We start from the raw sequence: 144179 nt of genomic DNA, 5'->3' as shown, positions 1-144179 counted from the left end.
TACATCATCACCAGGCACTGAGACATATAGAGTATAGAAGTAAAAGAATTTCTGTTTCATATAACATCTGTAGAGGACCTGCCAGACCTCGCTGACAGAGTGGATATGTGGGGGAAAATAGTCTTTGTCCTGCATTGATACATGTGGTCATCGTTAGTACCATTCAGTCATCACAGCATACTCTTCACAGCCTGGGAAATGTATGGTAAGAAGTGTGACCACCCCTTTGGTTAATGGTAGAAGTGTTGTCAAATGGAAGTAGTACAATACATCTAGCCGATTTTTCGAGGCGAGCTATTCTGTAGGTAGAAAAAGAGAAGGTCACATACTTTCGCTTCTTTGCTTGTTTTTGCTTCTCCTCCACCAGAGATTGACATTCCTGGACGTTTTGCGACTCACAGTAGCAAGAAACTAGTGTAGAAATACAACGTGGCGATAATCTTCATCGACGAAAACCAACCAAAAGCAAAAATTAGACACAAATAGAAGGACAGCAGTCAAGAAGGCCTCAGGACTCCTGGACAGGCAGGCTAAGTCTAGCATACAATACTGGATATATTTCTGTCCTTGAGGGTGAATGTGTGTGCATAACCTGATGTGTGACCAAAACGGGGGGATTTCAAGTGGGAGGAAGGGTTTGAGATATCAGGTGAATCCGCTGAATCCTGACATGGATGTGATGACCTTGTATCGGAGAGAACGTGACCTGCCTCGAATTCTGCCTATGCATCCATCCTCCCCTCCGGATCCATCTTCCATCTACGTCTTAGTTTCCCACCAGACGTTCCTCCTCATCCTGCATCATGCCCGGAGACACAGACGCTTCCTTTCTCGTGTCCTGTTGGTGAGAATCAATCTCAGGGCTGCTGCTTGCCTCCAGGCCATCCTCCATGTCTTCTGCTTCGTCCTCGTCAGTGTTCTGGTTGAGCTCTTGCTTGTGAACTGGTGTGGACTGCAGGAATCGTTTCGGAGACCTGTCCGGATCCCCGTCTTCCAAAGTGACCCCATTTCCAGCCTTGGCCCTGTACTTGATCCAGTCCTCCATGGCAATGACCCCGTCGCCTTCGCTGAGGAACTTCCACAGCGCCAGAGGGTCATGGGTCAACCCCGGCAGGGTCAGTCTGGAGGAATGGTTGTCAGTGGGCGCGGAGGTTCCTCTCTTACGGCGGGACTTGCTGGTGTGGTTGACCTGCAGATGCATGGCCATCAGTTCAACGGAAGAGGTGCGAAACGGACAGAACACACACTGACTCAGAGTGTCGTCTCCATCTCTCGTTCCCCCTGAGGGCAGAATTCCAGGGCTGCTAACCGTTCCTAAATCTTGCTCCACCGCACCCATTCCAGGCACGGGGCGGCGCGAGAGGTCCAAAGGCTCAAATCCACATTCCTGCGAAGCGCCAGATGTCACGCTGCTCTGATATCCGTTAGTCGGCACCATGCGGCTCGTGACGAGAGGCTTACGCCTGGACACTTTAAGCATTTTCGGAGGGGGCGTCTCTCCTGTCCAGCCTCTTTCGAGTCCGCTGGGGTAGAGGTCTCCCATCATCCCGGACAGAAAGCGGTACTGGCTGTCCAGATCTCTTTCTTTCTGAGGTGCTCTGGACTTCTGAGAAACTTCTTTCTGCTCTAGAGGTGCCAAAGTCTGGCTGTGGCGGGATGTGGAGACGTCTGTCGGACCCCTCCCGAATGCTCCCTGGTTTGTTGTCTGTGGCCGACGTTGTTTTGGGGTCCCCTCTCTTGGAGAGCCAGACAGTGAGGAGGGCAGGCCTGGTGAGGAGGAGCTGGGAGAGCCTGCCATAGCATTCCTCTCGCGATGATGCCGTTGTAGATGGTATTTGAGAGAGCCAGACTGGGTTCCTGCATAGTCGCAGTGGGGACATTTATATGGTCTCTCACCTACAAGCGATATCACATTAAATACTTATTAAAAATACACAGTCTTTCCCATATATGACAATCTACCAGAGTAGAACACGACTGTTATTACTAATGAACCTGGCAAAACACTACGGTAGAACCCCAAATTGCTGCTGAGATGCACAAAAACAGCAGATGGCACTGTTTGTCTTTGATTGAGCTCAGATTTTGCATGCATCTGTCAGATAATGACTTTCAGTCCTTATGGTGGTGAAAATAATGGCTATTGAATAATGTCTACACCACCTTTGCACCATACGTCTGAATCAACACACTTTACAAATACTATGATACAAATACAGCTCAGGGTTTGTGTGGTAACCTCACCTGTGTGCACGCGAAGGTGTACTTTAAGGTGGTGGGAGGAGCGGAATGCTTTTCCACAGTAGGGACAATCCTTCATTCCTGTACCCCGGACGCGCTCCCTTGGAGCCGAGGACGGTCCAGATGATGGTACCCTAAGACCATTCTCCCCTGAGGGTAAAGCAAAGAGTGATTAGTAAAGTCCAGGACGATGCTGATCGAGTCAGATTCAGGTTGGGTCATAGAATTGTCCAATTACTCTCAATAACAAAAAAAAGATTAGTATTAGATCCTTACTAGAAAGGTGTGTTATGACCGAATGGAAACTTCCAGCTGTCCCGACTCCTGACTGGTGCTGTTTGAGCTCCTGTCTGCAGTCGTTTGCACCTCCTCGTCCACTTCCTCCTCCTCCTCCTCCTCCTCCTCCACGAGGTCCTGCAGTCTTGTGTGCACTATCCTCCTCTTTCCCCGCACCCCCGCGTGCACTCGAATACCTCTGCTGTTTCTGAACATGGACCCGAGCATGAGCGACTACCTGCTGGAGGTTTTGGAAAAGCTTCCCGCAGTCTGGGCACTCCCAGGGAGCCCCAGAAGCCTCCAGATCCTCTTTGAAGCCTAGGCCACCCAAGTAGGCACGCACCTGCTCGGCCTCCCCAGCGACAGTGCCCTGTGAGGTAGGGCGCTGGTGCTGTGCCTGAGATCTCTGCTGCTGGTGCTGGTGCTGGTGCTGGTGCTGCTGCTGTTGCTGCACCGCTGCAAGGCTTCGAGCAACCAGCTGCCACATGGCGGCCTGCTCCCCTCCATCCAGCGCCTCTCCGCCTCTCTCTCCTCCGTTCCCCAACTCCGCCACCTGAGCCACTGCCTGGAGGCGTTCCATGCAGCTAGCACCACTGCTGCCGTCATTTGGCAACCCCAGGTAACCCCACATTGAAGACTTGCTTGAACCCGCACTGACTTCTGACCTCTCGGTCCGATGCCCTCTTCCGCTTCCCCCACCTGCCATACTGCGTGCCAGGAGCAGGTTGGAATACAGAGCTCCCAAGGCCTGGTTCCCAGGACCTTTGGACTGTTCGGTCCCCGAAGGCCCTAGACTCCCCAGGCCAGCCTTTAGACCCAACTTGTTGAGGTGCACTTTCATGTGGTTCTTGAGGAACCAGGGCTCCTTGAAGCCACGACCACAGACCTGGCACTTATGGTCAAGAGAGTCCTTGTGCTTGCGCATATGGCCCTTCAGGAACCAGGACTGGGTGAAGCGCTGGCCACAGGTCTCGCAACGGAAGGCTGGAAGAGCAGGCGCTTGCGGTAAAGGCATTTGTGGTGGAGCTGTGATGGGGCGGGAAGGGAAGACAGGAGGTGGCACAGGATCTTCGGGCGGGTGGCTCTCTTGCAGGTGAGCAGCTAGACGTTCCTCTTGATTGGCTGAAAAGGGGCACAGTGTGCACTTGTACGGGTTGTGGAGGATTCGGACATGACGAGCCAGCTCGGACGCTGTGCGGAATTTACCCTTGCAGGCGTGGCAGCGGAAGGCAGAAGCTGCTCCAGAAGGGGTGGGCTCTTCGATGAGGGCAGGGTCCAAAGGAGAAAAGGTCGAACATACTGGTGCTTCTTCTGTTAGAGGTGGAGTCAAGGGTGTCGAAACATCCATTAGGAACTGAGGACTACTGGCAGTTTGGAGAGGCTCCTCCGTAACAGCCTCTTCCTTCAGACTGCGATGCAGCGACCTGGATATTGAACTCAAACCGACGTCTCTGTTGCTGTGGTTCCGAATAACACCGTCACTCAAAGGGGTCGGCTGGGGTTTGACGTGTACGGACCTGTAGAGGGCAGAAGCTCTGCGGTCCCTGTCCAGACTATGAGCTCGAGCATGGAGGGACAGAATGCTCTGGAATCGGAATCTCTTCCCACAAACGTGGCAAGGAAACCTGAGGGCGGGCCCAGTGGCAGGACCTCCTTGGACAGTCACACCTTCGTTGTTGAAAAGCTGCAGGTCCAACTCATCGCTGCAGTTGGCATTAGCCCCAGACGAGAGGGCCTGCTCCAGTGCTCCAAAAGCAGGCGGAGGTGCTGATGGAGTGGCTGGAGGACTACCTTCTGAAGAGGGACTACACAGCTGCTCTTCCCCTGGAAACAGTGCCACAGCCGGAGTGGGAGATGATGGGGCTGAGAGCTCGCCATCGTCCTCTTCGTCTTGCTGGTTGGCATCAGCGAGGGCAAAGGGTGACAGGGGTGCATAAGGGGTGCTGAGATGACTGGAGGGGGCAGACTGAGGACTCTGGGGTAGGGAATGAGGGCTGTGATCTAGTGAGGGCATTGAAGGAGGGGACAGGGGGGCCTCAGAGGAGACAGGAAGCACACACTCTGGAGGGGAATCCATACTCTGTGGCAGACAGACAATAAGAGAGGTCAGAAATGCTGACCATGCAAGCATGGTAGTATGTCCATGTGTGCTCTGCATGCATATGAAGAGTGTTAACTGTGGAGAGGTGAAGATACTCACTAGTAGTGTGTTTTATCCATGACCCACTACCTTGACTGAGAGATGATGCACTTAGAGAGAGGTGATCTGGGAAGACACCTCCTAGAAACCCCTTCAAAACAACAAAAGGACAGAATTAGTCACTGTAAATACACCCATCTGAGACATACAGTGGATCCGGTCAAGCGGTGGATCTAGTGAACTGTCAGCTCTTGAAGGTGATGTAAGAACCTGAGATACTTTGACCAGAACCAGACTGTGATGTTCAACCAAAGCAGGATCAGCTCTTTTTAACACCCTGGATTTCAGAAGAAACAGTGAAATAGCAGGTGTCTCAATACTTTTGTCCCCTTATACACAGTGTAACAGTAACTCAGAGCGCAGTATGTGTGACGTATATGAGTGTATGTGGATGCACGAGTACAAAAGCTAAGGGCACAGCGGGACACAAACTGTCCCAAACAGGATGGGCGCGTGATATTTTGACTTCCCCTCACGCCCTTCCTGCAGCACAGTAGCGGCCTAAATCAGAATAAAATCAAAATCTGTCACACACCCCCACAATCCAACCAGAGGTAAACACATCATGCCTCAGTCACACACACATGAGCTTAAGCACACCAAGCGAGGACATGCCCAGACATAGCGTAAAAAATGCAACTGAGCTCATTGATGAGTGCGGTGGAGAAAAAATCTGCTGAATAGAGGAACATCTGCGAGTGTGTATCAGGGCCTGTGTTCTGTGTGAGTCACAGTGTGTGCTTGACTGTGTGTTGTCTGTGTGGGTGATAGCACAGAGGCATACAGTACTGTACCTTGTGTAAGGTGTATATATATATATATACACATACACACACACACACACACACACAGTATTGTTTATTTAGCTGCCGTCCAAGGAAAATCATGCATCTCCATTTTTGTCTATTTTTAGTTTGAACCCTGTCGCTGCTTCTGTACACTGTGTAGATAACTCTAGATGAACGGACCAATAGAAATGCTCCAATATAATAATAAACTCCAATATACACCAATATACAGTCCTGTTCAGAGGTTTTAGGCCCCTAACCCCATCCCTCTACCCCCGTCACTCAGCAGTGAGAGAGTTCTACTGTAGAAGCTCCAGATAAAGCAGCTGAACATAAATCCAGTAGAAAGGAGAAACAAGAGCTTCTCATTCTGAAGAAAGAAAGTAGTGAGATCTTGTCTGTGAGCTAGTCTGAAGAGCAGAGCTCGGTTCCTCCAGGGTTCTCCTGGACGCCCCCCAGTCCAGCCAGCACAGCGTGGAGGATGTGTTCACCTCCATCATCATCATCATCATCATCAGCAGCAGCAGGCAGCAGCAGCTCACCTGATTTACCATCATTAAGCCCTGATTTACCACCAAACCAGGTGTTGATCTGAGGAGAACTCTAAATAACACTAGACTCCATGAGAGAGGAGAACTTTGGAGATGTTCTAATGATGAACACAGTGATGGAGAACCACCACCACCCCTTTCTGTAGGAGTGATATTACTAGTGTTTATTCTAATATCAGTAAATAAACACTCACTGATCAGATCAGCAGCTTCACTCTCTGACTGAAACACAGAGGACTGAACCTCCTGAACCGAGCTCTGTTCTTCAGACTAGCTCACCGACAAGATCTCACTACTTTCTTTCTTCAGAATGAGAAGCTCTTGTTTCTCCTTTTTACTGTATTCATGTTTAGCTGCTTTATCTGTTCTGATCAGATCTGGAGCTTCTACAGTAACTCTGAACAAGACAGTGTGTGTGTATATAGCTCACCACTGTCATGGACAAACCTTGGATCTCCATTTCTGTCATTTTCCTGTAAATCTCAGTTGTTCTCCAACATGACCTGGAGTAAAATCTTTTACATTGACTTCCACTGAAAGTTCAGAAGGCTCATGTAAAGCTGCGTTTTATATATATATATACACACACACACACACACGTTATATATATGTGTGTGTGTGTGTGTGTGTGTGTGTGTTTAATAATAGGACAGCATGTTTCTGAGACTACTGTGGCCAGTTGGCATTTTAGCTCAGCCGTGCCTTACGAGGACGTCACCACAGTATCAATCACACTCTCTCTCTCTCTCTCTCTCTCTCCCCCCCTCATTCTCCATGTCTCTCTCGCTCTCTCTCTCTTTAATCCACCATTATTGTTACCTCTTTCTCCTTCCATCTTTTCACCTCTCTCTCTTCCCATCCCCCCTTCTCTCTCTCTCTCACTCACTCTCTCACTCCTCCTCCTCCCTCTATTATTCACTAATTTTCTTTCACTCTCTCTCTCTCTCTCTCTCTCTCTCTCCTGCAGTGGTGCCAGTTGGCACGGTGCCAGGGAATGCTGCTATCAGCTGGTAGATTGGGGCCTGCCAACATGGCGAAGGCAAAGAGAGAGAGAGAGAGAGAGAGAGAGAGAGAGAGAAAGCTGGGGTGGGGGGTTAGAGGAGAGAGAGAGGCACGTCTGAATGAGCCATATTTGATTGGTAATTTTCGCCTGAAAAAAAGAAAAAGAAGGAGGAGAAGAAGGAGGAGAAGGACGAGAAGGAGGAGAAGGAGGAGAAGGAGGAGAAGGGGGCACAGAGCGTTCCCGTTCCCGGACCCGGATCCGGAGCGGAGGATGCTGCGACTGTCTTGCTCTGATGGCATTATTATCATATGAATATCGTTGGTGGCGACGCATTGTTCGGCGGTGACAGACACGTCCGTGTCCGACCAGGCCTGTCACACCAATAAAGCTGCCTCCTTTCTCCAAATTTGGATAGATGGAAGGAGTGATAAGGTGCTAGACGGAGGGGGGAGGGGTACGCAAATAGATGAAGGCAGGAGAGCGATAAAGCAGCACACAAATAACACACACACACACACTCTCACACACACACACATTTGCAATATGGCAGCAAGTCACCAGATGATTCATGCATGCTAAACACCTTTGTCTGAATGGCCACATGGTACACTCCCCAGAAACAACACACACACACACACACACACACACACACACTTAGCTTTTTGTCCCAGTATTAGAAAAGTGCAGTTTTATGTGCAGCTTAATGAAGCCTAATTAAAACAGCTCGGCTAATTCAGGCGTGTGTAATCCGGAGTGTGTGTATCTGGTTTTAAGGTGAAAGTGTACAGAAATAAACCGGGAAGACCTCAGACGTGTCCTCCTCTGTAATTTCAGATCACAGCCTGCATTTTAGCTCATCCTCAAGTCAGAAACGTAGTATTATACTGACCCATCTGTGCTCCCTTCCCACACGCAACTCAAATCCAATCAAATCCAATCAAATTAAAGTGAATTGGTCTCATACACACTCTTGCACGATACAACTAGTCGTGAAATTCTGTGATAACTGTCAGGAATGTATAAAAAAAAAAGCTTATCAAATATAAACATATCAAATATAAAATGTATAACTATATTAAATAATAGAATATATAAAAATATTTACTTATATTGTTTATTGCACAAAGATGTGGAATTTGGATTTTAGGACTTTATACTGACTGATTTAGCTGAATGTTTTAATAAAAACAATACATTCAAATTTAAGAAAAAAAAAACTGATTGTTGAGAGAAAATAAATAAACACGCTGCATTTAGATTTTTTAATGAATACCTAAGTAATGCACTGTGTATCTGTTTCATTATTATAATGATTATTATTATTGTTATTATTATCATTATCATTTTCTAATAGATCTAAATGAGAGTAAATTGTGTAACCTAGAAATGAGTGGAATGAGTAAAATACGTAAAATAAGTAAAATGAGTGAAATTAGTATACTAAGTATAAAAAGTAAAGTACATGGTTTTATATTCAGTGGTTAGAGAGCTGCGCCGATACCCAGATTCACCACACTGCCACTGTTGGAGCACTAAACTGGGATATAGGAACAGAGTTGTGTGTTACCTCAGTAACTCAGTAACTTAGGAACTCAGTAACACAGTAACTCAGTCAGTAACACAGTTATTCAGTAACTCAGTAAGCACAGTAACTTAGTAACTCAGCAACTCAGTGACCCAGTAACTCAGTAACACAGTTATTCAGTAACTCAGGAACACAGTAACTTAGTAACTCAGCAACTCGGTGACCCAGTAACTTAGTAACACAGTAACTCAGTAAGCACAGTAACTTAGTAACTCAGCAACTCAGTGACCCAGTAACTTAGTAACACAGTAACTCAGTAAGCACAGTAACTTAGTAACTCAGCAACTCAGTGACCCAGTAACTTAGTAACTTAGGAACTTAGTAACACAGTAACTAAGTAACACAGTTATTCAGTAACTCAGGAACACAGTAACTTAGTAACTCAGTAAGCACAGTAACTTAGTAACTCAGCAACTCAGTGACCCAGTAACTTAGTAACACAGTAACCCAATAACCCAGTAACTCTGTAACGCAGTAACACAGTTACTCAGTAATTCAGGAACACAGTAAACACACTGACTTAGTAACTCAGCAACTCAGTGACCCAGTAACTCAGTAACGCAGTAACACAGTAACACAGTTACTTAGTGACTCAGGAACACAGTAATTCAGTAACCCAATAAACCAGTAACACAGTTACTCAGCAACTCAGTAACCCAATAAACCAGTAACACAGTGACTCAGTAACCAAATAAACCAGTAACACAGTAAATCAGTAACACAGTGACCAGTAACACAGTTAGTCAGTAACACAGTAACTTAGTAACACAGTGACTCAGTAACACAGTAACTTAGTAACACAGTGACTCAGTAACACAGTGACTCAGTAACACAGTTACTTAGTAACACAGTGACTCAGTAACCGAGTAACTTAGTAACACAATAACACAGTGACTCAGTAACACAGTAACTTAGTAACACAATAACACAGTGACTCAGTAACACAGTGACTTAGTAACACAATAACACAGTGACTCAGTAACACAGTGACTCAGTAACACAGTGACTCAGTAACACAATAACACAGTGACTCAGTAACACAGTGACTCAGTAACACAGTAACTGGGTTGAAAACAAATGCGAACAAATGCGGACAAATCAAGTACCCAATCAACACCGAGCTCTAATAGAGGAACGTAAACACTGACATTCAGTCCTCCAGCCCCCAAATTGCCATCAACTGCTTTGTGTTTGTCATGAAGAAAAGCACAGAGCCAGTTCTCCTCCTGTGCGTCACGTTCGGTGGTCTTTAACAGCTGAGCTCTCCGCTCCTCAACACCCTCTTCAACTCTGTAGCATGTAATGCAGCTAAAAGGATAAACAGCCCTCTATTTGTGCCGTATAGCAGATCCCCTCGAGATGAGCAGGTTTATCTATGTGTGATTGTGATTGTGTGTGTGTGTGTGTGTGTGTGTGTGTGTGTGTGTGTGTGTCAGTGTGAAATCTGATTCATGGCCTTGTGTGCAGATATATGATAAAGGATTGGGCGTGTATTTCAAAATCATATCCACATATGTGAGAATCATAAACTGGACAAATGCATATGCATATATTTTACATACATATATTTTTAATTGATATATATATATATATATATATATTCTTCTAATAAACATTTAAGCTAATGATTATTACAATTATAGTACAGTATATATTGTATAGTATATATAATTATAGTACATATATTCTACTAATAGAAATGCTTCAGAATGACCTGAATAAAATATTTTACATTGACCTCCATTGAAAGTTCAGATGGTTTTGTCCTCAAGCATATATATTTCAGTGTTGGCTATAAAGGAATTCCATATATTGGAATATATATGTCATATATTAACAATCTATATATGACCATAAATCAGATTTCCTTAAGGGCACAAATTGTGACTCTTATGTATGGAGTTTTAAAGTGTACATTAAATTTATAGTTGTGAGACATACACAGAGTTGTCTGTGTATGTGTGTTTATGTGTGTGTGTGTGTGTGTGTGTGTGTGCGTGCACGTGAGTGTGATTTCGACTTGTGGTTTTTCGCCTCTGGTCACACGGCAACCTTCCCCACAGACGCAATTCATTTCCTGTTCTTAACCTTGGCCTGAACTTACTCAGTCTCTTCTTTCCCCTCGCTCTCTCTCGCTCTCTCTCTCTCTCTCTCTCTCTCTCTCTCTCTCTCTCTCTCTCTCTCTCTCTCTCGCACGTCCAGGCCTAGGGTTCTCTCGCTCACACTCTCTCAAACACATGCTCAACAGCGTCTCGGAAAAAAAAGCATAGCAGCTTCCCCTTTTCTTTTCCGCTCTCTATCTTTGCTCCGCTCCGGCAGACCGTCCCGGGACGACTCCTACATGGCTTCAGCCAACACTGAAGGACCTGCCTGTCAGGAGGGGGGGGGGTATACTTTTGTGAGCTTATGAGCCTTGTTCTAGGTCGGGGGTCAAGATCAGGAACATGTCAAATTGTAACGTGTACAATTTTAGACCACCTACAGAATATAGAACAGAACTGCTGAACAGTATAAAGAACCACTGCAGAATTACATAAAATAAAAAAAATTATATATATAATATATATATAAAACAGTGAATTTAAATTTTGTTATTATTATTTTTGTATATATATATATATATATATATATATATATATATATATATATATATAAACAAAAATAATAATAAAAAAAATTAAATAAAACAAACAAAAAATATATATATATACATACACACACTTTTTAATATATATATATATATTTATTATTATTATTATTATTTTATTAATATAAATTAAATGTCCATATGTGTATTTACCTACTTCAAAAATATACATTAAATATGTTATGCATGTGTCCAATACATATAATTATATATCATTTAAGCAAGTTAATTTATTGGACGCATGAATCATTTATTTAATATATATTTTTGAGGTAGGTAAATACATTTTATGCATTAATATATTTAACAGATATATATACACACACACACACACACACACACACACACATCTAGATTCAAAAACCCTGGTAAAGAGTAACATACTTTTACTCAGAGGTCCTTCATTCAGCGAATCACTCCTGAGTACTCAGGGTCATGAATCCAGTCCGGAGCCCCATTTATCATTTACTACCAGTTCAGCTCTCTACAGTACACACAGCTGTACCACAGAGTTCCTGAATGCAACATCTTCCAATGTTTTCCCAACATTCCTAGCTATTATGGCTGATCCATTCTCATGTTCCTGTTGGCGTTGGCCAGTCAACACCAGGGCAGAGTCAGTAAGAATGATATCTGCATTACTGCCTCAGAATAACTCTCAGTGAGCGCTGAGTTAAAGGCCCCCTATCCTACACGGCCTCATACTCTTCCCCCAACGTCCACTTATGATGTTTTATGGGTGTACGATCCAAAACCAGCCACACTTCATTATCTTATAACCCTTATAATGAAACAGGTAGTTATTATTACTGTGCCTTTAGGACTGGTATCAGTACAGTTTTGGCTGCAGTATTAAAAGCAGCAGTAGGTCAGGCTGAAGTGGGACGTTTCTGCAGCTTCATTTTCATCACTGGTGCTGAGAAATGATCACTGTTTTGAGAAATGAACATCAAGCTGTTAAAAATGGGGCATTTAAAGCTACAAACATGGACACAGAAATGTTGTGGTCAACCCTGCATCCAGAGGTTCTGGTCCCTGGCAGCCACTATGTGGTACAGGTTGGAGTTTCCCCAGTTCTAGCCCACCAGACCACTAACTAATTGGTTAAAGACCAAGTCTTTCATGAGTTGGCCCTTGTGGGTTGGAAGGGGGCGGATATGCTATAGGCATGACTGAGAGACGTTGCTTTTAAGTTTACATTTCTTGAGTTTCTGCAATTTACAGCTTCAGGGGCATGAAGGACTCATCTGAGAACCCGAGGAACATGGAGGTGTGAGTTCTGTAAAATGAATATGCTGGAAACAGATTCAGCTCAGAGTTCAACTCAAAACTTACTCAGCTCACCTCCAACCGCTTAGCCAGGTCTCACCCTATCACACAATGCTACCAGCGCTCCATCCAATGAGGCCCTGTCTCCAACATTCGTCTGAACAGTCCACGCTCCTAAACTGACGCTCAAGCGCAAACGAGCTGAGCTTCATGTGATGTTTTAGCTTAGCTTCATCTTCACAGCATCACAGGAGCTATCAAGGAGTTCCAGTGGCTGACAACAAGGGGCCTATCGCCGAGAATGTGTTGGAGGTCGCTGTTAAAAAGGGCACGTTATTTGGCCACGCCCACTTCATTGATTTGAATCCTTGGTTTCTTTATGACATATGAAAGTGGCCCAAATCAGATCCAGTGTTTTGCCGTTCACACTGCCCCACAGGTAACACCCCTGTTTCACATACATGATGATAGGATATGGGTTCTGTTCTATCAGCTAACACACACTTGTGCTAGCTAGCAGCACCCATTCTGAGGGATCGCCCACCCAGACAGAGCCCCACGGAGGGCTGTGGCATCTCCAGGGATCTCCTGATGAAAAGGCCAATGCTATAGAGATCCCATCCTGACAAAGAATAGTTACAAGCACATGAATAGGGATGTCCCAAAGGTACTCGGATCTTATTGTATCGGCCCGTACTCCTCATTTAGGTACTCGGATCTTATTGTATCGGCCCGTACTCCTCATTTAGGTACTCGGATCTTATTGTATCGGCCCGTACTCTGCATTTAGGTACTCGGATCTTATTGTATCGGCCCATACTCTGCATTTAGGTACTCGGATCTTATTGTATCGGCCCATACTCTGCACTTAGGTACTCGGATCTTATTGTATCGGCCCATACTCTGCATTTAGGTACTCGGATCTTATTGCATCTACCCATACTCTGCAATTAGGTACTCGGATCTTATTGTATCGGCCCATACTCTGCAATTAGGTACTCGGATCTTATTGTATCGGCCCGTACTCCTCATTTAGGTACTCGGATCTTATTGTATCTACCCATACTCTGCAATTAGGTACTCGGATCTTATTGTATCGGCCCATACTCCTCATTTAGGTACTCGGATCTTATTGTATCGGCCCATACTCTGCACTTAGGTACTCGGATCTTATTGTATCGGCCCATACTCTGCACTTAGGTACTCGGATCTTATTGTATCGGCCCATACTCTGCATTTAGGTACTCGGATCTTATTGCATCTACCCATACTCTGCAATTAGGTACTCGGATCTTATTGTATCGGCCCGTACTCCTCATTTAGGTACTCGGATCTTATTGCATCGGCCCGTACTCTGCATTTAGGTACTCGGATCTTATTGCATCGGCCCATACTCTGCAATTAGGTACTCGGATCTTATTGTATCGGCCCGTACTCCTCATTTAGGTACTCGGATCTTATTGTATCGGCCCATACTCTGCATTTAGGTACTCGGATCTTATTGCATCTACCCATACTCTGCAATTAGGTACTCGGATCTTATTGTATCGGCCCGTACTCCTCATTTAGGTACTCGGATCTTATTGCATCGGCCCATACTCTGCAATTAGGTACTCGGATCTTATTGCATCGGCCCATACTCTGCATTTAGGTACTCGGATCTTTTTGCATCTACCCATACTCTGCAATTAGGTACTCGGATCTTATTGCATCGGCCCATACTCTGCACTTAGGTACTCGGATCTTATTGTATCGGCCCATACTCTGCATTTAGGTACTCGGATCTTATTGCATCTACCCGTACTCTGCAATTAGGTACTCGGATCTTATTGCATCTACCCATACTCTGCATTTAGGTACTCGGATCTTATTGTAAAGGTAAAGGTGCACGTATTTGTCACTGTACAGCGAAATGTGTCCTCCGCATTTTAACCCATCTGGTAGTGAACACACACTCACACACACACACGTGTTAGGGGCAGTGAGTACACACACACATCCCAGAGCGGTGGGTAGCCAACTCCAGCGCCCGGGGAGCAGAGAGGGTAAAGGGCCTTGCTCAAGGGCCCAACAGTGGCAGCTTGCCGAGCCCGGGAATCGAACCCACAACCCTGTTATCGATATCCCGGCGTTCTAACTGCTGAGCCACCACTGCCCGGCCCGTACCCCTCATTTATGTACTCGGCTCTTATTGCATCGGCCCATACTCTGCAATTAGGTACTCGGATCTTATTGTATCGGCCCGTACTCCTCATTTAGGTACTCGGATCTTATTGTATCGGCCCGTACTCCGCATTTAGGTACTCGGATCTTATTGTATCGGCCCGTACTCCGCATTTAGGTACTCGGATCTTATTGTATCGGCCCGTACTCCGCATTTAGGTACTCGGATCTTATTGCATCGGCCCGTACTCCGCATTTAGGTACTCGGCTCTTATTGCATCGGCCCGTACTCCGCAATTAGGTACTCGGATCTTATTGTATCGGCCCGTACTCCTCATTTAGGTACTCGGATCTTATTGTATCGGCCCGTACTCCGCATTTAGGTACTCGGATCTTATTGTATCGGCCCGTACTCCGCATTTAGGAACTCGGATCTTATTGTATCGGCCCGTACTCCGCATTTAGGTACTCGGATCTTATTGTATCGGCCCGTACTCCGCATTTAGGTATTCGGATCTTATTGTATCGGCCCGTACTCCGCATTTAGGTACTCGGATCTTATTGTATCGGCCCGTACTGTGCATTTAGGAACTCGGATCTTATTGTATCGGCCCGTACTCTGCATTTAGGTACTCAGATCTTATTGTATCGGCCCATACTCTGCATTTAGGTACTCGGATCTTATTGCATCTACCCATACTCTGCATTTAGGTACTCGGATCTTATTGTATCGGCCCGTACTCTGCATTTAGGTACTCGGATCTTATTGCATCGGCCCATACTCTGCATTTAGGTACTCGGATCTTATTGCATCTACCCATACTCTGCATTTAGGTACTCGGATCTTATTGTATCGGCCCGTACTCCTCATTTAGGTACTCGGATCTTATTGTATCGGCCCGTACTCCTCATTTAGGTACTCGGATCTTATTGTATCGGCCCGTACTCCTCATTTAGGTACTCGGATCTTATTGTATCGGCCCGTACTCCTCATTTAGGTACTCGGATCTTATTGTATCGGCCCGTACTCTGCATTTAGGTACTCGGATCTTATTGTATCGGCCCGTACTCTGCATTTAGGTACTCGGATCTTATTGTATCGGCCCGTACTCTGCATTTAGGTACTCGGATCTTATTGTATCTGCCCATACTCTGCATTTAGGTACTCAGATCTTATTGTATCTGCCCATAATAGTCAGCACTAAGAGCAATCAGAACTCAGTATTAAGGTACTCGGATCGGACCGAGGGCAATAAAAAAAGGATCAGGACATTCCTAGTCTTGAACACTTTTCCTTTTAGATCGGTTTAGCTAAATTAGGACATCCCTGCTCTCTTCACATACAGCACCTCCTTCAGAGCCTCTAATACGACTCCTCCTTCATCTCCTCGCCTGTGGCGTCTTCTGAGCACACAGCTCTTAGCGCAGATGTAAGATGTAAAAGAGGTGACGCTTGCTCGATGGGGGAGTAAGAGCAGATCTACCTCCAGCTGAGTGTTAATTGCCCAATTAAACCAATCAGAAGTTTCATTAGTAAAGTCTTGACTTCACCGTCCACACAGCTGCCAAACTCCTGCACATCTGGCTCTGTTTTAGACAGCATCAATGTAGCTTAGGCACTCACCACTAAGGTACTCAGATTGGATGATACTCAGAATTACAGTACTCTGATCGGTATCAGACATTACTTAGCATTAGGGTAGTTGATCAGATTGGTATCAGCCAATCCTAAACATTAAGGTACTCAGATTGGATTGGCATTGGTTGACACTCAACATTAAAGTACTCATATCAATATTGGATGATACTCAGCATCGGATCGGATCAGTCAGTACTTCACATCAAGGTACTCGCAGCAGATAGATTATCAGCAATACTCAACAATAAGGTACTCTGATTGGATCGCTATCAGCCAATATTCAGCATTATGGTACTTGGATTGGATCGGAATCAGTTGATATTCAACATTAGGGTACTAAGATCAGATTGGTCATTACTCAACATTGAGGTACTCAGATTGATCGCTATCAGCCGGGTGATCTGTTGATACTCAGCTTTATAGTAGACTGATCAGATCAGTCATAGATCAACATTAAAGCACTTGGATCAGATCAATATCAGCCAATATTCAACATTAGGGTACTATGACCAGATTGGTCAATACTCAACATTAAGGTACTCGGATTGGATCGCTATCAGTTGGTTGATCTGTTGATACTCAGCTTTATAGTAGACTGATCAAATCAGTCATAGATCAACATTAAAGCACTTGGATCAGATTGATATCAGCCACTATTAGGGTACCAAGATTAGACTGGTCAATACTCAACATTAAGGTACTCAGATTGATCACCATCAGCCAATATTCAGTATTAAGGTACTAGGATTGGACTGGTCAATACTTAACATTAGGGTACCCTGATTTGATCGCTATCAGGCAATACTCAGCTTTACATTGGATCAGATCGATATCAGACAATATTCAACATTAGGGTACTAAGATCAGACTGGTCAATACTCAACATTAAGGTACTCGGATTAGATCACTATCAGTCGGTTGATCTGTTGATACTGATCAGATCAATCATAGATCAACATTAAAGCACTTGGATCAGATTGATATCAGCCACTATTAGGGTACTAAGATTAGATTGGTCAATACTCAACATTAAGGTACTCAGATTGATCACCATCAGCCATTATTCAGTATTAAGGTACTAGGATTGGACTGGTCAATACTTAACATTAGGGTACTCGGATTAGATCACTATCAGTCGGTTGATCTGTTGATACTGATCAGATCAGTCATAGATCAACATTAAAGCACTTGGATCAGATCGATATCAGACAATATTCAACATTAGGGTACTAAGATCAGACTGGTCAATACTCAACATTAAGGTACTCGGATTAGATCACTATCAGTCGGTTGATCTGTTGATACTGATCAGATCAATCATAGATCAACATTAAAGCACTTGGATCAGATTGATATCAGCCACTATTAGGGTACTAAGATTAGATTGGTCAATACTCAACATTAAGGTACTCAGATTGATCACCATCAGCCATTATTCAGTATTAAGGTACTAGGATTGGACTGGTCAATACTTAACATTAGGGTACTCGGATTAGATCACTATCAGTCGGTTGATCTGTTGATACTGATCAGATCAGTCATAGATCAACATTAAAGCACTTGGATCAGATCGATATCAGACAATATTCAGCATTAGGGTACTAAGATCAGACTGGCCAGTACTCAGCATTAGGGTACTCGGATTGGATCACTATCAGTCGGTTGATCTGTTGATACTGATCAGATCAGTCATAGATCAACATTAGATCAGATCGATATCAGACAATATTCAGCATTAGGGTACTAAGATCAGACTGGCCAGTACTCAGCTATAGGGTACTCGGATCATTTGTCTTGACTCTACCATCCCACAGCTGCTGAACTCCTGCACATCTGGCTGTGTTTTAAAGAACATCACAGTAAGCTAAGCTAAGCTAAGCCTCCACTGACTCTCAGGTCCATCTCCTCCAACCAGCAGCTTTCCCTCAACCAGTTCAATCACACCAGTTTACAGAGGGGCACATTTTTGGGGCTGGGGGGCACCAAAACTAAAAAGACTAAAATACTCAAAAACACCCCTTTAGTGCCTTGCTGCCCCGCTCCAGTGAAAGTTTGGGGGGCGAGGGGTGCTTTAGAGGCTACTTTAAGGACGGGGTCTTATCTCTAGCCCTCTGTCTCGAGAGAGGAATTGTGTCATGCGCGTCAACAACGTGCAACCATTTTCACTCCCCTTCTCCTCCTCTTCCCTCGCGCGGCCATCTCAATTAAAAAACACGCCACATTAATGAAATAAATAATGCCTCGCGCGAGCTGCAAACTAACAGCGCGCGAATGCAAAACGCAAAGGCTGATCTTTTCTCAGTGTTTCAGCCCAAAATGCACCGAAGGGGGCAGGATTACAGTGCGTGCATGCCTAAATGCTGTGTGTTGGTGCAGACTGACGGGATGTGGTTGCTCCATTTTCTTCCTGATTTTCTTTCAGCACAAAAGATGAAGGGAGGGAGGGAGGGAGGGGGAGAGGGAGCAGCTGAAAAGTGCCATCATGGGGTTCATCTTGAATTTCGCTGCCAATACAGCCACCATCACACACACACTCTCTCTCACACACACACACTCTCTCTCTTTCTCACACAGAAAAGTACAGTCCAGCGCGTGCACATACACACACGCATGCATGCACTCATGCAGGGGACTCTCATACGGGGCAGCAAGCACTTTGATAACTTTCCTAAAGGCTTTACGATGCAAGGATAACCATGCACGGAGCCTCGTCTTTGCCTCGCCTGCCTCTCCGAGGAGGGGGTGACATTAGGACAAGTGGACCCTCTCTCTGTAGTGGGCTTGCAATTGCAGGACGCCCACCAGAGCTGGGAGAACTTCAATCCTCCCAGTTCATTGAAGTATCCCCATGCAATGCACATCCCAGAGCATGCTTCTCTTTATATATCTCTTTCTTTTTTTTTTTTCTACACACAAACAAAAGTTAAGCGCATGCGATCATCCGGGGCACTTTCATCTTTTGGACTGTTTCGCACGTGCACAAGCACAAAACACACCCCTGTTTATTTTTCATCCCACTTTAAAAACTTTGCAAGAGCATTTTCTCTCTATTACGCCTTTTTTGAACTCGGCTCGTGCACATTGCTCCAAACCCGGGCGCGTGCACACACACACACACAAACACACACACACACCGGCAACATAGATATAATAGACTACATGCACACACTCGCACACACACACACACACACAAACACACAAACATATATACATACACGCATGAATGCGCGTGCACGGGCGTATAGTGCATAAGTGCACGTAAGCACGCGCCCCTGGCAGGAGTGATGCACGAATCAACAGCAAAACAAATTGCACGCTTTTTCAGGAGTGATTTTAGGAGTGAAGCATGGGGTGCATTCCGTGGCCCGTACCGACAGCTTGTCCATTTACAAACACACATACACACACACACACACACACACACACACACAGCGGTTACCAAAAAAAAAAAAGAAGAAGAAAGAAAAAAAAAAAGAAAAGTCAGAAAACCCCCCCGGTAAGAATCGCCCCCCATCCAAAAGCACCGAGCCCCCCAACGTGCGCTCAGAAAGGCGCGCGGGGTGCACGTTAAGGCACATTTTAGTAAAATTAAGCGCAGATTTTGTGACGAAAGTAAGACTGAGTGTACTTACGGGAGAGGCGGCGAGCAGATTAATGACACGACACGTCATGATTACGTTTCACTTGAATTAAATACATTACGAGTTTAGAGGGGGGAGAAAAAATGGAAATCAGGGCAGTTGTATACAAGCATACGCCGTTTCCCCCTCCCTCTCTCTCTCCCTCTCTCTCTCTCTCTCTCTCTCCTCTCTCTCTCTCTCTCTCTCTCTCTCTCTCTCTCTCTCTCTCTCTCTCTCCCTCTCTCTCTCTCTCTCTCTCCCTCTCTCTCTCTCTCTCTCCCTCTCTCTCTCTCCCCTCTTCTCTAAGCACGTCTCTCTCCCTCATTTTTTTTCCCTCAAAGATCCATTTATTGTGCAGTCGTGAGTGAGTGAGTGAATGAGAGAGAGAGAGAGAGAGAGGCAGTGCTGATGAAGGGGAGGAGGTGGCTGGTAGGTTGCAATACGTAATTATAATCGGACTCCATTTTAAAAAAAAACACACACTCACACACACACACACATTCTCGCGTGCTGGGCCAGCTGCGTTCCCGCGCGCCGCTCTGGAGATTTGTGGTACACACACACACACACATATATATTTATATGTGTGTGTGTGTTATAAAAACCCGTCTATATTAAGCATGGTGGTGGTAGCATCAAGCTCTGCGTGTTTTGCTGTATGTACCATATACAGCACTGTGCAAAAGTTTTAGTCTCCTGTGTCAATGTAAAATAAATGTTCTCCTCTCTCATGGAGTCTAGTGTTATTTAGAGTTCTCCTCAGATCAACACCTGGTTTGGTGGTAAATCAGGGCTTAATGATGGTAAATCAGGTGAGCTGCTGCTGCTGCTGATGATGATGATGATGGAGGTGAACACATCCTCCACGCTGTGCTGGCTGGACTGGGGGGCGTCCAGGAGAACCCTGGAGGAACCGAGCTCTGTTCTTCAGACCAGCTCACCGACAAGATCTCACTACTTTCTTTCTTCAGAATGAGAAGCTCTTGTTTCTCCTTTCTACTGGATTCATGTTCAGCTGCTTCATCTGTTCTGAGGAGATCTGGAGCTTCTACAGGAAAATTATACCAGTGTAAAGTATGGCAACATGGCTACACCTCCCAGTGACCTGTACTGACCCACACAGCTGATGATCCTGGAATCTGATGAGTGGATGTGAATCTATACATATTCCAGCATAACTTACGGCCCTTCTTGGAAACTGGGTTGGGTCCAAAATAGACTTCTACAATGAGGTCTATTATACCGTGCACATCCTCAGCCCAGTTTGCCTATGAAGGGCCCAGTCTGTGCCCCATGTTGCACCAATAGAAAACTTGCTAGACTCCAAACTAAGGGCCCAAGTAGCCCCAACGTATGACATTTAAAATGGGTCTAGACTGTACCCTGTATCTTATTCCCTCATGGGCTGCTGCTCAAAACAAGTTGGGTCTAAAATGGGCAACCATGATGGGTCACATTATATAGTGCACATAAGGGGCCCTCAGGCAAGTTTGCCAGTGATGGTCCCAGTCTGTGCCCATGTTGCACCCATATAAAACCCACATGGGCTTCAAATGAACGGCCTGTTTAAACCCAAACTTTGGGCCTACCCTGTACACATATTGTACCCATCCCTTTCTGCTCAAGGGGTCTACAGGGGACCCCCATGACCCTAAATGGGTCACCCCTATTATTTAGTATGCATAAGGGCCAAGTTATTAACCTATGCTAGTCCCGGCCTGTGCCCATGTTGCACCCATATAAACCCCACATGGGCTCCAAATTAAGGGCTTGTATAAACCCAAGCTTTGACATTCAGTTAAGTCCTACACTGTACACATCGTGCACTCATCCCTTGCTGCTCAAGGGGCCCCAAAGGGAGACTGGAGCCAAAATAAATTGGGTTACCTCTATTATATAGAGAATATAGGGGGGCCAGGTATCCTCAGGCCAGTTTGCCAATGGTGGTCACAGTCTGTGCCCATGTTGCACCTTAATAAAACCCAATTGGGCTCCAAACTAAGCCCATATGTACCAATCCTATGATATTCTATTTGGTCTTCTGTAGGCTGCTGCTCAAGAGACTGAGGACGAAATGAGTTGGCTACCATGATGGGGTCTAAGTTCGGCCCTACACTGCACCCATCTCGTACCTTTCTGCTCAGGGGGCCTGTGGGAAAACTTGAGTTGGGTCAGAAATAGGTCACCTTTTTGGGGCCTATCAAAAACGGGACCTATTTTCCTAAGGATATGTTGGATGTGATATATACAGTACCCATCTTATACCCATCATTAAAAAATATTGGCTGCAGCTTAAGGGTCCCACATGGCCCTAAACAGCCTGCCTCTATTATTTTGTACACATAAGGTGACACCTTATGTCCTCAGGCAAGTTTGCCAATGGTGGTCCCAGTCTGTGTCCATGTTGCACCTTTATAAAAACCCCACATGGGCTCCGAATTAGAAGCCTGTATAAACCCAACCTTTGGCATTTAATTCTGTACACATCTTCTACCCATGCTTTGCTGCTCAAGGGGCCAGCAGGGACAAAATGAGTTGTAGGGGCCCCATATGGATATGTTGGATGTGACACTCTATACAGTAAATTCAGTAAACTGAGTAAATTGAATTGGGTCACCTTGTTGTGTCACCATATCCATATAGGCCCCTACAAGGTGACCCATTCTGGACCCAACAATTTTGTAGGGGCCCATATGGATATGCTGGATGTGACATTATATACAGTAAATTCAGTAAATTGAATTGGGTCCATAGCCATGTAGGCCCATACAAGGTGACCCATGTTGGACCCAACTCATTTTGTAGGGGCCAATATGGATATGTTTGATGTGACATAGGGCCCCTTCAAAATGAGTTGGGTCCAGAATGGGTCACCTTGTAGGGGCCCATATGGATATGTTGGATGTGACACTCTATACAGTAAATTAGATGTAAACAGTGGTCTGAGTCCGATCTCCTTTGCCTGGATGTGATTGGCTGGAGGGCCGTGTTGGGTCCTGTTGTTGTCGTGGCAGTTGCAGTAGAGGGGTCAGATCTGGCCTGTGTGAACCCTGCGGGAGTCCAGTCTCGTAGTTCAGATATCCATCGACTGTACGCCTGTAAACACAAGCAGAAACTTTAGGCTGGAGACCACCCGACTGCCTCGGCCCAAGATCAGGGCTGGGGTCTGCTCGTTTGGTCACGGCGGTTCTCGTCTCATTCGGAGCGAGTCACTTTTCCGGCGTGCCATTTTCCTCAGCCGTGCCTCTCACATTGCTTGACATGACATCCCAAAATGGCCACCTGATTAATAAGCCATTATTCAGTCTCAGACTGAGACGAAGAGACGAATAGGTCATAGGCAGCTCGTTTAGAGGGATGAAGGGAGGAGGGGGAGGAGGAGGGGAGGAGTGGGTATCAGCTCAGCTGGCATCCTTTCCAAATAATCTTAGTGACTGTATATTATATATATATATATATATATATATATATTATATTAAATCCCACAATGCAGTTGTTTGTTGCTTGCTGTTTGTGAGTGAGTGCTCTGTGTGTGTGTGTATGTGTGTGTATCTGGTTGCGGTCTCGGCGCCTGTGTATTGTGTACGTGTGTATGGCTGGTGTCTGATACAGTAGCATCACCACCCACCCCTGACGCTTTGATTGTTTTTTTCCCCGTTTTTTTTTACGCCGCAGCAGAAATGCACCAATTAATATGCAGAGAGTGAGTGAGACGGAGACAAACAAAAAAAAAAAACATGCAGGGAGGAGGGATGGAGGGATGGAGGAGGGAGGAGGGAGAAGTCAGGGGGGGCGAGATGAAATGAGAGATGATGAAGAAGAACAAGGGGGAAGAGGAAAGAGGAGAGGGAGAGAGAGAGAGATGGAGAAGATGGGAAAGATGAAATGAGAGAAAGAGAGAGAGAGAGGCGAGGGTCCAACAAGGGGTGGTGGTGGTGGTGGGGGGGATCAATATGTACATATTTAGTGATGGAGAGATGGAGGGATCGATTGGGAGGGGTGGTGGAGGATGGAGGTGTGTTGTGAGGGAGGCGGCGAGGGAGAAAGAAACAGACAGAGAGAGAGAGAGAGAGAGAGAGAGAGGGATGAGCGTAGAGGGGTAGAGGGGTGGAGTGATGTGGCACTGGCTGCTGTCTCTTTGTCGCAGTGTCAGGGTATTGATACTGTAGTATCGCCATGACAATAGCACCGTGGCGACGGCCATGACGACGCTGGGGAGCACAATGCAGCGCAGCCACAATGCTGAGGGCACTGAGGCATCACATATAGCTTTGGGTGGGTTGAGGAGAAGGAGGTGGGGGTGGGATTGAGAGGGTAGCAGGTGCATGTCTGGAATTTCAGGGAATATTATAATGCATGTTAGAGACAGCGCTCCTAAAACACTTTACAGACCCCACTTATACTTCAGCCCATTCCTCCAGACCCACCGAGGGAGGTGGGGGGGGCACACTTGAGCGAGCCGTAGCACACTTTACGAGGAGTGTCACTTCATTCCATACTCAGTTTTCTAGGTTGTGCAAAAAACAAAATGATGAAATCCTTCTAAATCTCAATACACTATAATGACAAAAGTATTGGGACACCTGCTCGCTTATTGCTTCTTCTGAAATCAAGGGTATTAAAAAGAGCTGATCCTGCTTTTGTTGGAGTAACTGTCTCTACTGCCCAGAGAAGAAGACTTTCTACTAGATGTTGGATGATGATTGCAGTGAGGATTTGATTGCATTCAGCAATCAAGTCAGGATGTTGGAAGATGATAATGATGATGATGATGATGATGATGATGATCACCCCACCTTAAAATCATCCACAACTCCCCCCGAAACATCCCAAACAAAAGTACTGGATGGAGCTCCACCACCCTCATTCCAGAGATCACAGCTCTTCCACTGCTCCACAGCTCCTCAATGCTGGGGGGCTTCGTACCCCTCTAGCCCACGCCTGGCTTTCAAGTTCTCCAGAGAGTCCTATTCTATTGGCACATCTGTGTCAGCAATGGGTGCTTACTTAACTTAAAAATAGCAGAATGCCTTCATTAGGAGGCGTGTCCAGATCTTATTCCTAGCTGATTTTTAGTTGTAAGTCATTTTATCATCTATTGGACTGATTGAAGCTAAATGATCTGCCAATACATTAAGACTACAGTAGATTATACATCAGTTTAAACAGTAAAAATAAGCAGGAAATGAGTTAATAATCATCCATCATTTCTAGAAATCAGACGTTCAGGTTAGATTCAGGAGAAGATCACACCTGCTAAGAGATCTTTTTTTTTTTTTGCAGTGAAGACAAACGGCTGCTTGTCAGCCTAGAAGTCAGCCGGAGTGACCCCCCCCCCCCCTTTTTTTTCTTCTTCTTCTCCCACTATGATCTATAGTTCGTCTCACCCTCCTTCCCTCCCTCCCTCCCTCGCTCACTCCATCCCTCCCTCCCTGAGCCCCCTTCCCTCCTTAATATGATGTAAAAAGCTAATCGCATGCAAATGTCTGTTGTCCCGGTAACGGGGCCGAAAAATCCCTTTGATGTTTCACCCAGCTCATTCTCTCCACGTTCCCTTTGTTCTCCAGAGTCTCTCTCTGCTTTGTCAACATACCCCCTCTACTCTACCCCTCTCTCTCTCTCTCTCTCTCTCTCTCCCTCTTTACACATCTCTATAACCTCTCTCGCTCTCTATAACCTGTCTTTCCCCATAACCTCTGCTCTCTCTCACTCTACCTCCCCCTTTTCCACTTTTGCTTGCTCGCCCGCTCTTCAGCGTTCCTGCCAGACAAAAAAACTAAAAAACTTCCCCACTTCAGCATACCTCTCTCTCTCTCTCTCTCTCTCACACACACACACACACACACACACACACACACACACACTCTTTTCTCTCTCTCATTCTCTCACTCTTGTTCTCCGTCTCCCCTCTCTGTGCCTCTCTGTCTGCGCCCTCTCACTCCGTCATTCCCCATCATCCTATCTACTGTCTTCTGCCCCCTCTCCCTCTCTCTCTCACACACACACCCACACACACTCACACACACACACACACACACACACACACACACACACTCACTCTCTTTCTCTAAACCCCTTCCTGTTCCTCACTGTGCTCTATAGATCCCCCCCCCCTCCTCTCGCCCTCCCTCTCGCAAATATCTGATCCCCTTCATTGGCCGCTGAGCCGCTGCCATTTTCAGTGTGTCAGTAATGTTGTCAAGTGCGTATCCCATAATGCCCGGGTGCTTTAGTGCAGCGATATGTGCTAAATGTCATTAGCCCCGCTCACTAAAATGGCTGCAACAAACACGGCGCTCCGGTTCTCCTCCAGTCTTAATTCTCTCAGGAGCCACAAAATCAGACACAACAAGTAGAAAAGTGGACGCAGTTGAGCCCAGCATGTGGTCACTGCATCATTAACGCTGGGTCGACTAAATTTGACACTAAATAAGAGTATAAAATATACTGCTTTAGGAAAAGCTTCTATTTACAATGAAAACTTCTCCAATTAGGAGATACACAAATCAGCCAGAACATTAAAACTAATGACGCCCACTATCCTTTAGGTTCTACACAATGTGAGGTGGTACCTCCAGGAGCATTAAGGAGCCTCGGGAGCCCATGACCCGTTTTTTCCACTGAAGCTCTGAATTTTTAAAACATTTAAAACCATAATGTCTTGGAAACAAGCTGCATTAGGTGGAGATACACAATCAGCCATAACATTAAAACTAATAACCCCTATTATCAGGTAGATCCACCCTGGGGTATCTGGACAGGGCAGCAGTTGTGAGGTGAGACGACCTCCATGAGCATCAATGAGCCTGAGGGTTTTTTCCACTGAAGCTCTGAAATCTTTTCAAATTGTGGACCAACAGAAATGTCCCAAAATGTCTTGGACAAAAATACTAGTTAATATTCTGGAGATATAGCAATCAGCCACAACATTAGAACCACCTGCCTAACATTGTGCAAGTCCCCTTCTTGCCGCCAAAACTAAGCATGGACTCCCCAATACCCCTGAGGCTGTCCTGTGGTATCTGGACACCTTTAGGTTGTGTGGAATGTGAGGTGGGAGCTCCATGGGGCACCAATGACCCTGTTTCCACTGAGCTCTGAATTTTATTCATTTTATTCAAAAAAATCACAAATATAGATTCTGGAGATACACCAATCAGCCATAACATTAAAACCATTTGAATAACATTGTGTAGGTCCCTCAACAGCTCTGACCCCTCAAGACATGGACCCTACAAGACCTCTAAAGGTGTCCTGTGGTATCTGGACCCCTTCAGACATTGTGAGATGGGCCCTGTATGAGCATCAATGAGTGACCTTGGGCGCCCATGACCCTGACCCTGAATTTAGGCAGAATCTCAGACCATTAAAACGTTCCGAAATGACAAATTAAAATCAGCCATAACATTAAAACCAAAATATTGTGTAGGTCCACGTGCCTTCAATACAACTCTGGACCCATAGAAATGCTCCAAAAATGACTTGGAAAGGTGTGTTACACATAAAGATATAAAGCTACCATTTTGGAGAACACACATCAGCCTTAAAATTAAAACCACCTGCCTAATATTGTCCAAGTCCCCCTCGTACCCCCTCGCGCTGCTACAACAGCTCTGACCTATTGAGGTATGGACTCCACTAGACCTCTGAAGGTGTCCACTGCTATCTGGACACCTTATAGACATCCTGAAAGTGATGGATGGGGCCTCCAAGGGCCTTCATTATGAGGCTTGGGCGCCCATGACCTGGTTGTTGGTTCACCGGTTGTACTTTCTTGGAGCACTTTTGGTACTGGTACTGACCACTGCATACCGGGAACATCCTACAGGATTTGATGGCCTGATGTTCTGGAGATGTTCTGACCCAGTCGTCGTCTAGAACATCACAGTTGTCAGGGTTGGAAATGTCATGAAAGATAGCTGCACAAAATCAGACACAACAAGTAGAAAAGTGGACGCAGTTGAGCCCAGCATGCGGTCACTGCATCATTAATGCTGGGTCGAGGATTTTACAGCGCTAAATAAGTGTAAAACATATCAAAAAGGAGCTGAGAAGCTTAGAAAGGCGCTGTGTTTCTTCTGTAAAAGCTTCTATTTACAATGAAAACTGCGAGTCAGGCCAAGGTATTTATAGTTATGAAGAGCGAGCTGCTTCAAAAGCGCTGAATCGCACAGATTTCCCACTGTGGAAAGTATGTTTGGATTGAGTTTGGTGTGGGTTTAAAGCCTTAGCTACATTCCTAATGCAGCTCACACACACACACACACACACACACACACACACACACACACACACACACACACACACACTCTCTCGCTCACACTCCCTCTCCCTCTCTCAACTTGTATAATAAAACACGATAAAGTCATAAGGAATTTCAGCCAAACTCTAAAAACATTAGTTCTTGATAACAATCAGCTTGGCTTTCTTCCTGCTCCTCCTCCTCCTCCTCCTCCTGACCACACAGGAGTCCTGAAGCGTCTGCTAGAATGGACCGTTGTTGTGGGTTAAATAAAAGCGATGAGCAGAAAATAAAAGATGTCATTAAGAGCAGGAGTTGGCTTGACTTCCCACAATGGATTATCATCAGTGCTTGACTCAGCTCTAACAAAGACCAGCGCTGACTCTGGAGGACGAGTCGAGCAATCCAGCGCTCTGCTAGATTAAAGCTGCTCAAGGTCTGCTCCAGTAGAACAGAATATCCGAGGGTGGGGTTCACCAATTACATAACTCATAAAAGAATAAAGCAAAAGAAAGAAAGTCCCGGCGTTTCCTCTCATGCAAACCATCTTCGGATTTGGCTGGCGGAGCTGCCATGACAATCAAAGCCAGCTGGATCCTAATGCCTCTCATAGATGGAGCAAGGAAAAATCTCCTCTCCTCGCACAGCCGGAGAGAGAGAGAGAGAGGCTATGTGGAGTCATATGGCACCAACTAACATCACGATAAGCAGAAGATCTGTTTGAGGAACTTTAAACTCAACGGGTTGGTTGTAGTCCAAGACTAGGCTTAGAGCCAGTCTGGGGAATTGCCCCCAGAAAGTGTTTAAAGTGTATAAAAGGCTGAAAAACTACAAAACAGCCCTCATTATTCAAACAGATAAGACCAATTTAGCTTCCTGGACAGGGATATAGCCAAAGTTTCTATTCAATTATTGCATTTTTGGCCATTTTTAACATTTATAATAATAATAATGCTTAAAAAAATGTAGATGTAAAAGTTATAAAGTTAGTTATTTTAGTGATACACAAATCAGCCATAACATTAAAACACATGCTTAACATGGTGTAGGTCCCAATGTGCCACCAAAACAGCTCTGACCCATTAAGGTAGGGCCTTCATGAGCAATGGGAGCCTTGAGCGACCATGACCCTGTCGCCCATTCACCGGTTGTCCTTCTCTTGAGCACTTAAGGTTGGTACTGACCACTGCATAGTGACAGGTACCACTGGATCCACCAGGTCAATGTTATTTACATCAGCTGTTTATGTTTAATGTTATGGCTAATCCATATAGATGTCATTTATACCCCTCTACAGGAAATATTGTACTGTTATCAGTGTAATGTGTGAGTTCTGCTAAATACAGGGCCCTCAACATGTACAGCATCAGCATGAGTGAACAATACTTCATTGGCTTGAACACAGACAATGTATTTGGCCTTTAGCAGAGCTTTCGAAAAATGACAGCCTCATTGTGTTCAAGCTGTTTTTGCTCACTAGCACCACCTGATGGACAAGATCCTCCACTGAACAACTTTAAAAGCGGAGGAATCTGCATGTACACAGGAAACAAAACAAAGCACCTCATAGAAGTCAAAGTCCCAAAGTCCCGGTTCTGCATGTCTGCCTGCCCAAGATTACGTAAAATTAAAAATGAAAAATATGCAACAATAGTTTAAGTCCCATATTGATGAGTAATACAGGGCTTGCAGTGTTAGATGCTCTGCGTAACACAAACACAAGGACAATAACACAGATTTCCAACATTATATGATACTTCATAACAGTGAGGAGGATCTGAGGAGGGATGCAGCTGGGAAATCCATGCACTGCAAATAGCAAAGTCAGGTTAACTTCACTTAGTTCAGTCTAAAGTTCTCCTAACTCTCATTTCTGAACTTCTGCATCTCAGTTTGATCAATAATCAATACAGACTTTACATTAGTAAATGAGCTGCAGCTGAAATGGATTAAATACTGTGTAAAATACTGTGCCCCCCCATCACATGACATCTCCAGACTGGGAGGAAGGGGTTTTACAGTAGAGCCCTGAGGCCTTGCTCGGATTTGAACTGATGCCCTCCTCACACTTGGTGATGAGCAGCAGTTAGACCGTAGGGCCGGTCTAAAGCTGTGAAGCTGTGAAGCTGTGAAGCTACACAAAATTTACCTTCCATAGAGCTTCACAGTTCTAGAGTGGAGCGACTGTCTAACTGCCTGCTTGTCAGGAGACTCAGGCGATTATAAGTTCAAATCCCATCAACACCACAACCCTCCAAGGTCAGGAGTCTGGAGTTCCCTCATGTGATAGGGGGCGCTCTGGGCCTATATATACACATACATAGACTAACCCAAACTAAATATAGCCAATTACTGACGTTTTTGAGGCTCAACTCAGTATGTATTGTTGACCAAACTGAGGTGCATCAGTATGAAATAAGTTTTAGGAAAACTTTAGACTGAACTAAGCGGAATAACCTCGGAAAATGCTCTGGAATCAGTTACTGCATCAGTCTAAGCTGGACTGGACTACATTTTTTAATGCGCTTTACATGGTTTACTCACTTTCCAAATCTCTCCAATGCACACATGAGCTACAGGAGTGGTCGGATCTACTTTATTAGGGTTATTTTCAATATTAGGAAATGTTATACAATTAAAGTCATAGCAGTTTAGCCCCGTTAGACTTGATCACATGTTTCTGTATGTTTGGACGTCCACAGATTCGCATAGCAATTTCCATTATTTCCCTGAATTGCACACATCACAAGCCTAAAAGCCAAAAGCACCATCACTTCTACAGTCAGATGGCAAGAATGTGGCTATCTGCAATGGAGGCAAAGGTGGCACATAATCGAAGAATTTAGCTACACCGCAAACGGGGTTTTCCTCAGAGATTATATTTGCTGTGACTTTTGATCGCTTGTGCTTTGATGTGATAGTGCATGACTACTAATTTTGTGGAAATATTTCCCTCAGGCTTAGCTGGCAAACTGCTATTTGGAAGATAATGAACTGGCACTGGCGTCATCTTTGATTTGGTACCAACATAGCCAAGAGTGTGTGAATAAAGTCCAAAAATAGGAATGGCGAGATAACAACAAATCATGAGTACAGCAGGATAACATTAGGCCTGTAATTAGGTGGTGTCGTTTCTAAGGTTCTTTGATTATAGGAGGGAACAGAAAGACGAAAACAGAGTCTATTCAGGGCCTAAAAGCACGTCCACTCCAACACTGAGCGGAGTTATGGAATGATCCTGTATTTTAAAGCCTTTTAGATGTTTCTTCACTTTAAGCAGCTAATCCATCAGAGCCAGCAGTGTGCAAACGCCTGGCACACTGCTGCAAGCTCCAGTACCTGGAAGTCAGATTTCCACAGAGCAACAGGGAGAGGCAGGGCTGAGAGGGTCTTCTGTGTGGAATGTGTCCTGTCCTCCAGACCCTGATATGCTGTATCGTGAGGAATTGTTGCAGAGTCATCTTTCAGTCTTTTTTTTTTTAGTTCAGCGTGTGTCCAGTTGTCCCGATATCCAGTGAATGTCCATTTTAATTCTATTGGAATGGAGAAAAGAAGGAGAAAAATAGGGAATTACTAAATTAAATAATGGTTGAATCCATATTACTGATAATAGCTGATATCTACAGGTAAAGAGGTCTGCTAGAGAAGAAACTAACGTTTGTGCTTGAGATGATGTTCACACGGAGGTGGACGGCGAGGAGTTCTGAACAAATGCAGAAGAACAATCATGTGAAAAAACAAGGACAAAAGTATTGGGACACTTGATCATTAATTGCTTCTTCTGAAATCAAGGGTTTTAAAAGAGTTTCTCCTGTCTCCACTGTCCAGAGAAGAAGACTTTCTACTAGATTTAGGAGACAAATTACTGTGAGGATTTAACTGATTGCATTCAGCAAAAGAGCGTTAATGATATAGGATGTTGAATGATGATCATCACCCCACCTCATCATAATCCCCAACTCATTCAAAACAAAAGTACTGGATAGAGCTCCACCACCATCATTCCAGTTCTTCCACTGCTCCACAGCTCCTCAATGCTGGGGGGCTTTATACCCCTCTAGCCCACACCTGGCATTATTAGGCAGCATGGTGCCAATAGGGTCATGATGTTGATCTGCTCCAGAGAGTCCTATTCTATTGGCAGTACTTCTCTACAGGGACTAGACAAGCTGTGTGTTTGTGTGCATTTGCACATCTGTGTCAGCAATGGGTGCAGCTTAAAGTAGCTGAATGCGTTCATTAGAAAGGGTGTCCACAAACTTTTGGACAGTGTGTATAGTGTATGTAATTTCAGTGTTCATGCTCAGTCATATTGCATTATGTTTTTATTAAGCAGGTGAATGACAGCATTGAGGATGTGTGTGTGTGTGTGTGTGTGTGATTTTTAGTTCCTACCTGTGTGTGGCCAGTTTGGCTAGTTTGTACTGAGCCTTTCTGTGGGTCTCTAGCAACGGCAGGAGAACCTCCCTCTTTCTGACTGCCCACTGAAGAGGAGTCTGAGCAGCTACTCTGAACTGAGAGAGGGTATAAAAAAAGATTTGCTCTCATTTTGCTGGAGGAAAAATTCCTGTGCCATATCCATACGAAGAGCCCTGATCCAAATTCCTAAATAACCACCAGACCAAATCAGCAGAGACACCCAGTGGACAACATGCACACTGCTCACCAGAGCTAAGGCAATATCATTTGTATGTATGTGTGTATATATATATATATATATATATATATATATATATATATATATATATATATATATATAAATAAATAAATAAATAAAAGGTGTGTGTGTACATAAATATAAATTCCATCCATCCATCCAGGCTCAGTGGTTACAGCTCCGGGCTACTGATGACAAGGTTGTGGGTTCGATACATTGTTGGGCCCTTGCACAAGGCCCTTCACCTTCTCTGCTCCCTGGGCGCTGGAGTTGGCTGCCCACCGCTAGTGTGTGAGTGTGTGTGTGTGTGTGTGTGTGTGTGTGTATGTGTTCACTACCACAGATGGGTAAAATGTGGAGGACACATTTCACTTCCACAGATGCTTGTACATTATCTATCTATCTATCTATCTTTACACACACACACACACACACACACACACACACACACACTTGGATGAATAGATTATATAAGCGTGTTTATTTTACCTCTGTCGTTAAGACTGAAGCTTGAGTCCAGCTCAGCCGTTGGAGTTCCTGATACATCCAGCAGCAGCTTGCTGGACACTCCCATACACAGAGATTCCTTCAGGCACAGTTCTGCAGACAAAGTATACAGATACGCTGATGAACCTCAGGTAAAGAACAAACAACCAACACGCAAAATAAACAACAGACAGATAGGCCAGACACGTCTGGTGTCTACAGTCTGGTGTTTAGAGGTTATTGATTCTTATTGAAGGGAAACCCATGATATTCAGACTGCATAAACTTGGTCCGTTGTGGGATTAGAACCTATGATTTTCAGATTACAAAACAAGGAGAACCCAGGTAGTCCTGTGATTTGCACCCACTATTTTTAGACTGCACGATGAGCACAATGTGATCAGCTCTGGGATTTGAACCTATGTTCTTTGGACTACTTCCAACTACCTGGTCAGTCTTGGGGTTTGAATCCACAAGCTTTGGACTGCATAACCAGAGGAAACCTGGGTCGGTTCTGGGATTTGAACCCATGCCAAAAGCTATTTATGACATAAGCTATTACTGACAGAACTCATTTCAGACTGCCTGTCCTGCAGTGTCCACCCCACAGCACTTAAAGTTTTTCAGAAGCTGACCTTCGAATGACACAGGACAAATAACTTTAGGGAGTTTTCTAGTCTTTTAACCCAAACATCCTGCTCTGGGGACTACTGCAGCGCCGCTGTGGTGAGCAGGCATGTTTATATACCATTGTAACACATAGAATCTCTCAAATATGGACATCGTTGAATGAATCCATCATTCAGAAGCAATTCAAAAAACCATAACTGGCACAGGACGGCGTCTCCCTCCTAAACACAGTGATCTGCCAGCTAATTCAGGGTGTCGCTCACATGGATACGGTTTGCTGCTCATTTGGCTGGCTCGTCATGTTGTGTGGGTGGCAGATCGTGTATTAAGGGAGGGAAGTCACAGGGGGCAGTTAGCTGTTTTGGAATTGTACTTGGCAGAAAGAGAGAAAAATCCAAGTCTCAGCAAAGAAACAACCAAATTTAAGGATCAAAATAACAGAAAATCTACATTCCTACACTTTATTATTTTTAATATAAGACAAAAACATTGTTTTAGAACATACAGTTTCTATATAAGTGATAACACTCACCCTAGCAGCAGCAACTGCTCATTAGTGGCCCTGCTTAGTGGCCCTACTACAGCACACTAGGGAAAGGGTCAGGGCTTTGACTACGCCATTCTGAAATTTAGGAACTGTGGTTTAATGTGGACTTCTGAATTCTCTGATACAGACCAGAATTCATCGTTCCCTCAATGGTAGCAGGACATCCAGGTCCTGATGCAGCAAAGCATCCCCAAACCATCATACCACCACCACCACCACCACCACCACCATGCTTTACAGATGGTATGAGGTTAGGTTTCTGACTAAAATAATGAAACCTATATTGACCAAAAAGCTCCAGTTTACATTTGTCTGTCTCAGGAAGAACATCTAGGTGTTTCTTTCTGAGAGCAGTGGTTTCCACCCCATGATTCATGAACACTGACCTCTGGCAACAGAGGCCTGCAGTTCTTTGTGAATCCTGGATGATGTTACACCATGAGACCAGAGATTCTGGAAGGCCGCCCACACCAGTCTTTCTCTATTTGGTCAGTATAGCTCTGGTTTTAAAGTGGAGCCATAGAGCCTCAGAAAATGCTTTCTAGGTAACCTAAGGTCTTCAAGAATCTCACACCTCTGAGTCCTGAAAAGGCCCAAAGTCAGATGTCAATTGGACAGGGCTGGCCCAAATCAAAACTTGTCATTGTCATTAACCGAAGCTCTCACACTGGCCCACTGATCTCTTTGAGGGGGCAAAAACCGTTTCGCCTGAAGATTACGTAACTGATACCTTCAAAACCAAAGACATAAAAGAAGAACCAGACTGTAGAACCTCAGCAGTTACAGTCTCCAATTAACAGCTACACCCCCACATGGACAGTTAATCTAATTAAATTAACTTCTACTGCTCTCGTAATTCTTAATTACACATTTTTAAACCGGGTCAAATGACACCAAAACATCCTTATTTAAGTTCTAGATAATTAAGAGGATCCATTCTTAATTAATTAACCAAAGATTTATGTGGATGGTGAATTAATTAACCTAATTTTAAGCTAAATTTCAATGAGCAGGACTGCAGTAAATACAAAGTTTGAGCTAACTCATTTAAAGATGTTACAATTCAAATGGGAATCGTTAAGGTTTTAATATCATGAGTTAAATAATTAACAAACACCTCACACACACTCACACACACACTCACACATATATATAAAATCCATGAAATCCCAGTGTTTGCTAGGATGAGGGTTTTGGTGTATAAGACCAACAACTGTATTTGTGGACACCCCTTCCAATGAATGCATTCTGCAACTTCACCCATTGCAGACACAGATGTGCAAATGCACACACATACTTAACTTGTCTAGTTCCTGTAGAGAAGTACTGCCAGGTGAGGACTAGAGGATTATAAAGCCCCCCAGCATTGAGGAGCTGTGCAGCAGTGGAAGAACTGTGTTCTCTAGAATTATGGTGGAGGAGCTCCATCCAAAGTTTATTAAATGTTTTGGGACAGTTACTCAATCAATAACTGAATAAGTGTCTCAATACTTTTGTCCAAAAGTATCACACACCCACCACTATGTACCTCACAGACGGTATTAGGTTCTTACTTTAAGGTTCTTACTAGGTTCTCGCCAGACACAACTGGGCCCACGTTGGCCAGAAAGCTCCACTTTAAAGCCGCCCATCCTGAACACATAAACCTCACCTGTGTTATGGATGGCATGTGTCCACAGGAGCTGGGCGATGTCGTGGGTCCAGGCTTCTCTCTCCTCTGAATTAGACGCCTGCATGGTGAGGCAGTCCTTGGTGCGAGACGTCTGTCTCACCCAAACCTCAAACCTCAGGCCCTCTTCTCCAACACTCTGGGTCAGACCCATCTCTCCTGTCTGTGGCAGAGACACAGTGTGTGTGTTTATACTGGTTTACTGTATTTCTGAGGACATTCTGACATTATAGCAGCAGCAGCTGGTCCCTATGGAAAGATGTGCAGTTCCAGGCAGCAGGTAGGCCGTTGCAAAGTGGTTACTATGGTATTTTAGGTGGTCTCCATGGTGTTGCTAGCTGGTTGCCATGGTATCTCAGATAATTGCTTTAGTGTTGTTTAGTGGTTGCTATGATACCCCAAGTGGTTGCTAGGTGGCCACTGTGGTGTTAATAGGTGATTATTATGGTTTTGCTAAGTGGTTGCTAGGTGCTTTCTGTGGTTTTGTTAAGTTGTTGCTAGGTTGTTGCAATAGTATCCAAGGTAATTGCTATGCTGATGCCAAATGTTTGCTAGGTGGCCCCTATGGTGTTAATAGGTTATTATCATTGCTTTGCTAAGTTGCTTGGTTGCTAGGAGCTTTCTATGGTGTTGTTAAGTGGTTGCAAATCCAGGTGGTTGCTTTGCTGTTGCCAGGTGGCAAATCCAGGTGTTGACAGGTGATTGTTATGGTTTGGGTAAGTGCTAGATACTTTCTATGGTGTTTGCTTTGCTAGCTATGGTCCCCAAGTGTTTGCTAGGGGGCCGCTATGATGTTGATAGATTATTATTGCTTTGCTAAGTGGTTGCTAGGTGCTTTCTATGGTGTTGTTAAGTAGTTGCAATCCCAGGTGGTTGCTAGGTGGCCACTAAGGTGTTTACAGGTGATTGTTATGGTTTTGCTAAGTGCTAGATACATTCTATGGTGCTTCTAAGTGGTTACTGGGTTGTTGCAATAGCATCCCAAGTGGTTGCTTGGTGTTTGCAATGTTATCCCAGGTGGTTGCCGTGGCGTTTCTATGTGGACAGTGACAGTTACAACATTTGTTTATTTTCATACCTAAAGGGGGTACAAATGAGCATTGACTCTGACCATGCAGGTCCAGTGCTTTACCATAGGCCATTAGAAAGCTCAGGCTATGAGAAGAATTACACCCCCTGACTAATTATAGAAAAAAGGCGGGAAAACCAAACAAAGGATGGCAAAGATGGCACGTCACAAACAAAGGAGCAGCTTTCCCAACCCTGAACTACAATCACTACACTACACCTCTCAGAGGAGAGGAGGCTGATCACTCTTTCAGCTTATACAGAGCTTAACTCAGAATCAGAGCCGGAGCGATCTTTCATTTTTTCTTTCAGCTCTGTTTATTCTCTTCAAGATCAAAGCTGGGTTTTGTTTTCTCTTTGTTTGTTTGTGTTTGTTTGTTTGTTGTTCCAGCTCTCCTTTATTTATTTTATTTTTAGGATTTGTTTATTTTGTTGTAACAACCACAGCCCACCACACTGGCCAACTCTCAGCAAAGGTATGGCAAAACTGAGCCGGCTCCCCTGCCTTAAATACAGCAGAGCAGCAGATGCACCAGGTTGGAGCTAATTAGCCCCTGGTGTTAAGAGTTTACCAGCTAATAGCACTTTGCTGCCGTCGCCCCCTGCTGGCAGTCAGCGGCACAGGCTGATCTCTTTCCATAACAAAAGAAACTGAAATAAAATCAAACAACATAAAAAGGGCCACAATTTCACAAGCAACCTGCGCTAACCTTAAACTACATTAACTGTCAACAAACGCAGTAGCCTTGAGCTAACATGCTAAGCAACTTAATTGGCTGTTCAGTGTGTGTACTGAATTAAGAGCCTTGTCTTGAAGAGTATGATGTGCTGTATTGTTGAATTCCTAATGTTACCCATTTATTTAGCCAATAAATAAATAAAGAAAACATAGTTTTAGGCCAAACAACAAAAAGTATTTTTAACTTTACGAAAACATTACCTAAATATTATGGTTTTAATAGTATTAAAATTACATATATTCTATTATCAGGGTCTGTTTTTCAATGTATGAGAGGTTTTTCTAGGTGGTTGCTAGGTCATTTCTATGGTGTTGCTAAGTGGTTGCAATTGTATCCCAAGTAGTTGCTATGTTGTTGCCAAGTAGTTGCTTTGGTGGCCGCTACAGTGTTAATAGGTGCTTTCTATAGTGTTGCTAGTGGTTACTAGATTTTACATATAGAAAAATAACAGCAGATTCACAGAGAATATACATTTTTTATTATTACATTTAAAATGTATTTATATTTACTTTTATATTTATTACATTTATATTTATTTTAAGTTTTTTAATGAATGGTAACAGTCAGGAGATGTGTGAATGTGTGGTGTGTTAGTGTGTACCTTTACACAGTGTTTAAAGCTGTAGACGCTGCGTCCGGGACTAGGAGTTTTGTGCTTGGTGAAAATGATGTAATGCTGGTACAGGAACACACTCCTCATTCCGGTCTTCTTCCTCCGACCCCCTGTGCACACACACACACACAGCTCGCCCTGGCGTACCAACTCCCCACGTTCTGCCACAGGTACCTGAGACACACACACACACACACACACACACACAGTACATGAACACACAGGTATCATATGCCTTTATGAACATCTTTAGACAAAGAACCCATAACCCATAAGAAATGACACTTGCTTTGCTGTCATATGACCACCAGGGGGCAGCAGCTGTCATGCATTCATCCATCACTCCACTCTCACAGATCTCAAACCCTATCATCATCATTATCCACTCTCACTGTGTGTTTGCCTTCTCACCGGGCAGCCCGTGATGAGGTCGCTGGCCCGCAAGTCCTCTCCATGGCGCTGGGCGTGTCTCAGGATGGAGAGGGCGGAGTCAGGGGCGGGGTTTAGACCTCCCAGTTCCTCAAGGATCTCGCAGTAGTGCTGCAGCCTCTGAGTGGGCGCCAACAGACACTGAGGAAAGGACACGGTGGAGAGGGCAGGAGAGCAAGACAGCTTCACCTGGAGAGAGAGAGAGAGACAGAGAGAGAGAGAGAGAGACAGAGAGACAGAGAGAGAGAGAGAGAGAGAGAGAGACAGAGACAGAGAGAGAGAGAGAGAGAGAGAGAGATCACTGTTAAGAATCCCTCACACACTACATGTCCAAATGTTTGTGGACACCTTTTCTAATGAATGCATTCAGCGATTTGAAGTTGCACCCGTTGCTGACACAGATGTGAAAATGCACACTCACAGCTTGTCTAGTCCCTGTAGAGAAGAAGTACTGCCAATAGAATAGGACTCTCTGGAGAAGATCATCATCATGACCCTATTGGCACCATGCTGCCTAATGCCAAGCGTGGGCTAGAGGGGTATAAAGCCCCCCAGCATTGAGGAGCTGTGGAGCAGTGGAAGAACTGTGTTCTCTGGAATGATGGATAATGGTGGTGCTCCATCCAGTTCTTTTGTTTCGGATGAGTTTCTGCCTAACTCTACATTCTGACCTCACTTGTTGCTGCATGCAATCAAATCCTCACAGCAATGCTGCTCCAATCTAGTAGAAAGTCTTCTTCTCTGGACAGTAAAGACAGTTACTCCAACAAAAGCAGGATCAGCTCTTTTTTAAACCCTTGATTTTAGAAGTTACTATGGATGAGCAGGTGTCCCAATACTTTTGTCAGTTTAGTGTATGTGAGTATGAATGGGAAGCAAACAAGAATTCAAATGTTTTGAGACATAAACCCTCAGAACTTTTATATTCACCATGATGTTTAATGTGTGCCGTTAATATTTAGACAGCATGTACCTGAAGCCATCTTCAATGATGCTATTAATTCACTCTCCACCATAAGTATCTTTTTAAGTACAGTTAGAGAGTCTTCGCCGTTTCTCATTTACTTTAGAAACAGACTCTGGATAAAACAAGGGACACTCCACTTTGCATCACTATGTGGGCAGCAGTTGTATTAACCACCTAGTGGGCACAGCCGGTACTGACACAGCAGTAGCATCCAAACACAGCCAAGAATCCCCAGCGACCGTCCACTTCATTACACCAATTACGGGACACACGCTGGCAGTTTAACTCCTTTAATAATTAAGCAGGGCTGTGTATTCCGAGAGAGTCGAGGATAACCTGGGTTAAGCAGCTCACCTTGAAGAAGTCAACAGCTTGGCTGACGAGTAAGGAGTCCGGCTCAGGCTTCATGCGGATGTAGTGCGAGTACTGCAGGAACTGATCCCTCTAATAATAACAAACAGCAGTGAAATCAGGACAGACGTGTTAATGCACTGCTGTAAAGTCACCTGTTCAACAATCCACCCGAACCTCCTGGATTACCCACAGGGTCGAGTTCTGGAGGACCTCTGCAACTACTCTCCCTGCTCTCGCACCCGGGGCTCCTCAGTAAGGGCTCGTTTATTGGTTCATTAGTTGTATCAGGTGAGCTGAGAGCAGAGGAAACGCTGAACTGTGCAGGTCGGTGCTACCAGAGCCTCTCTATGAGGAGCCTGGATTCCTCCTGTTTCTGCTGTTATAGCATAAACTGTTGAAAACACTAGAGGGCGCTCCTGAGTGCTACGTCCTTATTGAATGGAGGATGTCTCTAGCCTTTCGGGCAGGACTTGTAGGGCATGGAGATGCTAGCACTGTGGCTATCGAATGCTGATTGTCATGCTGTCAATCTGGCTAATGAGTACTGATTGGCTGACATTTTGACTACTGAGTGCTGATTGGCTGGCATTCTGGCTATCGCTTTTGGCTACTCATTGCTGATTGGCTGACTTTCTGGTTACTGAGTGATGATAGGTCGGCATTCTGTCTGCCAATTCATGATTTTTTGATATTTTGGTTACTGAGTGCTGATTGGTTGGCTTTCTGGCTACTGAGTGCTGAGTGGTTGGCATTCTGTCTGCCTATTTGTAATTGGCTGTCATTTTGGCTACTGACTGCTCATTGGCTGGCTTTCTGCCTACTGAGTGCCAATTGGCTGACATTTTGACTACTGAGTGCTGATTGGTTGGCTTTCTGGCTACTGAGTGCCAATTGGGTGACATTTTGGCTGCAGAGTGTTGATTGGCGACTGATTTTGGCTACTGATTACTGATTGTTTGGTTGTCTGGATAGTGATTGCTGATTGGCTGACACTTTGGCTTCTGAGCGCTGATTGGCTGACATTTTGGCTACTGATTTGTTGTTTTTCTGGCTACTGATTGCCAATTGGCTGACATTTTGGCTGCCTGTTTGTGATTTGCTGATTGGTTGACTTTCTGGCTTCTGAGTGCCGATTAGCTGTGAGTGCTGAGTGGTTGGCATTCTGTCTGCTTATTTGTGATTGGCTGACATTTTGGTTGCAGAGTGTCATTCCAACTACTGACAAATTGAAGACATCAAACCGCAACTCACGCATTTGCTGAAGCAGTCAGTCTGTTGCAGCGTCTGAGAAAGAGCGCCCTCCATGGCGGGGAGGAGTACTTGCGAGTGGAAGGCTGCAAGGCTGCCCCAGTTGGCGAAGAGCAGGTCGGCCTTCCCTCTCAGAGAGGGCGGAGCATCCATGCTGTCCAGCAGGGGGAGGTAGTTCTCTTCTACAGCCTTCAGAAGAGCTACATACTGCCTCTCAGAACTCACCAGCCGGCACCACTGCAGGTACAGCTTACTGAAAGGGTGGAAACACACGTGATGTTGAGGAGTGTGTTAGAGGACAGTTTGAGGAGAAGAGCATATTTATATTATTGTAAATGTAGCCGAGCAGCCATAGTGTTAAATCACCAGATGTAGTCCAATGTTACGTAAACTTTCTGACACTGCGTGATCTACAGTACTGTTTACTTTTTATAATCAATTTAGCTAAATCCCAGAAATCTGATATATGGCCATATATATGCATATATCATAAAGAACTGGGTATTTATTTAAAAATATATGCACATATTTATTTTATACATATATGTATGTATATGTAAGTAATGTATTACTTACATATACATTCATACATTCATAATATATATTTTGAATTATAGGTAAATACATACATATAGCATGTATATACTGTACACTATATATCCTTCTAATGAATGCATCCAGATACTTTACGTTGCACCCATTGCTGACATACAGCTTATCTAGTCCCTGCATAGAAGTACTGCCGATAGAATAGGACTCTCTGGAGCAGATCAACACAAATCTATTGGCACCATGCTGCCTAATAATGCCAGGCGTGGGCTAGAGGGGTATAAAGCCCCCCAGCATTGAGCTGCGGAGCAGTGGAAGAACTGTGTTCTCTTAATCATGGTGGAGCTCCATCCATGGACAGTAGAGACAGTTACTCCAACAAAAGCAGGATAAACCCTTTTAATACCTTAGATTTCAGAAGTAACAATGAATGAGCAGGTGTCCCAATACTTTTGTCCAAATAAAAATAGAAATCTGTATATGCCATATATACACTGTACAAATTAAGAATTGGTCCTTTAACTTATACACACCTGAAAACCCATCCTTAAAACACTACACACACACACACACACACACTCACACACACCTACCTCTGAGCAGTGGTACCAGGCTTCTCTCCACCCATCTCTCGCTCCGTCCGTCCAAGAAGCACATGCTGCCTAGTCAGTCCAGTATGGTCAGCTACCTCCTTACTGCTGACCTCCACTCCACGAATCAGCACCCCTCCTCCTCCTACTCCTCCGCCACCACCTCCTCCTCCCCCTCCTCCTCCTCCTCCGGTATCCTTCCACCCCGGCACGGCCGCTGCTATCCCTGCAGTGAGGATGGGGTCAGCTACAGCCTTCCTGCCCAGCCAGGACAGGGGCGAGGCACGGCTTCCCGTGCTCAGTGGAGTCTCCGCAGGCCGGGTCACAGTGGCGGCTGCGCGCCGCGGTGCCAGAAGGGCCTGCAGGTCGAAGCTCGGGTGGCGCTTTCTGGGAGGTTTGGGAGGCAGAGGAGCTTCTGTGGGCTGAGAGGAAGAGAGATAGAGAGAAAAATACTTTACTCCAGGTCATTCTGGAGCATTTCTATTGGTGAAAACAGGAAAAAAAACAGGAAAAGCTGGCCTTGTTTATGCTCTGTTTCCAGGGCGGAGTTAACCTTTGTCAAATGTTTGTGGACACTCCTCCTAACGAACGCACTCAGCTACTTTAAGTTGCACCCATTGCTGACACACGTGCACTCAGAGCTTGTCTAGTCCCTGTAGAGAAGTACTGCCAATAGAATAGGACTCACTGGAGCAGATCAACATCATGAACATGCTATTGGCACCATGCTGCCTAATGCCAGGCGTGGGCTAGAGGGGTATAAAGCCCCCCAGCATTGAGCTGTGGAGCATCTGAAATGATGGTGGTGGAGCTCCATCCAGTACTTTTATTTGGGATGAGTTGGGAAGTTGGGGATGATGAGGTGGAGTGATGATCAATCATCTACCATCCTGATCTCATTAACACTCTTGTTGCTGAATGCAATCAAATCCTCACATCAATGCTCCTCCTCCAAAATCTACTAGAAAGCCTTCTTCCTTGCACAGTAGAGACAGTTACTCCAAGAAAAGCAGGATACACCCCTTTTAACCCTTTGATTTCAGAGGAAACAGTGAATGAGCAGGTGTCCCAATACTTTTGTCAATATGCTGTAGGAACAGGGAGCCAACACATCTTGGCTGATCTGCAATATTTGAGGCAAAGGAGGAAAGTCTACAGACTCACGCTCTTCTTGTTTGGGTTGAGAAGGTTCTGTAGGAATTTCCCTCCCCCCGCCGTCCCCCCGGCTCCCTCCTTCTTCTTCTCCTCTCCGATCTTCAGCGTGGAGCAGTTCTGAGGCCGGAACAGCGAGGCCAGTGACCCCCAGGACTGCAGCCCGCCCTCCCCTCCGCTCCACTCTCCCTCCACCTCCCCCTCCAGCTCCCACATGCTGGTGGTACCAGACACGGGGGTCCGCGGAGACCTGGCCGCGCTCGAGCCGGGCTCCTGGCCCTGGGCAGCGGTGGGTGGGCTGCGCTCGGCCTGCAGTACCCGGGTCTTGAAGTGGGCAAGCGTCCGCTGGTAGCGGTCTAGGGTCTGTGCCCACAGTTCCAGCAGAGCCCCGCCCCCTAGTTCCAGCGCCAGAGCCCGCGCGTCCTGGAAGCGGGATGGCGGGATGGGGGGGAGCGAGGAGAGGGGAGAGGATGGGGAGGAGAGGGGTGAGGAGGAGGAGACCACGTCGCACCACTGGGATGCCTGCAGAGAGAGGAGACAGTGAATTAAAGGTAGGCTGCGTTTAATGAGGATTTACACTGTTTATTCAGGGACATTTTTAATTAATTACATTTTAATTAATTGAATCTGCACATCTTAACAAGGTAGACTGTGTAGTTATATAAATAAATAACTGTTCATATTTTCAAATAAAGGGAAAAGGCTATCCACATAAGATAGAAAAGGCTTTCAATGAGAGTGAAAATACCTACTGATTTTCTCTAGTGTAATAAATTATCATATCATAAACGTCTTGCTATAAGAGAAGCATATGGTATTGTATCAGATTGGCTATTACACAAATACAGCAACAGGGTGATCTGCAGTAACACCACGTTCAAGAGTTTACTGTGATGTGAACAGCAGTTGCAGTTACACTGTCCAATGAAATTCTTCCTTTGCAGTTTCTCCATTTACCAACATTATCTTATGAATATTAATATAAAAAGAGATAAACAGAATAAGTATAATAAACAAAAATATACACACTAAAGTAACGATAAGTAAGAAAAACACTAAGTAAAGAAAGCTGAACGTACAGAAAGTACAACAGTAGGTCAGTAAGAGGAGTATGGTCTATATGAACCCCTGTAATATTAGAAAAAGCCCACAAAATAAAAAGGTAAAGGTGCAGGTATCTGTACAGCGCAATGTGTCCTCCATCTGTGGTAGTGAACACACACACACACACACACACACACACAAGTAAACTAGGGGCATTGAGCACACACACACCCAGAGTGGTGGGCAGCCAACTCCAGCGCACTGGCTAAAGGGCCTTGCCCAAAGGCCCAACAGTGGCAGCTTGCCAAGCCCGGGTATCAAACCCACAACCACTGCCACAAATAGAGGGACGAAGCCAAAACACATGGATCAGTGTAGCAGGTGCTTGTTTACAATGGTCACAGGTGGGGTTAACATCGGGGCGATTTCGGCAAGCTCATAGTAATGTATACAAATGTTTACCACCCTGTTATTTTCCCTCAGAATCTGGTCCTTACTGTGAGCCAAAGCCACCTGCTATTAACAGGGCGACAGTCTGGGTAGATACTGGGCAGTGTGTTCTTCTACTAACAGGCGAGTGTTTAATAAGTGTGGTGCTGTTTCCTGTGTAGTACCTCAGTCAGAGTGGACAGTAGCCTCTGTGTGTTGTCCAGTTGTGTCCAGCAGTCAGACAGACAGTGAGACATGTCTCTGACTTTCTCTCTGATTGGTGGGAGTCGATTAAGGACCACCCCCAGCCCTGGCCAGTCCAGTTCAGACCAACTCTCCACCTCTCCCATTACCACTAGAGTCTCACTGTGAAGTTCCTATCAACACACACACACACACACACACACACACACACACATATATATATATATAAATAGACCCAAAATACCATCATTTCTGCAACTTCACAGTAATTTACTGGATCATATAAGCACGCACTCACCATGGAGGACTCTCTGAAGCTTTTGAACTTCTGCTGTTTGAGTGACAGGCGGCTGAGAGAGAGAGGAGGATCCTTATAGTCCTCCAGCTGCTCCTGCACACGCTCTATCTCAGTCTCACACTGAACCGAAAAGAGAGAGAGGCTGATGCAGTATGACTGATTAACAGGGTTGCAGTAAGTGACACAAGTAGACATGAGGCAAGATGAGCCCACGGGCAGCTTATGCTGACTCAGTCATTATGTGTTTGATGTATACACTGGAATTAAGCATATATAACATAGAGGGTATTCTGTGAAGGCCTAAGGAGTCTGGAAATAAAAAAATATATACCCTATTTGTCGTTATTTTATAGAATCATTATACATTTTAAATGATTTTTGGTACCTAGCCAATACACATGACCATCAAGTCGGATACCGTAGCTGATTTACTTCTATTTCATCAACCAGTCAGACTGCTGTATGTACGTGTACTTGTTATGTCTATGATATGGATATATTATGCTTCTACGTCTTTTATAGTTTGTATTATTTTATTTTGATATTCATTCCTGTGTAATTGATTTTATTTACTTTTTACTTATTTATTATTCCTGTTCATGTATCCTTCTCTATTTATAACCTTCTCTATCCACTATTTTCTTTTCTCTTCTGAATTGAATTGCAGTTTCATTGTTAATACTGTAGTTTTATTGTTAATACTGTTAATACTGGCAACAGATAACACCACTACCTGCCAGTGAGCTACCACACCATGTGGGAGACTGGGGTTTGATTCCCGGTCTGGGTGACTGTGCTGCGCTACACCAATAAGAGTTCTTGGGCAAGACTCCTAACACTCAATTGGCCCTCCTCTGTAATATGAGTAACCTTGTAAGTCGCTCTGGATAAGAGCATCAGCTAAATGCCGTAAATGTAAATATAAATATAAATATAAATGTAAATGTACCGTGAGAAATTATGATGTGAAAATCCTATAAATAAATTGATTAAAAAAAGTAGGTCTTAAAAAAAGCCTAGCGTACAAAAAAGCCTAGCGTACAAGGGGTTAAGTAGCTGGACTAAAGGTCTGGACTAGTGTCAGATTAATCACTAATGTAATTAGAAAGTTAAGTAAAACCATCATGTACTGATTTACACTGGATCTACATATTAGGCCTTGTGTTGATCTTTGCTGCTCCTGAAGAGCTTTAGGTCCAACCCTAATCAACACCCCCACCTCATCCATCTACACACTGTGTTCAGAAGCTCTCATCTAGATGAAGGAGGTGTGTTAGGTTTGGGTTCAAGATGAAACCTGCAGGATGGTAGATCTCCAGGAGAGCCCACCCTCTGGAAGTCCTTGTTACATAACTGACAGTGCATACCAGCAGTAGCCCAACCGGGTTTCAGTCAGCTCTGTGCCTGGACTCTTCACCTACCATAACAATATGTCTTCATATTTATGGCCAAACTAAAAGGCCTAGCTCCAGCTGTCATGGTTCAACACCGAGATACAGTGCAGCTACATTTGCCCCATCCTGATCACCTTGTCCAGTTTGCCCACTAGAGTTGCCAGTCTCCCAAGCGCTTCCAGATCGTGACCCCTCTGGTTAGAGACGCGCACCAGTCGATGGAGCGCATCGTCAACGCTGTCGTAGAGGTTGGAGGTTGCAGCCAAAGCGGCCCTAGAAACAGGACGCATCCAAGATATTATAAAAACGACCCTGAACTTTACATAATGACCACAATTTACATAATCACTTCAGAATTTCAAGGGGAAATTTCCAAAACCCAGAAGCTGAGCTGAGCACAGACCACTTACTCCTTCTGGGACGTATGATTCACCACAGAATTAGGTGGAAAATTGTCTCTGATGAGTCCAAAAGTGTTTCTCTTTTATTTAGTTGGTTTCTATGGCTACCTGCAGTCTGGTGACCTCTGAGCCAATCCGGATGTTCCATTAGCCAGTCCAGCCAGCCAAGCCCCGCCTCTTCTTTGGAGCTCTGTCAGACGCTCATCAGCCAGAACATCCGACATCAGCTGCTTGTGTTTGTCAACGCTCAGCGGTACAGCCTGGGGGGCGGAGACAGAACAGAGAGCTCTCATTGGCCAGGAGGAGAAAGCAATGCCACATATTAAACACAGTGGGTTTTCTAAACCCAGATTTCAGGATGCTTAAATGACGACTGTTTAAATATGGATTATATCATTTAAAAATTCACACAATTTTAATATAAACCAAGCAAATACATTATACATTTTTTAAAGTTTCTGTAATGTATCTTAGCTGTGAAATGTAACAGTTAAAAGGGTCAAAAAATCTATTTTAGAGAAACTAAAAAACTGGAATGAATTTATTCTGGATTAAGAAGCAGGATCTTCGCTCATGGGGCCATTAACGTAATCAATATTATATCCAGGTTTTAAACCTGCACCATAAAGAATAACTGAATGATTTTATATCATATAAAAATGTACAATTATTGATATGTATTAGATCTATGTATTGTTTTATATATTTTAGATCATATCATTTATTATATTATTATTATATTATATATCTACACTGCTGTAGATTTAACCTTTAGAACTATAGGCATATTTTTAAGTTTTTAATCTTAAGACACTATCATTCAAAGGTTTGGAGTCTTGGAGGACTTGACATATCAATTTTGTGAGTTTTTTTCTACATTGTAAATTAAACACAATAAATTATTTACTAAAAGGAAGTTTTAGATGTTTAACATTTAGTATTTTGAGAAGAAAGTTATATTATATAAGATATATATTTTTATAAATGTGTTTATTGAATTTTCCCAATTTAGTTCCCACTCGTTCAAAGCTCCCTATAGCACTAACGATGGTACCAGCGCACTTAGAGGAAAGTTCTGTTAGCCTCACCAGTTCACAGACGCCTGTGCTGGCTAACACTGCTTAAAAGTGATGAGGGGAGTGCGCGCCACCTACCCACCTGGAGAGAGCACGGCCAATTGTGCTCTCTCAGACTCTGGCCACTGATGGCAAAGTGGCATGACTCAGGATTTGAACTTGCAACCCCCTGGTCATAGTGCTAGTGCATTAGACTGTAGAGCCCCTTTCATTCATTTTTTGTCCAGATCTGTTGTAGAATCATCTACAGCTTTCTTCATAATTTTGGACACATCAAACATTTCTGAATATTTATTTGCAGATCTGTGAAATATTAAAACAGACTCTAAAACACACTCTAGAGCAGCAATTTCAATATTCTATATACCACTATGGATGATTTGGTCACTATTATAACACTAGTTTTGTAAGCTCTGTAGTGAGGAACTGTAGTGAAGCGCAGACCTACAGTGATCAGTAAACCTGACAGGAACCTCCCAGCCGTTTATCACCCACGTACCTTTATACAGTCAGGCAGCGGCTCGGAGTCCATAGACTGCAGTGCCTCTCCCAGCAGAGAGAGGGCGCTCTGGCAGCGTTCAGTCAGTTGCTCCAGACTCTGTGTGGAGAGGAGATCAGAGGAGATGAAGAACAGTTTACGACGTGCTGTTCAGGGGTGGGGTTGGACGGGTGCAGTTCTATTTAGGGTTACAGGCGGTGTTTTGCTGATGCAGCAGAATGCAGTTTCTAAATGCAGTCTCTCGTTGGGGCGAGTCTTCAGACCAACGTGCTGAGCTACACAAGGAGAGTCAGAGATGGACCTCGCTCCGGTCCAAGCCGTCCAAGTGGAGAGAAAAGCACTGTATCTTCCATCAGAACCACTGACTGATTAGCAGTTATAGACTGTAGTGCGCAGCCTTGGTAGACTGAGGAACGGCCTTCTTATTCAAAGTGGAAAACAGGGGACGCTGAGAACGCTCTGCAGGGTGGAGGTTTTTAAAAATGCTCTCCAGCGGCGAGTGGTTTTTGAGAATGCACTCCAGGGTGGAGTTTTTTTTCTTATCAATGCTCTCCAGGGTGGAGGTTTTTGAGAACACTCTCAAATATGAAGGTCTTTAAGAACACTCTCCAGGGTGGAGTTTTTTTGAGAACGCTTTCCAATGTGGAGGTATTTAAGACCGAGTTTTTTTACTCAATTCTCTCCAATGTGGAGCGTTTTGAGAAAATTTGCCAATGTGAAGCTTTTCGAGAACGCCCTCCAGGATGGAGATTTTTGAGAACGCTCTCCAGGGTGGAGGTTTTTGAGAACGCTCTTCAGGTTGGAGTTTGTTTAGAACGCTCTCCAGGGTGGAGGTTTTTGAGAACGCTCTTCAGGTTGGAGTTTGTTTAGAATGCTCTCCAGGGTGGAGGTTTTTGAGAACGCTCTTCAGGTTGGAGTTTGTTTAGAATGCTCTCCAGGGTGGAGGTTTTTGAGAACGCTCTCCAGGGTGAAGTTTGTTTAGAATGCTCTCCAGGATGGAGGTTTTTTAAACATGCCCTCCAAGTTTTGTTTTTTGAGAACACTCTCATATGTGTAGCATTTTCAGAATGCTCTCCAGAGTGAAGGATTTAAGAATGCTCTCCAGGGTGGAGGTTTTTTAGAATGCTCTCCAATTTGAAGGTTTTTGAGAATGCTCTCCAGGGTTGACTGGTTTTTGAGAATAATCTTCAGGATGGAGGTTTTTAAGAATGCTCTCCAAGGTGGAGGTTTTTAAAAAACGCTTTTCAGGGTGGAGGTTTTTAAAAATGCTTTTTAGGGTAGAGATTAAAAAAATGCTCTACATGGTGGACGTTTTGGAGAATGCTCTCCATGGTGGAGATTTTAGAGAGAACTCTGTAGGGTGGAGGTTTGTTGTGCAAGCTCAGACAGTGCTGCTGAAGTCACTGAACTGTAGTCCATTAATAATAAATATGAAAAACTCTCACCAGCCTGAAGGTCAGCCAATCAGCATGCGAGTGCTCAAAGTCTCCATCCAGCTCTTTGGTCAGCTGCTGCCTGTCCACATACTGCTGAAGGACTCCAGTACCTCTCACTGAATGGACCTGACAGAGAGAGAGTAGTATAATAACCCAAAAGCAGATCTGGCTCTGGTGTGCCAGATGAGGGACAGCTCAAGAACCCCACTGGGACCCCTGGCTTATGTAGTGTTATTTACCTCTATCCCATCCAGACTGGGCAGGACTGACTCCTGCTCCTCTTTTGTGAGAATGAGAACAGAGCCAAGAGCTGCTGGTACCTGAGCCTGTAACACACACACACACACACACACATATATATATATATATAAAAATAAACATTAGGAACTGGCTTATGAACAATAAGCTTTTAAACAAAAGTGCAAAAGTTTTAGCACCCCTGTTTAAATTAAACTTGTTGATATTCCGAAAGTAAATAAGCGAACAAACTCTTTACAGGAAACCCATTTCACAAATTTCCTTTTTAACGACTTTTGGGTGACTACTGTTGTTCAAAGATGCTCAACTGAGGTGAAAAGACTGACTGGTTAATGTCTGCTCAGTCGTCTCTATTATATTACAGGTTCCAGATCGCCGTTCAGCAGACACTTGTTCTAGAGCTGCCGTAGTGAAGGTGTACTAAGAATAGTCTTCTCACACACTGAGCACCTCCTAATGGCATAACAGTGGTGCCCCACGGGTCATTGATGCCAGAGGGGAACGACAACTCCGGCAGGTGGTACACTGTGGAGCAGCTAACCTCTATAATCAACACTTCCACCACCCTCATACAGTTCATACCATGATGTCTCACTAGTGTCATCCAAGCCAAGGGTGGTTATTCCCACTCTTATATAGGGCTGTCGTCATATTCTGCTATGACTGTATATATATATATATATATATATATATATATATGGGGCTAAGGTCAGGATATAGATATATATTTCCCGCTTAGGGCCCCCAAAGGTCTAGAAGTAAGAAGGATCTTACTTATTATATGTACTTAGAATATCTCAAATACATGTAATTGGATCTGAGGTGGCTAACTATACATTACATAAGGTTTCCTAATTATCTGGTGTTGTCCGTCGCACCCCCGCATGCACACACACCGTCTCACCTTCAATAACTTCAAGGCAGAGAAGCAGAGTTCGGGTGGAGGAGCTTGTCTGCTGTCCACCAGCACAGTCAGGCCTTTCTCTCTGGCCGCAGGTCTACAGTTCACAAACAACATTCAGAAATAACACACATTATGAAAGCCTGAGGCAGAGGTCATGGCACGATGCCCAGTGGTGGACAAATTGAAGTCATCTCTCCGAAACTGTCCTTAAATGGACCGCTGCTTTAAAATGCTGCATGAGAATACATACAGCACAGGAATGCACAGTACTGTACCTGATTACTGTGACTGTATTAATAAGGAAATACCTCAGCCAGAAGCAGCTAGCAGTGAGAGGAACATGGAGACCAGTAGGCATGATCAATGTTCATAATTCCAGCCTTCATTCTTCTTCTGCATGCGTACTTACATGATTGAATTTCTTTAAAATCATCCAAATTCCACATTATTTACCTGGTTATGGTGTAATAACAGGATAACAGCTGCACAACGTCATTGACATGGTGTCCCTCCTTAGGGACGTGTGCTTCTGTAATAACCAAGCCTCGTCCAAGTCTGTCCACAGTACCTACACAGAGGGATATGGAGACAATGTTTTAGTATCAAAGACAGAACTGAAGACTAGATACTTGATCGATAGGGCTGTTCCCTTTAATCAGTGATTAAGCATATGCTACTTATACACCCTTTTAAAATGTATTTATTTTAAATGTATATATTTTATGTTATGTATTATAATTTTATGCAGAAAAGTAGACTTAATTTCTTTTTTGCAGCTGAATAAAAAATTATGAAATAATAAAGTGATATAAACAATAAATCAGAAATCATAACAACAATAATAATAATAATAATAACAAAACATTAAAATACATTTTAAATTAAAATGTTAAAATCACATTGTATTTATTTCCAGTATTTTATATTCACAAAACAATAATTATAATTATTTTCAATATAATTTTATATTCATATTTCTGTCATCTGTACCTATTTTTGTTTTTATAAAATCATGTTGGGACAAACGGGACTCCAAAATAACCAGGGCTTCTTAAAATCAGCTCGGCTGATTGGCTAGCACCACAGGTTTACCTGTCAGTATGAACGTTCCTGATTGGAGGAGATCTACGTCTAACTCCCTAAGCAGAGGTGGAGTTTCGGATGACTCCTTTGATTGGACTGCAGGTCCTGATGAGGTTTCTTCTTCAGGAGAGTGGTCAGGTAAAAATGTGCCTGATTGGGTCTTGACATCTTTGAAGCTCTCAGGTTGATCTTCCAGTTTTTCAGCTGAGAAATAAATGAAAAGTTGTTTTATCAGATGTTTTATACTCATAAAGGATTAGTTATTTTGTTTTAGTTCTGACAAACCTCCACTTGTATCAGCAGACTTAGGTTCTGCTTCGTTGCCATTGGTTAAAACACAGTCTTTATCCTGCTTACTGGCCTCCTCTGGATGGGTGTCCTCAGAGTGGGAAGACTTAGCTGTTGAATCTGAGGTGGAGGTCACTGGGCTCACTTTGTTCTGGACCTTTGAGGGACTGGAGTCTGCCTTGCTTTTATGGTTGACACGACCACCAGATTTGCCCTTTCCTTTTCCTTTACCCTTCCTCTTCCGCCTATAAACCAAAAAACGTGAAATCGTCAGCTCATGTTCTGATGAGGTTTAGGTTAGATGTAGGGTGAAGAAATAGTCGACTGAATGTCAGGTGAGCATCTAGGAGGCATCTAAAATGGACCATTTAAGTAAAGTGAAACCAATTTAGTTATTTTAATGTTACAAACTTATTTACTTTTATCATGGTCTATGATGATATCCTCACAGGTTGGCTAATGGCATGGGTTTTGACCCTACTGGTTATCAGTAGATCCTGTATGAGCTATGGAGTCAGATCTTGGTCATTCAGAAGTTACAATGCTTCTACTTGACTTCCATTTTTGCCTACTCTACCCACCTCTGCAGATGTTATACCTGGGTGCTCGAAATCCAGCTGCTTTAACTTCCCTTCCTCTGGGACACACGCGTTCCTCTGTCTTCCCAGCATGCTTTTCACCAACGTCGTTGTTAGTACCTGGTTGAGAAGGATTTTTACTTGTCTTCTTGTGTCCATTACAACGTCCTGTTTGGTCTTTGGAGTTACCTGAATCTTTGGTTCTGCTCTGAGCACTGTAGTTGGAGTCTGACTCCCTGTTATGAGAGGAATCTGTAAGTGGCTTTAGCTTTGTTTCTGATCCACTGATGGTTTCCTCCAATGAAGCTGCTGTGTCAGTCTGTTGGGTCCCTGATGTATCTGCATCTTCAGATGCACTGGCAAACTCTGCTGGACATTTAGCTCTACTGTCTAAAGTGCCAGCCAACGACTTATCGCCCTCGAAAACAGAGTCCGAGTGATGTCCCTGATCTGGATCGGGATGGTCCTCTCCTGGATGACCTGCTAAGGGAAAGTCTACTTCATTGCAATCCTCAACTCCGGAGCTCCGGCTACTGACAGAGACCCGTCCCTTGTGACTCTCCTCCCAGGGCAATGTGCTACCAGCTCCCTCCCTCTCCTTTCCCACACCAGGTCTTCTCTCCTTGACTGGACCCTTCAAATAAAGTCCCCTGCTTTCCAGACCTACTGGATCAGTACCGCCATCATCTGAGTCCTGAAGGCACGGAGGGCATGGCCTCCTCTCTCGAGCCAAATTGATAACTCGAGGCGGAGGTCTGGAATTGACCCAATCCCTGCGAGCACCCCCACTTTCCTTGCCACTGTTGTTGCTGTCCCTCCTGCCCAGGCTTCCAGTCCTTCCTCCAGTGTCGCTCCTGCCATACCCCCAGGCCTTCCCCTTCCGCAACCGAATGGCCTTGCTCCTCCTGCACAGTGGCAGTGTCTTAGTCTTGCAGATCCCATGCATCTCCAGGTAGCGTTGCTTGGGATCAGCACCACCGTCTGGACCTCCTCGAGGCTCCAGGAGTTCCACGTAATCCCCGGAGCCGTCCCCAGCCAGATGATCCTGCCTCAGACGCCCTAAAGCAGACTCGATCTCGGCCTCGTTCCCGTCCGGAGGCAAGTCGTCCTCTTCATCCCAGGACCAGGAGTCGGCCTCACCAGAGGAAGAGCCCCAGCCCAACCCCAGCCCCCCCTTGGCCGGGGAGAGGTAGTCAGGGGCGGCAGAGCCTGCAGAGGGATGCTCCAGGCTTGACAGAGGGTCAGTTGGGTTGTGAAGTAATTTCGGGTACACCACCTCGTCCCAAGGGATTCGCACCACGCCGTCGCAGGTGCTGACCAGACAGGTGTCAAGACAGCCACCTCCTGAAAAGAGGCAAGAAAGAACAGATTGGAGATGAGAAGATAAAAGAAGAGAGAGGAAGCTAGAGAATTGAAGTCATTTGGGAAAAGATGTACGTCAACTGCTTGTTTTCCACAAAATTGTTTATAAGCCTGGGAAGTCTACCCTGTTTACTCATTTCCCTCCTTCTCTCTTGCGCCACTCTTGTTTAGTTCTGGTGCTCTTATCTCCTGCATGCCCAGCATAGCATTTCCGCGGATTCTTTTCATCTTTATCTGTTCCCCTGGGCATGTTTGCGGTGTTTACTCATTTCCTCACCTTCCCTTTTGCAGCCCCGCTCCTTGTTGATGCAGTGCAGCCACTCAGCAGTGAACACTAGGGGGTGCTGCGACTCAGGCACCAGGACCTCTTGAATGTTGCGGCCACCTGAGGCCAGGCACTTGAGGGCCAGGCGGGGACAACGGGTGGAGAACGGCACCACTTGTAGGTAGAAGTCAGTACTGCGCAAAAGCCTCCAGTCGAGAGTAGAGAGCTGAACCACCACCTTCTCCTCCAAACACAGCGGCCAACCAGAGTGCAGGAACAGACAGCCCAGATACTGGGACTGAAAGAAAGGAAGCGAGAGAGAATAGCTTTTACCTAGCTTTTAACTAGTTTGGTCTTAAATACGTTTAAAATTATTTGTTTAAAAACATTTTGAAAAGTGGTAAAGAAGCACAGAGTCCAGAACCGGACCCCTGCCATCAGGCTGGAGAATAGTCCTTAGCTGGCTACTGAATTGCTAATGAGGCCTGTACTCACACAGCATACCTAGATCTGCTGGACTAACATTCGAACCCTATGACACTTAATTCTATTCTGTGTCTGGTAAATTATCTGGCCAGGGCCATTACTATCATATACTGGAGATGTCTGTATTATACTGTGTATATCTAGAGTGTAAGTATAGTGCAGAGTGTGTGAAAATGCATTTACTCCATGCACTTTGTATTATAGTGTAATTGAATGCTGTATAATGTGTTTGATAATGTTTATTTTTGTATATTATATAGTCTGAAGGATAGGGTATATAGTGTGCATATCTGTATATTGTGTATTCTGAAAGAAAACGTAGGTAGTAGGTAGTGTGTATAATGTATGTGTGTATTGTTTAGCATATTGTATAGTTAGAGGGATAGTGTATATAGTGAATCTGTTAACTATACAGTGTATGTAGAGTGCATATTCTTATATTGTATAGTCTGAAGGATAGTATATATAGTGTGTATCTCCTTATATTGTACAGTCTGAAGGATAGTGTATATAGTGTGTATATCCTTATATTGTATAGTCTGAAGGATAGTGTATATAGTGTGTATATTTGCATATTGTATAGTTAGAGGGATAGCGTATATAGTGAATCTGTTAACTATACAGTGTATGTAGAGTGTATCTCCTTATATTGTATAGTCTGAAGGATAGTGTATATAGTGTGTATATCCTTATATTGTATAGTCTGAAGGATAGTGTATATAGTGTGTATATTTGCATATTGTATAGTTGGAAGGTTATTGTATATAGTGTGTATATCCTTATATTGTATAGTCCGAAGGATATTAAATATAGTGTGTATATTTGCATATTGTATAGTTAGAGGGATAGTGTATATAGTGTGTATATTTGCATATTGTATAGTTAGAGGGATAGTGTATATAGTGTGTATATTTGCATATTGTATAGTTGGAGGGATAGTGTATATAGTGAATCTGTTAACTATATAGTGTATATAGTGTGCATATCCTTTTACAGACTCAATGATAGTGTTAAGTCTGAAGAATGGTGTATATAGTGTATACATCTGTATATAGTGTAGTTTGAAGAATAGTGCATGTAGTCTGTTTGCTAATATATCTGTATATTGTACTGTTGGAACGATATTGTAAATAGTGTAAATATTAATGTGTACATCTGCATACTGTTTAGTCTAAATGATCGTATATATAGTGTATATGTCATGTGAATATTTTTCTATAGCGTAGTCTCAAGGATGGTGTATATAGTGTATAGATGCACCACACTGCCTCCCACAGCATACAACCCCTTAATCAACCCCATTTAACTCATACCTTAACAATGCAAACATCCGTATACCCAGTAAACACTTCCACACACTCGAACGAGTACCTGCTGTACTTCTCTCCACTTTTCTTCATTTTAGAATTTAATAAACTTGCTTAGACCAACTACAGGGCCAGTCTCCCCAAAGAAACTAGATTAGAACCTCTCTCAGGGGCAAAACAACAGATTATTGGGACCATTAGTAACTCCGAACACTACTATAGGTAATAAAGGGTACGACTTCAGTAGCTTTAGTTATATATATATATATATATATATATATATATATATATATATATATATATATATATATATATATATATATATATGTACCTTTAAAACTCATTAAAGACCATTTTTGGACCTCCTATCATACCCTTAACTGTACAATACCCTCTTTTCTGACCGTGGACATATTTACATAATGAAAGTAATAGAAGCTTTTATCCAACTTACTGCAGAAATAACCTATTTTTTGCAAACTGTATTGCTTCGTGATTATAAACAGACCTGCCCATGTGCATTCTGACACTACCATGCAAAATGTTACATATTAAAACAGACCAATGGAAAGACGACAGGCTTCAGCACCACAGTTACCACAGTTTCACAGATAGCACAGTGACGTACACTCAAAAATAAAGATGTTAGAAAGGGTTTCTTAGAGCGATGGCATTGAAGAACCATTTTGGCTCCATTAAAAAGCATGTTTGAGTGAGAGAAACCTAAAGACAAGAACCTTCACTTGATGTAAAGGTTATAAACAATGTGCTAGAACAGGTTCTTTGAGGTTCTGTGGGTGAAGTGAAGGTTCCTTAAACCTTAAAAAGGTTATTTACACTCAAACATGCTTCTTCATGGACCCAAAAGTGGTTCTACTATGGCATGACTCTTTATATTTAGTGTAACGTATCAGAAGCTTTAGATTACTAAACACCTCCAGATGGTCTAGAGAGATGATTTACCTAAACCAAAGCATGTGGAGTTCTTCAGAAGCTTGTGCAGAAGCTCAAAGGGTAGGAGTGCCCCTAGTTCTGAACTGTGGTCCACCTTTACCTTCTCAGTTCTTCTGTAAGGGAGATGTTTCTTACCTCTCAGCCTCGCTCTGAGCTCCTACAACCTCTGCTGGACTCTCTAAGGGCTGTTTGCTGGCGTCCAATTATCCAATGACATGTTCCCTCTCTCTATCAGTTAGAACAGCTCACGAGACCAGATTATATTATGGAGTCCACACACACAGCTCCACTGTCATTCTACCTCTCTCGCTCTTCCTCGTTCTCTCTCTCTCTCTCTCTCTCTCTCTCTCTCTCTCACCACAACACTGTCTTCAGTGCAAATCTACACCGTCCACGTCTTTACTTGTTTAATTGGGCGCCTTCTAGTGGATCCCCCCGCATCGTGTACGCGCACCCCTCCGTTTTGTCACTGGAACACTCCCTCGCTCCCTTCGTTCCTCTCGCCATCTTCCACAGGCTTGCTTCTTCCCTCTCAATGTGGCCCAGTGTTCGGTTACTGCATCCCTCCCCCTGTTCTCAATCACTCCTCTATAACCCCAGACTCCCTCTCTCTCTCTCTCTCTCTCTCTCTCTCTTTTTCCCATTCCTTTTCCCTCTTTCTTCCTTTCTTTCTCCCATGAGTTTCAGCCAAGCCCCCTTTCCCCTCTCCCTACTTCCCTCTCTCTCTCTCTCTCACACACATATGGTAAGAATTATAGTCATGACTCACAGGCAGTCCCGGCCAGTTCCTCACAGCGACAGTGAAAACAGAGCCGGCTGAGAGTGAGGGCGGGCGAGCGAGCGAGAGGAAGAGAGAGAGAGAGAGAGTGTGTGTTTATATAAGAGAGAAAATGTGTGAGAGAGTTGTGGAGTAAGAATGAATGGGTAACAGAATGACATTGTATGTGTAAGGACTCTAGTGTGTGTGTGTGTAAATATGTGGCCGAACGAGCACGTGTCCCCAGTTGTGAGTAAACTTCAGTACATATGTATATGTGTGTGTGTGTGTGTGAGAGAGAATGTCGGTTTGACCCCTTAACCACCGTCAGCGGGACCCCGAGTGGGGTCAGTCTACCCGATGTGTAATGAGGGTGCTCTACCAAAGCTCAGCATTCACAGCTGTTCACTGTCACAGTCAGAAGCTCTCACTCTGAACAACAAACCCATGCAGAGGAAGATAACTCTCATATCGTTCATATTTTAACATTAAATACAATAACGCACTCTTACAAATCCAAACTCTCACTCACACTCACGCTCACTCCTGAAAACAAAACACAGCGCATCCAACAAGAACCACCGCCTCCTGCATCTTTTATACAGCTGTGAAACAAACAAGGTAGCTCACAGAAAGCTCTGCTGTTGGATTCTATACCCTTACTTTCTGTAATATACACTAAATTGACAAAAGTATTGGGACACCTGCTCATTTATAGTTTCTTCTGAAATCAAGGGTATTAAAAAGAGATGATCCTGCTTTTGTGGGAGTAACTGTCTCTACAGGATAAGGAAGAAGGCTTTCTGCTAGAATTTGGAGGAGCATTGCTGTGAAGATTTGACTGATTGCATTAAGCAACAAGAGCATAAGTGAGGTCAGGATGTTGGATGATGATTATCACCCAACCCCACTTCATCCCCAACCCGTCCTAAACAAAAGTACTGGATGGAGCTCCTCACCATCACTCCAGAGAACACAGCTCTTCCACTGCTCCACAGCTCCTCAATGCTGGGGGCTTCATACCCCTCTAGCCCACGCCTGGCATTAGGCAGCATGGAGCCAATAGGGACATGATTATTTATTTGCTCCAGAGAGTCCTATTCTATTGGCAGTACTTCTTCTCTACTGGGTCTAGACAAGAATTGTGTGTGTGCATTTGCACATCTGTTCAAATTCACCTTAACATCTCAACTCACCGCGGTACTTCGGCCTATAAACACAAACAGAGAATTCTCCACTGAGCTGAACACAAATGCGGGAATGGCTGGACACTTACACAGGCATGCTGCTGGAGTCTGTGCAGAAGATGCTTAGCTGGGATGAAGAAATCCAGGAGATACCGCAAACTGTCATGCTGGTAGGTGGACTCCAAGACCGAGAAGACCTGGACAGAGAGAGGAGGAGCTGACCTATGTGGTGCACGCAAAGTTCATGAGGAATGAAGAAGGGAACGTTACATACAGCACAATCTACATGAACTGCAGACCTTCCTTATTTTATTTATAGCATCGCATGTATTTGTAGCGCCCCCTTCAGATCAGTGGATCCCTATTGACCCTTTGAGGCACAGTGTCACTGAAAAATAAATAAATAAATAAATAAAAAAATTCTCACTTGGCATCAACAAGAAAACTTTATATTTCAGTTTCGACAGGAAGTGATGTAGACACAGTAGTTTTTCTGCAAAGCTGGGTCTACGTGCTTGTTGGGGGAGCCTGTCAGAACCTGCTTACCAGGTGATCCAGGGTGGTTTTGCATGTACGGTAGAAGCTTTTATTTGTAGATACACGCTGTATAATGGGAACGAATAATAAATACAAATAATAAATTATAAATAAACATTGATGCTAAATAAAACTATAGAAATCTGCATTTTCAGGGTAAAATGTGGTGGTTTTATCCAGTAAACACTGTATGTAATATATGTGAAGGAGTGGCTAGAAATTGGGGAAATGGTCACAGACATTGCGCCTACAGGATAATATTGTGTCTGGCCCTGCTAACACTGATGAACTGACCGGACCGGTGGGCTTTTCTGTGTGTTTATCTGATGAGGATCTTTTTGAGCACATGAACTAACCTGGAACCTGCAGTAAACCTTTTGCCCTTTCTTAGCAATCAGCATTCTCAATGGGTTTAGAAATGCCACCCTGGTATTAACTGGTGATTACTGGTCCTCTCACACAAAAAGAGACAATTCAATTACAGAGGAAACTGAGCACCACACGAAAATAGTAAATTACACAGTCAGGCCTTTGTAATACACAGCGGTTACTCGGAGAAACCACCTCAGGAATGACCTTTGGGCCTGCATCTCATAAAATCACACCCCAAATCTGATATTTTGAAAGAAATATGAAATAAAATTGCTTAATTGCTGCATTTCTCTCAGCAGTTACTGAATTTAGAGGTTAATACTCTAATCAAAATAGGGTACATGACTTATATAGATAGTGGAACCCATTTAAAGGTCCTATGTAGAACCATCTGACAGGTTTTCTGTCACTCTGAAGAACCCCTTAAGCATCCCTGTGGTTCTATATTGCACCATGGCCTTCATTAAGAAACTAGGGTTTAAATCCAGCCCTAGGTTCAATCTATCTAGGTCTGATAAACTGCTGTTTGTGGTGTGAGAAGAATAAACACTGACCTGGGAGAGGAGAGGAGGAGCCGTGCTCTCAAATGGGGGGTAAAGGGAAGACAGCGCCCCCTGCACACAGTCCTCCACCGCCTCCGAACCCTGAGAGAGAGAACAGCATCATTTACAGACTGAGTTTACATTCACATGGGGGGACGGGGGTGCACTGAGACAGAGAGAATGAAGGAATGTGTTGGTGAAATGTTGACTGCTTGTTCCTCCCACACACACACACACACACACACACACACACACACACACACACATACACACACACACACACACCCCATTTCCTGTTGTGCATTCCATGGACCGTCAAAAACTTCCTGCAGGCCAAACGGCTGTTCTGACCTTTTCAACAGCAATGCTGACCTCTAAACCCACCCCTACTTAAAACTCACACACACACTTGGGTTTGAGTTGCACAGCGTTGGAAAACAGTGTCACGGTGTCCAAATACTTGTGGACACCCTGTTTAATGAATGCATTTAGCGACTTTAAGTTGCACTCATTGCTGACACACATGAGTAAATGCAAACACACACAGCCTGTCTAGACCCTGTAGAGAAGTACTGCCAATAGAATAGGACTCTGGAGCAGATAAATAAACATGACCCTATTGGCTCCATGCTGCTTAATGCCAGGCGTGGGCTAGAGGGGTATAAAGCCCCCCAGCATTGAGGAGCAGTGGAGCAGTGGAGGAACTGTGTTCTCTGGAATGATGGTGGAGGAGCTCCATCCAGTACTTTTGATTGGGATGAGTTGGGGATGATGAGGTAGGGTATTGATCATCAACCAACATCCTGACCTCACTAATGCTCTTGTTGCTGAATGCATTCAATCAAATCCTCACAGCAGTGCTCCTCCTCCAGAATCTAGTAGAAAGTCTTCTTCTCTGGACAGTAGAGACAGTTACTCCAACAGAAGCAGGATCAGCTCTTTAATTCCCTTGATTTCAGAAGAAGCAGTGAAGATCAGGTGTACCAATACTTTTGTCCACATTGTGTATGTCTATAGGTAAATACCTATATGTACTATGTGTGTCATTTTTGGGTATTATTGTGTGCCTCTAAAGTGCAGCTTTACAGGATAAAAAACAACCATTAAATAACTTTTACAGGAAGTCAAAGTAAAGGTTTTTATTGCAGGTCATTTTGGAGCATTTCTATTGGTCCATTCACCATCAAATTCTGACAGAATGTAAAAAACAACTGCCAGATTCAAAAACAGCACAAATGGAGATACAAGGTCTCCTGAACTTCTTGGTGTAGATACCACCGATACCACCCTAAGAGGTCTGTAGAGGGAGCTGGTTTGGCGGCGCACAAGGGAACAACATTTTAGGTCATAATGTTTTGGCTCATGGGTTTGTGCTTCTCTGGTCAAATGAAAGTGTGCATAAGTCTAAGTCAGTTTAACAGGATGCAATAAAGCCCCAATAAAAGTGTGCAAAAGTAATGGGACGTTAAATATCGTCCCTACACCTTTTTCCAATATTTTACAGTCGCAATAAATGGACCAATAGAAATGCTCCAAAATGACCTAAAAACTAAAACGGAGGGAAAAAATGAGGCTGATTTCCACTAAAAAGTTCGGAAGGTTTTACCTTCTTCTGGAAAGTTACCATAACGAGCATGCAGCTTTCATAAAAAAGCTCTTTGCAAACTCTGGACCGCTTCGCTGGTGTTTCTCTGGTTTCTCTACAAAGCTGGAACCGAAAACTGTAGAAGAACACCCCGCCCACACACACTTTCACACACCCTGTAAACCCTCTCCCTCGTGTAAAATATAAAGTATGTGGACGGGCAGATTTCTTCATGAGGACTTAAGCACGCACTGTGTTTACTTCACTGCAGACGGGTTGCCCTGGCGACCCACCGCATTTTCTCTCTTTTCCCACTTTCGATAGTTCTGCTTCTCCGTCCTCTCACTTCTCCTTTCATTCGTTAAGCTCTCTCGCTCTCTCGCTCTGTCTCCAGTGTCCTGTACCTCCCTCAGTATCATCTGATAACAATTACAGTACGGCATTCTCTCAGAAGTGTCTCGCTGGGAGATCCAGAAGAGCCAAAGAACAGCAGGGAAAAGAGGAGGTGGGAAAAAGTGAGGGATGACTGGGAACGAGGGAGGTGGGACGAGGGGGACGAGAGGAAAGAAAAACAAGCTCAGAGAGGACAGAAAGTGGAAAAGGGAGACGGAGAGGTAAGAGGGAGAGGAGAAAGGGACGAGTGTTGGGCTGAAGGCCCTACTCCCTATTCATTCCCATCAAATCTCACATTTCACTTGACGTTGTGCAGCACAGACAACCAGTGCTGCAGTTAAACAGCTGTGGAGACTACAGTGGGTAGCAGGGGGACAGCATACCGCACATGATCACATGACCCCAACACGGTCACCCACCAGGTTACAGGTTAAAGCACCAGAGCTGTGTCTGAAACTGTGCCCTGTTCAGGAAGAAGGTACCGCAGCATCCGGTCCAACACGACCAGACTCTGCAATAGCTTCTTCCCCCAAGCCATCAGACTTCTCAACTCCAGAGACTGAACCCAGACAGTATGGGAAGCATTTTGCACAAATAACTTCCTCACTGGACTCAATATTTATTACACACTGCATAATTTGCACACTACCCCTAAATTATTTATTATCCTCTGTCTGTACTGTGTTGTGTTTTGTATGCACTGTCTGTGTTGCACCATGGTCCTGGAGGAACGTTGTTTCGTTTCACTGTGCACTCTGTATGTAGTTGAAATGACATTAAAACCCACTTGACTTGAACAGTGGACAGGGCACAGTTTTGGACACAGCCCGGCTTTTTAAAGCTGATTTATGGTGCTTTTGTAGTTTCAATCTGGCCAGTGCGCCCCCTAGTGGTTGACAATTCAACAATGCTGCGTCTCTAACACTGCATTCATTGACTCTGGCTCCATTAAATAGAGACTTTTTTCTTCTATTACGTAGCCGCCGTGGGTGGCGACTTTCCCCATGGTAACTACTGGACCTACTAATCACCATGACGATGTCAGAAGCAGAAACGCCCCGATTGCCTGGTTTCTACCCTGTTCCTCCTCACTAAACAGTGCACACCTTTTGATTCAACATATGACTTCTGCATTATGCAACTGATTTTTTGGTTTTTGAGTAAAATAAATGATAAACCTTTGTGGCCAAAAGCAGCCACTTAGCAACCCCATAGCAACACCCTGGCATACTAAAGGAACCACTTAGCAACATCAAGGCAACCATTTAGAAGAACCACTTTTCTGCTGATTCTTATATCCTTCCATCCACGGACGTGAAAACCAGGACCAGGGCATTTATCCCAGGCTCCATAATTACTTTATTAGTAGGGATGCAACGATCTGGCCTTTTAAGTGCATATACATATACATAAACTTTGCATATCGGTCGATATCCGATACTGATCCGATACCACTGTTGAATTACTAAACCGTATACCTTACCATGCAGGAGAGACTTAAGGTATCAGGACTGACTTTACGAAACATTACTTTACTAACTTTGTAAAACAAAATATTTACTTAATTGCTATTCATTTGTCACTAAAATAAGTAATTGTGCAGGACACAGCATTCAAATTTCTTAAATTTTTTAAATATAAAATTTATCAGCTGAAAATAAGAAGCTTCACTTTGTCAAACACGCAAACAGTAATCAATCTTATTTTTAAATATTTAACATAAACAGCCACTCAAAATAAAATCTAGCAGCTGAACCGGAGAATAAATTAGTAACTTGGTCAATCATACAAGCAGTAATCAAACACTGCAAACATGTAAACATTTAATGCAGTTAACAAATAAAAGTGAAAGGATCGATTCCATGGATTGGCCTAATTATCAGATACCCGATCCAGCTAATTCTGTTAATATCGGGACTGATATCTGATCCTAATATCGAATCGGTGTATCCCTACTTATTAGCTAGATTGGGTGAGTTGAGGCTTATTCAGCAACCCTAGGCATGTCTGAACCACTGACTGAGAATCTGAAAATGAAGCTGAAACTGATTCCTTCCAGCTCACCGTCATGAACGTCACCATCTCAAATGTCATGAAGAAACAGCAGTTAAGGGGAAGTGTGGAAGTCAAGGTAAAAAAAAAAAAAAAGCAGTGACCCGTATCTGCCTTGGGTGGGTGGAGCTACTCAGATAGTGGGCGGTACACTATCCTAGACAGCTCACCCCAAAAAATAACAAAAATGCAGGGTTGTCTTACTGCGCTGTGTGTGGGACGGATGGTAGACACTCTAGATACCCCTATATATACACAGTATATACATGCACAAGCACTGAAACATTGAGCTTCTTATAATTCGTCCTTTAAATTCTAAGCAACTGTGGATTCGCCTCTCACAGTCTGACTTCCCTGTATCTCCGACTGATCTCGAAAGCACTTGATAACTCAATTGCTGCACAAAGGCCTTCTTGTACGCGGGCACACAGCTACCAGCACTGCAGCAGTCAAAACAACCGAGCTATGCACTGAAGCAGACGGCTTAAAGTCACACCACTGTTTAACTGCGGTTTTCCTGGATTAGGCTCGTCTTTGAATAGCGAGCTTTTGGTCAGAGCCTGATTGTTGTGCAGTCTTTGCTGTAGAGTCACTGGAAAGGAAGACGGTGGAATGAGGAAGCCGTGACGAGCATTAGACGACAGAGCTGCATAGCAGAGTATCACCCTTTCCTCCACAACGCTGTCTTCATTGATCAAAACTCCACACCGAAAAACACCGAAATGCCATCGCCATTCAGTTTTTGTCAGCCCTGATATTAACTGGTGCTGACACTCTATCTGCTGAAATGCCTGGCCAGAGAAAACACACGCTTCCTGCGCTCTGCAGTGCACTCTGGCCTCCAGCACAATGGAAGTGCTCTTTGTTCTGGAAACAGCTCCTGTGTTTGAGGTGTGGAACCGGCGCTGCTCTGCTGGTGCTGAGGTTGAATGGTAAACAGCCGTGAGTGCACCGAGCTGGACAATACGCTGCTGTCACACGCGGCCTCTGACACAATGCCTTTTCAAGGCGCAAAACCAGCTGGCTAATCATTCCACAGCCCAGGAGCAGCGGGATCTACAGGACGATCGTGACCAGAGGCTCTCTGGGATGGTCATCTATTAAATTATGCAAATTTGCTCCTGCAGTAGCGCTGGAGAAGTAACTACAAGAAGTAGAAAATGACAACCAAACACAACCAAACTGCACATGGACAAAAGTATTGGGACACCTGCTCATTCAGTGTTTCTTCTGAAATCAAGGGGACCCTGCTTTTGTTGGAGTAACTGTCTCTACTGTCCAGAGAAGAAGGCAGCTTAGCTTACTAGATTGTGGAGAAGACCTGCTGTGAGAATTTGACTGTGAGCATTAGTAAGGTCAGGATGTTGGATGATGATCACCCCCCCCCAAATCATCCCATCCAAAGGTACTGGATGGAGCACCAACATCCATCATTCCAGAGAACACAGTTCCTCCACTGCTCCACAGCTCAATGCTGGGGGGCTTTATCCCCTCTAGCCCATGCCTGTTGCTTGTATGCTGATAGATTAGTTGTTATGTGGTTAGCAGGATGCTGCTAACTAGGTGGTTGTTAAGCTGTTTAAGGTGGTTGCAAGGGAGTTGCTATGGTATCCCAAGGGGTTATATAGTTGGCATGATGCTGCTAACTAGCTGCTATGCCATGTCTGATGGTTGCTAAGCTATTTGCTTGGGGGTTGCTAGGGTGTTGCTTGGCAGTTGATGCGGTGTCCCAAGGGGTTGCCGGTATGTTGATAGATTAGTTGTTATATGGTTAACAGGATGCTGCGAACTAGTTACTATGCCATGTCTGATCGTGGTTGTTAAGCTGTTCAGATGGTTGCTAGGGTGTTGCTACATGGAGATACATCTTAGAACGCTCTTATAATAAACTCAAAGTAAGAAATATTAGATATTGAGACTAAATTTGGTTCAGTCATCATCTTTTACAGAGCATTAGAAGATGAATGGGAAATGGGTTTAAATCTGCTGATCTAATCAGGCCTCAGAGTCACCAGAGTTCACCAGCAGCAAAACGAATGCAATGAAATATCATGTGCTGGGTGGTCCGGGTGTCCGTGTGTGTGTGTGTGTGTGTGGTACACTCTGTCCAGCAGGGTGTGTATGCAGAAGGGGTTTCTTTAGGGGCTGTGGGTATGTGGCTTTTCCGTTCAGCTTCCTGTCTTTCTCTCCAGCCTGAAAACCATCAGCTTTAGACGGAAGAGTCTGGAGACTTCCTCCAAGCAGACAGACAGAGAGAGAGAGAGAGAGAGAGAGAGAGAGAGAGAGAGATAGAGAGAGAGAGACAGGGGGTTGGGCTGAGAGAGATAGAGAAAGTGAGACTGACCCAGAAACGGAAAGACAGTGAGGGAAAGCTGTGATAGAAAACAGATGCAGAGAAAATAAGGCAAAAACTAATACGCTTATATGGAGGCTCCGCCCACTGGTGTCTTCTCCTGCAGAAATGACTGCATGACAGGACAATGCCTGCACAAATCAACAACAGCTCCATTAAGCGTACGCTTTTAATGCCAAATAATATTTGCTCATGCTTAGAAGGGCAGGTAGATTGGCATCTATAATACTCCCACTCCGGGCCGGAGCACTGCTGCTACTGCAGGAGGAGAACCTCTCTCCAGAACTGCTGTGGAACGCTGCAGAACCCATAGAGTCATATTGTGGGTGGTGTAGGTGTAAAATCCGGTAGTATTACTCTACCGCCTCCGCCCACATGCTTGCTTCTTAAAATCAGTGTTTTTGCTCTTCCTATTGGACGGCCTTAATGTGGAGCGAGCCACTGTCCACTGACTTCATCATGCAAGGGCAGCCATTACTGCACAGTGGTCTGAAGACAGCGATGTTGTTAAAGTTGTAGTGCAAACGTTATCTATTTTTTCTTATTATTATATCCAGGTGATGCTGGCTCAGTTTTACCCACAGTGTGTTGTGTTCTACAGTAATCCAGGGCTGGCTTGTGGAAAAGAGCCAAACTAATGATGATGATGATGATGATGATGATGATGATGATGAATCGTGGAGAATATGAAAAAACATATTTTTGAAGACTACGTACACCCTGCATGTATCCCTCCCCTCTACTATATATATATTTTAGACCAAGTTCTTCTCTGGACTAAACAGTGTTTTAGGCATCAGACAACATGTTCATAAAAATTGGTGTAGTATATTATTATTAAATATAATATTTTCTCTGAGGGAGTTTTTTTAATTCATTAATTGAATTAATCTCTTATGTCTGGTTCCATGTGTTATTCAGGACGATGGATTTTACACTAAACCATATATATATATATATATATATATATATATATACACATATTATATAAATATAATTTTTATTATTTCCCTCTGTGTCTATCTGTCTGCGTCTCTGTTTTGTGTTGGATAAACAATAACACACACAAAAAAAGGGCTGGTTAACTCTCACGACCCAGCTTGGCTCATATGTCCCGATGATGATGGCTCAGTTTAACCCACAGTGTGTTGTGTTCTACAGTAATCCAGTGCTGGCTTGTGGAAATGAGCCAAACTGAGTTTTGTTTCCTATCCAAACCCACCAGTGAAGCTACATGAGTCTTCTGAGTTTTATATGGAATGATGATGATGATGATGATGATGGTAAAATCGTGGAAAATATGAACAGACTCTATATATATATATATATATATATATATATATATATATATATATATATATATATATATATATAGAGAGAGAGAGAGAGAGAGAGTTATATATATATAAATTTAGACCAGATTAAACTGTGTTTACAACATTCATAAATAAATTGGTAACATTTTCTTTGAGGAGTTTTTTAAAAGCATTAATCTATGTCTAGTTCCATGTGTTATATATATATAGTGGTGGTGATGCTGGCTCAGTTTAACCCACAGTGTGTTGTGTTCTACAGTAATCCAGGGCTGGCTTGTGGAAATGAGCCAAACTGGGTTGTTTTTACCCACGCAGATGTTTCTACACATGCATTGATGTTCCAGACAGCTATTGTCTTTGTGTGTATGGAGAGAGAGAGGGGGGGGGGGGGGGGTGTCCATCTCTCTCACCTCTTGCAGCTGAAAGTGAATCATCTCTCTCTCTCTCTCGTTTTCCTTCCCTCGCTTCTCCCTCTCTTCTCTTCCAATGTGGAAAATGCAGCATCACCCAAACCACCACCACGGCTCTCCAAGTCTCTCGAAAATACAGCGGGCCTCTCTCTCTCTTTCTTTCTCTCTCTCTCTCTCTCGTTCTTTCTCCCTCCCTCTCTGTCTTTCCCTCGCTTTGCCAAACTGCTCCACCCTGTCCCACACACACCAAACCCGGGCTTCACCGTTATAAAGAGCTTATTTTGTCTGCGTTGACGCAATAGTCTGCAATCTCTCTCCTTTCTCAGCCCGGCGGTTTGAGCTCTGGTGCTGATGATTAAAACTGCAGCCTGTGTTTGGATGAATAGTGGTTTGTTTGGCGGCACCTCAGCCCTGCAACCTACTGCACAAAGCTCCACATGCTTGAGCTCCACACTACCTTCTACTCTCCAAGCGACTGCAACAGATGTTACCTTGTCTATCAGTGATGCCTTAAAGAAGAATTTCACCTATTTTTCTAAGGTCCTGCATAACTCAGTGAGTGAACTGTGGTTTATTGTCATCATGGGTTTCATTACAGTGGGGGTGAATGAAACCAAGCGTCTGTCGCCATGACTACAGCACAAATATAGACATTTTATTTACTATCCAACATCACCAGCGCAGCTACACAAGTTTTATATGGAATGAAGATGATGATGATGGTAAAATAAATAATGTAAGTATATTCAGTATATATTATAAATAATTATCTACCAGACAAAATTCAAAAACTAAATTTTATTTAGTTCTTACTATAACTGATTGAGTTTCTAATAAATTGTCAAAATCCTTTTATTAATTCAGTAACTGCTGTAAATGATTCATTAACTACTAACAAATGATTTAGTATCTAATAAAAAATCAAATTTTACTACAAATTAAGTGCCTACTGTAAATGATTCAGTATAGAATATAAATGATCCAAATTCTACTATAAAAGATTCAGTAACTACTATAAATGACTCGATAAGTACAACAAATGATTCCAAACTTTAAGATTCAGTAACTACTATAAATGATTCAATATATAATAAAATGATCCGAACTTTCCTATTACTGATTCATTAAATACTGTAAACAATTCAGTAACTAATAAAAATGACCCAAATTTCACTATAAAAGATTCAGTACCTAATAAAAATGATCCAAACTTTAATATTATTGAATTAGTAATTAATAAAATTGACCCAAACTTTACTATTACTGATTCAGTAACTACTATAAATAATTCAGTGTATAATAAAACTGATCCAATATGTACTATTATTGATTCAGTAACTACTATAAATGATTCAGTAACTAATAAAACTGATTCAAACTTTACTATAAATGATTCAGTAACTACTATAAATGATTCAGTATATAATAAAACTGATCCAAACTTTACTATAAATGATTCAGTAACTAATAAAACTGATTCAAACTTTACTATAAATGATTCAGTAACTACTATAAATGATTCAGTATATAATAAAACTGATCCAAACTTTACTATAAATGATTCAGTATATAATAAAACTGATCCAAACTTTACTATAAATGATTCAGTAACTACTATACATGATTCAGTATATAATAAAAATGACCCAAACTTTACTATAAATGATTCAGTATATAATAAAACTGATCCAAACTTCACTATGAATGATTCAGTAACTAATAAAACTGATTCAAACTTCACTATGAATGATTCAGTAACTACTATAAATGATTCAGTATATAATAAAACTGATCCAAACTTTACTATAAATGATTCAGTATATAATAAAACTGATCCAAATTTTACTATAAATGATTCAGTAACTAATAAAACTGATTCAAACTTTACTATAAATGATTCAGTAACTACTATAAATGATTCAGTATATAATAAAACTGATCCAAACTTTACTATAAATGATTCAGTAACTAATGATTCAGTAACTAATAAAACTGATCCAAACTGATCTAAACTACTATGATTCAGTAACTACTATAAATGATTCAGTATATAATAAAACTGATCCAAACTTTACTATAAATGATTCAGTATATAATAAAACAGATCCAAACTTTACTAAAAATGATTCAGTAACTACTATAAATGATTCAGTATATAATAAAACTGATCCAAACTTTACTATAAATGATTCAGTATATAATAAAACTGATCCAAACTTTACTATAAATGATTCAGTATATAATAAAACTGATCCAAACTTTACTATAAATGAGTAACTAATAAAAATGAACTAAACTGTGCTAATATTGCAAAATAAAAGTGGTGCACTTTACTGGAACTCTGGTTTAGACTCAGGATTAAACCCCATTACTTTAAGCTAGAACTAACCAGGTTCAGGTCTGAGGACACCACTGCATCAAAACAACCTGAAGACTCGGACACTCCACTTTCTCCATCAGCTCTTTCCTACAGCTGCTGTTGAGCCAGGGGGGGGGGGGTCCTCAAGCCCTGGCTTCACCTAAAAGCCCCTTCCAGCTTCTCACAAAGCAACTCAGAGATAAGGAAAGGAGGCAGAGTCAGCCGGACAGACAGATGCCTCTGATACACTGTTTATCTGTCTGCCCTCAGTGGGACAGTCCTCATGGAGACATGTGGAGAGACATGCTGACAGAAACCTGTGAGTGTGTTACACACAACTTACTGAAGGTAAGAAGCCCCAGAGAGTGAAAGCTGAGACAGGAAAGCCCTTCCCACAGAGGCATGCAGGGGAACTTACCATGGCTTAGCTGGACTGTCTGGACGGGCCTACATTTCAGTTATTTGTTGCTTCCTTTTGTCCATAAACGCAAATGTCCAGGGCTTAGTCCTCTCAGCAGGTCAGTAAACTCACAAAGCAGCCAGACTGACCAAGCAGGCAAGGCCAGAGAACACCGGGAGTCTCCTCTACCCTGCTCCTCTCAACGCTGAGACTAACTCACTTCACCCGTTTCTTCTACACCCGTTTTCCGGCAAGCCCCGCCCTCCTGCACCAGGATTGGATGAGATCTCACAGTCAGCTCTGAGATTGGCCCAAATGTGGTACTCTTAAGTAGTCTGGCATTTGTTCTGTACTTTTAGCCAATCCCAGTGCAGGAGGCGGGGTTTGTTGGAAAACAGGTGGGGGAAAAAAATAACGGCTTTTCCCTTGGTTGCTGATGGAAGCCCCGCCCATTTTTCTTCAACTTAGGAACAGGAGCTGCAGTCATTAGCAACCACTGCTCCACTCAAACTTTCCAGCAGTTTCCCTCCAGGATAAATGTATAAACAATGAAAAACGGACAGTTTTCCTTTTCACACACACACTCCTGTTTGTACTCCTATCTTTGTGGGGTCTTTCCACTGCCACCTGATTCATGCCTCCACCTAAACCAGCTCTGAACTTCAAGAACCTCACGTTATTATTTCTTTAAATAAAATAATAAAATAACAGTAACTAATGATGCAGCATCATCACCCTATGCATGCTAAACTCATCCACATATTCCCTAAATAAACAAAAGTATTGGGACACCTGCTCATTCATTTTTTTCTAAACATCAAAGGCATTAAAATGAGGTTTTCCTGCTTTTGCTCTCTACTGTCCAATAAAGAAGTCTTCTACTAGATTCTACTAGGTTTTTAAGCAGCATTGTTGTGGGGATTTGATTGCATTCATTGACAACAGCGTTAATGAGGCCAGGATGTTAGATGATGATCACCACCCCACCTCATCATCATCATCATCCCCAACTAATCCCAAACAACAGTACTGAACGAGGCTCCACCACCATCCATCATTCCAGAGAACACAGTTCTTCCACTGCTCCACAGCTCCTCAATGCTGGGGGGCTTTATATCCACCCCTCTAGCCCACGCCTGGCATTAGGCAGCATGGAGCCAATAGGGTCATGATGTTTATCTGCTCCTATTCTTTTGGCAATACAGCTCTACAGGGACTAGACAAGCTGTGTTTGTGCATTTGCATTGCAGCTTAAAGTAGTTGAATGCATTCATCAGAAGAGGTGTCCACAGATATTTGGACATGTAGTGCATATTGTTAAGCTCAAAGGAAAGTAGTTTGATTGATCAGTGATCCAGGTGCGATCAATCAGCCAAGACATGCTGCTCAACATTCTCTGCTCTCCATGAAATCCTCTCAGAACTAACTCTCTCTCTCTTTTTACCTTCTCTAAATAAATGGTCACCCAGCCCGATGGTAGACTGCCCGCTGAGGTCCCCTCTACCTGCGTCAGACCAGCTGCCACCTACCAGGCCGACCAGCAGGCCCCCCACCCACCACCACCCATACCAGACCAGCGGCTCACCCTCCTACCACTGCTACCTGTTTAATGACCATGCTAAAACCTAAATGGACTCTTAACTATCTGCACTATTAATATCACCACTATTAACTATCTGCTGTATCTGGTTTGGTCATTTTTATCATTAATGTATAAATAGTTCTGATCAGAGGAGGACGGGTCGGGTCCCCCTTGTGAGTCTTGGTTCCTCCCAAGGTTTCTTCCTCCAGCTCTGAGGGAGGTTCTCCTTGCCACTGTCGCCGTTGGCTTGATCCTTCATGTCTTCTTATGTTATTTTTTTCTGTCTTTTACTAATTACTAATTATGTAAAGCTTCTTTGTGACGACAACAGACTTGACATGTATGGTAGCTGATGTTGGTTCAGCAGCTGGACTGTCCCTCAGACCTTCTACCACGTTCCAGCTTTGGGGTTTTATTTTAGACCAGAAGGATCATGAAAAGAGAAGAACAGCAGAGCTTCAGTTCCCTTCCTGGGTGTATTCAGAAGTTCCACTGCAGTTCTGTAGGGAAGTCAGACCTTGAGTTTCTTTGACCTCATCCTCAGTGGGTTTTTCTGGAACTCTACTTTTCCTCTAGTTGAGTCATTATTTTATTGAAATAGCCACTCTTTCTTCAGCGGGAGGCTGCTGTAGCTTCCTCTGGTGCTGACCGAGTTTACATGTAAGACAGATCAGAGCGTCTAACACACAAAAGACACACACAGCTTGCCCAGTGGGCATGTCTTCAGTACAGGATATTAATATTGCAGAGATAATGGCAGTGCATGTGATGTTAAAAGACATATACCAGATATGTAATAAATATTTAATAAGAGGACATTAATATTGCACACAGACATGATGCTAACTATGTCAAATTGGCAATAAGTAGCCTAAATAGACCATTGCACAAGACCATTATGCATGTCCTCTGGGAGTCCTTTTGTCCCAGGAAGGACCTTAAATTGAAGATATCAACTGGGCTGAAGCTCTTTTTGCATTGTTATTAATGTACTCAACTGATCAGCCTTTCCAGTGATCACCGTTACATAGCTACAGTTCTATGCAAATGTTTGTGCACCCTGACCAAAGACACAGCAGCTCTAGTAATTGTGGCATGTGCAAAAGATCATACCCAATCTCAGAACTTCATTAACTTCTTAGTACTTCATTGATGTGTTAGGGCAGGTTACACAGGTTAGGAACAGTCATTAGAAACTTTTGTTAGTTGATGACAATTGCAGATAATATAAATTTGCTGATGCCTAAAACCTTTTCCTACCACTTGTCATGGCGTGCTAGGCCAGACCAAGATGGGACGAACACTCGCAGAGATGGTTTCAAAGCAAGCAGACAAACAAAAGGGGGCAAGTGAGGCAGCAAACCAAACCTGGAACCGCAGTGTGCTGCCGTGATCGAGGGTCGCCTAGCTGGGACGTGTGTAGCCAGAGAATCCGGACCGTGAGCGAGCGAGCCTTGCAGAAAACATAGATAGCAGGGTGACCTGCTCCTGAATGAGAACACCGAGCAGAAGCTGGCCTCAACACACCTCTAACAGTACGGGGAACTTCTCTGGGAACCTCAAGATCCTAAACGACCCCCAATCCCAGGTGTAACACATGAACCAAATCAACCTGAATCGACACAATGAACCAAACATGAACACAAATGAGGAGGAAGTCCTTATTTGGGCCTGTGGGCAGCGGCTCAGAATCCCGAGGGGCTGACACCACTCAACAACCAGAGGCTTCTCTAAGCAGCTGCTGAGAGCCTGGACTTGAAGCTAACTGGCGACACAAAGCAGGAGGAGGCCATTAATAGGTATCAAAGGCATCACAGCTCGCAGTTTCCTCCATCCCAATTCTCATTACAATAAAGCTGTTAAGGGGAACTGTGAAAGCCAAAGCGAGACCCGGAAGACCAGGAAAACTCTCCGTTAGAGCTGCTCATATGCCGACAGAATAGGCATAGCCAAACAGGCATATGACAGAAAGGCCGGCAGGAAGGTTCAGCTAGAGCTGGAGTGGTGGTGCGCTGTTCTACTGTGCAGCATTGCTTGTACCAACATGACCAACAGGGACATTTCTAAACCAAGAATAGAAAGTCTCTCCCTGTCAAAAAGAGTGTTACTGAGAACTAATTTAGTAGGATGCCCAAACAAACAGTTGCATAATATATAATTTACTAATATATTTACTTTATATTTTATTTTAGACTTAAAATACATAAATATATAAAAGTTAGTGTGAATAGATATTTGGCAAAAAGGTGAAACTGAAATAGTTTGATTCAGAGGCTTGTTTACTTACTTTTACTAGTTTCAAAAGTCTTGTAACAAGTTTTGTTAGATTATTATAATAATTTTTGATTGTTATTATTAGTTCTTTTTATTTCTCGCAGAATTGTAAGATCATGGTGAGTGCAGGAGTGCTCTAACTAGGTTGTTGCTTCAAGAAGCCTCCAAGTGCTCGAAAAGGAAGCCTGAGAGCACATGAATTGGGTAATGGCGACATCTGCTGTTTATACTGTATAAAGTGAAGAAACTACACTGCCAACTGCGCTATATGGACAAAAGTATTTGGACACCTGTTCATTCATTCATTGTTTCTTCTGAAACCAAGGCTATTAAAAAGAGTTTATCCTCTTTTGTTGGTATAACCACCCCACCTCATCATCTCCAGCTCCCCAAATCATCCCAAAAGTACTGGATGGAGCTCCACCACCATCAATCCAGAGAACACAGCTCTTCCACTGCTCCACAGCTCAATGCTGGGGAGCTTTTATATACACCCCCCTTCTGACATTATTAGGCAGCATGGTGCCAATAGGATCATTGTATTAGCTATACTTCTCTACAGGGGCTAGATAAGATGTGTGTGTGCATTTGCACATCTGTGTCAGCAATGGGTGCAACCTAACCACTTCATCCCTAGGTTAATGATTCACTTATTAATCTTAAAGCTAAGACTATAGTATAGCTGCTTAGCTGAGCAGATTTTGTGGAGTCCCACAAAGTTCTATTGTAAGGCCTGTGAAACTGTAAATTATGGGAAGTGTGGGCCTAAATAGAGTTTAAAGGGTTTAAGTGGTTCAAGTAGCTAAATGCATTCATTAGACGGGGTGTCCATAAATATTTGGACATATGGTGTATGTTAATGAATATAATAATATAATACATAAACACATACTCATTTACCAAGAATAATAAACAGCCTTAATAGCAAATACTCCCAAATCATCTCCTTTCAGTTCAGCTCACGATATTCATAGGTACAATTATTAATATGTAGACTTTAGTCTATTTACATCTATTTTACTGAGATTGTTCTGGTCAAGAGTGTCCTCTATATGCTGGACATGTAAAAAAACACTGCCACTTACCTTCACATTAAGGTTACTGTGGTTTTGTGTGGCTGAGTTTCAGTAGAGGTGGCATCATAAGAAAGCTCCTCTTTTTCATTGTTTGTAGTATTGTTTTATTATTGTTGTTACCAGACATTTAGCGCTCTACATTAGCACACTAACATTAGTATTCCTGAAAACCCACAAAGAAGAACGTCCTGTCCTCACTGGAGTTCACTGCTGAAATGCATTGGTTTTACTGCTCTGATTACATAACGTTTTCTAAATGAACAACATGAAATAGACCATTACCACTGGCTGGGAGAGGGGATGTATCCATGCTACTGAAAATAATTTATTACAATAGAAGAAACAGCCATTTTAAATAAAACAGCAAAAACCTTGTATCTTCAAAACAACAGCTTTACAGGAGATGAAAAATCTTTCTTACCTTTCAGTGTAAGTCCAGGTTATTTTGGAGCATTTCTATTAAACAACTGCCAAAAAGAGAAATGCAGATATAAGACTAAGTATTATAGCAACTAATATATATACACACACACACACACCAATTAGCAATAACATTAGCACCACTGACAGCTGAAGTAATTATCCTTGATCTGGTTTCAGTGGCTCCATATAAGTGATGGATATATTAGTCAGTAGGTGAACAGGCAGTTCTTGAAGGTGATGAAGGTGCTGAGGCAGGCCAAGTGTAAGAATCTGAGACACTCTGACAAGAACCAAACTATGCCATTCTAGACAACTGAGTCAGAACATCTCCAAAACTCCAAGACAGGACAACAAGAATACTGGCAACCTGTGGTCATGGTCACCCTAGGCTCATTGACGCTCATGGAGGCCCCACCTCACAACTATGGCAGATACCACAGAACGCCTTGAATGGTCAAAGCTGTTGTGACGGCACATAGGGGACCTACATAATATTAGGTAGGTGGTTATAATGTTATGGTGGATCTGTGATATATATATATATAAAGCCCCCCAACATTGAGCTGTGTTCTCTGGATTGATGGATGGTGCTCTATCCAATACTTTTAGGATGAGCTGAGGAGTTAGGGATGAGGTGGTGTGGTCATCATCTAACACCTGGACCTCACTAACACTCGTCAATCAAATCTTCACATCAATTCTTAAATTCTGAATATATTCCTTGGAAAGTACAGACAGTTACTCCAACAAAAGCAGGGAAATAAGACCCCTGATTTCAGAAGAAATAATGAATAAGCAGGTGTCCCAATACTTTTGTCCATTTAGTGTTTGATATAGACAAAAGTAATTCCTTTGCACTTCTAATGAGAGGTCTTGTATGTGCTGTATTTTCTCTTATTTGAAACTTGAAGAAAGCTGGTTCATGATGGCTCTCTGTGGCTGCCTAATGCTAAAAGCGTGAGAAAGCATCTTCCCCCCTTTCTCGCACGAAACCTGTGGTTGCCCGTCTGCTTTACTTCCTGTCAAAGCGGTACATATTTAGGGTCATGTCTTCTCACGCTGGTAGAACGCCTTCCTGCAGTGAGTGGGCGACGGTGGAGGGTGTTAAAACGTGCCGTGTGTTTGTTAGGCCTTTATCTCTTCACACCATCACATTCACCTCAGAGCTAGTCTAGCGATAAACAGACGTCTGGCTTATGAGAAGATCTCACACTGTGGAGGGTCTTACAGGTGACCATGCACTCACTTCTCACTCTCACTAAAGGCATTAGAGAATCATGGACCTCAGCACTGTGATAAATGACGTCACATATCGTGCACATCGTCACTTGTTCTGCACTTCTTCACTCTTTAGTAAGGACAATGGTTTATATTGGCTTATAAAGGAATAGTTTTCAGTGACTAAAGGAACTTCTGTGTAAAGTGGTGGGGCTATTCTTTGGTAATAGAGCTGTGTAATAAACCTTTTGGCCCGTCAACAGGCCCCTGGCTTGATTTGCCATGATTTGCCCTATAACTATTTTTTATGCTAAAGAATTACACTTTAGCTGTGAAGCTAAACATGAAGCTATTGGCACCATGCTGCCTAATGCCAGGCGTGGGCTAGAGGGGTATAAAGCCGCTGTGAGCTGTGGAGCAGTGGAAGAACTGTGTTCTCTGAAATGATGCTGGTGGCTCCATCCAGCACTTTTGGGATAAGTTGGGAAGATGGGGCAGTGATCATCCAGCCTCCTGACCTCACTAACAATATGAATGCAATCAAATCCTCACAGCAAGGCTACTCCAAAATGTAGTAGAACAATTTTCCTGGACAGTAGAGACAGTTACTCCAACAAAAGCAGGATCAACTCTTTTTGATTTCAGAAGAAACAATGAATGAGCAGGTGTCCCAATACTTTTGTCTGTATAATGTATCTTACCTAAACTGTGTGGCTGTATTATCTATGATAACACAAATCTTGGATCAGTTTGGGGGTGGGGGGGCAGAACACAGACACTGTGATGTACTGTTATGGGATGTATTACTGAATATTGAACTTTTAGTACAGTGTTTTCAGTATTTATCAATCACTACTATTAAACTCTGTAGAAGTAGTAGTATTGAGCAAGCCTGAAACTAATTGAAAGAGGAAACCACATCGATTAGTTTAGTTGCCACAATCTAAGAGATTCAGCAGAATTAGCTCTTTAGGTTGCCAAAGCATCCCACAGCTGGACTAGTAAAATAATAATGACAATATTATTATTATTATTATTATTATTATTATTATTATTAATAATAATAATAATAATAATAATAATAAACAATGAGAGAGACAACACATAGGTTATATTTTAATTAACATACAAATTATATGTATTTTTTCATTTCAGCTATATATTTATATATTTAACTGTTATATAGTTATAAATAAATACCCTGTTCTACTGCTGTCAGAGCCACGCCCACTTCTGCTCAGCTTGTTCGTCTGTCCAAGGAGGTCAGACTCTCCAGAGTTCTAGGGAATGTATAGCTTCAGAAGGCCTCAGATGATCCTCTGTGGACGTGTTTAATGTAAAAGTAGTTCATTTGATCCTACCGAACAATGTAATGATCTGGATTTCTGATGGTAGGGTCAGAATTTGGTACCAATGGCATGAAGCCATGGACTCAACCTGCCATGTGTGAACAGTGGAGGTGGTGGTGTAATGGTGTGAGGAGTGATTTTTGGCACATTCTGTTAATTCCAGTCATTGTTTGGAGTATCTTCTAACCGCTACTTCTACCACATTTGTGATCTCACAAAGCAAAACCATCTCAAACTTGTTAATGAATTCAGTGTTCTTCTGTGGGTATCTAGATATTGGCAATCACTTTTGGGAGGTTGGGTGTGGAATATCTATTCTCACATTGATGTGTGATATTTTTGATAGTAAACAATTTATCCACCATCTCCAAAGATTTATGAAGAAAGTTGTTGGCCCAGCCCAGTCCCAGTCCCATCCACCTATGAATGCCCTCCAGGGTCTCACCAGGGTTAGTGGTAGGACCAGTATGGGCCCCATTTGGGTTGTGCAATGATTAAGGTGGGCTGTTACGATGGAGGCCATTTGGGAAACCCAACTGGGTCCCAATAACAACACATGTACAAACCCCTTTCAGAGCCCATGCCCTTCTGGAACCCACCTAGCCCACGTTCCGCATGTTAGCAGTATTTCTGGTACCCTTCAGTCACTATTCTAAACTTCAAAATGGCTTGTGGCTGGTGTGGTTCCTCTAAAAACACATGTTGGTAGCTTTTAGAAAGGGCACACAGTTGCACCATAGTTTATAGGTGTATTTAGCCTTTTGTGGTACCTAATAGCCAAATAACCAAACATGCCCAGTGACATGCCTTTGTGCTCTCTTCGGTACAAATCCACAGTTAAGTTTGGTAGTGTGTAAGGAATTGTACCCATTCCTAACTGTAAACGAATCAAATCAAGATTAGTTCTTTGTTTAACATGTTTTGGTGGGCAGGGCACAGTGGGGTTGACAGGTTCAACGAAAGCCCTGACTTCCTCTAGACACTGCCAAACTCGTCAACCCTGAAACCCACAGCTTAAAAACCAATCGTTTCACTAACGTTCACAGAACATTTCCTGACACAAATCAGGTAAACACTGCTTACACTTAGAAACGATGTGCTTCTGGTCAAAACTATTGTCTTTTTACAGCAAATATTGTCTTATTTTTAAGTTGGGTTAAACTACTTATATATTGTATATATAACTACTTATATAACTACTTATATATTGTTATACATCATATTTGTCTGCTGAACAAGTTCAACGTTTAAATTAGGGCTGTTTTGCCAGCTGTTAGCATACACAAACTAATCAAAAACCTGTAATAAGAGAATCAACTGTCAAAAAAACTTACTGATTAATAAAACAGAATTACATTACTTCATTAGTTTAGTGTTATTTCTAATTGTACAGTTGAAGTGTGACAAAACAAATGACAGTTGTTGGTGTCAGTTGTTGTGAAGTATGTACTAAGTAGGTTTTAGGATGCTCTACAGACACAGCCTCTGTATTGAGTTATTTAACCAGTGTTTCCGATTATGTAACTTTTGTTATATAACATTTTATTCCAGCATCATATCGTTTGAACAGGAAACAGCCCTGGTTTATCAAAAAAACTCTATCCAATCAGACAATCTTTTCAGTTACTATTTTATTCCTTTTTTAATTTACACAATTCAGATTCAAGAGATTCTCCAAAGCTGGATTTAGTTCACAGTCCAGCCCTTCAGGTAACAGGGTTGAGTGAATGTTCAGTGACAGTTGTTAATGGATGACTTTTAAAATAAGTATTATTTTATTAGTTTATTTTATTTAAACATGAAATGTTAAAGGGATAAAGGATGCTGTAATACTGACATAATAAGACCTTTAAAGTAGTTTAATGATTGTACTTTAGGTGTATCATTGGGAGGAACTTGGAGAAGCAAGAATGCTGTTTTCTGAATGCAACAAATATGTGTCACCAAAGCACTGGAGGCTGGAGGTAAGTGCAGAAGCTAATATACGTAAATATAAAAACTACAGTTCATTCATTTATTCATTCAGTACATTATGTATAATAAAGCATACTGCACTGATTTAGTACTGCTATTCTCTCGATCACTCATCTTCTGTCTCTGCCTTTATTTTGTTCCAAAGTGCATTGCCTCAAATGATCCTCCATCAGGCCATGATGACAGCATTATTTTCCAACGTGAAAATATTCTACTAAGCATCTACAGTATAAGCTCGAGTTTGTCTACGTTATTTTTCAAGCCGTCTGTACAATCTCTGCGTGAGACCAAAAAGAACAGGTACCGAACACCAGTCTTCTGTGGCATCCTCCTCTTTAACGTTGTTCTTCAAGGACTCTCTAGTATATCTGTAATTCTGCTTTCTGCAAACGTCCCTTGCTGGAAAGAGTGTGTCTGGCCTTTTACAGTCTTTTACACGGCTGACCTTTGTGGCCTTTACCTGCACCAGCTCGTGGCGCTAGAGAGCGTGCTGTTCTTGAGAAATCCAGTCTACACTGCAGGCGCCTTCTACCTGCCACGTTCAATCATCCTCACAGTCATCGTGTACGTCCTCGCCTTTGTATGCGTCGACACGGACATGTTTTTGGACTTTTTCTTCTGTCTACCGTCCATCGGAATATTGATAACTACGTGCATCTACACCTATAAAGCCCCTCCTCCTCGACGCAATGGCCAAGTCACACAAAGAGAACCAGCATATTGGGTGTTGATTGTTGCCATGGTTACACTGCTTGTTGCTTATTTGCCCAATTTAGTGACCATGTGCTTAGTGAAGCTGGATAATACTCAAGAGCTTGTTCGTCTTCTGGAGGTAAATAAGATTACCTTCTCAATGAGGAGCTTGAGAATTTCCCTTGACACAATCCTGTGTCTGCTGGTCTGCAAGAAGATTCTCCCGGTTCACTGTCCACTGTAAACTGACCTGCGGATGTTACATGAAGATCCTCAGAGGATTCTGAAACTCGAAAGCATTAATGAGTTGGAGACAACTTGAGTAGAAGAAAAAAAACATTTATTTCCACCACTCTGAAAAATCATGAGGAGAAATGTATAATTATAATATTTAAATACAATGTTTTATTAAAGTCAGCATGAAATACCATAAAAAACAAATTTTAAATATGTTGCTTTGGATAGATGTATTTTTTGTATTGTCAGATATTGATAAAATATGAAAGTGTTGATGTTAATTTTTGTTTATTTCATATTATTAGCTTATTGTTTCATATTGTTGAGATATTGATTTATAATCATTGATTTATTTTTTTCTAGAAGAAAAAAAGTTTTTTAATCCTGTGTTGTTTTTCTTTTGCTTTTACAATAAAAATTATGAAGCACAAGCCTTTCTTTTCTGAACAAAGGTTTCTTCATTTGTAAAAGTCCTGATATAAAATTACTGTACATAATAATACAATTCTATTAAATATAAAAATATATATTTTTTATTCTTTTAATGAACTTTTTTGGATCAACACACCTATACTAGGTTTGACTTATCAGCTATTGGTCTACAATTGTCATTTTTGAAAACAACAACAACAACAACAACAACAACTTATTATACCCAAGACCTAAAACCTCTCCACTATAATAAAATACATTTTAAGAAAGGCTTAGAAATGTGAAATGGGCAGATATTCAGCTTTAGTTTTAGGAACATTGCAAAACTGCAGTCTTAAAGAGGACACATTACAATTATACCGCCCCCTTCTGAGCAGCTTTGCAAAGGCAGCCAAAAGTCAAAATGGTCAGGATGCAGGGTTTGCTTTTTTGGTCTATTTTGAAACTGTACTGAGGGAAAAAAATAAAAAGAGACTTCAGCAGACTGCTTTACGAGTAAATATCAGTCCTGATTTGAGTAGCTGGAAACAGAAATGCATGTACAGATAGGAGCGAGAGAGGTGAATTCAAGGTGAAGTAAACGAAGTCAGCTTGAGCAAACAGAGACAAAGAAGAAAAAACATAGAAGTCTAAGAATTTGTGTAGCCAGGAGGAGAAATCACAAGGGCTCAGTGGCTCTTTATCAGTTAAAGGAACAGAAACTCAAACCGGCCGTACTGAACAGAGGCGTTCAGAGATGGGGTGCTGGACCCCAGTGTTGAGCCAGTGTTCAAGATCCAGCCAAGATCCAGTATTCACCATTTTCTCTTAATGCAACGAGAACCTGGAATTCACCAGTGATTCTTTTTTTAGTGCAGCTAAAAGAAGAACCTGATCATCAACAGAAACGTGAAGCATCTTTAGACATTTTCTCCTCACTGTATTAATACATGTATAGCTGGTCTGGCTCCACCTCAGACTTCATTAGGATAATTTGTTGCCATTCTTTCACAACTTTCTCAAAAAATAAATAAATAAATAAAGAAACACTGAAAATAAGACATTCTTGTTAGTTTCAACTATTTTATTCATGGTTTTAAATTATGGGCTTAGGTGATTAAAAATATGCATATATATATACACACAAACACGGAATGGACGGACCCATTTTCACACTAAAATAAAAATGTCATGCTAAAATATTATTTTTTATTTTAGGTTTTTTTAATAAAGAGTGCTTTTTTAAAATTTTATAAAAGGGAAAAACTAAAATATTGCATTCATAAGTATTCAGATGCTTTACACAGTACTTAGTTGAAGTATCTTTGGCATCAATGTGATGCCGATGGTCAAAAGCTGATCTGTACCAAGAGCCCATCCACGGAAGACGAGCGTCCAGACTTTTTACTGTCCTGCACCAAAGTGGTGGAACGAACTTCTCCTGGGTGGCCGAACAGCAGAGTCCAACGCTTGCTGTTTTCAAACCCAGACTGAAGACCCTCCTCTTCTGACAGTACTCAGGCGAAGAGAAGAGTATTATGGTCTCCATATTGACGTGTGTTTAGTAGAGTCTAAGATTAGAGGAGCTTTAATTTTAGTCTATTTAAACTGGCTGAGGTTCTTCTTGGGTAAATAGCAAAGCACTTTGTAAGTCGCTCTGGAGAAGAGCTTCTGATAAATGCCTTAAATAAATAAATAAATAAATCTTTTTGGGTATGATGCCCCTGTATGGATGGTATCAGGCAGGTGGTAAGCAGTGTCTGGTTTCCTCCAGACATGATGCTTAGAATTGGGGCCAAAAATTTAAATCTTGGTTTCATCAGATCAAAGAATCTTGTTTCCCACAGTCGGAGAGTCCTTTAGTGCCTTTCATGTGTCTTTTACTGAGGAGAGGCTTCTCTCTGGCCATGGTTAACTTTGGTTGACGTTTTTCAGCCAGTGACCATTGGGTTCTTCAACCTGGTCATTCCAGACTTTCATTCAAGAATTACAGAGGCCTCCAGATCTGTGCCTCCACACAATCCTGTCTCTAGGCAGTTCTTTCCTCTTGCTCTGATATGCATTGTCAGCTGTGAGGTCTTATGAAGACAGGTGTGTGTCTTCCAGATCACATCCAATCAACTGAATTTACCACAGGTGGGCTCCAATCAAGGTGTAAAACATTAAAAGATGATGAAGAGGAATGAGGAATTCCCTCCACAGCTAAATTTTAAGTGTCATAGCAATGGGTCTACAAACGTGGACAAAATTGTTGGTACCCCTCGGTTAATGAAAGAAAAACCCACAATGGTCACAGAAATAACTTGAATCTGACAAAAGTAATAATAAATAAAAATGCTATGAAAATGAACAAATGAAAATCCGGCATTGATTTTGAACCATTGCTTCAACAGACTCATAATACATAATAATACATAATACGCTCATGATACATTTTAGTTTTTCCTTATTAACACATTATATTTTTACTTTCTTATTTTTCCTTTATTACTGAATTTAATATTTTTCTCTTTTCTCAGTTTTATGTGGGATTTATGGAGGTTAATCACATGGTACACATGTACAGAAGTTTAAACCTATTTACTTATCTAAACTAAAAAAATTCTCAGCCTGGGTAAGCCTCTCTTGCGTCAGTAAGACTCCGAACTCTACCTTCTCGCACCTGTGTAAAATGTAAGAGCATTGAATTTTGAATTTCTAACTATTTCTAATGCATGCATTATGCTATATGCTGCTATCAGGGTTTATCTGTTATTTTAAAATTGGGTCTTCATTTTTACTACTTTAAGGCATTTCTGGTGTCTGTGTAATGATACTTGTGTTTATCGTGCTGCACACACACACACACACACACACACACACACACACACACACAAACAAACTTGAGCTGAACTAAAGTCTCTGTCTAGTTTGGTCATGTTGCCATTAGGTGTCCCCATTACACAACAAAGGGTGAAGTAAAACTACGTGATGCTGCTACATCATTGGACCTTATCTCAACATCCTTGGAGGAGACCACTCTTTTATGTCAGCTAGCAAATGCCTGAATTCAAGATATCAACAACAAAAATACAAACCTATTCATCTCTGCATAATCGAATATATTTCAGTTGTATTGCCGAGCATGAGATATAACATGAAAGCATTTAAAAATGATGAATCACTTTGCCAGAAACCGCTGTGTAACCGCTGTGTAAGCTATATGGTGGAGTGTGAGGTGGAGCAACACCTGCTATATAAACTGTCCTGCACTTGTCCAGCACTTTGACAGCTTCAGAGACCGGTCAGAAGGGTTACAGTGACCTTTTAAGCTCTGTACAAGGTAATTAATAACATCTAATGGATCTGATCTGTTTACCTGTTTATCTCCTGGATAGCTAATATTTATTAATACAGTGAAGCTGATTAGAGATTAGAGAGTCCATAGATGCTTAAATGTTTTGTTTTATAGATGATCAGACCCTTTTTTATGCTGCTTTGAGAATTTTAAAACAATATATGATTTCATTTTATTTTATATTTTATTCTTATGGATTATTGTAAAACCTGGCATTTAAAATTATTATTTTTTTAAATATATAAAATAATCTATAAAAATAACTGATCACTCTTTAATTTCAGGTTATTCTGTGTGTACTGAAAGAGGATGGGTACCAGCACAAGCACCTATGGTGTGGGCAATGTTGGAATCAATAGCAGTGTACGCTGTGAATGTGGAAGGGTCGTCAGCATTAGAAAAGATAACATGACGTTTTCCAGTGTAAGCAATGCTGGACCAAAGAACACTGTGGCCAACGCATCAGGAAAGAATCTGAGAGTTTTCTACCACACACAGAAGATCAAGCTTGAAGACCTGCTGCAGAGATCCAATTCAGACCCCTCCAAGATGGTCTTCAAACCCAATACAGGGATTGAATTTGTTGACCTGCCATCATACAATCACTTTGACGTTACTGGTCTGGAGAAAGGCTTGGCCAGCATCTTTTTTATAGAAAGACGACGTGGTGAAGCTTTTGGAGAGACCGTCTCCCTGAATTATGAGCTTCCCCACGGCTGCATTGTGACGGCTAACAAGGAGATCAAGATCCGGAAGAGTGGTGCAGGGGTCTGGATCGATGAGGATGGTGAAGACCACTACATACAATGATCTAAAATCTGGAAGCTGAGAAATCAGATTATAATCCTTTGCATTTATCAACACAATTATTACAGCTTTAAATGAGCTTGTTAAATGTTGACTGTTAAGCCAATATACAATAATCAGAAAACTGTTGATGTAATGGATTGTAAAAATGTTTGGGGAAAAAACAATTAAAAAAAACATTTAACAGAAATGTTTGATCATTTTTATTCATGGACAATGGTATGCAGCTGTATAAAAATATAAACTACAACTATCAACATTAGTGCATTCAGCCAACATAAAGCCACCCTCAGCAGCAGAGAAAGGGGCATCTTACTCTTACTGTCTTCAACACCAACTTCTATGGAAAACATGCCCAGTATGCAAATAAAAGATGCTAGGAGCCAATGGGAAGGGTTTTTAGTTTTACTGCCCTGAGGTTACTGAAGTTGCACTGCCCAAACATGAGGGAGTACCCTAAAGGTCACCACATTTCACTGTAACAATTCAGTTCACTCAAAATATAGTATCTCAGCTATTCATTTGGCTGTTTTGTTGAGAGGGGTCTGGGTGCAGTAGGGGCTCCACATTGTACACATGTAAATTTATCAACAAGCCCCAGAAATGCACTGTTAATGGTCAGAAGCCATTGAAATGAATTGTGGGCACGGTCCTCCAAGAATGTACGTTGTGTGGACGTTCCAACACAAATGAATGACATTGTGTCTACAAAAAATACTGAAGTATCATAAAGAGCTTATTTATGTGGTTTCCTCTTTATGTAAAAAAAACATTAGCCACTGAAAAATGTTTCAAATTGATCCTGCGAAACAGTTTTAATAAAACTCCAACTAGGATGTCAGCACTGACGTTTAGCAGGCTGACCTGGTGCTGCACCTGGAATGAGAAATTCTGCAAATACAGAGACCAGTGGTAACATTTGGGATGCATCCATTAAGACAATTAAAGGTCGATGTCTGTGTTCTTCAGTTCAGACTTGGAGATCAGGTGGGCCTCAGCGTTGGCAGTCCATTGCACTTTTCAGGCTTGTCCTGTTTGTTAGATTGAACACATCTTTCTTGGTTCACAGCTGCAGTCAGTTAAAGATGATGGCCACTATCTTTTCTTGGGGTCAGAGGAGCCCTCTTCTGATGCAATCCTCTAGACAGTGTGCTTCTGTGAGGTCCAGGTGGCTCTTCCAGGGGTTAGGATGCAACTGGCTGATTGGGTTATTTCTGGATGAAGCACATGCTCAGCCCAGGTCTCAGAATGGATGATGGCATCAACTAGGTTGGGGATGGCAAACAACTAGGGGTTCTGAGTACAATATCCGTAAGTCATTAGAAGGTAGCTGGCACTCCCTGCAGGCCAAATGGGAGAACTGTATAATTCCAGGGTCCAGAGTGGGTGGAGAAGGTGGTATTCTGTCATGCCTCAGGGGAGAGGGCTACTTGCCAAAAACCTATAGTGTTGAGGATAAGTTGAGGATGGTGAAGAACTAAACCAGTCAAACTAGGAGATCTGAAGTTACCTGACGTTTTTGCATAACCACCAGCTTTCGTCCCACTTGAGAACTTGCACAATGAGACTGGACCATGAACTAAAGGATGGAAAAGGAAAAGGACCCACCTTTTATTTTGACAGTGTGGGGACCTTTCCAGGATAGCAGAAACTTACAGGTGGTTGTGGGGTGAGCACCATCATGAGTCCCTGGGCTGGAGCTCTTGGGGGTTGGAATGGTTTGTTGTATATTCATTGCTGTACTTCCTTCATGTGCTCCAGTACAATGGGCATAACCTGTTCAAGGCACTGATGCATTTGTTGCACATACTCAATGACCAACCTGTAGGGTGATGGTTGCTGTTCCTACACCCCTCCTTTTCTATGTCCAGCAGCCCCCTGGATTGACAAGAATAGAGCAGCTTTAATGGGGAAAACCCTGTGGATGCTCATGGTAAAGAGCATGTGAGGCCAAAGGAGATCCCAATCATTGCTGTCTTGGGGAATCAACCAATTGAGTTGTGTAACCAATGGATTTGCAGCATTTTGCAATGGTCAGTCATAGCCCTGGTTTGACTTTGGCAGTGGCCATATTATGTCCATCCCGATACACTCAAATGGGACCCTAATGACGGGTGCATGGTGGGTGCATGAAGGCATTGATATAAGACCACGATTTACCAGCTGCTCCACTTGATCCATCTGTTTCACCTGCTAGGTCTGGGCCGGGTCCACAATTTTTAAAGTAACAAATCCTGCCCTGATTATAACAAATACTTACTGCACTCTCACTGTTTCTCACCAAAGGAAAATGGCATTGATGAAAGAGAAGAAAGTTTTATGGTCAGATGACATAAAATTGTTTTCCTTAATGAGTTGTGTTTGGAAGCATAAAGAAGAATTCAGGCCCAAGAACACTGTACCAACTATGGCAGGGCTGATTTGTCAGGAGTTAAACTGGTATTTTGCAATAATGAAGAAGGATGGCTACCTCAGAATTCTTCACCATAGTCTCAAACCATCAAGTAGACAGTTGATGCTTGTGGAATGGATACAGTATGCTAACATTAAACTCAACCCTATTAAAAATATGTGGATTGTGCCTCAAAGTCAGGTCAGTGCCAGAAAACTCAACCAATTCTGCAAAACTCATCTTCAGAGTCATCTGGTCATGGTGTTGTTGTGCTAGAAGTGTGTGTGTGTCTAGGTGTGGTCGTGTGTATATTTGGACCCTGTATTTTATAATTGGAATCAATGTAACAGCTTAAGTACTGCCATGACCTCATGACAAATGTATATTTTATTTATTTAATCAAAGGTTTTAGTGCTAAAAGTAAATAAAAACAAAGTCATTTACTTGCCCAAATGGCAAGATGCAAAGCCCAATCCTTCCAGCACCACTAGTGTGGTGGCTGTAGATGTTAGACTAAAATGGACCCAACACTGAACATGTTTTTTTCAGGAGGAGTGAGATGGCAGGTGCAGGAATCAATTTGAGCTCATATAATTGAGCATCAAAACCCAGTATTAATTGTATCTATCATTGGTGGTTGTCCTTCTGTGCATTTCCAATTTCAAATTTTCCAATTATGCATGGTCATAATGAATTGCATACACAATTCCGTTACACCGAGACTGTGCTTACTGTCAGCTATCATGCCCACTACTGAGATTATCTTTTTGATTATCCTTCAGAAGAGCTCAGTAACTGTGAGAAAGAACTGTCTCATCATGTCGACTCATTCGTTAGCAGGAACTGCAGTGTTGCCAAAGAAGACTGACGAGTGTGTTTGCAACATTGAATTGATAATTTATTTGTGTATTTAGTTACAATGTAGTCAATACATGAAAATAAACATTAACAAATCAAAACTTATTTTAAATGAATTAAATATTAATGCAGAAACTGAATTTCTGTGCTCTAAATGTACATTCCCGATATTCCATTACATCCCACCTCTGCTTTTGGGAGTGGGGTGGACTCTGAGGCCATGGTCAGGGCTGGAGACTCCTAGGCTGGAGCCACTAATGGAGCAGCAACGACATCCTCAGTCCTTTCCTTTCCCAGAGCTTAGTATAACCAAGAGAAACAGGACCACAGTTCAGAACTCAGGGTAGGGACACTAAGACTTTGCCAACACTTTGCAACACAGGACGTACAGTGAAAAAGTGTTTGCCCCCCTCCTGATATATGTATTTTTAGCATGTTTTTCACACTTAAATGTTTCAGATCATCATAAATAAATCAATATTACACAAAGATAACGCAATTAAATGCAGGGTAAACAAAGGTTTTTATTATTAAGGAAAGAAAATCCAAACCTACATGGCCCTGTGTGAAAAAGTGATTGCCCCTGACCCCTCTCCCCCCCCCCGAAAAATCAAAAAACAAAACATAAACTAACTATGGTTTATCGCATCTTTGGAAAGCTGAGTTTAATTTCTCTAGCCACACTCAGGCCGGATTACTGCCACACCTTTTTTCAAAATAGGGATAACTTAAATAGGACCTGCCTGAAAGTAAAGTAGACCAAAAGTTCCTCAAAGGCTAGAAAATCATGGTGCGATCCAAAGAAATTCAGTGAAACAAAGTAATTGAGATCTATCAGTCTGGAAAAGGTTATAAAGCTATTTGTTTTGGAACAACAGTGAGAAAACAGTGGAACAGTGGTGAACCTCTCCAGGTGTGGCCGGCCAACCAAAATTACCCCAAGAGCGCAGGGATGACTTATCTAAAAGACCCCACAACAATATCCAAAGACCTGCAGGCCTCACTTAGGTTAAGGGTGGCAAAACCAGTTATTAGTTTTAGGGGGCAATCGCTTTTTCACACAGGGCGATGTAGGTTTAAATCCTCACCCCCTTAATAATAAAAAATTTGTTGTGTTTAATTGTGTTATCTTTGCCTATTATTTAAATTTGCTCGATGATCTAAAACATTTAAGTGTGACAAACATGCATTTTTACACTTAACTCAATTCAATTCAGATTTATTTCTATAGGATTTTCACAATGACTGTTGTCACAAAGCAGCTTTACAGAGATCTGGGTCCGAGCCAGTGGCAACAGTGGCAAGGAAAAACTCCCTCAGATCGAAAGGAACAAAGACCCAAAAGGGGAACCCAACCTCCTTTGGTCACAAAGGCAATTATGAAGGCAATTACATTCATAATTTCTCAAGTAGCACTGTTAATAAACAAATAACATTGGAAATGTTCATTTTACTAAACTCAAATGTTTTAAATGAAATCATGCTTAAAAATAAAATAAATGTAAGACTTAAGTCACATGAATGAATACTTATTTGCCATAATATTACAGGCTTATTAATATTCCTTTCATTAGTTGATGATTAATTGACATTATGTAATAATTTACTATTTATGCTTGAGACCATCAATTGAGACCATATATTGTTAATTGATGTCATGATGTCATGATGTCATGTTTATTACTGTTGTAATTACTGTTAATTAGTGTAGATAGTGTATAATGTATGTGCATAATGTGTATAATGTGTTATCTTTCATATTATACCTTATATCATCACATACATCATACATTTGAGTTAAGTGATGAATAGTGATGAATCTGATCACATTCCTTAGTCCAGCAGAAGAGATCCTGTAGTCTCCTGGATCCTGGAAGGTTTATGATCACTGAACTTGCTATTGCTAAGTAACTTTGGTGGACACAATGAATACTGGGTTTCCCTTTAAGACATCACAACCCAATCTTCAATGTGGTTGAAGTCAGGACTTTGAGAAATTAGCCTGCTTTATCCATTTCACAACCACCTCCTGTAAGGTTTTAACCATCGAGCTGACGGTTTGAGGTTCTGCTGAAGAATTCTGAGGTAGTCCTCTCCCTTCATTATAAAGTGGTGTGGGAGCGCAGATGTTGCTTCCCAAATTTAGCTACGTTCTAACTGACCAGACTTAGGGAAAAGCCCCCATAATACAACCTGAAACCTGTGATCAAAAAGCTATTGTAGATATTCTGGTTGGATATATGACTCTTTGTGCAGTTCTGAGCTGTGGTCCTGTTTGTCTTGGTGTTCATAAGTTCTGGAAAAAGTCATTGCGGTGTCATCTCAAAATTGTCCCACTCCCAAAAGCTGGGAGCAGTCAGAGCACAGAAATTCAATTTCTAAAATCTTTTATTCTTTTATTTGTAGCAGAGTATATTAAAATACTCACTAAATTAAAAAAAATGGCTTTACAAGAAACGCAATCAATTCAATGTTGCAAACACGCTCGTCAGACGGAGTCTTCTTTGGCAACACTGTTGTTCCTGCTAAAGAATGAGTCTACATGATGAGCCAGGTCTTAATCTCAGTGTTACTGAGCTTTTTTGAAGGATGATCAAAAAGATAATCTCCTCAGTGGTGGACATGGTAACTGGCAACAAGCGGAGCATCCGTGTTGTAACAGAATTGTGTACGCAATTCATTATGACCATGCATAACAACAAAACCAAAGAACAAGAACTAGAGAGTGGAGTTGATACCGAAACTTCAAGCATGATTGCAGCTCAGCAGTGTTGCTGTGTAAAAGTTCATTACACCATAAGAAAATTTCTATTGTGTTGTTAGGTGGTTGCTATGGTATAGCTGTTGGTTGCTAAGGTGTTGCTATGGTATTGGTGTGTGGTCAAATGTGGAGTGCCAAAACAATTGCCCATAAGATGGTGGGTCCAAAAGCTCCTCCATGTGACTAAGTGGTTGTTAGGTGACCATTGTGGTAAGAAACTTGGTTGCAACTTGGTTGCTAACTAGTTGCTAGGTATATCCCAGGTGGTTGCAAAGGTGTTGCTAAGTGAACAATACAGTGAAGCAAGAAGATTGCTAAGGTATTTCAGGTGGTTGCAATGAGGTTACTTAGTGGTTGCTATGGTGGTGCTATGGGTTTACAGGTGGCTACTATGGTGTCTTATGTGGTTGCTTAGGTGTTTTCAAGTGGTTGCTATGGTACCCCATGTGGTTGGTTGAGTGTTACTAGTGTATATGTATCATTGTGACATTTGAAGGGTGCCAAGACCTCATTCATTCTTATAGGAAAACAAAAAAACCCCCCCACAAAAATCTGTTGCTACGTACAAACCGTGTGTCCAATCAAAAAGCACACAATCAGGACAAACAATCAGTATGAATGGTGCTGAAATCTCAAAAACTGCAGGATGAGCTATGCACTGAAAATCTGGGAGAAAAGAATAACTAGAAAGGAAAAGTTCATCAACAAACTTTATGCCTGTTAATGATGTTTAAAAGATAAAGTTGTAGTACCATATTGTCCAGAGCTACCTTAAATCCAATACTACCTTAAATTCATGGCTACCCTAACTCCACTGCTACCATAAATACACTGTTAGTAACTATGTGACTTCTAAGACAGCTCAAAACAGAGCTGCGTTTAGCTCCAACAAAGTGTGGCAAAACATTTACATCGATGGAAATGGTGTTGCTTTCAACACTGTTGTGTTACACAAGCGTTGCATTATGCACTGGTGTAGTCTGATAGGTGTAGTGGATTATGTAGATGCTGTTAAATGCAGATGTTTTAACCTTAATGTTAAAAACATAAAGCACAAACAATGTTGTTAAGCATTTGTAAAAATGTCAAACATTTTTAAACACTAAAAATGCTGATTGGTGTTTTCGGAGTGGGACTTTTGACTGTGCTAAAAATATGACCATGTGTAACGATATTACATATTTATAAAGCTGAATGTTTTTTGGCTCATTTAACTTTAACGCAAAATTTACTGCAGCAATCTAAAAATGGTGATTGCATTGAGTTGCAATGAGCTGATGATGACGTCTGAATGATTTAACTGTAATGTTAAAAATTGTGAAAGCCCCAAAAAGGTTAAAAGGTTAATAAAATGTTAAACTATGTTAAATCCTAACAATGCTGAATTTTGCTTAGATGTTTAAATTCTATATTTTAACATTGCCATGGGTCCCATGGCAATCACACACTAATGCAAATCCTTGTCTAAATCCTTGTATGCAAATCTAAGTGATATTTTAATCTCTATTGATAAAAAATGGCTGCTCTGGATGCTAGAATTTTGCTAGTAGAAATTCTACACAAAGAATTCCAAGTGCTGCAAGAAAGCCTGGAGTTTAGTCAGGAACAAATAATGACATTAATAAAACATCAACACAGCATCAACAGCATCAGCTCTCAGCTTTGAACGGTCATGAAAGAAAACAAAGCAATTCTAGATTTACAAGCACGAAGTATGAGAGACAATATAATGTTTTCCAGCATCCCAGAAAACTTAAATCGCGTAATAAAAAAATAAATCTTGATCACTAAACTTAAAATACCACCTGAAACAGCCAAGACCTTAACCTTCCATTCCTTCTATAGATGGAACCTGACCAACACAAATTCACAAAATCAGCTGATCATAGTCATGTTTTTACAGCTAATTACAATTCTAAGCAAAGAGGAGTAGCTGTTTTAATTAGTATGAAAAGACATCAAAGTACAATTTATTATAATAAATATTACTATTAACAATAATATTTGTATTATTGCAAATGTATACAACCCAAAAACTGATAACCCCTCATTTTCCATGATTTTCTTTACCAAATTCTTGCTACAAAGACTCACAAAGCATTGAATACACTCATAAATCTGAAAAAATACCTGGCAAAACTCTTTAAGCTAAATTTAAAAAACAATAACTCCAGTGATCATAAACTCAGTATGAAAGACCACACAGGTACTTGAGGAAATAAATAATACTTTTGAAGAGGTTTACTCATCAGATCATGAATCAAAATGAGAAAACCTAAATCCTTTTCTAAAGAACATAAATCTTTAAAAATGGGCTGAAGCACAAAAAAAAAAACAAAAAAAAAAACACAAAAAAACACTTAAAGAACCTATATCTGTAGAAGAATTTCATAGTGCCTAACAACAAGGCCCCAGGACCAAATGGATTCCCTTCCGCGTTCTTTAAGCATTTTTGGCCATTCCTAGCACCATTTTTTAAAAGAGACTAATACTAGAAATTAAACATACTATGAAATTACTGACAGACTGAATACTGCGATTATCTCTGTACATCTCAAATTGAATAAAGACCCCACTCTGCCCTCTATATACAGACCTCAATCACAGATGATTAAAATTTAAACAGGAATCCGTGATCTGATACATCAAGACCAAACAGGTTTCCTCAAAGGCTGATATTCCTCCACTAATATGCGTAGACTGTTAAATTGAATTCATTATACCTCTCATCAAAAACACCAACTGCAGTTAACCAGCACAGTTAAAGTAGATTTAATGTTGATCTGTTACATCAAGTGGAATTAATGTGATACTTCCATTAAACAAAACCTAACCCGGCCTTACCCAAAAACTCTATCCCTGGTCCTAATCCTAACCTTAACCCAAAACCTAAATCTAACAATAACCCTGTCTCTAATCCTACCCTAACCCCAACCCAAAACCTAACCCTAACCCTCACCTTGGCCCCTTTAACTCAGTCTAATCCAGTAAAGCTCCAGTTCCAGATTGGTGTCAGTAGCAGGTACGTGAATAGCATCTGGCTGAAGATGTTGAGATGATCTGTTTTAGACCTGTTAGATTATTAGTTATCTTGTAGGTGAACATCTGCATATCTGAACTTGGACTCTCGAAATAAAGCAAAGAACAGCTGAATTCAGTAGGTCTTCGGTAAAAGTCTAGTGCTAATCTACTGAATGTTTAGATGCTGCTACATTACTGAGATGTTGAGATGTTACAGAGAGTCGAATGAGTGTTTATTTTAACTCCAAATTAAAGAAAATTTGTTTAATGATTTATTCACACTATTCTACTGTACAGGGACTTGGAGCAGAGACAAAGCAGAACAAATGATGAGATGAAAGATAAACATGTTAAGGAAATGATTTAGGATTTTCTAGAGAAAGTTGTGAAAGTCTGAGGTGGAGCAACACCTGCTATTTAAACTGTTTTGCTCTCGTCCAGAGTATCGCATCTGCAGCTTCAGAGACCAATCAGAGGGGTTCTAGTGACCTTTGAAGCTCTATACCAGGTAATTTTCAACATCCAACCAATCAGTTTACCTGTTTATCTTCTGAATAGCTGATATTGCTTAATACAGTGTAGCTGAGAGAACATCTTTAGATGCTTCATGTTTCGTTGCAAGGTCACACTGCCTTCAGAGAAATTTCATTCATTTTTTACTCCTTTTATATCTTTAGTTTGATTTTATTTTTTTAAATCCACATGTCCAGTGGAAACATTGAAATGGGAAAGTAGTATTTGAGGGGTGAATTGATGAAACATTACACAGCTTTGACTCATTTAACCTATTTGTTCTTTACATGGTTTCAGTCAAAGTATTTATTTATGTTTAATTAAAAAAAGGAGTAATGTCTGTATACATAAGTAACTTTTTAAAGAATAGTTAATGAGATTTTATTACATAACACATCTAATCTTATAAACATATAAACTTAGTATTTTATGCTTTCAGGTTCTTGTTGCTTTGAGAGAAAATGGGTGGTGGAAGCTCTAATGCAAATTCAGGCAACAGGACATGGAGCAGTGATGGGTCAGCCAGCACTGTGGCCAACGCAACAGGAAAGAAGCTGAGAATTTACTACCACAAAGAAAAGCTCCGTCTTGAAGACCTGCTGGATTCGAAGGCTGCCAAGAAGATCTTCAAACCTAAATCAGAGTTGAGCTTCATGGACCTGCCACCAAAGCAGCACCTTGAAGCCCCAACTGTGGAGCAAGGCTTTGCCAGCGTCTTTGTTGCAGAAGATGGTGATGTTTATGTTGAGACCATCGCCCTGAATTTTGAAGTACCGCACGGCGCATGCTGCATTGTGACCGCCAGCAAAGAGGTCAAGTTCAGGAAGCCTGGTGGAGGGATGTGGGTGGATGAGAATGACCACGACCATAGTCCCTAATGATCCAGAGCCTGGAAGCTGAGATGCTGGAGAGCTGAGAGAAAGATTGCCTTCGCTCTTCATGATACTTCATAGTCAGTGCAAAATCTGCTGAATAAATGTTAAAGCAACTGATTGCTTTTTCTCAAAATAAATCAATAAATCTCAAATATTGAAACTTTCATTCTTTTTTTGCTTAGTTAAGCTAAGACTGCTTGTAAATCACAAAACAACCCAAAAAAAAAAAAAAAACTAAATAGTGACTATGATTGATGGTGAAGACCCACATTTATGTTCTTAAAACAGAGGAGGGCTGCTAAACTCAAAACTGATTAGATTTTTTTTGAATGCAACAGCTGAATTTTCTAATAAACAAATTAAATGTTGGATAATTTTGCTTATTATGTAAATGTAGAAACTGTAATGTTTAAGTTATGTGCCTAATTTGGACCCATTTACATAATTGTACGGTTTGTATGCTCACAGCAATGCTCCTTCAAAATCTAATAGAAAGCCTTCCCCCAACAAAAGCAGGATGAACTATTTTTAATTCCATCCAGGTGTGTCTTCGCATTGAGATTTTTTGGCACAAGGACCAGTAGTGAAGCCTATGGAAGGATTCATTTACTTCATTCAAAACCTCAAATAAAGTGTCACCAAAATATTTAAAGTTGATGTTCTCAGTCATGCTTTTAAAGCACATGTAAAGCAAAAATGTTTTGTTTATGTAGTTATTCCCATAATTTTACTGTAAATGGAAAGGCAAAACGCACACTCAAAAACTTATTCAGCATGTCAGTAAATATTAACAAATTAGAAAATGTTTGTCTTTGCTTAAAATACTAAGTAATAGGAATTATTTGGTTTGTTTTCCAGCATCCCAGAAAACTAAAATTGCGTAATAAAAAAATAAATCTTGATCACTAAACTTAAAATCCCACCTGAAACAGCCAAGACCTTGACCTTCCATTCCTTCTACAGATGGAACCTGACCAACACAAATTCACAAAATCAGCTGATCATAGTCATGTTTTTACAGCTAATTACAATTCTAAGCAAAGAGGAGTAGCTGTTTTAATTAGTATGAAAAGACATCAAAGTACAATTTATTATAATAAATATTACTATTAACAATAATATTTGTATTATTGCAAATGTATACAACCCAAAAACTGATAACCCCTCATTTTCCATGATTTTCTTTACCAAATTCTTGCTACAAAGACTCACAAAGCATTGAATACACTCATAAATCTGAAAAAATACCTGGCAAAACTCTTTAAGCTAAATTTAAAAAACAATAACTCCAGTGATCATAAACTCAGTATGAAAGACCACACAGGTACTTGAGGAAATAAATAATACTTTTGAAGAGGTTTACTCATCAGATCATGAATCAAAATGAGAAAACCTAAATCCTTTTCTAAAGAACATAAATCTTTAAAAATGGGCTGAAGCACAAAAAAACAAAAAAACAAACAAACAAAAAAAAAAACACTTAAAGAACCTATATCTGTAGAAGAATTTCATAGTGCCTAAGAACAAGGCCCCAGGACCAGATGGATTCCCTTCCGAGTTCTTTAAGCATTTTTGGCCATTCCTAGCACCATTTTTTAAAAGAGACTAATACTAGAAATTAAACATACTATGAAATTACTGACAGACTGAATACTGCGATTATCTCCGAACATCTCAAATTGAATAAAGACCCCACTCTGCCCTCTATATACAGACCTCAATCACAGATGATTAAAATTTAAACAGGAATCCGTGATCTGATACATCAAGACCAAACAGGTTTCCTCAAAGGCTGATATTCCTCCACTAATATGCGTAGACTGTTAAATTGAATTCATTATACCTCTCATCAAAAACACCAACTGCAGTTAACCAGCACAGTTAAAGTAGATTTAATGTTGATCTGTTACATCAAGTGGAATTAATGTGATACTTCCATTAAACAAAACCTAACCCGGCCTTACCCAAAAACTCTATCCCTGGTCCTAATCCTAACCTTAACCCAAAACCTAAATCTAACAATAACCCTGTCTCTAATCCTACCCTAACCCCAACCCAAAACCTAACCCTAACCCTCACCTTGGCCCCTTTAACTCAGTCTAATCCAGTAAAGCTCCAGTTCCAGATTGGTGTCAGTAGCAGGTACGTGAATAGCATCTGGCTGAAGATGTTGAGATGATCTGTTTTAGACCTGTTAGATTATTAGTTATCTTGTAGGTGAACATCTGCATATCTGAACTTGGACTCTCGAAATAAAGCAAAGAACAGCTGAATTCAGTAGGTCTTCGGTAAAAGTCTAGTGCTAATCTACTGAAAATATTTAGATGCTGCTACATAATGAGTTATTCATACTATTCTACTGTACAGGGACTTGGAGCAGAGACAAAGCAGAACAAATGATGAGATGAAAGATAAACGTGTTAAGGAAATGATTTAGGATTTTCTAGAGAAAGTTGTGAAAGTCTGAGGTGGAGCAACACCTGCTATTTAAACTGTTCTGCTCTCGTCCAGAGTATCGCATCTGCAGCTTCAGAGACCAATCAGAGGGGTTCTAGTGACCTTTGAAGCTCTATACCAGGTAATTTCCAACATCCAACCAATCAGTTTACCTGTTTATCTTCTGAATAGCTGATATTGCTTAATACAGTGTAGCTGAGAGAACATCTTTAGATGCTTCATGTTTCGTTGCAAGGTCACACTGCCTTCAGAGAAATTTCATTCATTTTTTACTCCTTTTTTATCTTTAGTTTGATTTTATTTTTTTTAATCCACATGTCCAGTGGAAACATTGAAATGGGAAAGTAGTATTTGAGGGGTGAATTGATGAAACATTACACAGCTTTGACTCATTTAACCTATTTGTTCTTTACATGGTTTCAGTCAAAGTATTTATTTATGTTTAATTAAAAAAAGAGTAATGTCTGTATACATAAGTAACTTTTTAAAGAATAGTTAATGAGATTTTATTACATAACACATCTAATCTTATAAACATATAAACTTAGTATTTTATGCTTTCAGGTTCTTGTTGCTTTGAGAGAAAATGGGTGGTGGAAGCTCTAATGCAAATTCAGGCGACAGGACATGGAGCAGTGATGGGTCAGCCAGCACTGTGGCCAACGCAACAGGAAAGAAGCTGAGAATTTACTACCACAAAGAAAAGCTCCGTCTTGAAGACCTGCTGGATTCAAAGGCTGCCAAGAAGATCTTCAAACCTAAATCAGAGTTGAGCTTCATCGACCTGCCACCAAAGCAGCACCTTGAAGCCCCAACTGTGGAGCAAGGCTTTGCCAGCGTCTTTGTTGCAGAAGATGGTGATGTTTACGTTGAGACCATCGCCCTGAATTTTGAAGTACCGCACGGCGCATGCTGCATTGTGACCGCTGGCAAAGAGGTCAAGTTCAGGAAGCCTGATGGAGGGATGTGGGTGGATGAGAATGACCATGACCATAGCCCCTAATGATCCAGAGTCTGGAAGCTGAGATGCTGGAGAGCTGAGAGAAAGATTGCCTTCGCTCTTCATGATACTTCATAGTCAGTGCAAAATCTGCTGAATAAATGTTAAAGCAACTGATTGCTTTTTCTCAAAAATAAATCAATAAATCTCAAATATAGAAACTTTCATTGTTCTGTTCTTCTTTTACTCAGTTAGGACTGCTTGTAAATCATTAAAAAAAAAAAAGACAAAAAAAAAATTGTGACTATGTTTGATGGTGAAGACCCACATTATGTTCTCAAAACAGAGGAGCAACATACAAATTCTGGACAGAATATATATTAGCAAAAATATATTAGCCCCCTAGAATTCCCCTAAAATACTGGCCAATGTTTGCAATGTGCATAAAATGTCATGCTGTAAATCATTAATCCATTATATGGCCCCATTTTGGCACACTTTGGAGTATAAAATGAAAATTCAATTTCTTTTTAAAAAAATTAAAATTAAATTATTAAAATTATTAAAATTATTAGCCCCCATGTGATTTTGTGCTTTCAAACAAATGAACATTATTTAAGTGACAAGAAGCAGAGTTAGTATCACTTGACTGCTTGAATAAAAGGGATACTCTATGATTGCTGTATAATCTTTGTAAAAAGCAATATCACCATGTCCGGAAAAAAAATAAATCAGTCTGGACCTAATCCCAGGACCTCTACAAAGATAATTGTTTCTGAACTGGCTTCCACTGAACTGCCTTGTTGTAAACACAAGACTGTTGTGACAGTCCTTCTTGGTGGTGGACTTCATAGTCATCATTCAAGAAAAGGGAGCTCAAGGTTTGGATCCATGCTCAGAAACTAAGCAATTTGCATGATCTTAAAGAATTTAGAAGAATGGGCTAAAATCCCACAGGAGACATGTGTCAACTTAGTTAGAAATGTCCAGAAGAAGTTAATAGTTTTAAAGGCTCCATTACTGACTATAATAAGTAAAAATGACATGTATGAGAAATTCTAATTTGGATTCAGACCCTATCATAGGACAGAGACAGCCCTAGTGAAGATTTCAAATGATCTCCTTGTCTCTGATCAAGACTACATATACAGTACCTACTCGACATCAGTTCAGCCTTTGATACAATAGATCACACTATTCTACTAAAAAGATTTGAGAAAATAGATTACTGTAACACACTACTGTCAGGTTGTTCCAGCACGAACCTCAATAAACCTCAATTAGTTCAAAATGCTGCAGCCAGGGCCCTTACTAAAACTAGAAACTTTGACCGCTACAAAATTATTCTATTGACATACAAAGCACTACATGGCCTTGCTCCTGAGTTCCTGCAAGATCTTATTACATGTTATGAACCATCAAGAATACTTAGATCTCTGGCTTACTGGCTTCTTAGTAGTTACCAAAATTCAGAAAACCTCAGCAGGGGGATTAGTATTAGCATTAGCCCCCCAACTCTTTCAGATAATGTTCAGGACTCAGACACAGTTTGAGTTTCGCTGCTTGCACACGATCACTCGTGGACGGTGGAGCAGATGGACACTAGTGTTTCAGGGTACTCCAGTGTCTGTTACCTTCTGGCTCTCTCCTTTTAATGACCTGCTGGAGTCGTCAGACACACTCTGATACTGCTCAACACTCTCTGCTCTCTATGAATCCATTCAGAATTAAATTGGTGTAAATGTATGTGATCATAGGTGCATAGTCCCTCAAAAGTAGTAAATAATAATAATAATACAAATACAATGCAGAATGTACACAGATTAGCTTACATTACTGTACTATTTTAAGATGCATAGTGTATTCATATACAAGTATGAAATATACAAATATTCACATTACTATTTACACATGGGTATTAGATATGATAAGTGCAGATATAGTTTGTCGAGGTCAGTGGGAAGAATGTCTTTAGTGGCTGCAGAGTGACTGAGCTGTACAGTTCAACTGAATAAAGTAAAGTGAAGGTGCAGAGTGTGTTTATATGAGGTGAAGGTGTGGTGTGGTTTAGGCATGAACATTCTTGGTGTGATGATTCAGGACTGGACTGATACACAGTACTACTGGCTGTTCAGGAACCTAAAGGTCTTGGGGGTGAAAAGCTGTTTTGGAACTGGCTGGTTCTGGATTTCATGCTTGAGTACTTTGTTTGAATACTGTCCAGCACCTACTCATACTTCATAACATGTTCCTACATTAGCTATGGCTCTTCACTATCTATCTGTCTGGTTCTTTGTGTAATGATTTTGGTTTGTTTGTGCTGTGTGGGTTGACCTAAGGCAGATGGGTTCCTCGGACTGAGTCTTGGTTTCTCCCAAGGTTTCTTCCTCTTAGTATGAGGGTGTTTTTTCTTGCCACTGTCGCTACCAACTCCATTGTGGTGCTTGCTCATAAAAGGCGTGGACCCGGATCTCCGTAAATTGCTTTGTGACAACATTTGTTGTGACAGGCGGTACATAAATATTATGTAAAAAATTTTATTTGAATTGAATTGAATTATTGAGTTTTCAGTTAAACTAGCATTATACAGGCAACAAAACACTTCTTTAAGGTGTCAGAAATGCTAATCTACAGATGATGAATTAACAACAATGTCACCAATGTAGATAAAACAACAGCAGACAATCAGTGGGGTGAGGACTGCTTCCATCAGCAGTTTTTATTTAAGACCAAACAACATTCCTGTAAGCTCAAACAGTCCACAGCAGGTAACTAATGCCCTTTTCTTGATGCTGCCTGGCTCTACCCCCAGTTGCCAATGGTGAATTTTAAGCCTAGTGGGATGAAATTACAAGCTTCATTTAGGGACTTGGACTTACCATCCAGGTGTGTCTTTGCATTGAGCTCTTTTGCCACAAGGACCACTGGTGAAGCCCATGAGGGGATTCATTTCTTTTATTCAAACCCCCAAAAAACAGTGTCACCAAAAATATTTAAAGCTGATGTTCTCAGTCATGCTTTTAAAGCATAAAAAATGTAAATGTAAAGTAAAAATAGTTTTGTTTAGGAATGAATTCACACAGTTCTACTGTAAATGAAAAGAGAAAAAAGCAGAAACAATGGATGAGAAAAAAGAGATGACAGTGTTAAGAAACAATGAATAATGGTTTTCTAAAAAAGTTGTGAAAGTTTGAGGTGGAGCAACACCTGCTATTTAATCTGTCCTGCATTCATCAGGAGTCTCACATCTGCAACTTCAGAGATTGGTCAAAGGGGTTCCAGTGACTTTTCAAGCTCTATACCAGGTAATTTACAACATCACACCAATCTCTTAACCTGTTTATCTTCTGAATATCTGATATTGACTAATACTGAGAGAACATCTTTAGATGCTTCATGTTTCTTTGCAAGATCACATTGCCTTTCAAACAAATGTCATTAATATGTTACACCATTTATATATTTAATCTTATTTTATTCTATTCTATCCACCTTTCCAGTTTTGCTACAATGTTGCTACACTGTTTAATAAAGAATAATTTGATGCTTTTAGGGTCTTGTTGCTTTGAGAGAAAATGGGTGGTGGAAGCTCCAATGTGAATTCTGGCAACAGGACATGTAGCAGTGATGGGTCAGCCAGCACTGTGGCCAACGCAACAGGAAAGAAGCTGAGAATTTACTACCACAAAGAAAAGCTCTGTCTTGAAGACCTGCTGGATTCAAAGGCTGCCAAGAAGGTCTTCAAACCTAAATCAGAGTTGAGCTTCATGGACCTGCCACCAAAGCAGCACCTTGAAGCCCCAACTGTGGAGCAAGGCTTTGCCAGCGTCTTTGTTGCAGAAGACGGTGAGGTTTACATTGAGACCATCGTCCTGAATTTTGAAATACCGCACGCCGCATGCTGCATTGTGACCGCCAGCAAAGAGGTCAAGTTCAGGAAGCCTGATGGAGGGATGTGGGTGGATGAGAATGACCACGACCATAGCCCCCAATGATCCAGAGCCTGGAAGCTGAGAAGCTGGAGAGCTGAGAGAAAGATTGTCTTCGCTCTTCATGATGCTTTATAGTCAGTGCAAAATCTGCTGAATAAATGTTAAAAAGCAATTAAAATGTTAAAAAATAAATCAATAAATATATATTGAAAATTTCATTGTTCTGCTCTTCTGAAAACAAACAATATAGTGACTATGATTAATGATGAATACCAATAAGTTTGTGTTCTCAAAACAGGTGCTACACTCACACCTGTTTTTTTGTTAAAAATAAAAAAAGTCTGAATGCATGTCTTCCATGAATATTAAAAGATAGTGTAGTACATCACATAGACTTCCATTAAACAAATCTTAACCCTGGCCCTTATCCAAACTTCACCCTAAACCAAAACCTAGCCCTAACCCTCATCCTGACTCTAATTCTACCCCTAATCTTAACCCAAAACCTAGCCCTAACCCTCATCCTGACTCTAATCCTACCCCTAACCTTATCCCAAAACCTAATCCTAACCCTCATCCTGGCCCCTGAATCTCTGTTTAACTTTGTGAAGCTGCAGTTCCTGGCTGGTGTCAGCAGCAGGCCTATAGTCTATTGAATGTTGCTACATCACTGAATTGTTGTTGAGATGTTTCTGAGAGAAAGTGTTGTTCATTCAAAACTCAAAATGAATTGTCACTAGAACTATTTAAAGCTGTCAGTTATGCTTTTAAAGTAAAGAAAGAAAAATCATACACTTATGCTGTTAATGGACACGGAGAATAAAAATAATAGATGTGTTAAAAAGCTAAGTGTTAAGAAACTGTAACATCTTAGAGGCTACACAGAAAGTGTTTTAGGGGTGAGGCCTACCTACCACTTTTTGTATGTTTAGAACTGAAACAGATCTAGGAACTGGTCTCTCCGTAAGTCATTACTTTTCTAGGTTGGCAGAATATTCCAGCAGGATGCAAGATATGCTATTCATGACTTGGCAGTGGAAGACACAAGAGATAGATGTAATGGCATGAGCATAATCTGAAAATGTCCCAAAATCAATTGCATTGTTGGGTTAAAGTCCAGCAGAAAACTTCTGTATAAAACATCTTCATCTGTATAAACAAGGCCAAGATTCACACAGGTCAAATGATAGCATAAAGGCAACAACTAGTCCAAAATAAAATCAAAATAAATAAGCTCAAAGATGTACAAAACACCAAACAACAATGTCTGGTTGCATTCCTCGTACCTCAGAAAGAGGAATGGTTTAAGATGGTTTAAGATGCTCAACATGAATGGTGTTGACCTGCTTGAGATCATTCTCATATTCAATCTGGTCATTTATTGGGCTAATCTGATGAATAATTTTTGCTGGACCTTGCCAGTTGCCACCTCTCTAAAGCCCAGGCCACAGCCATGCACTCCTTTTCAGAAGTGGAGTAGTTCCTCTTGGTGTCCTTAAATACTCTGGATGCAAAGGCAATGGCCATCTCCTTACGTTCCACCCCTTGCAGCATAACTTCCCCTAACCCATGAGTACTAGCATCCATCTGTGCCTAAAACAACTTGTTCAAATTGTATTGGGTTAGGATGCATACAAAAGTTAGTGCTTGCTTGTGAACCTCAAATGCCCTCTGACACTTCTAAGTCCACACCAAGGAAGCCTGCTTTTTGTTGGCATTCAAAACTGCAGCTTGTTCAACACAATGTGGTAAATGATATTGGCCTGCCATAGCCAGAACCTCAACTGAATTTGGTCTGGGGACATTCTGAATGGCCTCCCTTTCATTGGGCTCTGTCTGAATATAGCATTCAGCAGATGTTACATGGTCTAGGAAAGTCAGAGAGTGACATTAAAGATCACATGTTTTCAGGTTTTGAGTTACACTAACATCATACAGACATCAAAACACTTTCATGGAATAAAAATTCTGATCTATAGATGAAGAATAAACAACAATGTCAACAATGTATGTAAAACAACAGCAACCAATCAGTTGGGTGAGAACTGCTTCATCAGTAGTGTTTTTTAGACCAAACGGCATCGCTGTAAACTCACACAGTCCACAGCAGGTAACAAATGCCATTTTCCCGATGCTGTCTGGCTTTACCCCCAGTTGCCAATAGCCACTTATTAAGCCCAGTGTTATAAAACACAAGCTCAAGACTCAAGGATGTTTGCATTGGGATTTTTTGGCACAAGGACTACTGGTAAAGACAATGAAGGGGTGGAGGGACAGATAATGATTTGTGCTAACATGCTGCCAACTTCCTTCTTTATGATTTATTTTGAGAGACACCCAATAGGGCCACTGTTTTAGAGGCACTTCATCGAAAGTGGAAATCTGAAGTGCTACCATAGTGGTAAGAATAAGCCCTGTGAAGCAAACTGCCAGTCAACAGATAAGAAAGGACTGTGTGCGTATACGAGTATGCTTACATAAGAATGATTCATGTTTTTCTAGATAAAGTTGTGAAAGAAGCTCAAAGAATTGCTTAAATGAAGTCTGAGGTGGAGCAACACCTGCTACACAAACTGTCCTGTACTTGTCCAGAACATCGCATCTAAATATTCAGAGACTGGTCAAAGTGGTTACAGGGACCTTTAAAGCTCTATACAAAGTAATTTACAGCATCGAATTAATCTAATCTGTTTACTTGTTTATCTTCTGTTTGTTACTTTTTTGTATATATATCCACATTTGATTCACATTTTCAGTGGAAACAGCGGAATAAGGAAAGTAGTTAAGTTGAGGAATGATTTGATGGAACACGTTGCACACCTGAGCATTAGGTGTGCAACATATTTTTTTGACTTTGGTCAATAATTTATGAATAGTTAAGGCGAGAGGAGGATGGGTCCCCCTTGCAAGTCTTGAATCTAATTTTTGGGTTTTCAGTTAAACCAGCCTTATGCAGGCATCAAAACACTTCTTCAAGGTGTCTGAAATGCTAATCTTCAGTATTCTTCAGTATTCTTTAGTATTCAGAGCTTCTAGTACGGCTTGGCTCGACCCACCATCTCTCATCATCCATGGAAGACAAGCGTCCAGGCTTTTTTCTGTCCTGGCAATGTGGTGGAATGAGCTTCCCCTGGGTGTCCAAGTGGCAAAGTCTCTCACTGTCATCAAAAGCAAACTGAAGACCCTCCTCTTCTGAGAGTACTTGGGCGAATAGCAGAGTGGTGACCTTACTGACTTGTGTTTAGTAGTGTCTAAACTTAGAAGTATCTTTGAATTATTAGTCTATTTAAAGTAGCGGTTGAGTTAGAGGTTTAGAGGTTTTAGAGAGTAGAGGTTTTTCTTGGGGTAAATAGCAAAGCACTTTTGTAAGTCGCTTTGGATAAGAGCGTCTGCTAAATGCCTTAAATGTAAATGTAAATGCTAATCTAAAGATGGTGAATAAACAACAATGTCATCAATGTAGATAAAACAAAAGCAAACAATCAGTGGGGTGAGGACTGCTTCCATCAGTAGTGTTTTTTAGAGCAAACAACATTCCTGTAAGCTCAAACAGTCCACAGCAGGTAACTAATGCCATTTTCTTGATGCTGCCTGGCTCTACCCTCAGTTTCCAATGGTGAATTTTAAGCCTAGTGGGATGAAAACACAAGCTTCATTTAGAGACTTGGACTTACCATCCAGGTGTGTTTTTGCATTGAGCTCTTTTGCCACAAGGACCACTGGTGTAGCCTATGAAGGGATATCTTTCTTTCAATCAATACCACAAATAAAGTCACCAAAAATATTTAAAGCTGATTTTCTCAGTTATGCTTTTAAAGCAAAAAATATAAATGTAAAGTAAAAAAAGTTTTGTTTAGGAATTAATTCACACAGTTCTACTGTAAATGAAAAGAGAAAAAAGCAGAAACAATGGATGAGAGAAAAAAAGAGATGAAGTGTTAAGAAACAATGAATAATGGTTTTCTAAAGAAGTTGTGAAAGTCTGAGGTGGAGCAACACCTGCTATTTAAACTGTCCTGCATTCATCAGGAGTCTCACATCTGAAACTTCAGAGATTGGTCAAAGGGGTTCCAGTGACCTTTCAAGCTCTATACCAGGTAATTTACAACATCACATCAATCTCTTAACCTGTTTATCTTCTGAATATCTGATATTGACTAATACTGAGAGAACATCTTTAGATGCATTATGTTTCTTTGCAAGATCACATTGCCTTTCAGACAAATGTCATTAATATGTTACACCTTTTATATATTAAATCTTATTTTATTCTATTCTATCCACCTTTCCAGATTTGCTACAATGTTGCTACACTGTTTAATAAAGAATCATTTTATGCTTTTAGGGTTTTGTTGCTTTGAGAGAAAATGGGTGGTGCAAGCTCCAATGTGAATTCAGGCAACAGGACATGGAGCAGTGATGGGTCAGCCAGCACTGTGGCCAACGCAACAGGAAAGAAGCTGAGAATTTACTACCACAAAGAAAAGCTCCGTCTTGAAGACCTGCTGGATTCAAAGGCTGCCAAGAAGATCTTCAAACCTAAATCAGAGTTGAGCTTCATTGACCTGCCACCAAAGCAGCACCTTGAAGCCCCAACTGTGGAGCAAGGCTTTGCCAGCGTCTTTGTTGCAGAAGACGGTGAGGTTTACATTGAGACCATTGCTCTGAATTTTGAAGTACCGCACGGCGCATGCTGCATTGTGACCGCCAGCAAAGAGGTCAAGTTCAGGAAGCCTGGTGGAGGGATGTGGGTGGATGAGAATGACCACGACCATAGCCCCTAATGATCCAGAGTCTGGAAGCTGAGATGCTGGAGAGCTGAGAGAAAGATTGTCTTCGCTCTTCATGATACTTTATAGTCAGTGTAAAATCTGCTGAATAAATGTTAAAGCAATTAAAATGTTAGAAAAAAAAAAATCTCAAATAAAACTAAAACTTTCATTGTTCTGCTCTTCTTTTATTCAGTTGGTTTAACTAAAACTGCCTGTAAATCACTAAAAAAACAAACAAAAACAAACAACATAGTGACTATGATCGATAAGGAATACCCAAGTTTGTGTTCTCAAAACAGGAGAGGGCTGCTACACTCACACCTGGTTGCCATCCTCTTGACTAAAACATATAAATTTTCCAACAAACAAATTAAATGTTGTACAATTCTGCTTAGAATGTATATATAGACATTGTAATGTTTTGATATTTTATTTTATGTTATTGTTCAAAATAAAAAAAAGTCTGAATGCTTGTCTTCCATGAATCACAAAGGATAGTGGAGTACATCAAGTAGACTTCAATTAAACAAATCTTAACCCTGGCCCTTATCCTAACTTTACCCTAAACCAAATCCAATTCCTAACTCTCATCCTGACTCAATCCTACCCCTAACCTTAACCCAAAACCTAATCCTAACCCTCATCCTGGCCCCTTAATCTCTGTCTAACCCAGTGAAGCTCCCGTTTTGGCTGGTGTCAGCAGCAGGCTCAAAGAAGCTGGTTGAGAATGTTGAGATGGTCTGAATTAGATTAGTTAGATTAGATTAGTTAGATAGTTAGATTATAGTGTTTTTTTAGGTGAACACCTACAGATCTGAACTCTCGAAATAAAGTGAAAAACAGCTGAATTCAGTAGAAGTCTTCAGTAAAAGTCTCTTGCTAGTCCATTGAATGTTGCTACATCTTTGAATCGTTGTTGAGATGTTACAGAGGGAGTGTTGTTTATTCAAAACTCAAAATGAAGTGTCACCAGAACCATTTAAAGCTGTCAGTTATGCTTTTAAAGTAAAGAAAAACATAAACAGTTATGCTGTTAATGGACACAGAGAGAATATTATTAATAACAATAATAATAATGTGTTAAAAAAAGAGAAGTGTAAAGAAACAATAATTTATGAATAACTATGATGAGAGGAACACTTCTTCTTGTTGTCTGAAATGCTAATCTACAAATGATAAATAAACAACATCACCAATGTAGAAAAAAAGCTAACAATCAGTGGGGTGAGGACTGCTTCCATCAGCAGTGTTTTTTAGAGCAAACAACATTCCTGTAAGCTCAAACAGTCCACAGCAGGTAAGTAATGCCATTTTTTTTATGCTGCCTGGCTCTACCCTCAGTTGCCAATAGTGAATTTTAAGCATAGTGGGATGAAAACATATGAAGAAATTCATTTCTTTCATTCAAAACCCCAAATAAAGTGTCACCAAAATATTTAAATAATTGATGTTCTCAGTCATGCTTTTAAAACAAAAAATGTAAATGTAAAGCAAACAATGTTTTGTTTAGGAATTAGTTCAAATAGTTCTGCTGTAAATGAAAAGAGAAAAATGTATGAGAGAAAAAAAAGATGACAGTGTCAAGAAACAATGAATAATGGTTTTCTAAAAATGTTGTAAATGTCTGAGGTAGAGAAACACCTGCTATTTAAACTGTCCTACATTCATCAGGAGTCTCACATCTGAAACTTCAGAGATTGGTCAAAGGGGTTCCAGTGACCTTTCAAGCTCTATACCAGGTAATTTACAGCATCAAATCAATCTGTTCACTGCTTATCTTCTGAATAGCTGACATTGATTAATACTGAGAGAACATCTTTATATGCTTCATGTTTCCTTTCATGCAAATGTAATTATATTACATCTTTTACACACGTGGACAAAATTAATGGTACACCTCGGTCAATGAAAGAAAAATCCACAATGGTCACAGAAATAACTTGAATCTGACAAAAGTAATAATAAATAAAAATGGGTCATTATCCTGTTGCAAGATCCATGACCTGCAACTGAGACCAAGTTTTCTGACACTGGGCAACACATTTCTCTCTAGACTCCCTTGATAGTCTTGAGATTTCATTGTACCCTGCACAGATTCAAGACACCCTGGGCCAGATGCAGCAAAGCAGCCCCAGAACATAACAGAGCCTCCTCCATGTTTAACAGTAGGGACAGTTTTCTTTTCTTGATATGCTTCATTTTTCCGTCTGTGAACCTAGAGCTCATGTTCCATGTTCCAAAATGTTCCATTTCTGTCTCATCTGTCCACAGAACATTCTCCCAGAGGCTTTGGGGCTTGTCAGCATGTAGTTTGTAAAATTCCAGTCTGGCTTTTGTTATGATTTGTTTTCAACAATGGCATCTTCTTTGGTCATCTGTTATGACGTCCACTTTGGCTCAAACAATGATGGATGGTGTGATGTGACACTAATGTTTCTTGACCTTGAAGTTCACCTTTAATCTCTTTAGAAGTTTTTCTGGGCTCGTTTGTTACCATTCATATTATCTGTCTCTTTGCTTTGTCATCAATTTTCCTCCTGCGGCCACATCCAGGAGGTTGGCTACTGTTCCATGGATCTTACATTTCTGAATAATATGTGCAACTGTAGTCACATGAAGATCAAGCTGCTTGGAGATGGTCTTATAACCTTTACCTTTAACACACTTGTCTATAATTTTCTTATAGACGCTTTTTTTGCTTCCTCTGGTCCATATTGAGTGTGGTACACACCATACTCACCAAACAGCACAGTGACTACCTGTAGCCCTATATATAGGCCCACTGACTGATTACAGGATTGTAGACACCTGTGATGCTAATTAGTGGACACAGCTTGATTTAGCATTTTCCTTTTGGTCACATTATTTTCAATGGCATCATCATTTTTTATCAGGCCTGTTTAATGAGTTTACTTTTTTAGAATAAACAACAATGTCAACAATGTATGTAAAACAACAGCAACCAATCAGTTGGGTGAGAACTGCTTCATCAGTAGTGTTTTTTTAGACCAAAAGGCATCACTGTAAACTCACACAGTCCACAGCAGACGGCGATGTTTACGTTGAGACCATCGTCCTGAATTTTGAAATACCGCAGGGCGCATGCTGCATTGTGACCACCAGCAAAGAGGTTAAGTTCATGAAGCTTGATGGAGGGCAGTGGGTGGATGAGAATGACCACGACCATAGCCCCTAATGATCCAGAGTCTGGAAGCTGAGATGCTGGAGAGCTGAGAGAAAGATTGTCTTTATAGTCAGTGTAAAATCTGCTGAATAAATGTTAAAGCAACTGATTGCTTTTTCTCAAAAATAAATCAATAAATCTCAAATATCGAAATTTTCATTTGATTTGCTCTTTTGCATTTAGTTGGTTAAACTAAAACTGCTAGTAACTCACAAAACCAACAAACAAACAAACAATATAGTGACTAGGATTGATGGTGAATCTCAAAACAGGAGAGGGCTGCTACACTCACACCTGGTTGCCATCCTCTTGACTAAAACATATACATTTTCCAACAAACAAATTAAATGTTGTACAATTATGTTTAGAATGTATACATAGACATTGTAATGTTTTAATATTGCATTTTAATTTAATGTTCAAAATAATAGAGTATGCTCATCTTCCATGAATCTTAAAGGGTTGCGGAGTACATCAATACTTTCATTAAACAAATCTTAACCCTGGCTCTTATTCAAACTTTACCCTAAACCAAAACCTAATCCTAACACTCATCCTGGCCCCTTAATCTCTGTCTAACCCAGTGAAGCTCCCGTTTTGGCTGGTGTCAGCAGCAGGCCTTTAGAAGCTGGTTGAGGATGTTGAGATGGTCTGAATTAGACATGTTAGATGATCAGTGATTTTTTAAGTGAACACCTACAGATCTGAACTCTTGAAATAAAGTGAAAAACAGCTGAATGCAGTAGAAGTCTTAAGTAAAGGTCTCTTGCTAGTCTATTGAATGTTGCTACATCACCGAATTCTTGTGGCGATGTTTCTGAGAGAAAGTGTTGTTTATTCAAAACTCAAAATGAATTGTCACCAGAACCATTTAAAGCTGTCAGTTATGCTTTTAAAGTAAAGGAAAAAAACAGTTCATACAGTTATGTTGTTAATGGACACGGAGAAGAAAAATAATAGATGTGTTGATACGTGTTAAGAAACAGTAACACATCTTAGAGGCTACACAGAAAATGTTTTAGGGGTGAGGCCTACCTACCACTTCTTTTATGTTTAGAACTGAAACAGATCTAGGAACTGGTCTCTCTGTTGGTCATTACTTTTCAAGGTTGGCAGAATATTTCAGCAGGATGCAAGATATGCAATTCAATTGGCAGTGGAAGACACAAGAGATAGGTGGAATGGTATGAGCATAATCTGAAAATGTCCCAAAATCAATTGCAGTGTTGGGTTAAAGTCCAGCAGAAAACTTCTGTATAAAAAAAACAAACAAACTTCTTTGTAAACAAGGCCAAGATTCACACAGGTCAAATAATAGAATAAATAGCATAACATTTGATTTGCATTCAAAACTGCAGCCTGTTCAACACAATGTGGTAAATAATTCCTGCCTGCCATAACCAGGACCTCAACTGAATTTGGTCTGGGGACATTCTGAATGGCCTCTCTTTCATTGGGCTCTGTCTGAATATAGCATTCAGCAGATATTACATGGTCTAGGAAAGTCAGAGAGTGACATTAAAAATCACATGTTTTCAGGTTTTGAGTTACAATAACATCATACAGGCATTGAAACACTTTCATGGAATGAAAATTCTGATCTATAGATGTAGAATAAACAACAATGTCAACAATGTATGTAAAACAACAGCAACCAATCAGTTGGGTGAGAACTGCTTCATCAGTAGTGTTTTTTAGACCAAACGGCATCACTGTAAACTCACACAGTCCACAGCAGGTAACAAATGCCATTTTCCCGATGCTGTCTGGCTTTACCCCCAGTTGCCCATAGCCACTTATTAAGCCCAGTGTTATAAAACACAAGCTCAAGACTCAAGGATGTTGCTTACTTATGGCATTGGATAACCTTCCAGATGTGCTTGCATTTAGCTTTTTTGGCACAAGGACTACTGGTAAAGACGGTGAAGGGGTTGAGGGACAGATAATGCCTTGTGCTAACATGCTGCCAACTTCCTTCTTTATGATTTATTTTCAGATAAACCAAATAGGGCCACTGTTTTAGATGCACTTTGTCGAAAGTGGAAATCTGATGTGCTACCATAGTGGTAAGAATAAGCCCTGTGAAGCAAACTGCCAGTCAACAGATAAGAAAGGACTGTGTGCGTATACGAGTATGCTTACATAAGAATGATTCATGTTTTTCTAGATAAAGTTGTGAAAGAAGCTCAAAGAATTGCTTAAATGAAGTCTGAGGTGGAGCAACACCTGCTACACAAACTGTCATGCACTTGTCCAGAACATCGCATCTAAATATTCAGAGACTGGTCAAAGTGGTTACAGTGACCTTTAAAGCTCTATAAAAAGTAATTTACAAGATCTAATTAATCTGTTTACTTGTTTATCTTCTGTTTTTTTACAGTTTTTTATAAATATTTTTAATGTATTCTGTTTGATCCACATTTTCAGTGGAAACAGCGGAATGGGAGAAGTAGTTAAGTTGAGGGATGAATTGATGGAACACGTTGCACACCTGAGCATTATGTGTGCAACATGGTTTGTTGACTTTGGTCAATAATTTATGAATAGTTATGACGAGAGGAGGATGGGTCCCCCTTGCAAGTCTTGAATTGAATTATTGAGTTTTGAGTTAAACTAGCCTTATGCAGGCATCAAGACACTTCTTCAAGGTGTCTGAAATGCTAATCTACAGATGATAAATAAACAACAATGTCACCAATGTAGATAAACAAAAGCAAACAATGAGTGGGGCAAGGACTGCTTCCATCAGCAGTGTTTATTAGAGCAAACAACATTCCTGTAAGCTCAAACAGTCCACAGCAGGTAACTAATCCAGGTGTGTCTTTGCATTGAGCTCCTTTGCCACAAGGACCACTGGTGAAGCCTATGAAGGGATTTATTTCTTTCAATCAATACCACAAATAAAGTCACCAAAAATATTTAAAGCTGATGTTCTCAGTCATGCTTTTAAAGCATAAAAAATATAAATGTAAAGTAAAAAAAGTTTATTTAATTCACACAGTTCTACCGTAAATGAAAAGAGAAAAAAGCAGAAACAATGGATGAGAGAAAAAAAGAGATGAAGTGTTAAGAAACAATGAATAATGGTTTTCTAAAAAAGTTGTGAAAGTCTGAGGTGGAGCAACACCTGCTATTTAAACTGTCCTGCATTTGTCGAGAGTATCGCATCCGTAGCCTCAGAGATTGGTCAAAGAGGTTCCAGTGACCTTTCAAGCTCTATACCAGGTAATTTACAACATCACATCAATCTCTTAACCTGTTTATCTTCTGAATATCTGATATTGACTAATACTGAGAGAACATCTTTAGATGCTTCATGTTTTTTTGCAAGATCACATTACCCTTCAGACAAATTTCAGTAATATGTTACACCATATATATATTAAATCTTTTTTTATTCTATTCGATGCACCTTTCCAGTTTTGCTACAATGTTGCTACACTGTTTAATAAAGAATCATATTATGCTTTTAGGGTTTTGTTGCTTTAAGAGAAAATGGGTGGTGGAAGCTCCAACGTGAATTCAGGCAACAGGACATGGAGCAGTGATGGGTCAGCCAGCACTGTGGCCAACGCAACAGGAAAGAAGCTGAGAATTTACTACCACAAAGAAAAGCTCCGTCTTGAAGACCTGCTGGATTCAAAGGCTGCCAAGAAGATCTTCAAACCTAAATCAGAGTTGAGCTTCATCGACCTGCCACCAAAGCAGCACCTTGAAGCCCCAACTGTGGAGCAAGGCTTTGCCAGTGTCTTTGTTGCAGAAGACGGTGAGGTTTACATTGAGACCATTGCTCTGAATTTTGAAGTACCACACGGCGCATGCTGCATTGTGACCGCCAGCAAAGAGGTCAAGTTTAGGAAGCCTGGTGGAGGGATGTGGGTGGATGAGAATGACCATGACCATAGTCCCTAGTGATCCAGAGTCTGGAAGCTGAGATGCTGGAGAGCTGAGAGAAAGATTGTCTTCGCTCTTCGCTATACTTTATATCTGCTGAATAAATGTTAAAGCAATTAAAATGTTAAAAAAAAACTTTCATTGTTCTGCTCTTCTTTTATTCAGTTGGTTTAACTAAAACTGCCTGTAAATCACTAAAAAACCTTACAAAAACAAACAACATAGTGACTATGATCGATGGTGAATACCCAAGTTTGTGTTCTCAAAACAGGAGAGGGCTGCTACACTCACACCTGGTTTCCATCCTCTTGACTAAAACATATGAATTTTCCAACAATCAAATTAAATGTTGTACAATTCTGCTTAGAATGTATATATAGACATTGTAATGTTTTAATATTGCATTTTAATTTATTGTTCAAAATAAAAAAGTCTGAATGCTTGTCTTCCGTGAATCATAAAGGATAGTGGAGTACATCAAGTAGACTTCAATTAAACAAATCTTAACCCTGGCCTTTATCCTAACTTTACCCCAAACCAAATATAATTCCTAACTCTCATCCTGACTCAATCCTACCCCTAGCCTTAACCCAAAACCTAATCCTAACCCTCAACCTGGCCCCTTAATCTCTGTCTAACCCAGTGAAGCTCCCGTTTTGGCTGGTGTCAGCAGCAGGCTTATAGAAGCTGGTTGAGGATGTTGAGATGGTCTGAATTAGACATGTTAGATTATCAGTGTTTTTTTTAGGTGAACACCTACAGATCTGAACTCTCGAAATAAAGTGAAAAACAGCTGAATTCAGCAGAAGTCTTCAGTAAAAGTTTCTTGCTAGTCCATTGAATGTTGCTACATCTTTGAATTGTTGTTGAGATGTTACAGAGGGAAAGTGTTGTTTATTCAAAACTCTAAATACATTGTCACCAGAACCATTTAAAGGTGTCAGTTATGCTTTTAAAGTAAAGAAAAAAATTAAACAGTTGTTAATGGACACGGAGAAAATATTATTAATAACAATAATAATAATGTGTTAAAAAAGATAAGTGTTAAGAAACAATAATTTATGAATAGCTGTGACGAGAGGAACACTTCTTCTAAATGCTAATCTACAAATGATAAATAAACAACAATGTCACCAATGTAGAAAAAAAAGCAAACAATCAGTGGGGTGAGGACTGCTTCCATCAGCAGTGTTTTTTAGAGCAAACAACATTCCTGTAAGCTCAAACAGTCCACAGCAGGTAACTAATGCCATTTTCTTGATGCTGCCTGGCTCTAACCTCAGTTGCCAATAGTGAATTTAAGCCTAGTGGGATGAAAACATATGAAGAAATTAATTTCTTTCATTCAAAACCCCAAATAAAGTGTCACCAAAAATATTTAAATAATTGATGTTCTCAGTCATGCTTTTAAAACAAATGTAAATGTAAAGCAAACAATGTTTTGTTTAGGAATTAGTTCAAATAGTTCTGCTGTAAACGAAAAGAGAAAAAAGCAGAAACAATGGATGAGAAAAAAAGAGATGACAGTGTTAAGAAACAATGAATAATGGTTTTCTAAAAATGTAAAAGTCTGAGGTGGAGAAACACCTGCTATTTAAACTGTCCTGCATTCATCAGGAGTCTCACATCTGCAACTTCAGAGATTGGTCAAAGGGGTTCCAGTGACCTTTCAAGCTCTATACCAGGTAATTTACAACATAACATCAATCTTTTAACCTGTTTATCTTCTGAATATCTGATATTGACTAAAACTGAGAGAACATCTTTAGATGCTTCATGTTCCTTTGCAAGGTCACACTGCCTTTCATGCAAATGTAATTATATTACACCTTTTATACACATGGACAACAATGTTAGTACACCTCGGTCAATGAAAGAAAAATCCACAATGGTCACAGAAATAACTTGAATCTGACAAAAGTAATAATAAATAAAAATGGGTCATTATCCTGTTGCAAGATCCATGACCTGCGACTGAGACCAAGTTTTCTGACACTGGGCAACACATTTCTCTCTAGACTCCCTTGATAGTCTTGAGATTTCATTGTACCCTGCACAGATTCATGACACCCTGGGCCAGATGCAGCAAAGCAGCCCCAGAACATAACAGAGCCTCCTCCATGTTTAACAGTAGGGACAGTTTTCTTTTCTTTATATGCTTCATTTTTCCGTCTGTGAACCTAGAGCTCACGTTCCATGTTCCAAAAAGTTCCATTTCTGTCTCTTCTGTCCACAGGACATTCTCCCAGAGGCTTTGGGGCTTGTCAGCATGTAGTTTGTAAAATTCCAGTCTGGCTTTTTTATGATTTGTTTTCAACAATGGTGTCTTCTTTGGTCATATGTCATGATGTCCACTTCGGCGCAAACAATGAAGGATGGTTCAATGTGACACTACTGTTTCTTGAACTTGAAGTTCACCTTTAATCTCTTTAGACGTTTTTCTGGGCTCGTTTGTTACCATTCATATTATCTGTCTCTTTGATTTGTCATCAATTTTCTTCCTGCAGCCACATCCAGGAGGTTGGCTACAGTTCCATGGATCTTTCTGAATAATATGTGCAACTGTAGTCACAGAAACATCAAGCTGCTTGGAGATGGTCTTATAACCTTTACCTTTAACACACTTGTCTATAATTTTCTTTCTAATCTGAGACAATGCTTTTCTTCGCTTCCTCTGGTCCATATTGAGTGTGGTACACACCATACTCACCAAACAGCACAGTGACTACCTGTAGCCCTATATATAGACCCACTGACTGATTACAGGATTGTAGACACCTGTGATGCTAATTAGTGGACACAGCTTGATTTAACATTTTCCTTTTGGTCACATTATTTTCAATGGCACCATCATTTTTTATCAGGCCTGTTTAATGAGTTTACTTTTTAAAATAATTTTGTTGAAGCAATGGTTCAAAATCAATGTCAAATTTTCTTTTGTTCGTTTTTATGGAATTTTTATTTATTATTACTTTTGTCAGATTCAAGTTATTTCTGTGACCATTGTGGGTTTTCTTTCATTAACCGAGGGGTACCAACAATTTTGTCCATGTGTATATATTTTTAATCTTATTTTAGTCTATTCTATCCACCTTTCCAGTTTTGCTACAATGTTTCTACACTGTTTAATAAAAAAATCATTTTATGCTTTTAGGTTCTTGTTGCTTTGAGAAAAATGGGTGGTGGAAGATCCAATGTGAATTCTGGCAACAGGACATGGAGCAGTGATGGGTCAGCCAGCACTGTGGCCAACGCAACAGGAAAGAAGCTGAGAATTTACTACCACAAAGAAAAGCTGTATCTCAGAAAGACCTGCTGGATTCAAAGGCTGCCAAGAAGATCTTCAAACCTAAATCAGAGTTGAGCTTCATCGACCTGCCACCAAAGCAGCACCTTAAAGCACCAACTGTGGAGCAAGGCTTTGCCAGCGTCTTTGTTGCAGAAGATGGTGATGTTTACGTTGAGACCATCGCCCTGAATTTTGAAATACCGCATGGCGCATGCTGCATTGTGACCGCCAGCAAAGAGGTCAAGTTCAGGAAGCCTGGTGGAGGGATGTGGGTGGATGAGAATGACCACGACCATAGCCCCTAATGATCCAGAGTCTGGAAGCTGAGCTACTGGAGAGCTGAGAGAAAGATTGTCTTCGCTCTTTGCTATACTTTATAGTCAGTGTAAAATCTGCTGAATAAATGTTAAAGCAATTAAAATGTTAAAAAATAAATAAATAAATCTCAAATAAAACTAAAACTTTCATTGTTCTGCTCTTCTTTTATTCAGTTGGTTTAACTAAAACTGCCTGTAAATCACAAAAAAAAACAAAACAAAAACAAACAACATAGTGACTATGATCGATAATGAATACCCAAGTTTGTGTTCTCAAAACAGGAGAGGGCTGCTACACTCACACCTGGTTGCCATCCTCTTGACTAAAACATATGAATTTTCCAACAATCAAATTAAATGTTGTACAATTCTGCTTAGAATGTATATATAGACATTGTAATGTTTTGATATTTTATTTTATGTTATTGTTCAAAATAAAAAAGTCTGAATGCTTGTCTTCCATGAATCACAAAGGATAGTGGAGTACATCAAGTAGACTTCAATTAAACAAATCTTAACCCTGGCCCTTATCCTAACTTTACCCTAAACCAAATCCAATTCCTAACTCTCATCCTGACTCAATCCTACCCCTAACCTTAACCCAAAACCTAATCCTAACCCTCAACCTGGCCCCTTAATCTCTGTCTAACCCAGTGAAGCTCCCGTTTTGGCTGGTGTCAGCAGCAGGCTTATAGAAGCTGGTTGAGGATGTTGAGATGGTCTGAATTAGACATTGTAGATTATCAGTGTTTTTTTTAGGTGAACACCTACAGATCTGAACTCTCGAAATAAAGTGAAAAACAGCTGAATTCAGTAGAAGTCTTCAGTAAAAGTCTCTTGCTAGTCCATTGAATGTTGCTACATCTTTGAATTGTTGTTGAGATGTTACAGAGGGAGTGTTGTTTATTCAAAACTCAAAATGAATTGTCACCAGAACCATTTAAAGCTGTCAGTTATGCTTTTAAAGTAAAGAAAAAAACAGTTCATAAAGTTATGTTGTTAATGGACACGGAGAAGAAAAATAATAGATGTGTTAAAAATATACTTGTTAAGAAACAGTAACACATCTTAGAGGCTACACAGAAAATGTTTTAGGGGTGAGGCCTACCTACCACTTCTTTTATGTTTAGAACTGAAACAGATCTAGGAACTGGTCTCTCTGTTGGTCATTACTTTTCAAGGTTGGCAGAATATTTCAGCAGGATGCAAGATATGCAATTCAATTGGCAGTGGAAGACACAAGAGATAGGTGGAATGGTATGAGCATAATCTGAAAATGTCCCAAAATCAATTGCAGTGTTGGGTTAAAGTCCAGCAGAAAACTTCTGTATAAAAAAAAACAAACAAACTTCTTTGTAAACAAGGCCAAGATTCACACAGGTCAAATAATAGAATAAATAGCATAACATTTGATTTGCATTCAAAACTGCAGCCTGTTCAACACAATGTGGTTAATAATACCTGCCTGCCATAACCAGGACCTCAACTGAATTTGGTCTGGGGACATTCTGAATGGCCTCCCTTTCATTGGGCTCTGTCTGAATATAGCATTCAGCAGATGTTACATGGTCTAGGAAAGTCAGAGAGTGACATTAAAAATCACATGTTTTCAGGTTTTGAGTTACAATAACATCATACAGGCATTGAAACACTTTCATGGAATGAAAATTCTGATCTATAGAAGCAAACTGTCAGTCAACAGATAAGAAAGAACTGTGTGTGTATACGAGTATGCTTACATAAGAATGATTCATGTTTTTCTAGATAAAGTTGTGAAAGAAGCTCAAAGAATTGCATAAATGAAGTCTGAGGTGGAGCAACACCTGGTACACAAACTGTCCTGCACTTGTCCAGAGCATCCCATCTAAATATTCAGAGACTGGTCAAAGTGGTTACAGTGACCTTTAAAGCTCTAAAAAAAGTAATTTACAACATCTAATTAACCTAATCTGTTTACCTTTTAACTCTACTCTTAAGTTTGTTGCACTTTTTGCATGTATAGTTTTATTGTATTTTGTTTTATCCACATGGGAAAGTAACTAATCTGAGGAATTAATTGATGGAACACGTTGCACACCTGAGCATTAGGTGTGCAACATGGTTTGTTGACTTTTGTCAATAATTATGAATAGTTATGACGAGAGGAGGGTGGGTCCCCCTTGCGATTCTTGGTTTCTTGGAAGAGAAGGGTCACCATTTGAAGACAGCAAGACACTCTATAGTTAAGACACTTAAGCAAAGTTTGTTATACCACTTTGGTGCCTGGACAGAAAAAAGCCTGTATGCTTCTCTTCTGTAGATTATTAATAGTTAATAATTGAAACTCAAAGGGCTTTCGGTACAGATCAGGTTTTTACCATTGCCATCAAGTATGAAGGGGCTGGTCCATTTTTATTCTTGTTTGAAAATACATCTTTGATTTGATTGAATTATGATACCAAAGAAATACTAAAACAGTAAATCAGTAAATTTGTTAAACTTAATAAATAAACTAACAGAGTATTGGTAATGCATCAAGAGCATATCAGTGCAGTAGCAATGAATTACTGACATTAAGTAGATTTACTTTTGATCTGATACATCAAGCAGACTCAATATCCTAACCCAGTCTAACCCACAACCTAAATTGGGCTAACCTTAATCCTAACCCTAACCACAACCCAAAACCTAACCCTCATCCTCATCTTGACCCTAACCCTGTCCCTATTCATAACCCTCATCCTGGCAAAATGAACTGAAGAACAACTGAATTCCTCAGGTCTTCAGTGAATGTCTAGTGCTAATCTACTGAATGTTCAGATGCTGCTACATCAATATTAATGATGTTACTGAGAGTCTGATATGTGTTTAGTTTATTAAAATCTCAGAAACTAAAACTATTTAAAGCTGATGTTCTCAGTTATATTTAAGTGAAAATGTTTTGTTTAAAATTGTTTTCATAAAGTTTTGTTGTAAATGAAAAAAGAAAAAGCAGAAACAATGAATGAGATGAAAGATGATGTGTTAAGAAGCAATGAATCATGTTTTTTTTTAGAGAACATTTTGAAAGACATTTAAAGCATTGCTCAAATTAAGTCTGAGGTGAAGCAACACCTGTTGCATAAACTGTCCTGCACTTCAGCTTCAGAGACCGGTCAGAGGGGTTACAAAGACCTTTTAAGCTCAATATCAGGTAATTTACTATTATTTATCTAATTAATCCAACCTGTTTACCTGTTTATCTTCTTAATAACTGATTTTGCTCAATACAGTGTAGCTGATTAGAGAAGTCTATGCTTCATGTTTCTGTACAAGGACACTCCCTTCATTTAAGTTGAATAAAAATGTATTCACAGAATAGTTAATCCCATAATACCCATATAAATGTATGAACTTGATGTATGAACAACAATGTAGCTACATGGTTTTAAAAAATCACTATGCTTTTAGGTTGTTGGCTTGTTGCTTTGAGAAAAAATGGGTGGTGCAAGCTCCAACGTGAATTCAGGCAACTGTAAATGCCTTAGTGATGGATCAGCCAGCACTGTGGCCAACGCAACAGGAAAGAAGCTGAGAATTTACTACCACAAAGAAAAGCTCCGTCTTGAAGACCTGCTGGATTCAAAGGCTGCCAAGAAGATCTTCAAACCTAAATCAGAGTTGAGCTTCATCGACCTGCCACCAAAGCAGCACCTTGAAGCCCCAACTGTGGAGCAAGGCTTTGCCAGCGTCTTTGTTGCAGAAGATGGTGATGTTTACGTTGAGACAATCTCTCTGAATTTTGAAGTACCGCACGGCGCATGCTGCATTGTGACCGCTGGCAAAGAGGTCAAGTTCAGGAAGCCTGATGGAGGGATGTGGGTGGATGAGAATGACCATGACCATAGTCCCTAATGATCCAGAGTCTGGAAGCTGAGATGCTGGAGAGCTGAGAGAAAGATTGCCTTCGCTCTTCATGATACTTCATAGTCAGTGCAAAATCTGCTGAATAAATGTTAAAGCAACTGATTGCTTTTTCTCAAAAATAAACAAATAAATTATAAATATTTAAGCTTTCATTCTTCTGCTCTTCTTTTATTCAGTTAGTTAACACTGCTTGTAAATCACTTTACTAAAGCATCTCATTTTTTTCAACAAACAAATTGAAATGCTGGATAATTTTGCTTAATATTTATATGTAGAAACTGTTTTTTTTTAAATGTTTTATCTATGTGCCTAATTTGGATCCATTTACGTCCATTTACATTTTAGGGCTTGTATGCTCTTGTCACTGACTGCAGTCAAATCCTTACAGCAAGGTCTTCCCTTTAGAGAGATAGGGAAGAGACAATAGAGACAGTTAATATATGATTTAGAAAAATGAACCAATGATTTTTGGAGGCTGAACCTCGATAATGATATGCTGAGCACCACCCTTTACAGGTGCTCTTAAACACTTACAAAATACTAAAAAAAGGAGTGTGCACGCATGTCCATGGATAAAGGATTTGGGTCAAGCCGAGGCATACTTAAAGCTGGAAAAACTCTTATTTGTATAGCGCTTTTTACAACTGTTGTCGTCATATATATATATATATATATATATATATATATATATATATATATATATATATATATATATATAAAATGACAATGGGGATGATGGGGATGACAAATCAATGTTGTGAAATAAAGTTGTGAAAGAAGGGCAAAAAAAAAAATAATTCCAACAAAGTCAGCAGTGAAGCAACACCCACTATATAAACTGTCCTGCAGGCATCCAAAGCAGTACACCACATCAGAGGGGGTTATAGTGACCAATTAAGCTCTACACAAGGTAAATTATTAATTACCATCACAGGGTAAAGGATCTGATCTGTTTACCTGTTTATCTTCTACATAGCTGATATTTCTTCACACATTGTGTAGCGAAATAGAAAATGTTTAAAAAAGCTTCATGTTTCTATCATACCGGTCAAATTACTTTTTTTTACTAAAATTAACTCAACCTTTGTACAAAGAAATGTTTATTGCACTGCTGAGACATTTACTGCAGTTTTTATCTGAGTATTATAATCATCAGGGTAGCTGACCTGTGTGAAAACGAGCACTTTGATTTCAGATTCTGGTTAGCTTTATTGAGAGAAGATGGGCGGCTCTGCAAGCATCCACTCAGTGGGCAACGTTGGAATCAGTAGCAGTGTACGCTGTGAATGTGGAAGGGTCGTCAGCATTAGAACAAATAACGTGACATTTTCCAGTGTAGGCAATGCTGGACCAAGGAGCACTGTGGCCAACGCATCAGGAAAGAAGCTGAGAGTTTTCTACCACAAACAGAAGATCAAGCTTGAAGACCTGCTGCAGAGATCCAATTCAGACCCCTCCAAGATGGTCTTCAAACCCAATACCGGGATGGAATTTGTTGACCTGCCATTATACAATCACTTTGAAGTTATTGGTCTGGAGAAAGGCTTGGCCAGCATCTTTTTTATAGAAAGACGACGTGGTGAAGCTTTTGGAGAGACCATCTCCCTGAATTATGAGCTTCCCCACGGCTGCATTGTGACGGCTAACAAGGAGATCAAGATCCGGAAGAGTGGTGCAGGGGTCTGGATCGATGAGGATGGTGAAGACCATTACATATAATGATCTAAAATCTGGAAGCTGAAATGCTTATGAGCTGAGTTATATTTCAGATGATGATTGTATTTTTTTGCAGTTGCACTGCATAGACAAACAAAAAGCTTGATGTTAATTCTTTTAGAAATTATCTCTTTACCTTTTGGTGCAATGGATTGTTTTAATCCAGAATAAAAATAAATATTTTACTTCATTCATTGTTTGCCAATCTTTTTTTCGCTATTATTATACTAATATTGAATTGTATGTACATGACATGACTGTAGTATGGAGTTCACAGGAATTTTATAAGATTCTATGACATATAATTTTTTGTTTCCGTCATGCCATTGTGTTATATAAATGTACAATTCATTCTTAAGCTTCAAGATGATTCATTTCAATTGAGCTATTTAGAATCTGTGGCCAAATTCAGAAAACTGTCTGATGAAAAAAAAAATGTTTAGACATGCATTATTTCTTGACCTTGTGCCTAATAAAAAATAGATATTATATTAGATCAAAAAGCACTGTTGGTGTCTATACGAAAACAATTCACAATTCACTCTTGTTTATTTCAGTATCGGAAAATTAAAAATGTTATTTTGCATTGTTTCTGATAAGCTGGGAAATGCTGGTAAGAGTAGGAATAATGAAGTATGAATATTTTTCTACTACTGATTATTATGTTTATGTTGTTTTATTATTATATTAAGCTCCTTTTATTATTATTTATAATAATAATAAATATTATTATTAAAAATATTAGAATAAAAATATTATTATTATTTATTATTTGATTATTATTATTCTATTAAGCTTTTTGTTAAAATTATGTAACTTTTCTAATAATAAAACATTTATTTTATGTTTTCAGGTCATATGCGCATGATCATATGGTGTAATATAAAGGCTAAAGAAAGTGTATAATTTGTTGCAGTTCAACATCTCTAAGGGCAGCACAGAAATGTCATTAGTCTAAATATATGTCCTGTACTTAAAAGCCATGTATAAATAAATAGTTAAAAAAAGAAATGTGATATAGAATAAAAAATGAATAACAGTAAAACAAAGATGCAAGGGTTGCAAGGTTTTATTGTTTTTTGTTTAAAAAAAAAAAGAATGATTACCAGTTTGATTAATCAATGTAATGATTGTGAAGATGAAGTGCAACTGCAAACAATAAAATCTAACTTAAGTATCATTAAGACTGAAGATAATCATTCTCTCAGCTCCCTAAAACCTTAGCCTCCAGACTCTGGATCACTTAGGGCTATGGTCATGACCAGCCTCATCGATCCAGATCCCTCCATCAGGTTTCCTGAACTTGACCTCTTTGCTGGTGGTCACAATGCAGCATGCGCCGTGTGGTACTTCAAAATTCAGGGCGATGGTCTCGACGTAAACATCACCATCTTCTGCAACAAGGATGCTGGCAAAGCCTTCCTCCAGAACTGGAGATTCAAGGTGCAGGCTTGGTGGCAGGTCGATAAAGGGCATCTCTGCTTTAGGTTTGAAGACCTTCTTGGTGGAATCCAGCAGGTCTTCAATCTTGAGCTTTTCTTTGTGGTAGAAGATTCTCAGTTTCTTTCCTGTTGCGTTGGCCACAGTGCTGGCTGATCCTTCACCGCTGGAGAATGACATGGGATCTTTGACAACAACACATGAGCCTCCTGAAATAATAACAGCCTTCCCATCTTGCACGTGCATGATGCTACTTGTACCACCCATCTTCTGTCAAAGCAACAAGAACCAGACATTAAAGGAATAGTTTTTCAACAACAGTACAGATACATCAGTGTGTTCAATGTTCAAAACATTTCTAGCTACAATATACAACACAGATTTCTCATGAAAGTGCAGAATTTAAAATGTAGTAAGAACTGATTAATACTAAGTGCAAAATAAATGACACCGTAAAATGGTTTATCAGTTTGAACTAAAAAAAATAGGGTGAGTTAAAGTGTTTTGAGGTTTAAATTGAAGTAAAACATGTATTTTATTCATTTAATGAACCTATTTAGCGTTTATGTTGCTACTTTCTAGGTTTTAAAAAGAGTATTTTTTATATTCTGCACTTCAAATTGTTAAGTATTAGTTTATAAATGCACATCTGGACATCTGGAGTAATACATATCAATAACATCTGTAGTTAAAACAGCAACACAAAAATTAGGCCCACAGAAGCACTTTTAGACATATTCTCTTATTGGCTTCACTGCATTAATAACTATCAGCTATTCAGGAGTTAAACAGGTGAACAGATCAGATCCATTAGATGTTGTAAAATACCTGGTACAGACCTTGAAAGGCCACTGTAACCCGTCTGACCGGTCTCTGAAGCTGAAAATGTGATGCTCTGGACGAGTGCAGGCGGTTTATATAGTAGGTGTTGCTCCTCCTCAGACTTCATTACATCAATTCTTTGAGCTTCTTTCACAACCTTCTTCAGAAAAACACGATTCATCATTGCAAATGCATTTTTGTTATTTTACACACAATATTGACAAAAGTATTGGGGACATAAACGTTTTTATGGAAGAAATGTCTTAGCTTCTTTTCTGTAGCATTGGCCACAGTGCGTTGTGATTTATCTCCAGTGGAGAATTAGATGTACCCTGTTGGTACACCAATGATGTGGCATAAATAGTGTTAAACTGTTATTACAAATATTACAAATGATCTGAAAAAATAATCTAATCAATGCTCTGCTCTGACTGACCATCTGGTTTAGGAAGCATGACCAGCCTGACCAAGCCTTTTAACCAACATGGCCATCTTGAGAAAGCCATTGGATCAGTTTGATCAACTTCCAGTTAATTTTCAAAAATTTACAAAAATACATTTTTAAAGTTCAGAATTGATAATCCTACGACATATGTGTTGTATCTGTGAAGATATTGTGTTGTATCTGTGAAGATATTGTGTTGTATGAATGTGCAATTCAGTCTTGAGCTTCATGATTATTAAAAGCAATTTCAATTGTGCTATTTAGAATCTGAGGCCGGATTCAGAAATGTGTATGTGATGAAAGAAATTCATTTTAGACATGCCTTTTTTCTTGACTTCATGCCTATGAAAAAAATAAGATATTTATATTCTGTAGAAATTGTAAAAATTTTCAGATTGTATTTCTTAATTTTTCACTTTTAAAAATAAATTATATGCTCAGAAACTCTCTTTTTAACATATTTTCAACATTACAATAGCCTCATGCTTGTCTGTGTAGTATAAAAGTGTATGAGTTCAATAGATGAGCCTCTAAAATTATCAGTTCACTCTTGTTTACTAAACAGGTTTGAAGGCTTAGTTTTATTCTGATTGTCATCCATTTTCTTCTCCACTGCAAATGTTTAACTCAATATTAGAAAAGTACAAATTGTTTATGATAAGCAGTGAACTGCAGCTTGAAAGACTGTTACAATTGACCTAAACAAGAAAACAATCCAGAGTGTCTTAAGAAGATCTTAAGAAATCTTAAAAAAAATTAAGGATTTAAGGTTTTTGAAGAACAGTTTTTAAGAACATTCTTATGAACTGTTTACTCTTTATTTTAAGAGCCTCTACGTGTTTTCTTAGGAAAGCTTTTAGATATTTTTATTTTCTCCCACTGATTATTATATTAATGTTATTATACTACTGTTTTTCTCTCTTTCACAATCATAATCAGATCAGTGTTAGATCAATAAAGTCCCAATTCATTTTCCAAGTATTTCATTTTTCTAATAACAAAACATTTATTCTACATTTTCAGGTCATATGCACATGATAGTTTGGTGTAATATAAAGATTAAAAATAAGTGTACAGTTTCTTGCAGTTCAACATCTGGAAGGGCAGCAAAGAAAGGTGAGTAGTGTAGATTTAGATTGATGAAATGGACAGCTCTATCAGCTTAAATTAACTACACAAACTATACTTACGCTGTATTTATATTATTGTATACATCTAAAGATAAGATTTGCAATAAAACAATGAACGACAAACAGTGAAACAAAGTTGCAATGTTTATTTTTTCTTGAAAAAAAATGATTAACATGTTAATTTAATTAATCAATGTAATGATCGTGTTTGTAGATGAAGTGCAACTGCAAACAATAAAATCTAACTTAAGTATCAATCTGAAGACAATCATTCTCTCAGCTCCCTAAAACCTTAGCCTCCAGACTCTGGATCACTTAGGGCTATGGTCATGACCAGCCTCATCGATCCAGATCCCTCCATCAGGTTTCCTGAACTTAACCTCTTTGCTGGCGGTCACAATGCAGCATGCGCCGTGTGGTACTTCAAAATTCAGGGCGATGGTTTCAACGTAAACCTCACCATCTTCTGGATCTGCAACAAAGATGCTGGCAAAGCCTTCCTCCAGAACTGGAGATTTAAGGTGCAGGCTTGGTGGCAGGTCGATAAAGGGCATCTCTGCTTTAGGTTTGAAGACCTTCTTGGTGGAATCCAGCAGGTCTTCAAGTTTGAGCTTTTCTTTGTGGTAGAAGATCCTCAGTTTCTTTCCTGTTGCGTTGGCCACAGTGCTGGCTGATCCTTCACCGCTGGAGAATGACCTGTACTCTCTAATGTTAACATATGAGCCTCCTGAAACATAAATTCCAGTCCCATCCTGCATGTCCATGATACTAATTCTACTACCCATCTTCTGTCAAAGCAACAAGAACCAGAAATTAAATGAATAGTTTTTCAACTTTTCAGTTTTAAAGAACTGATTAATACTAAGTGTAAAATAAATGACACCGTAAAATGGTTTATCAGTTCCAAGTAAAGAAATTAGGGTGAGTTGGAAGTGTTTTGAGGTTTAAATTGAAGTAAAACATGTATTTTATTCATTTAATGAACCTATTCAGCGTTTATGTTGTTACTTTCTAGGTTTTAAAAAGAGTAACATTTTAAAAAAATATTTAACACATGCTGTACTTCAAATTGTTAGTTATTAGTTTCTAAATGCACAATTAACATCTGGAGTAATACATATCAATAACATCTGGAGTTAAAACAACAACACAAAAATTAGGCCCACAGAAGCACTTTTAGACATATTCTCTTATTGGCTTCACTGCATTAATAACTATCAGCTATTCAGGAGTTAAACAGGTGAACAGATCAGATCCATTAGATGTTGTAAAATACCTGGTACAGACCTTGAAAGGCCACTGTAACCCGTCTGACCGGTCTCTGAAGCTGAAAATGTGATGCTCTGGACGAGTGCAGGCGGTTTATATAGTAGGTGTTGCTCCTCCTCAGACTTCATTACATCAATTCTTTGAGCTTCTTTCACAACCTTCTTCAGAAAAACACGATTCATCATTGCAAATGCATTTTTGTTATTTTATACAGAATATTGACAAAAGTATTGGGGACATAAAAGTGTGTGTTTTGAATTTAAAGATCTTCTTTGTGATATCTGAATCCAACAGCTTTTTTATGGAAGAAATGTCCTAGCTTCTTTTCTGTAGCATTGGCCACAGTGCTTTGTGCTTTATCTCCAGTGGAGAATTAGATGTACCCTGTTGGTACACCAATGACGTGGCATAAATAGTGTTAAACTGTTCTGAGATCAGTTTGAAATGCCTTTAGGAACAGGGCTGCTGTAATTCTGAGTTTGGCCACAGGGGGTAGCACAGTTATTTACACTCTAAACAAGCCAAAGTAATTGATGCTAGTATTACTAATGATCTGATAAATGAATCTGATCAATACGCTGCTCTGACTGACCATCTGGTTTAGGAAGCATGACCAGCCTGACCAAGCCTTTTAGCCAACATGGCCATCTTGAGAAAGCCATTGGATCAGTTTGATCAACTTCCAGTTAATTTCCAATATTTACAAAAATAAATTTTTAAAGGTTCAGAAATGATAATCCTATGACGTGTTGTTTCTGTGAAGATATTGTGTTGTATGAATGTGCAATTCAGTCTTGAGCTTCATGATTATTAAAAGCAATTTCAATTAAGCTATTTAGAATCTGGGGCTGGATTCAGAAATGTGTGTGATGAAAGAAATTTGTTTTATACATGCCTTTTTTCTTGACTTCTTGACTATGAAAAAAAAAATAAGATACATTTGTATTCTTTAAAAATCGTAAGAATTATCTAATTGTATTTCTTAAATTTCCACTTAAAAAAATAAATAATATTGTCAAAAACATTTTTTTAAATTTGCATTGTTTATGATAAGGGGTGAACTACAGCATGAAAGACTATGTTACAATTGACCTAAACAAGAAAACAATCCCTGTTGTCTTAAGAAGATCTTAAGAAAATAATTAAAATGTTCTTTAAAAAAAAAGGTTCTTTAAAAACGTTCTTTAAAAATTGAGGACTTAAGGTTTTTAAAGAATAGTTTTAAGAACATTCTAATGAACTGTTTACTTTTTTATTTTAAGAGCCTCTACTTGTTTTCTTAGGATAGCTTTTTATTTTCTCTCACTGATTGTTAAATTATTATGCTATCAGTTTTTTCTCCCTCACAATCATAATCAGATCAGTGTTAGATCAATAAAGTCCCAATTCATTTTCCAAGTATTTTATTTTTCTAATAAAACATTTATTTTACGTTTTCAGGTCATATGCACATGATAGTTTGGTGTAATATAAAGGTTAAAAATAAGTGTACAGTTTCTTGCAGTTCAACATCTGGAAGGGCAGCAAAGAAAGGTGAGTAGTGTAGATTTAGATTGATGAAATTGACGAACAGCTCTATCAGCTTAAATTAACTACACAAACTATACTTACGCTGTATTTATATTATTGTAGACATCTAAAGATAAGATTTGCAATAAAACAAAGAACGATGAACAGTGAAACAAAGTTGCAATGTTTATTATTTCTTGAAAAAGAATAATGATTAAACAGTTTAATTTAATTAATCAATGTAATGATCATGTTTGTAGATGAAGTGCAACTGCAAACAATAAAATGTAACTTAAGTATCATTAAGACTGAAGACAATCATTCTCTCAGCTCCCTAAAACCTTAGCCTCCAGACTCTGGATCACTTAGGGCTATGGTCATTGCCATCCTCATCGATCCAGATCCCTCCATCAGGTTTCCTGAACTTAACCTCTTTGCTGGCGGTCACAATGCAGCATGCGCCGTGTGGTACTTCAAAATTCAGAGCGATGGTCTCAACGTAAACCTCACCATCTTCTGGATCTGCAACAAAGATGCTGGCAAAGCCTTCCTCCAGAACTGGAGATTTAAGGTGCAGGCTTGGTGGCAGGTCGATAAAGGGCATCTCTGCTTTAGGTTTGAAGACCTTCTTGGTGGAATCCAGCAGGTCTTCAAATTTGAGCTTTTCTTTGTGGTAGAAGATCCTCAGTTTCTTTCCTGTTGCGTTGGCCACAGTGCTGGCTGATCCTTCACCGCTGGAGAATGACCTGTACTCTCTGATGTTAACACATGAGCCTCCTGAAACATAAATTCCAGTCCCATCCTGCATGTCCATGATACTAATTCTACTACCCATCTTCTGTCAAAGCAACAAGAACCAGAAATTAAATGAATAGTTTTTCAACTTTTCAGTTTTAAAGAACTGATTAATACTAAGTGTAAAATAAATGACACTGTAAAATGGTTTATCAGTTCCAAGTAAAGAAATTAGGGTGAGTTGGAAGTGTTTTGAGGTTTAAATTGAAGTAAAACATGTATTTTATTCATTTAATGAACCTATTCAGTGTTTATGTTGTTACTTTCTAGGTTTTAAAAAGAGTAACATTTTTTAAAAATATTTAACACATGCTGTACTTCAAATTGTTAGCTATTAGTTTCTAAATGCACAATTAACATCTGGAGTAATACATATCAATAACATCTGGAGTTAAAACAGCAACACAAAAATTAGGCCCACAGAAGCACTTTTAGACATATTCTCTTATTGGCTTCACTGCATTAATAACTATCAGCTATTCAGGAGTTAAACAGGTGAACAGATCAGATCCATTAGATGTTGTAAAATACCTGGTACAGACCTTGAAAGGCCACTGTAACCCGTCTGACCGGTCTCTGAAGCTGAAAATGTGATGCTCTGGACGAGTGCAGGCGGTTTATATAGCAGGTGTTGCTCCTCCTCAGACTTCATTACATCAATTCTTTGAGCTTCTTTCACAACCTTCTTCAGAAAAACATGATTCATCATTGCAAATGCATTTTTGTTATTTTATACAGAATATTGACAAAAGTATTGGGGACATAAAAGTGTGTGTTTTGAATTTAAAGATCTTCTTTGTGATATCTGAATCCAACAGCTCTTTTTTATGGAAGAAATGTCCTAGCTTCTTTTCTGTAGCATTGGCCACAGTGCTTTGTGCTTTATCTCCAGTGGAGAATTAGATGTACCCTGTTGGTACACCAATGACGTGGCATAAATAGTGTTAAACTGTTCTGAGATCAGTTTGAAATGCCTTTAGGAACAGGGCTGCTGTAATTCTGAGTTTGGCCACAGGGGGTAGCACAGTTATTTACACTCTAAACAAGCCAAAGTAATTGATGCTAGTATTACTAATGATCTGATAAATGAATCTGATCAATACACTGCTCTGACTGACCATCTGGTTTAGGAAGCATGACCAGCCTGACCAAGCCTTTTAGCCAACATGGCCATCTTGAGAAAGCCATTGAATCAGTTTGATCAACTTCCAGTTAATTTTCAATATTTACAAAAATACATTTTAAAGTTCAGAAATGATAATCCTATGACATGTGTTGTATCTATGAAGATATTGTGTTGTATGAATGTGCAATTCAGTCTTGAGCTTCATGATTATTAAAAGCAATTTCAATTAAGCTATTTAGAATCTGGGGCTGGATTCAGAAATGTGTGTGATGAAAGAAATTTGTTTTATACATGCCTTTTTTCTTGACTTCTTGACTATGAAAAAAAAAAATAAGATACATTTGTATTCTTTAAAAATCGTAAGAATTATCTAATTGTATTTCTTAAATTTCCACTTAAAAAAATAAATAATATTGTCAAAAACATTTTTTAAAATTTGCATTGTTTATGATAAGCGGTGAACTACAGCATGAAAGACTATGTTACAATTGACCTAAACAAAAAAACTATCCCTGTTGTTTTAAGAAGATCTTAAGAAAATAATTAAAACGTTCTTTAAAAAAAAAGGTTCTTTAAAAATGTTCTTTAAAAATTGAGGACTTAACGTTTTTAAAGAATAGTTTTAAGAACATTCTTATGAACTGTTTACTTATTTTAAGAGCCTCTACTTGTTTTCTTAGGATAGCTTTTTATTTTCTCTCACTGATTGTTAAATTATTATGCTATCAGTTTTTTCTCCCTCACAATCATAATCAGATCAGTGTTAGATCAATAAAGTCCCAATTCATTTTCAAGTATTTTATTTTTTTAATAAAACATTTATTGTACATTTTCAGGTCATATGCACATGATAGTTTGGTGTAATATAAAGGTTAAAAATAAGTGTACAGTTTCTTGCAGTTCAACATCTGGAAGGGCAGCAAAGAAAGGTGAGTAGTGTAGATTTAGATGAAATGGACAGCTCTATCAGCTTAAATTAACTACACAAACTATACTTACGCTGTATTTATATTATTGTAGACATCTAAAGATAAGATTTGCAATAAAACAAAGAACGATGAACAGTGAAACAAAGTTGCAATGTTTATTATTTCTTGAAAAAAGAATAATGATTAACAGTTTAATTCAATTAATCAATGTAATGATTGTGTAGATGAAGTGCAACTGCAAACAATAAAATCTAACTTAAGTATCATTAAGACTGAAGACAATCATTCTCTCAGCTCCCTAAAACCTTAGCCTCCAGACTCTGGATCACTTAGGGCTATGGTCATGACCAGCCTCATCGATCCAGATCCCTCCATCAGGTTTCCTGAACTTAACCTCTTTGCTGGCGGTCACAATGCAGCATGCGCCGTGTGGTACTTCAAAATTCAGGGCGATGGTCTCGACGTAAACATCACCGTCTTCTGCAACAAGGATGCTGGCAAAGCCTTCCTCCAGAACTGGAGATTCAAGGTGCAGGCTTGGTGGCAGGTCGATAAAGGGCATCTCTGCTTTAGGTTTGAAGACCTTCTTGGTGGAATCCAGCAGGTCTTCAATCTTGAGCTTTTCTTTGTGGTAGAAGATTCTCAGTTTCTTTTCTGTTGCGTTGGCCACAGTGCTGGCTGATCCTTCACCACTGGAGAATAACCTGGGATCTTTGATGACAACACATGAGCCTCCTGAAACAGCAACAGCCTTCCCATCAACCACGTATAGGTTGCTACTTTTACCACCCATCTTCTGTCAAAGCAACAAGAACCAGACATTACATATATTTTTTTCAACAGTGCAGATACATCAGTGTGTTCAATGTTCAAAATGTTTCTAGCTGTATAATATACAATACAAATTTCTCATGAAAGTGCAGAATTAAAAATTTAATAATAACTGAAATTATTTAATTAACCTATTTAACATTTAGATGCTTTTGAACACATGGTGTATTTTAAATTAATCAATTTTTAGTTAATCAATACACAAATATTTTACATCTGTGAATGTTTTTAAGTGACTCGAGTTAATCACTGGGGTTAAAACACAGAAAAACTGGGGTTAAAACATAGAAATTAGGCCCACAGAAGCATCTTTAGACATGTTCTCTAATTGGCTTCCCTGTATTAATAACTATCAGCTATTCAGGAGTTAAACAGGTGAACAGATCAGACCCATTACTTGTTGCAAATACCTTGTATGGAGCTTGAAATGCTGTAACCCAACTGACCGGTCTCTGAAGCTGTAGATGTGATGCTTTTGTAAAGTGCAGGCGGTTTATATAGCAGGTGTTGTTCCTCCTCAGACTTCATTACATCAATTCTTTCAGCTTCTTTCACAACTTTCTTTAGAAAAACATGATTCATCGTTGCAAATGCATTTTGCAAGTGTTATTTCTCAAGGCATCCATATAACTGCAACATGCCAGTCAATTACTTATCTAACAATAATATACACAATATTGACAAAAGTACTGGGACACCTGCTCATTTACTTCTGAAATCAAGGGTATAAAATAAGTTTATCCTGCTATTGTTGCAGTATGTAAGAGCCCTAAGAGCTTAAATCAGAGAATCCCTTACATAAGTCAAGTCAAGTCAGATTTATTTGTATAGCTTTTTACAACTGTTGTCATCACAAAGCAGCTTTACATAAATAGTGATTAATAAAAGACAAAGAAGAAAGAAGAAAATAACATAAGACATGATGGATCAAAGACCCCCAGTAAGCAAGCCAATGGCGACAGTGGCAGGGAGAACCTCCCTCAGAGCTGGAGGAAGAACCCTTGGGGGGAACCAAGACTCACAAGGGGGACCCATCCTCTTCTGGTCAGAACTATTTAAACATTAATAATAAAAAAATACATAACCCCATACTAACCACACACTTTTCATATCAAATACACTTCTTTACACAAGTAACAGCAGATGAAAAACACCATGATAGTTGAATCACAACTGCCCACCAATCATAGCCATGGGTAGCTCAGACATTCACAAAACACATGTGACAATACAAAATTAAAACAATACAAAAAAACGCAATAAAACACACTACAAAATGGACAGTCCCCTGGCAGACCCACTATCCTGCTCTCCATCATTGCCTATAACCAGTAGGAGGTATGCCCAAATTTACTCTTTGGACCTTGGATTGTGATGCAGAAGAAGCAATGCAAAACCCTCTTTCTCCCTCCTTCTTCAGGTCACACTCTATAAACTATTCCGGTTTCCATCACCTGCTCTACAACCACAAACTGTTAGGTCCCACCAAGCTCCCAATTTCCCTCATCCTTTCCATCCTCAATCTCTCACAAGCACCCTTTCCCCAGGCAGTAATAGGCTGGCCCCTGTTTTTGGCCTGTTTGTACTGACGTGCAGTAATGTCTTTTTATCTTTGATACCTGGAAAGCATTGGCTATTTTATTATGGTGTTCCATTCCTCCCTTGTAAGTAGACTCTGGGGATGAACTACATCAAGAGCATGATCAGATGGGAGACAGGAATGCCTACCAAATATAAGAGACATAGTGGCACCATGCACAGAATTATTATAGGCCAACAAAGGTTCTGGTAGGAATTGGGGCCCAATGACTCAACTTCTTTTCCTCTAATGTCTGAAGTATACTTTGCAAGGTCTGGTTTAACCCCTCTGCCTTGCCATTTCCCATAGGGTGATATGCTGTAGTCCTACTCCTGGACACACTAAAAAGCATGCATTACTCCTGCATTAACAAAGATTCAAAAATTAGAGCCCTGATCAGGCACCCAATATTGCAAATAACTTGAGTGCTCAATGATCTCACAGTTATTAGAGCAGTCTGGTCTCAAGTAAGTGCAACCCATACATAATGCATACATAAGGGCAGTAGTGGCTCAGCGGCTAGAGCGCCGGGCTATCGATAAGAGGGTTTTGGGTTCGATTCCTGGGCTTGGCAAGCTGCCACTGTTGGGCCCTTGAGCAAGGACCTTTACTCTCTCTGCTCCCCGGGCGCTGGAGTTGGCTGCCCACCGCTCTGGGTGTGTGTACTAGTGTGTGTACCACAGATGGGTTAAATGCAGAGGACACATTTTGCTGTACACTGTACAGTAGAAGATCGGTAGAAGATCCTCAGCTTCTTCCCTGTTGCGTTGGCCACAGTGCTGGCTGATCCATCAGTACTGGCAAATGACGTCTGTTCTATGTACACACTATCTCCACGTTGAATGTAGGTATAAACACCTTTTTCATTCGCCCACACTTCGATGTTTGTGCTGCTACCTTGAGCACCCATGTTCTGGCAAAATAAACAAACTACACTGTAAAATTTATTAATCCATTTTAAAGTTAAAATTTTATTTGTATTTTATTCATTTAATGAACCTATTTAGCGTTTAAACTGCTTTTTAATGGTGTATTTTAAGTTCATTCATTTTTAGTTCATCAATACACAAATATTAAACATCTGTGTTTAATTGACTGGAGTTAAAACAGTAACATAAAAATTAGGCCCACAGAAGCATTTTTAGACATCTTCTCTAATCGGGTTCACTGTATTAATAACTATCAGCAATTCAGAAGATAAACTGGTAAACGTTTGCTTTAAGATCAATAAAGTGTCTGTCTGTCTGTCTGTCTGTCTGTCTATCTATCTATCTCTCTAAACAAATCAGATCCATTAGCTGTTGTTAATTACCTTACAATTATATAGAGCTTGAAAGGTCACTGTAACCCCTCTGACCGATCTCTGAAGCTGTAGATGTGATGCTCAGGACGAGTGTAGGACAGTTTATATAGTAGGTGTTGCTCCTCCTTAGACATCATTACATCAATTGTTTCAGCTTCTTTCACAACCTTCTTTAGAAAAACATGATTCATCATTGCAAATGCATTATTATGCAGTATTATTTCTCAAATCATAATTCTCAAAAACGACTGTCAATTACTAACTAAAATATAACAGTAATAAACAATGTTGACAGTAGTATTGGGACACTAACTTAATCAAGGGTATTAAAAAGAGTTGATGCTGCTTTTGTTGGAGTAACTGTCTCTACTGCCCAGAGAAGAAGACTTTCTACTAGTTTTTGGAGGAACATTGCTGTGCAGAATTAATTGCATTCAGTGGCAAAAGCATTAGTAGAAGACTCTCCAGTGTTTACAGTAGGGGGCTCAGCACACAGCCCTGGGGAGTCCCAGTGCTAAGAGTTTTTGTGCTGGATGTAAGGTGGCCAATTTTGATGGACTGGGTTCTGTCCGTCAGGACGTTAAGCAGAGTGGGCATCAGTCCGAGGGCGAGGAGCTTTTTTGCCGATTTGGTTGGAATGGCCTTGTTGAATGCTGAGCTGTAGTCAATAAGCAGCATTCTCACACACGTGTCCATGCCCTCCAGACGTGTGAGGACTATGTGAATGGCAGTGTTGACTGTGTCTAGATCAGTGTAGCCTAAAAATATTTAAAAAAATATATCTGAAGTGTTGACACTAAGGACTTTAATTTTTTCCCTCTAGTTAATAAACCACATAGTACACCTTCACACTCCTAGCAATCAATTACATGCAGTACTAAAACTGTCCATCAGACGTCACTCACAGTACACACACCGCTCCCTGAAACCCACATCATTTCATGAGTCACAGTTGTAAATCAGTAATAAGCCCAGTCTTGAAGTATGGTTGTGTGTTTATTTAGGAATGTGTGTTTGGCCTGTGTTCTGCAGGGCTGCTGCAATTCTACTGTGATTAAAATGCTGCGTCAGCTTTTCCTCAGCCAATCACCAGCTTTTACCTGTATTTAAAAGACCTCTACTTACACACCTATTTTGCTGCTTTCAGATGCTGCTGACTTTACATTTCTTCTCTCCTTCCTCCTCCACCTGACTGCCCAGTAGGATGTAACAAGACCTATGTTAAGGACAAAGTCTACGCTAAAGACTTTAACTGGAGCCCAAAGACTCTAATACTGCATTGTTCTTATTAATATAGAATTTGTTGAGATTAATTTTTTCTTGTATTCAAGCCAGAGTATTCTGGTGGAACAACATTTCACTACAAGCTGTTCTCCAGATTTTAACAGAATTAAAATTATTTTGATAAAAGAGAGGCCCTACCCAGTATTAGGGTAGTGTTTCCACTAAAGTCCTCAGTGTGTATTTTACACATGGTTAGAGTAACTCTAGAAAAACTTGATTTTTTCATTAAAAATATATATTTTATTGCATTTTTTTAAACCTCCTTTAATGATGCATTCAAAAGTCTTAAAAAACAACTATTTTAAAAGACAAAATCTAGACAATAGAAAGTCAATTACAATTGGCAGTTGGTTCAATAATAGTGGACATCATCAAACAAAAATAGTATTTGTTAATAGTTATTTTTCTAGTCACAAAGTCAGCATCAATCAATAACAACACTCTTAACAATAAAGGTTCTTCAAAGGGTTCTTTGAGCAAAGCAAACACACACACACACACACACACACACACACACACACACACACACACACACACACACCCCTCTATTTCAAACATGCTGTATCTCTTTATGCAAAAGTGGTTCTTCAATGGCATCACTCTACTAGGAACTCTTAATAGCACCTTTTTAAGATTAAACACAAATTAAGCAAATAAAACACACAAAGCATCAAAGGATTTTCAGTAATAAAATTACATGTAATGGAAAGATCTAAATAAGGGCCAGGTGGCAGAGCAGGTGGATGATAACAAGCAGAAACAAAGGCAGAGAGTGCAGTAGATGCTTCAGGCCAGATTTAGATAGAGAAACCTCCTGTATAGTTGCCGTTTTGGCAATATGAGGGTTTTGATGGACAGCAACTTGTATTACTCAACTCTCAGGGCTTCAGGATCTGCTAAGGATGTTCGATGGCAGCATGAGTTTGCAGATGAGTCACGTGGTGGGGGTTGTTGGACTCTGCTTGTGTTTGTGCAGACTGAACTGGTAGGACCTTCTTGAACACCAGCACACACAGGAATGTGTCTGAGATCACTCTCAAACTCATCACAGAGTGGGTCACAATCAATGTAGCTGCAGCTTTCTGCTGGTTCAGGTCAATGCCTAAAGTCTCGTTGCAACGTATGACAAAAGCGGCCAACAAAAAGGGCAAATAGGCAACAATCACTGTCACCATGGCAACAGCCAACACCCAACGTGTTAGTTTTAGTGTGGCTGGGTCAGGGGGTGGAGAAGAGGATGCTTTATATGTAAATACAGCTGTTATAGTTAATATTAAGACTGAGAGCAGGCAGAATGCAAACTCTATGCTTAAGTAAAGAAAAACAGGTTCACTAAAAATGCAAATAAAGGCAAGGAGGTACAGAGTGCTGGAGAGTGTGATTGAACATGGCTGAGAGAAGACGTTGGTGGTGTAGAGTGGATGTATCAGAGACAGTACGCTCTCTAGCGCCACAAGCTGGTGTAAATAGATCCCACACAGCTGAGTCATATCAAACATTCTCACTCCCCATAGACAGCCCATTGAGCACTGATGATTTAGCCGGAATCGAATTGCTGGTGGACTGAAGGCTAAATGAAAAAGCACATTCGTGAGGAGGAACATGACGAAAATTGGCTTTCGGCCTCCATTTTTTTGGTGTGCATGCAGAGCACGGAGGGAGTACACGAGTGGCGGAAAGCTCACACACAGGCTGGCAATAATGAAGAACGAGGACACGACCCCAGGATCAGCAGACATGGTGATGAACTTTGTAAGAAAGAGAATAAGGTGATGAGAGGGTGGTCAATTTAGTGAGCAGGAAATCAGCATTTATAATGCATCAGTAATGGAAACAGATTTTATGGTTTGCTAAAATTAGATTTTTACTCTTTGCTTTAACTATTCTAATATATTTTTAATTATTTGTTTTATATTTTTATTATATTATTTAATATATTTTATCAATTAAAGCTGAGTTAGCTGAATTTACAGACTATGAACGGCATAAAGTCCCAACAGCAATGTGAAAGACTAGTAGAGAGCCAGCAGAGACATGAGAGCTGTGATTGGCCATTGAGGTTATTATTTCAGCATAGTGATTTCTAAATGCTCTCAGAGTTCAGATATTAGTACTGTGATTAAATCTGAATAATAACTTCTTTACATTATAATTATTATCATCATTTCTCTGCATTATTTCAGCAGCTGTTTTTGAGCAGTTGTCATTTCTGCAAATAAATACATTTTCTAAATAGTAATTTTTTTTGGAATTTAGGGGAAATGTTGTCCATGGTTTACAAAATACAACACAAATGTTATTTTCCCTAAACACATTGACTATAAATAGTAAAACCAGAGAAACTGATAATGTAGGTTCTCTTAATCAAAATACAACAGCATGAGTGTGAACATTTATAGAATGCTTATAATATATAATTTTTTTAAGGCTGCTATTTATTGTAGCTCAGTTTACTCTAGCATTAGGTATTAATAAAATTTCACTGTTGACGTGAGGTGTCAACAGTCAACAGGTGTCAGTACCTTTGAGTGGAGTCACTAAAGCAAAGGATGGGTCTCACTTTTGTTGTTCTTGTCGGCCTTCTGTGGCTCTGCAATAAGAAGAGTAGGACAATTTATTAAATAAACTATATTCATGATCATGTGAATTAAATCAATCAACCATTATTTAAACTTCTCCTTATGTACAGTGTAACCGATTAAAGAAACATATTTAATAATAATTATAAAAACATTAGATGCAAAAGATATCATATTTAATTCTATTTATGTATTATTTATTCTTATAGATCAATATTCATTAGCAAGGATTATTTCTAAACTTACATGGGACACCCCCAACCCCCCCAACTCAGATTATTTTACAAGCAAAAATTAAAGATTTTGGAGCATATGGTTCAAAAACAAAGAGCAGCTGCCAGCCTCACTTTATATTAAATGAGAAAAATACAGGACTTTTGCATGACAGCATTTTTAGTCAACTAACAAGAACAAAAAATGAAAAAATAGCACTATATAGCACTTTCTTGTATTTTAGGAGCTTTCTAACCAGTTGTTGTGATTCTGTATAGAACCACTG

At 40.6% G+C, this 144179-nt stretch overlaps 2 protein-coding genes and 9 long non-coding RNA genes across 12 annotated transcripts in view; 9 read left to right on the top strand and 2 right to left on the bottom strand.

The window, feature by feature from the left end:
- Nucleotides 1-20158, bottom strand: part of znf219 (zinc finger protein 219) — a 21999-nt gene extending 1841 nt beyond the window's left edge. The window contains exons 1-5 of one of the 2 annotated variants that reach the window (XM_072669612.1): nt 19995-20158; nt 4718-4808; nt 2518-4597; nt 2245-2391; nt 1-1896 (exon numbers count right to left, since the gene is read on the bottom strand). The exon at nt 1-1896 is cut by the window's left edge and continues 1841 nt beyond it. In XM_072669612.1, the coding sequence (XP_072525713.1) occupies nt 767-1896; nt 2245-2391; nt 2518-4594 (3354 nt within the window). In that variant the 5' untranslated portion in view covers nt 4595-4597; nt 4718-4808; nt 19995-20158 and the 3' untranslated portion in view covers nt 1-766. The remainder of the gene's footprint in view (nt 1897-2244; nt 2392-2517; nt 4598-4717; nt 4809-19994) is intronic. The other variant, XM_072669613.1, reaches the window with a different exon arrangement.
- Nucleotides 20159-30804: 10646 nt separating this feature from the next.
- Nucleotides 30805-72641, bottom strand: arhgef40 (Rho guanine nucleotide exchange factor (GEF) 40). The gene is made up of 27 exons (XM_072669610.1): nt 72471-72641; nt 61597-61686; nt 60223-60330; nt 55455-55740; nt 53836-55159; nt 53235-53482; nt 52959-53153; nt 52320-52434; nt 51867-51960; nt 50944-51030; nt 50714-50830; nt 49269-49367; nt 47802-47953; nt 47427-47565; nt 45899-46018; nt 45582-45773; nt 43936-44445; nt 42775-43193; nt 41636-41885; nt 40385-40474; nt 39046-39252; nt 38623-38808; nt 36196-36376; nt 33371-33481; nt 32620-32738; nt 31881-31927; nt 30805-31757 (listed from the first exon to the last, which is right to left on the bottom strand). Exons 1-26 carry the CDS (start codon nt 72471-72473, stop codon nt 31901-31903), a joined length of 5469 nt encoding a protein of 1822 aa, XP_072525711.1. The 5' UTR covers nt 72474-72641; the 3' UTR covers nt 30805-31757; nt 31881-31900.
- Nucleotides 72642-86940: 14299 nt separating this feature from the next.
- LOC140546416 (uncharacterized) lies at nt 86941-88023 on the top strand. Its single transcript, XR_011978337.1, has 2 exons — nt 86941-87011; nt 87311-88023. It is a non-coding gene; the product is annotated as an uncharacterized lncRNA (long non-coding RNA).
- A 9273-nt stretch (nt 88024-97296) lies between these two features.
- LOC140546410 (uncharacterized) lies at nt 97297-98413 on the top strand. Its single transcript, XR_011978331.1, has 2 exons — nt 97297-97373; nt 97818-98413. It is a non-coding gene; the product is annotated as an uncharacterized lncRNA (long non-coding RNA).
- Nucleotides 98414-100746: 2333 nt separating this feature from the next.
- On the top strand, nt 100747-101871 carry LOC140546415 (uncharacterized). The gene is made up of 2 exons (XR_011978336.1): nt 100747-100831; nt 101275-101871. It is a non-coding gene; the product is annotated as an uncharacterized lncRNA (long non-coding RNA).
- A 3012-nt stretch (nt 101872-104883) lies between these two features.
- Nucleotides 104884-105795, top strand: LOC140546417 (uncharacterized). Its single transcript, XR_011978338.1, has 2 exons — nt 104884-104955; nt 105204-105795. It is a non-coding gene; the product is annotated as an uncharacterized lncRNA (long non-coding RNA).
- Nucleotides 105796-109574: 3779 nt separating this feature from the next.
- LOC140546411 (uncharacterized) lies at nt 109575-110523 on the top strand. Its single transcript, XR_011978332.1, has 2 exons — nt 109575-109679; nt 109928-110523. It is a non-coding gene; the product is annotated as an uncharacterized lncRNA (long non-coding RNA).
- A 6164-nt stretch (nt 110524-116687) lies between these two features.
- On the top strand, nt 116688-117567 carry LOC140546412 (uncharacterized). The gene is made up of 2 exons (XR_011978333.1): nt 116688-116763; nt 117012-117567. It is a non-coding gene; the product is annotated as an uncharacterized lncRNA (long non-coding RNA).
- A 1479-nt stretch (nt 117568-119046) lies between these two features.
- LOC140546423 (uncharacterized) lies at nt 119047-121182 on the top strand. Its single transcript, XR_011978345.1, has 2 exons — nt 119047-119117; nt 120587-121182. It is a non-coding gene; the product is annotated as an uncharacterized lncRNA (long non-coding RNA).
- A 2909-nt stretch (nt 121183-124091) lies between these two features.
- On the top strand, nt 124092-125068 carry LOC140546418 (uncharacterized). The gene is made up of 2 exons (XR_011978339.1): nt 124092-124210; nt 124468-125068. It is a non-coding gene; the product is annotated as an uncharacterized lncRNA (long non-coding RNA).
- Nucleotides 125069-125735: 667 nt separating this feature from the next.
- On the top strand, nt 125736-126829 carry LOC140546414 (uncharacterized). The gene is made up of 2 exons (XR_011978335.1): nt 125736-125833; nt 126119-126829. It is a non-coding gene; the product is annotated as an uncharacterized lncRNA (long non-coding RNA).
- The last annotated feature ends 17350 nt before the right edge of the window (nt 126830-144179 follow it).

The sequence above is a fragment of the Salminus brasiliensis genome, chromosome 24, assembly GCF_030463535.1.
Source record: "Salminus brasiliensis chromosome 24, fSalBra1.hap2, whole genome shotgun sequence".
In the NCBI taxonomy this organism is placed as follows: Eukaryota; Metazoa; Chordata; class Actinopteri; order Characiformes; family Bryconidae; genus Salminus; species Salminus brasiliensis.
This window is presented reverse-complemented; position numbering and strand designations above follow the sequence as displayed.

Bases quoted from the DNA above. Each gene is read 5' to 3' on its own strand.
- arhgef40 (XM_072669610.1), bottom strand. The intron at 55,160-55,454 runs GTGAGGAAATGA...GCCTCTTTTCAG, and splicing joins GCGGGGCTGCAAAAGGGAAG to GAGGTGGCTGTCTTGACACC. The intron at 44,446-45,581 runs GTACTACACAGG...CTCTCTCTGCAG, and splicing joins TACTGTCCACTCTGACTGAG to GCATCCCAGTGGTGCGACGT.